General features: G+C 40.2%; 2 protein-coding genes across 4 annotated transcripts; one reads left to right on the plus strand and one right to left on the minus strand.

The window, feature by feature from the left end:
• Positions 1 to 31,042: 31,042 nt before the first annotated feature.
• On the plus strand, positions 31,043 to 51,940 carry FANCL (FA complementation group L). The gene is made up of 14 exons (XM_066316583.1): positions 31,043 to 31,139; positions 32,821 to 32,879; positions 33,899 to 33,959; positions 34,698 to 34,754; positions 36,351 to 36,448; positions 39,936 to 40,032; positions 42,622 to 42,690; positions 48,037 to 48,187; positions 49,893 to 49,976; positions 50,094 to 50,139; positions 50,232 to 50,313; positions 51,080 to 51,196; positions 51,472 to 51,543; positions 51,856 to 51,940. Exons 1-14 carry the CDS (start codon positions 31,047 to 31,049, stop codon positions 51,889 to 51,891), a joined length of 1,122 nt encoding a protein of 373 aa, XP_066172680.1. The 5' UTR covers positions 31,043 to 31,046; the 3' UTR covers positions 51,892 to 51,940.
• Positions 51,721 to 88,425, minus strand: VRK2 (VRK serine/threonine kinase 2). 3 transcript variants are annotated; one of them, XM_066316582.1, is made up of 15 exons: positions 88,384 to 88,425; positions 88,104 to 88,244; positions 79,316 to 79,371; positions 78,748 to 78,817; positions 78,474 to 78,561; positions 78,229 to 78,337; positions 76,924 to 77,016; positions 70,100 to 70,232; positions 60,745 to 60,865; positions 58,954 to 59,012; positions 57,588 to 57,772; positions 54,458 to 54,631; positions 53,987 to 54,160; positions 53,183 to 53,274; positions 52,102 to 52,190 (listed from the first exon to the last, which is right to left on the minus strand). In XM_066316582.1, the coding sequence occupies exons 2-14, from the start codon at positions 88,237 to 88,239 to the stop codon at positions 53,203 to 53,205; spliced, it is 1,470 nt and encodes a 489-aa protein (XP_066172679.1). In that variant the 5' UTR covers positions 88,240 to 88,244; positions 88,384 to 88,425; the 3' UTR covers positions 52,102 to 52,190; positions 53,183 to 53,202. The 3 variants fall into 3 exon arrangements, with proteins under 3 accessions (XP_066172676.1, XP_066172679.1, XP_066172677.1); XM_066316580.1 differs by having other exon boundaries at positions 53,183 to 53,277; XM_066316579.1 differs by lacking the exon at positions 53,183 to 53,274 and having other exon boundaries at positions 51,721 to 52,190.
• Between the last annotated feature and the right edge of the window lie 55,754 nt (positions 88,426 to 144,179).

The raw sequence follows: 144,179 nt of genomic DNA on the forward strand, positions 1-144,179 counted from the left end.
GCCCTACTTTAATGCACAGTTGCACCAGCCCAAGCTACTGATTCTGTGGCATTAGCAAAAATTTTTCTTCAAAGATATTCCACCCTCTGATCACCACTCATTCAGGCCTGAGAGCTCTCCTGTGACAGCTGAGGATCAGGGCCATTGTGGTGCTGGGTTTTAGCTTTTTCCCTAAAAAGTACAATTAAATGTATTAGAGTACATATAAAAGGAAATCTCATGTAAGGGACCTGAAAATGCAGTGTATAAGACTCTATTAAAAAAAAAGCAGTCACATAAAGACTCATTGCTACAGCATATTTTCTTCATTATTTCTGCCTCATTGTATGTTAAACTATATTAGTATAATGAAGTGAGAAATAGTAGGATATTGGATATTATATTTCCTGCCTAGCAGTTTTAGAGAATTTAGCTCAAGGCAAGAGAAAATGCAGCCTTTCTGCCCTGAAGAATAAACATAAACCTGTTACAGAAATAAAAGTGTCAGTAAGAAATCAGGTGGTCTCTCCACATGCATCAGCACGTCTTACTGTGGCTTTAGAGAGACCTGCTTAGGGTTTAGTTTGGTTCAGTTTAGACAGACTCAGGTTTGTCACACATTTATCTGTATCTTTCTCTATATACAGAATGGGGACATTTGAGATGTGGAATAACCAAGCTGCCATTTATCAAACTTAAATGTCAGAATAATGTCAGAGGGTGCAAAGCTCCCTGCTTTAAAACTTCGGGTCCCCTGGATCTCAATTAAGAGAAAATTATTTCTTTTCCTCTCTTTAGCTCCCATGCTTTATTTTTCTCCTTTTCTATGTAACATATTTGATATTTCAAAAATTGCTGTTTCTGTTCCTTTTTATCTGTGTTCTCTTTGGTGTGTCATTAGTCAGTCTTCAAACACAGAATTCTTCCTCGACATAAATAGTAAATTCTTCACAGTTTTGTTTGTCAGCTATTTCACTTGCTTAAGTACATAAAGAAATCTTATGCTGTCAAAGAGAGGAGGATCCCAAAGCCAAAGATATCAACATTTGCATTTAACAGTAGAAAAGTACTGGTCTCCAAAATACAGCAAGCAAATCACTAAATTATTGATAATTGCATAATTCTTGAAAATTACATTAAAAAATTAAAGTTACAAAATAGCAGAGGATCAGTGCTGTTGGATGAATATTCGTGGACAGCAGTCCTGCTTCTAGCAAAAATATCTTGCACTCTTTTACATAAGCTATTTTTAATGTCTAGCACTGGTAGACAGTCTCTTCAGCACACTTATTCACTTAATGGGTTTAGGTCAGAGAGTTTCAACAGCTGGTGTTGAGAGATTTCATAACTTAGGAAGCTTAATAGTTTACCAGATGTTTGTTTAAAATGTCTCTTTTAAAATGTCTCTTTTCTCCTAACAATAAAACAAAAATGTATTCCCAAAACAGTGGATTTTCTACATTACGCTTCTGCAGTGGAACTTTTTACATTATTAGGAAAAAGTAAAATGTCCATAAAATGATACTCCTAAATTCTGATATTTTTAAATGCACCGACTTTCTGCTGAATCTTGGGCTCAGCCAAGTGAAGGCAGTGCACCTAGAAAAGCACACACACCTAAGTAGCCCTTTGACTTGAAAACTCACAATTTTTATAAATAAGTATGTAAAATACATTCACAGTATTCAGAAACCAGCAAGGCAGGTAGCCCATGTCAGAAGTTGAAGTGAGGTGGTTTTATGCCCTTTCCATGGTTATATCCCCAGACCATGATGTCACCAGCTTTGTGAATTTGGACTCCTTTGAAATTGCCTGCTGATTTTTGGAAGTCCATCCTCTTTGCTTTGCAGCCCTTTCTTCCCTTCAAAGAGAGATCCAAGAGTTGCTAGAACTGGATCTCCTCTACTTTACTTTCCTACTGCTGGATATTTTCCCCCCTTACACCAGTTCAGACTGCTGCAGTAAGACAAGGCCAACAAGAGCTCCCATTGCGTGAAACCACAATCACTGTCATCGCTTTGGGCAACTGATAATACATAAAAAAGACTGTTCCTGCAGCTGGAAACCACAAAGAATGAGTGCTCCTGTGACATTGCTTTTCCCTGGCCATTTATTTTAGTGAAGCAACACCAAGATGCCCTCATCCAAGGACTTCTCACTTACTGCTGCTTGAGGATGTGTTTGGAGAAAAGAAAACTACCTCAATGAAAGGCAGCTCCCAGCCCTGCACATCAAACTTCATTAACTGGCATTTAAACAGTTGGTTATCTTTCCTACAAACTGCTGTTTATTTTCATCCTGTAACAGTTTGCTCTGTGCTACAGCACAGTTAGCAGTTACTTCACTGTTTGGGTCTGTCACTTGCAGTTCTTTGGTGCATTCATAAAGTAGGTTGTACCAAAATCCCTTTGTTTTGCCTTATAGCCCAAGCTAAACTACTTCTAACAAAATCTCCCAGTACAGATGCCAGTCTATTCTATTTTTCAGTTGTGACCAGAAAATAGTACTTCAGCAGTTGCCCCCAAACTCCATGCTTTGCAAATTTCTCAGAAAACAAAATTATCCTAAGGGTCAAGTGATCAGTTTTGCTGGAAAAAAAAGTGGTTTCAGCCTTCAGCTGAGGCTCTCTTTTCTATCAAGAGCTCTCCTGTGAACTGAGTTTTCTTTCTGATAACTTTTCAAATTGTTCTATATGACATTTCTGTATTTTCCTCCTAACTCAATCATCCTATCTTTGTTGCAGGGATAAGGGCTGTAATATATTCTCGTATTTGCCACAGAAGAAGCATAGATTCATCTGAGATGTGACAACCAGCAGGCTTTCTTATCTACAGAGAGGGTCATCTGTTGTGCTTAAGAATATGGTGAAAATGATTGTACCAGTATATTGCTAATACTTAAATCTACATTTCTATGTAAAATTAATTTTCTCTTTTGTCTGTAGTTGCAACTTGGAACGCCTTCCTTATATGCACTATAAAATGTTAATAGCAAAATTTAGAGTGACTTTATGACTGTGGTGTCATTTTTCTCAGCTTGATCAGCTCTTTCAAATGGCATCATTATGATCAAAGTTGTTTACAGTAATAAAGCAAGAATAGTTCCAATAAAATAGTAGGTGCCTTTACAGTTAAAGAGTAGCTGGCATTTAAGAACACAGCGGCTCCTCATTCTGTGGGTGCAGAATCATACAAGTTCACAATATAATAGAGTTAATGCATGTAATTACAAGATTGCCCCCCTCAGGATTTAAGGGCATTGAAAGAGACAACAAGAAACACATTATGAATCTGAAAGGGTAAAAAGTAGAAAAATTACATATATATTGCCTGTGGAAGGAGAAATAAGTGCACTGACGCTTTGAAGTCTCCAAAATTGTGGATTACTCTAATGCACCTTTATTGTTCACCAGTAATTTATCGTCAGTTACTCACTTTTGAGAATAAAGTGGTGACACTTAAAGGTGCATTAATAAATACTGTACTAATGTTACAAGATTAATAGAAATTACTTCAAAACTAAGTTATTGTAGGTATGTTTTAATGTGTGGGAACACATATGGGTGATGTTTCAAAAGACGTTTAAGAAATTATGGTCTAACTACCAGCTGTAAACTTTAAAGCTCTGGGACATAGGAAATAATTTATAAAGCATGGGTGTCCATAAAATCCTTGGAGAAACTTTGTAGCATTAAGAACATAATCAGTAATGGTGCTTTAAACCACTTTCCTTCTTGTCTGGGATCAGCTTGGATATGGTGCAGCTCCGAAACCTGCCGGGAAAACAGCTCAGCTGGGAGGAAAAGCTACAAGACGCCTCACAGGGAGTTGAAAGCTTCTCAGGACAGCAATAGTGATATTTGCTTGGTTAACAGTGATAAGTGGCAAAGCTGGGATCAAGGTTAAACAAGTGAAACCTCACTTGGAATGTTCATACCCCTGGCAGTAATTTGTTGGCAAAGGTTTTACCTGGGACAGTAACAAGTAAATCCCAGACTGATAGTTGCTCTCCTACAGTGAAATCTAGTAGCAGTACTGATTCCATTTGAAGGCTGTACTTCAAGATTGCAGTTCCCTGACAGAGAACTAAGGATGTGATTGATTTACATGACAGTGTTTTAACTGAGAACACCATAAAATAATTCAAAACCAGTTTGACATCTTGGAAGACAACCTTATATTAAGAACCGTCAAGATTGTAGAGCACAGAAAGAGAAGCCCATGATATATTTTTTCAATGAATACCAGAAGTGGTAGGGATGCCTACCTATAAAACTCCTGAACAATGTGTTGCAGCACATTGTATCCTTGGAAAGGCCAATCAGGTAGCACATTATATGGTACTTGTGAAATGTTGCAAGTCTTGGAATGAGGAACAGATATTTGAAACAGGCATATAAATCTGAGTCAGGCCGTTAGGGTTGAGGAATTTTCTTTTATCTGCATTACCCTGCTGCTCTTACTTGATGTTGAAAGGTGTTTATAACTGTTAAACTGGAATGAAAAATATAAGCCAAGATAATGTGGTGTCACATTCACCCAGGAAGAAGGCTCATTGAGGAAATCAAAGTTGTCTTTGACTCACGGGATAAGAGAAAGAGATCTATGCCTGGACAGGAGCAGACTTCCATGTTTAACAGGAAGAACAGCCTTGCTAAAATTATTGCCTCATGTTTTTTGGGGGTAAACTACATCCTTATTACATAATTGATTTTTGAAAATGTACAGTGCTGCCTTCTCCTCTTTTAATCTTACAGATGTTGAATGACTTTCCCTGCTTTTTAAAGCACTTTTAATCACTAGAGGCTCATGTCTACAGGGTATGTAACACTGTGGTTACAACACATGGTGCCAGACAAACAGAATTATTCTGGCTTCGTCCTTCCTCTACAAAGAGAGAATGAATTCAGTTCTGAGCCTTTAGATGCTCATTTTCAGACAGACTTAAACAAATTATTGCCAAAATCAAGAGAGTTGCAAAGCAGGGAGGTAAATATTTGCATACATCCTTGCAAGATTTGAGCCATAATAGCAAACACACATTTAAGTTTTGTTTCAAACAAAGCCCTCTCATTTCATATGGAATTTTCTCCACAGAAGAAAACATCCAGTGTGGTGGACTTGCCAGGTAAGACCTGATGTAGTTACACAGAGCAGTAAGAAACACACAGCTCCAAGATCCAGTTTTCCCTTTGCTCTGCTGTGTTCTCTCCCTTTTTTTCTTCTTCCCCCTTTCCCTTCTGGCTTGCGCAAGGGTGGAGTAAAGGAGTATAAACTGATTAATCCTTTTCAGACTGGAAGGTTTTGCAGTTTTACTACAGGACAAAATTCTTATGAACAGCTCAAACTGGAAATGTTCTTTCATAGGGAGAAAAGTATTTAAAAGTTTGCCTGCCATGCCTGGTAAGGCAAGAGCTGGACTATTTGAATAAGCCCTTTGAATCTTGCAGTTGTCTGAGTTCATTGTCATCCAGAGCTACAGCCCAAGATGACTGGAGCTGCTCCAGGCTTTCCAAACTTATTACAAGCATAGGTGAGTTGCTGTCATCAAATTGGAGTGTCCATTAAAACTTCAAAGGAGAAGCTTGATTCAAGTTTTCCTTCTCAAAATGTGTAATACTTGTTACAGAGAGATTTATTAAGCTGCTCTCATTTTATATGTTGAATCTAGTGTAGGGTCATGGAACATATTAAGGTTTTGACCAACAGTAAAGAGATGAAATTTTCATGTTTTGCTGTTCGTGACCTTGGGACTACCTAAAATGGCAGCCAACTTTAATTCAATGCATTTGTGCCTAAGCACATCTATACTTTCCCCCTATTCATGTTTCAAGAGACAAAAAAACCCCCATGAAAAGCTGAATGTGGAGTGGTTTTAGGAGGCATTTTAAAAGCCAGGCACTATGCAAGGCCAAAAATGAGAGACCTTACCATGTAAAATAGTCTTAGACTCAGCTGGTAATGCTATAAATTGAGGAGGAAAAAAAAAATCATAATTCAGTAAATTAAGTTTGAGTGCTCTGTCCTACCCTGAACTAAGTCTGTCTCAGTGCTGCACATTAAAGACCTGTAGTATGTGCCTGAGAAATCAATGTTAAAACAGTGAGGTTTTGCACATCCCTTAGTTTTGCATTGCTATCTGCTCTAACATTATCAACTAGCTCAGCACAGCAAATCAGCACATTTTCCATGATGGCACTGACCAGAACTGCAGAGCAGAGGAGTGCTTACATTGCCTACAGTGGTGTAATCTATAAAAAAACTAACCAACCAAGACAGAACCAACTGGATTCCTTCCTTTCTTTGGTTTTTCATGGTACCTAACAAACACTCAATAACAAGGTTGTTTCTGCTTAAAGAAACTAAAACATTTGCAAGGGTTGCAAACCTCACATAGTTTATGGGATAACCAGTCTATTTGTCTTGAGCTGCTCCATTCAGAGAAGTTCTTATGGTCACAGAAGATCCTACTCTCACCTCACCTGACATAGGATAATTCCTTTCTGAACTAAGGAGTTATTCTGGATTTACATTAAGGAGCAGAATATAATTAATAATAACTAACTATGAGCAGAGTATGAGCATGATTTTGTGTCTTACTCCATTTTTACATGTGGTTTTCAAAGTTTTGTTTTCACATGATTTGCCAAACTGGGAGGGCCAATGGTATAAACTGGAAATATTCATCATCCTCCTGATATGTGATAATAGCTGAGAACATTGTCCCAGTGAGGAGGTCAGTCTCCCAAATCTTCCTGTAAAATTCATGTGGAAAGCTCCTCTGGAGAGTGTCTGAGAGCACCTGAATTAGGCTTCTGCTCTGAACTACTCAGTTCACTGTTTATGTACAGGGAGATTGGCTTCCCCCAGTATACATCAAGTGCCTAAATTGGCATGAGGGGGAGCGACCACCCTGGAAATCTATTTTGTGGATGGATTTTTCTGCACAGACTTCATGAATAGTGGAAAAAGCTTTTTATTTTGGGGGGTTTAATTTGGACTGCCGTACAATCGTATTTAAATCTTTTTGCGAAGAACAACCTTTTGCCTGCTGTCCTAAAGAATTTATTTGTTTTCATGAGTTTGTCTCAACCTTCAAGTTATTGTAACAGTTTTGTGTATTTAATATACAGTGTGTGTTAATATCACAGACAGTTTTATAACAGCATTATAACTTATATCATTCCCTCCAGCTTTTTATGGACATCTACGCTTCTGCATTAAACTACTGTAGCTTGTGGAATTTACAGTAGAAATCAAGAATGAAGCCTGATGAAAAGCCTTTTAAATTGTGGTGTAGACATCCACTGCATCCACCTTGCAAAAGGACTAAAATGAAGAGAACTCTTACGTGATAATTTCTAGCAAGAGTACAGGATTACCATCTTGCTAGACAAACCGTAAAGTAAAAATGTTTATGGTACAGTAGGAAGGCTAACTTCATCTTTTTAATTGAAGTCAAGCTTAATTATTTACGTTTTCTGAGGAAAATAAAAGCAGAATGGTAACTAGGCATTCTTAGTTTAATGGAGGGCTCATTTTAGATTTTGCAGCATTAAAATATAACCAGTATATCCCATCCAGAAAAATAAAAGCAGAAGAGACCAAATAGATAGGCAGAAACACAGACAGACAGACAAATACCCTACTTCTGTGAAAAATGGAGCTAAACAGTGAAGAATTTTGTAACAACAGAGTGGTGTAATTATTTATTGTACTTTGAAGATTTATTAATTCTTAATTTGAGAATTGCTATATAATTTTTCATGTAAGTAATATGCAGGTGATGGAAGTCCTTGTTATAGTACCATGCAAAAAGAAAAGACACACAAAAAAAAAAGCTGGGATGTTCTTTTTACATTAGAAATGCTCTGAATTTCTACTGAAAAATATGGATGACACAAGTTATACTTCACATTATCAGTAAATACTACCACAACCTCACCATGAGGCAGCACAGGTTGTCATATCCAGTTACTATTTTCTTAGGAAATAAATGACTTCTGGTTATCATGGGCCAATGTGACATGACAGTGTAAAATCATATCCCAGTCTATGGTGAGCAAGATGATAACATATGTCACCACTCCACTAAACCTGTGAAAATCCCTTGGAATTTCTATTTATTAAACCTCATGTTCACTACTCTGTATAGTGGATTCTTTTATATAGGGCTTCTTCTCTGGTTACAGTGCAGCACTGCTGACTCCTAATTGCTTCTGTGGATTCCATTTCAATAGCAATCAACCTTAAACAGGCCAGTGAAAACTCTCCTTAAAGAAATGCTCTGAACATTCTTCAGAAAGGGCTGGTGTGCTGCTGAATTACCTTGAGGACAGCTCCTTAGCCATCTGTGTCACTGCTTGCAGGCTCTGAATTCAGTTATATTTAGCTCACAATTAAAGCACAGCTAACCCATGCTAAAAGTCCATCACCTGCACTGAGGCTGTATTTACCTAACAGTTCTTCTCCTCTCTAACTCTCAGTTCAGTCGTCTCCATCTTACTACAGGTGTTCTTAATCATGAATTCCTTAATCAGGAATTACCATCCTGAGGAAATGCTTCGAGGAAAATTATGATTGAAGAGTCTCAATGTAATAGGTAAAAGCAATTCCTGCAGAACTGTCTTTGCAAAGCAAATTAGGAAAACCGAAAAATTTACCTCCAGAGTTTAAGACCTCTGAGTCTTAAATGTCCAATCCCTTTTTTGGCTTTTGCCAAACTAACATCCCACAGCAACAAGCTCCACCTTGTTTGTAGTGTATGTCTTCTGCTTTAAATTTCCTTGAGTGTTCTTATATGACAAGATCCTAACTCTCCTTATCAAGGTGTTATTTCATGGCTTTTTATGATATCTACAGTGGACCCCTTCTGTGAACCTGGTGATGCCAATTGTTCCAGTCTTTCCTCCTTATTCTTTGCATTCTTGCCAGACAGCACAGAGCTGCTTCTATTTCTGCAAACTTTCTGTTTGCAGCTGCTGAGTAGGATTGCACATGGTGTTTGAAATGCAGAGGACAACCAATTTAATGACATTAAAGAGTTTTTCATATTATTCTTCTTTCCTGTACCAAAATTTTCTACTATAGCTGCATGACAAGTGGAGGAGTTTATTTCACTCTTCACAATGATCTCTAGGTCCTTTTCCTTTGATACAATTAATTTAGAACTCACTAAGGTGTAAAAATAGATTTTAAAAACCCCAACCTTGTAAATTACATTAATTTGTATATATAAACACGGAATTTAATCTGCCATCAGATTGATCATTCACCTAACTTGTTTATTTTCTTCTGAAGTTTCTTATTACCCTCTCCAGATTTGATTAACCTGAATAATTTTGTGTCACCTGCAAATTTTATCACCTCAATGCTCATCCCTTTTTCCAGTTCATTAAAAAAATATATTAAACTATGCCACTCTTCCTGCAGAATATCATGGACTTGATGTCAAATTCTACTATGGTGAAATCTGAGAATTCATTCCTTCCTCTTTTTAATAGCTCCTACTTGGATTGATCCGTGACAAAAATTAAGTGAAACCTTTTTTGACTGATACAGGAAGTTTGCTGGATAAGAAATTTCTGGCTCTGTTTCCAGATTTCTGACTGCTTAATATCATCAAATTTCCTGAAGGCTTGAAAGGTTAGATTTAAATGAATAGACAATTTACCTTTATCAGTATTTTTATGACATATTCAATGAGTTATAATAGATACTGGGTAAAAGGATGCCCTGATACACATGGAAAGCTAGAAAACAATTTTTATTTACCAGATCAGGTTCATTTAGAAGTAGAGCTCTTTGAGCTCAATATGAAGAATGGAAATATTTTTACACAAAGGAGTAATTTTATAAGGAGTCTCTACCTCTTTGCTAGATTATCTGCTGCATACAAAATACTGATGGAAAAATTCTTAAGAAAGGGTGGCACACACCTTTTTTTTGTCGTTGTTTTGTTTTGCTCTAATTTCCTTGAAAATGTATATTACATTGTCCAGTGGTTTCAAGATATGTACACTGATTTTCTTTTTGGTGATCTGATGACTAAAAATCATCTGTTCATATGAGGAGAGGCTGAGAGAGCTGAGGCTGCAGCCAGGAGAAGAGAAGGATGATGGGGGAATCTCAATGTGCATCACTATCTGAGGAGAGGGAGTGAAGAATTAAGGAGCCAGACTTCTCTTGGTAGTGTCACTGACAGCAGAGAAGACAAGAGAGACAAATTGGAAAGTGTAAAATAGAGTGTGAACACAAGAAAACTCTTCTCCTGTGAGGATGGTGAAACACTAGAACAGGCTTTGGAGGCCCTTTGTGGAGATGAACTTGATGGGAACAGTCCTGAGCAAGCAGCTCCTACTGATTCTGCTGGAGCCAGGGGGCTGGACTAGACGGTTCAAGAGGTCCCTCCCAACCTGAACAATTCTCTGTGAATGCATATGGAATACTTAATTATCATTATTTGAAATTATTTAATAGACAGTCTAAATACAGGAATTAATTAACAAGTCAAACAGAATCCAAAACCAGACAAACCAAACAACAGATGGGACTGGTTGAACCTTTGGTGAAACTTTGAATTTCCAAACCCCTCCATTTGAAGACAGTCTTTCGAGACCTCTGAGATGCTTTGATATATTTATAAAATGTATACCGAGTACCTCTTCTCTGTGCATAGATTTAGTCCAGTCATATATGTCCAGTGCTAAATGTAAACTGTCAGAATTTCAAAACGTCATCCACTGGATGCACTTCATGAGGAAGTGAGAGAAGTGATAATCCACCCTTAACTGATTTGACCTGTAACAATTCAGTTCTTTGTCTCAGTGTAGTGAAATCCCCAAGACATGATTTTGTGGGTGAGAATGTGAGAAATGTTTTAATAGGAACTAATGCCTCATTATTTTTTCAAGTAAATTCATAGAAGGAAGTACTAATTAAATCATTAAACCCTTGTGCTCTTTTGTACGGCCTACCTTTTTTCATAATACAAGTGATGAAAACATTTCAACAATGGGACTTGAAATATATTTTAAGGAATCTTTCTCCTGTTGTTGCACATTAGACATGTTTTGTGGTCGGTTAGTGTTTTGAGCATGAAGAAGAGACTTCTCACTTCTTCCAAAGCAACAGAAGGGGCATCTTGAAATAGAACACAACAGAGACAGGAAATGTTTATGACTTAGAGGAGCATGTGCTACCAGCACAAACTTTAAGAGGTGTCAGATATTTCTGGTGATGAAAATCTTTGTCTAAGGTGAAATGGGCTACATTCTGTTTCTTTTATTCCAAAGATGAGATGGATTTGAAAAACCTGCCTGGCTCCTTGATGCAAGGACTCGCCACATGAGATAATCTCCAGCACATTACTATTGGCAAGCAGATCTTTCACCCTTTTTTCTCCATGCATTACAGAAAATATTAAATCAGTTTGGTGTCCATAAAAACTTTTGATCCTAGGAACAGCCTAGGGTACTATCATTATCTTCAGGAGAACCATTTGTAGATCTTCAGTAGGTAGCACTAATTTAATTTCTTTGCTAGAGAAAAAGTGGCTGATTTTCTAGATCAATATTTGATTGAATATGTTTGAAATGTCAGCAGATAAAGGCCCCTTTTTCTGGCCCAAAGAGTTTTTGAACCACAGAGGTATACTGTTCTAGCTCCCCTGGGATCTGACTGCAAGGAGGTCTCAAAGATCTGTTAGAAACCTTCCCGCTGTTCCTTGTGTTCTTCCAGCAAGACTTTCTAAAGGTTGAGATGAGAAGAAAGAAGATCAAGAACCAGAATGTCTTTATATCCATTTTTTAATCTTTCCTGGTGCTTCTCTTAACTAAAAATAATCGTTTATAACACCAGTTTACAAAAAAACTCTTGTAATAGGATCATGTGAAAGAAAGAAAAAAAACATTGAGGGCCAGACCTTCAGATTTGCTTTAAGAAGATGCTCCAACAACTTTTGCAAGCCATTGACATTTGAAGGGCTTTTTCTCTTTCATGACACTAATTAAAGCCGAATATCAATGTATCATCATCTTGAAAGTGATCTATTAAAGAGATTTGCTCAAGGCTGGAAAACCAGGGCAATGGACACATGTTTTAGAACTTCAGAAGAAAAGTTGCCCAGTTATGTTAAATAACTAGAGAAAAGCATGAAAGTGAAAAGATATTCTTAAACAATGATAAGAGATGCTGTTGGAAAAGTGGCATGATGTGAGAGCCTGCGTCTATATATTCCATAGAAATTCATGCCAAATGCATGCACACACAGAATTCCCCCCCTCAGGCCCACACAGAACAGAGCTCGTGTTCGTGCTGTGCAAATGAGGAGTATTCTTTAAATCTTCAGGCACCTAGAGGTACATTTCTTAGAAAGAGACAATGAAATATTGTGGATGGAAACTTCTCATACACTGAGATAAGAAATATGACCAAAGAGTAAACCATATTGCCTATCTTGACTGCATGTATAGCTTGATGTTACATGATTAACAGCATATGTACTTCCGCATAATAAAATCCATTCATCTGAACATTAAAACATGATTTTTCCCTGCATTATGTATTACTTAGAGCTTTGATTTTATTTTTAAAATAAGTATGCTTAACTTGCTAATAAGGTTCATGCACTTTGTTAATATACAAATGAGGAAGAAAACTGTATTGGAGATAGTAAAAGCAAGTGGTGCCTGATCAGTCCTGATGATAGCAGTTCTTACACATCTGCTGCAGAGTCTAATATCAGTTTTCTGCCAGCTTTATAAATATTATATCATTTGCAGGGATTCAAAGTCTCTGCTTTAAAAATGGCTTTTCAATTACTCACTATTTGAACAACAGTGCATTCTACTTTATTTCACTGTGAAGTAAAACATATCCCTGTAAGTCAAAACTGTGTAAGATACAGCAGTAGTTGGTTTGTTTGTCATTTCAATGACCCTGGCAAAGACTTTTAGTCCTTTAATTTCTTTTAGAAGCTGCAAAAAATGCACCAACATTTCTGTTAATCTCTTGGGAAATAAAGAAAAAGAAAACAAAAAACACTACCACTCTTGTATCTACCCCATAATTTAGAAAGGTCCCCTAGTAACTGCAGTGCCTTGTATGTAAATAAATTGTTGGTTACTCATTACTTCATATAAAAAAAAAATTAGCAGCTTTGCCACCCACTATTTCTGCATCACACCTAAATGAATAGATTACATCAAAAACACCTCATCCAGTTGCTGTACCAGGTTCTGCTAACCGAAACCATAAGCCTCCAACAGCGAAGTCAGATACCCAATAGTCTCTGCACGGATCAAAGTAAGCCAAACAAAATCTATGTTTTGTACCTGCTCCCAATACGTCTGGGAAGCACTGTTAATGAAAAATGAGGTTGATGTACCTATTGCACACTTTTGGATTATTGTTCACTACCATCAATCTGAAACCTAATGAAACAGAGACCACCTACAGTGGAGGGATATTGTGTCCATCTGACAAACTGCATCCAATTTACGAACTGATGGGATGGCATAAGCTGCCACTGGTCATATGATTTTCAGCTTCTGATTGGTCATACATTAAGCATTAGTAATGGGGCAGTGCCATTTCTACTATCATTCTCTGGCAAGAGTAAAAGTATTACACAGTGCACCATAATTCTGTGATAATGATAGCATGCAATGTGCTGGTTTCTCCCCACTGCGGACACAAAAATTGTAGGAGACTTGGCTTCTCCAGACTGTCTTTATGGAATTAACAAAGAAATATGCTTGCCATGACATATATTGAACCTTTTCAGTGCCTTTCCGGGTAACTTTATGGGCACATGTGTTATGTATGTCACAACCAAACTCTGCAGGAAGAGATAAAATAGTGCACACATCACACAATGGGTATAAGCAATGGGCAACCCAGGCTCCAACCTGCACAGTGCACAGAGGTTTTTTCAAAGAAAAATGCTGACTCTCTAAATGGAAGACGCTTTAGTTCCTGCACCTGTTTTGCTCAGTGTCTTGTTAGGCTGCTTCTACTTCTACTATATGTCATACTAATAGGGAGAAGCAAAACAGGGAGAAATTATGATGGATATTAGTTGATCCTCTTGTTATTGCTAGACGCGATTATTGCTTTTTCCTGCTTGGGCTCCCTCAGTGTACTCCTAACAGAGTGCAGCTTATTAAAAAGCTCTGCTGTTTAAGTTTTACTGGCATAATAACCAGCTCTCTCTTTATGGTTGTTCTGAAGTCGATTCAGTAGCCACCTGTCAGTTTGTGAAACAAATGTTAGATTTTCCTAATGACTATTAAGATTTTCCATGAGTTTTTCTCCTATCATATCTCTCTGAACTTGTCCAGTGCTGTGTTTGTGCTTGTGATTTATGCTTAGCAGGTGTTTGTTTGCTATGGGTTCTAAATGTTGGCTTCCTACTGTAAGGAAAGAATGGGAAGGTAGGAATGGGTTTATTATATTCTGTATATTGTTCTACAACGACAAAATGGATTTCCAGCTGACACCCTATGTGCTGCCACGAATTAAGCCACAAAACCCTATCTGTATCAGCAATATACCAAGTAATGCTAGGGAATTCACAGTTAAGACTGAAGCTCTGTTATTAGCTCACTATATTGTGCCTGGATATTGCTGTACATATTGTTTGGTACATACCAGGATCACTGCAATAGGTAAACAAAAGCAGGTGAACTTACAATACAATTCAGTCTTCCCTATGAGATCCTGTGGCTCATTGTTTTAACCAGATCTTTTGTCTTTTGCTCGGTTTTGGAAACCTGAATTGCATCTTTTGCTGTTTCAGGTTTTCAATTTTAAAATGTCTGTCCAGGCTACGTGACCCAGTACAAAATATCCTTGGTGATCTCTTGTGCAAATGCATTAAATATTTTAAAAATGTTTTAAATTAAATTATTCACATAATTATTTAGGTCTACAATGCCAAAAAACATCATTGCAATTAGCTAGATTAGTGCAACCTAATTTTAAAATGCTTTTTCCTTTCTTGATACACTGTACAAACTCTTACCAGAAACATTGCAATGCTTTTTATATATAGTTTTTGCCCGTAATTCTCACAGCCATTATTCACTTTAGAGAGGATAACTACTGCTGTGAAGTTGTGGAGCTTTCAGTGTTGTCACCAGCATTGAGATTTTCAATCCTGTACCTGTACAAATGCAAGAATACTACAGAAATCTTACCTTTCCTTGTGCTGTACCATAGAAAGGTGGAATCCTGGAGAAATCTTCCCTTTGTCCTGCACCTGTACAAGCAATGGAATCCTGGAGGAAACTTACTTTGCTTAGTCCACAAAAGCTTCTGAGGCTGCTCTTGTCACCTGTGGGATCATTGCCCAAAGCCTCCCAAGTGAGCAGAAAAAAAATGTGTAGCCTTCACTGGTCTTTGGATTATTCTTCTTTGGATTATTCTTTTAACACACCTTTCCCAGCTGGGTTCACACATGCATAAGTTCACCTTTGTCCCCAAAGAAAGGTCCTACTCAGCATAGGAGCCATCATTTACTTGTGTCCTTCAGGGACTCCACTGCATTTTGGTCACATTTTCTCCCAAGTTAGGTCTTTTTTTTCCAAAACCATTGTCTGAGCATGATTTGGAGTTTTCTTTTTTTGTTATATTGTCACCTTGTCCCTCATGTTTATCCAAGCAGTCACTGGCATGATCTGTAGTTGACTCTTAAGGGTGTATAAAATTTTGACCTTTTCCTGGTGACTTATGATGGCATTGCTATGCCATAAAGGTAAAGGAAGTTATTGCTCAGCTTTCTGGGAAAAAATTGAACCAAGCCAAGAAAAAATACTGCGAAAACCTGCAAGTACTTTAGTACTGTGGGTTTTGATTCACCTTAAAATCACGAATCTAAAGGTTTAAATCAGCATTTCAATTGAAATTTGAGCCTTCTATGCAGAATGAAATCTTAACAACATACCAACACACTTCTTGGTGTTTGCAGGATTCTATCCAAAATTTTCTCTTAAAGCATAAAAATCTTTTCTCTGCCCTTTGCATGAATTTACTTACTGGTCTTTATTTTTCAGCTATTCAGTGTGTTCGGAAATTACAATGCACACAATTTTATTTATCATATAACTTTCCTTTGGATCATTGAGATATACACTAGAGCCAAGATTGGCTGTCATTTACCAGCATTTTTTGTTGTTAAGTGTCTGTGTGCTGTTTTGGCAATAACTCTTCTGTTTCCTTGTCTCCTCTGCTTAAACTTCATAGCACTTACAAGATAATTTAGAAGATCTTCTGAAGGCTGCTGCCTATCAATATTTGTTAGCTCCATTTTGTAACTCTCATTTGAGGAAGGTGTCATTTCATTTATTTCTTTATTTGGGTATTTACTACTCTATAATAAGAGTACCTAGTCGATGCTCTGGGCTCTACTGGTAACTTTTTAAATATGCACATAAATAAATAGAATTTCCAGTTGTCAAAGATCCATCAGAGCCCAACAACAAAATGGATATAACAAAAAATAAATTGTCCCTACAAAGTGACAATTCCAGTGACCTCACTGGAACAGGAATGGCACATTACCACAGAACCATCATGACATCACCAATCCCTTCCACCTGTATTCTTATAGGATAGGGACACAAAATGGGCTGAAGATCATAAAACATGATTTTATAATGTGAGGGAAGGCACCTCTTAACAGTTGTAAGAGAGATGCTTCAAATATCTGTAAGATAAGCTAAGAGGGAAAAAAATCTGGATGTAAGAAATCAGGATTGCATCACTTTAATCATTAGTCTTAATCTGATGCATCAATTTCTATGGATTTTTCCACAATTCCATTTGTTTTAAAAGGGCACAGCCAAAGTTATAATAAGCCTAGTTAGCATTTAAAGAATACTGACACAAACTACCTGCCAGACAGAATCACACACGTGTGGGGTTGTAAAATCCAAGTTCTGATATTGTACCAGTGGAATCCTTTTTGTCTCACAAAGTTTGCAACAATGCTCTGTAGCTCTTGAGAGAGGAACTTTTTTATATAGTGTTTGAATCACCTTCCTTTTAAATGCTGCTAACTGTGAAATTAGTGTTGTCCCTCAAAGTGCACGAGAATAATTGTCAGTAATTGAACACAGTTTGGGGGCTAATTATAAGGAAATTGATATTAAAAGAATACTACAGGATTGATTGAGTTTTGCAGTTCATATTTAGTTTTCAAATTACTAGATTTGAAAGGCTGTGACAAGAAACAATAAAAATCCATTCAAAGCTGCTAAAGCAAATTATGGTTTACTAGTCTTTTGAAAGACAAATGATCCAAGTGAAGTAATGTAGGGAGGACAGTAAAAATATTCTTGAAATTTGCCATAGATTAAAAATATCAGGTGTTTTAGGATGATGCACCTCGAGCACATTTAAGTTTTCCAATTAAGTTCTGTTTAAATGTTTGGGGTTTCTATTTTGGGTTGTCTCAAAAAGGGAAGAAATGTCTTCTTTAAGTGTATCAGCTCCAGAATTTTGTTGCAATGCATGTGAGTCAGAACAGGCTGAGATGTGAGAGGAGCATAGTCCATCATGACCTTGATCTCTGCTTTTGAATGGGAGCAGGATATTGGTTTTGGGAAGAACTTTTTCTAATTGTGAAAGCCCACTTGTCCTAATCATAAAGTGTCGTAAGTAAACGGGATTAAGATAAAAGTAGTCAATATGAGCTAACCTTTGTCTTCATGCTGGCAGGAATCACGCAACCCTAGGAGCACTCCCAAATTTTCCTGGGAGAAGAACTGTAAAACAATAAGGGAAAAGAAAGAGAAATCATGTACACTGTTACATGTAATAAACCCAGAGGACTTCAAATCTATTGCATGTTTCACTGCAGCCATTGCTGGAAATTGCTCAGCAGTCAGGAAAAAAAAAGTCAAATAAATATTTATCTTTGCCCCCAAATTTATTGGAGCAATAATATTTCTTTTTTTTATGAAGTAGTAGCATGGAAAGACCACTAAGGGACATTTTAGACATACATGTGACAATGCAGGATGTTTAAGGTATGAATATCCTACTCATGAAACATTCAGAAGGCAGGCCTAAAACAATTTAATTCAGGGTTTGTTTTTTAATTGAGCCTTGTAATATTGTGAGGAAGACAATATCCTTTTCTAATTTGTTTATTTTTTCTATAAAAATATCATTCCTTCTTTATTAAAAAAATCTAGAGAAAGTTTGTAACAATATTTGCTGATACTTTTCTCTTAAATAACTATAAAAACACTATTACATCAAAAATTCTAACAAATACCACCTAGATAAGTATAAAACAAATATTCTCATAAAATATATATTTTTTAAATCTGCTACATTTTGGGTTCCATGTAATTTTTTGGAGGGTGAATATCTTGCTATAAATTTTACAAGATTATTGCATCAAGTACTTTGGATATTACAAAAGCAGTGAATATTTACATTGATAACAAAAATATTTCTCAAATGAAATAGCAAGCTTTGGGAAATAACTGAAATGCATGTCAGTAAAAAAAAAAAAAACAAAAAACCACAACAGTTTCTCTCAATTAAGACAAAATTCAAAACTAATTTTTTTTTAAATATTCCAGAATGAAAAGCTATAGGGAAAGACTGCAAAACACTTGCAATCTCTAAAGGATCATGAGGAATTCAGAAATAGTTTATGATATTAGATGAAGCAATTGTTCTGCAAATTGTGTGAAATGGCACAGTGGTAAATATATGCAGAGAAACTAACAGCCACCCAATGCTCAGATGCTAAACATGATTCATTAGTGAGCAATTAAAATGTTATGGGGATGAATCCAAAGCATTTTCTTGGACGAGATGCCACTGGCTAAAGTTACAAGCAGTGGAAAAGGAAGCACACTTAGATATAACAGGCCACTGCAAATGCATATGATTAAACAAATTTATCTACCAAAATGGATGTACAAACCACAGTTAATGAGTCTGATGGAGGCTTTAATGCATAGGGGTGCATTAAATCTACATCACATTGCTACAGGTCCCAATGAGCTTTCTAAAGCAGCTCTGCCACATAAAACCCAATTAACTCTCCGAGTTAAATACAAACTGAACTTCTCCAGATGGCTCAATCATTTGGAGTTAATTCAGACATTTCTGCCTGGGTTAATAGTATGGTCACTGTGCTGAAACAACAAACAAACTTACAAGAGCTTTAGATGTTAAGAAAGACAGGAATAAAGCAAACAACCTACACTGGTTCCCCTAGAACAGGAGGTGAAGGTATCACATTTAGACTCCCAAACACAAGAGAGCTTTCAGTTTGGGCTATCAGCCAAGGAGTCTGGCAAGTCTATAAGGAATTTATTCCTTCAGCTCTTCTCAGAAAAGGCTTGCAAGAATTAAAATTTTTCACAATTCCATTCACATCTGATCTTCAGGAGTATCTTGTCACAGGTTTTGAAGGGTATGGATGGACAGCATGGAATCAAGTAATTACTACTCACATGTTGCGGGCAGTGAGGAAGTTTAGCTCCCAAATGTGGAATTTCTGTAGGGGAAAGAAGATTAGACTCAACAGAAGTGCACTTTTTGTTCTGCCTGGAGGAATTTGGTTATACAGAAGAAAACAGTGACAGAAAGCTAGACTTGACCCGATACAAATGGATCAAAGTGTGTGCGCGGAATACTTGAACATATTCATCCATGACTTCTTATGGTTCAGCACTTCCTTCAAACAATACACAAGGGCAGTAGATTGAATGGCAGAAGGAGAGTTCTGCGGAATACACAAGACACAATTCTGCAGGTACTGGAATGTTTTGCGATTAAGCATGGTTTGCAATCTCAACTGTGTTATGGACTATTTGAATATTTACTGACGTGCTTTGTCACGATTTGCTAATGCAAGCAGGGGTCGAGATGGTTTGTTAACTGATCTCAGAGTGCAAAAAAAACAACACAGAGGGGATTTCAGTATTAATCAAACAAATGCACCTTTGTTGAGTGCCAATCAGCAAAGGCAATAGAAGGATTTGAAAGGAAAAATAAAGGATAGAGAGAAAAGAGAAAGAGAGGGTGGGTATAGCTACCAACAGAGAGATGAAATCCTCATGGTCCGGCCAATAGACCCGTCTTCTTCCGTGGGAAGATCTCAAAGTCTTTGGTTAACTCAAGGGTCTTTATAGTCCTTTTCCAAAGCAACGGGCAATTGGCCAAAAGGTGGGGAGATGGTTATGGTGTGTTCGTTTTGAGAGAACAGGTACAGCTGTCAGCAAGTGCAGTCAATTACTGTGACTTGCCCTTTGTTCCTGCTCAGGTTCTGATGCTCTGATGGAAATGTGTGCTAGCTTTTTCCATTGAACACACCTGCAGGCAACACTTGGCAAACGTCCCACCTCAGGCAGGCCAGCACTTTTGTGTTGGGGTTTTAGAGTCCTTTTTAGGGGTTTCAATCTCTGTCCTTGATGATGGTTGTGAGGCAGATGAGGGATCTTTGGACCATCTCTTACAGAGCTTGTACCCCTAAAAAGTGTTACAGAATGTGTAAACTTCTTTTAGTTCAGAAAATCTCTTGTATAATGCCTAAGAAATCAGTGTTACTTTAAAATAAAATCCCAAATGCAAATGATGTTTTGATAAATCCTGCTGTCCTTGCTGAAAATTTATTGTGTATTAACAACTCTGTTTTGAAAAATTGGTGAATTGCTATGCTTTTTCTCTCTATCACTATCACTGCCATTTTAAAGCATGATAACTGAGATTTGAATGTTACATTCCTGGCAGGAATTTTCACTGCTGGGAATGTTGCCTTTGCTTTAGCTACCTTAGAAATATGAATCCAAGGTCAATATGAAAACAGATTTTCCTTAAAAAGGATCCTTCCTTACAAACAGCTCACACATATTATTGAGTAGTACAACGTAACTCTAACATTGCACAGTTTCACCAGAAAAATCTTTCAAGTTTTCAATAGCTTCAAGGATATGTAGTTTGCAAAAGAAAACTTCAAAGACCAGACCTAAATCCTAGTCCTTCTATATGACTGCACTCTTAGCAAAGTTCCCCCCTATTTTCTTTTTGATCTTCCATGATTTAATTAGAAAAATCTTTAATTTTTTTTTTTTTTTTTTTTTTTTTTTTACTGTAGTAGTATAACATCTGCATTTTCAGCAGTATGCTGTTTAATCACATTGGGTTATAAAGTGAAATTCTTACTACTCCAAGTAATATCTTGTAGAATCATGTGTTTGGTCTTTTAGTGTCCCTGACTCATCATCTTATATTCTTTCATCAACATTTTAATGGCCGCTCTTAAAATGTAATTTGATGGATAATTCTCTAAACCTGTTTCGGTTTTGTTGTTTCTTTAAAAAGTTATGTCCCTGCACATGTTTTCTTTCTGTGATTACTGCACCTGAAACTAATTTCAGGCACTCAAAGATAGCCTTAAGCCCAGGGCCAGCATAAGCTCAGAAGTTGATAGAGTTATGGCATGTTATGGCATGTTCTGATTCTCATGTAGGACAATTTTGTCACTGTCAAGTATTTCACTTTTAGCTCCAACATGTGTAGTTGTAATGTATATTTAATACTATATATCTAGCGTATGGTATGTTTATCCACAGCTCTTGTAGTCAGCAGTTTCTGTCTCTCTTCCCTCTTAGTCTAAGTCAGTAAGTCCAAAAAGGGGAATATTTATTCTTTTATTTTCAATTCACTAGTTTCTGTCACAGAAACCAGGGTACTAGACTGACTAGGAAAGCCTTAAAAGGTATCACTGCTGTATTCTTCCTTTGACAGAGTTTGTCTTGTCTTTCAAGTTTTTTGTTCGTTTGTTTTACCCCCAGGAAATAGGGAAATTTAAACTGTTTCACTGTATAAAGTTTAAAAAACCAACCAAACAAAAATGCCCTAAAATCAAAACCCTGAACAGCATCTCTAAGTTGTCTGTGATTGTTAAGGCAATTCCAGAAAGTCAAATAATTTGAAAAAACAGAGAAAAGAAGGTATAAGTGCTAAATATGTGGGGGGCAGTCTACACGTAAAACTTGAAGACACACTTTGACTTCTGATTTGGAAAATGACTATGCAGTTCTGTGCATTATGGAAGCCATATGTGCCTGCTCGGGTTTTTTAACCACATGCTGCAGAGTAGCCAAAAACTGAGAGTATTTTTTTCCTCTGTGTTTAAAGAAGCCCAACCCAAACTGTATAATACAGATTTCTACCAGATATTTAACAATGCACTAGAAAACTACTCTGTTTCTATAAGGGATTGAATGGGGGGGAAAAACTGCAATGTTGTCCTTATTTTCAGGTGGTCCTGCTGAAATCCTCATGTCTTGCCATGCCCACCTTGTGCTTTCTTAACCAAAATCTTTAAAGCACTTTGGTCCTTGAAACATTGTTGGATTGGATATATGCTTTTGACCCACAAGTGATAATTATGAAGCCTTGTTCCAAAGGTGGAAGGACTCTGTATTGTAACTTATATTACAAGTTAATTCTTTAAAAAGTAATAATCAGAGCCATTGTCTGAACTCAATTTCATTACACACGAGCAAATCTGGAATAAAGTTACTGTAGTCAGGTTAAAGTCAATGAACTAGATCAGATTTATATTGGCTCGGCTGAATCATAAATTGGTCCTGTAATTGGACCTTTGGTTTTAAATAAAACATTTGCAATTGGCTGTTCTGCCTAGGGAACAGACAGCTGTATCTTGACAGAGTTCTGAACCTATTAGAATTAGTTGGGAGAGAGTGACTAGATGATGAACATCAACTTCCATAAAAGAGAGAGAAGTAAAACTGCAAATAGAAAAGTGCTGAATTTGAAGTAGATTATTGTTAAACTTCCATCTGTGTTAGCAGAGCAGGAGGAATGTGAATTTAAAGTAAAATATGTGGTGATGAGGATGTGATATCCATGCTTCTTTTAAAAGACTGAGTGGACATTTGCAGCTGGAGTGCATTAGACACATTTCAGCATTTTCCACTTGAGTTTAATCCAAAAGGAATTTGGTTCATGTGGTTCAATACCACATCATGATGTGAATCAAAGCACAGAACATCAGGACAATCAGAGATTCTACTTCAAAAGCACAATGTTGATCTGAACTAAAATGAGAATAACTCCCAGGTACAGAGCTATTTGTAGGCTTTGCTGAAGATTGTTTATACTCTCAGTGGAAACTCTCCTATGAAAAGGCCCTGAGTGAATCTCCACTGGGCTTTAGAAGAAGATATGACAGGAAGGCCTGTGAATCAATTGCTTGAAACAAAGAGATTAAATTATCTTGTCAAGATCAAACTATCCTTGCTGGGTTTTATCCAGATAATATAAGAGTGGATATAAGACATCTTTTAGGACTAAATTTCTCCTAGAAGAAATTATTCAGAAAGGAACAAGGACATACTGAGATAATATTAACTCTGCTGCTTTCCTTTAGAAGAACACATCAATTGCAGGGTAGATGCTTTTAGCCCAATCCAGCTAACCTGGCAAGGTTAAGGGCTGAAATACAGCATTTGCTCCCTTTTATAGAACACCTTCCATGGTCAGTGCAGATGAAATCCCCAGTGTGTTGATGGCCTCCTTAAACCTTTTCTTCTGCAAGTGGACTTGTAAGACACCTGGTTGTCTTGCAGAAGAATCTCACGTGACTTGATAACAGAGCATCTTCAGGGCAAGGCAGAAATTGAGAAATCCTTCAACTAGATAAGGCTTGATAGTGAGGATGCTCACACAGTGATAAACTGCCTTGCTTATGCACCTGCAGTGGCCACGTCAGCTCTGGATTTGTGCTTCCAGAGCTTTTCTGGAGAAGGCAATGTGATCTGCTTCAGTGCAGCTTTCCATGAAAGGGGTGTCTGTGTCCATGGCCTGAGACATGGGCACAAATTTGGGAGTTAACTGTGCACTGCAGAGACAGCCCGAAGGAAATCAGTTCTTTTATTTAAGAATAAGCTGACTCTGACTGCTACTTGGGCATGTGGCTCCTTCAAGACAAAAAGGCAAGTAACTGGGTTACATTGAGAAAAATTATTTTAATGAACAGGAAAATGGCATTTAATCTTTTGGTGCATCCTGCACTTTATGAGTAAATTTCATGGGAAACTGTGTAAATGGAACATAATTATTTTTAAAATAGAATCCTTTGTTATTAACTGCATAACTGTCGTGTGTACATAAAGCACCCTGCTGTACAGACAAAAGACTGGAAAAGTTTCCTGGAGAGTTACTGCTATTGAAAGAATAAAAATTGAAGCAGTGGGATGAACTTTTGGTTCACAGACTCAAATACTGAATGTTAAACCTGGCTGAGAGAAAATCACTTTATTCTGATAACCGGATTAGTTAGAACAAAAATAGAGAAAATTAAGAACTGAAGAGCAGAAAATTAAGGTGGAATGCAATTTAAAGCGTAAGTAGATGATGTAGGCTTTCATTTTCATCCCCCCTAGTGTCCAGCTAATTAAAATTACAATCAAAATGAAAGTCTAAACTTGTAAATATCTTTAGCTAATGATTTTGTCTTTTTAATCATCTTCACATTCAAAGACTTTATTTTATTCATTTAGAGCTTTACAATAAAATGAAATTGTTTTCCTCTAGTAAAATCCTTTTAATTTTCGTTATCTATTTCTTTTTACATCATACATTATGTATTTTCCTCTTTTCTTTCTAATTTCTACACAGTATTCTCTACTCTTATGGTCTGTGCTCCTCTTAGGCATTTACTTAAAACTGTTATAAACTTAAATGGAATACACTGCTATAATGTAAACTTTCTGCTTAGTGCAAAATCCCTGGAGTTGCATCTTCTGGCTCGCCAACTGATCTGGACAAACAGTAACTTTCTTCATAAGGTACATCTACAATGAATTTTTAAGCCACTGATCACATAATTCTTATTGTTCTGTCTAAATTTAAAATTTCATCTCCTTTGTTTCTGAGACAAACAATGGATTTGTCCCAGTTTATCAACTGCTATTTGTGGATAATGGCTGAGGCTTTTTTCTGTGACTAGTTAGGACCTTTTTTGGTTTGCATGTTTATTTCACAGTGACATTTATAAAAGAACATATTTAGTTTTGCTTCAAATTTTGTTTTTATATGCAGGTTTTCTAAAGTGTGCTGAAGAAACTTTGAAACTGCTGCTTGGTGATACGGTTCTATCTTAATGACTTCCCTCATTTTGGATCATAGGAATTTCATTTTATTTTGCTAGACAATACTGACTTAAAATGGGCATCAGGGTTGTAATTTAGCAATAACAATACACTTCAAGCCCATAGAGATACATTTATTTTTTAAACTGGCTCATTTCAACCTCAGTGCTCCTACATGATCCAGCTACACTCTAAAATCTGAGGATTCTGCACTGGATTCTGGGTGTCAGCCTGGATTCTGAGCTATGCTGGGGATATGGGTTTGTATTTTGTGTATTCAGGTTAGAAAATCCCACAAAAAGGCAGTGCCAATACCCAGGTGAAACACCAGAACTTCAAAATACTCCGATTTGGTAGCTGCTGATGGGCAGAAATACAGTGTGAATGTATCTAAAGGTGCTCAACCTTTAGCTTTACAGAAAGGTGTTTCTCATCTGTAATGACTCTTCTGGATGCATCAAGCCGTATCTCTACAGGAGATTCATGTGTGGGTTTTTAATTGTTAACCTATTTTTTTTTGACCTACCTGGGAAGATTTACACATCACTCTGGTATCTGAACTGTCTTCAGGTAAAACCTATTAGCAGCACAAAAGACCTTAAAAACTATCATAAACTGTCGGACCTGTTTAAGATGTAATGAAATTTCTAGCTGGAAAAAACATTTTCATTTGTTGATCTTTGTTTTTCTTGGACATTAAGAGGAAAGCATGTTAGTATTATACACTTTTTCACAAGATAATGATCAGTTTTATATCAGTGAACATATAACAGATCTCTCCTGAAATTGTCCCAATTTTACACTGGTAAAAGCAAGGCCAGATTTTGGCCCAGCATGTTTTGGAATCTCTGACAACATGCAGCCTCTGGTTCTGAAAGGCAACTTTCATCTGGCTGCCTGGAAGATCTCCAAGAGCTTGTGCTCTGCAAGGTTTGAAAGGGATTTACTGCAGACTCTTGTGCCTTTAGAATCAATATAACATATGGATTGGCCTCATCTTCCTGAGCTGCCACTGACTGCAAAGGGAGTATTTGTACAATTGGGGAAGTTGTAATTGGGTTTAAAGGCTCTGTGTTTTTTATGTGCAGAGTTAATTTATGTGAATGCATTAATGTTCATACATCAGTCATTTTGCTGGGTCATCTGCCAAAAAGAGTGCCAAGACTTTGCCTATATATACAAAGATGAACATGAGCTTTGAGAGCCCTCTAGTCCCAGGACATGTTTAAAATAGCCAATGCTTACTTAATCATTTTATAGTGTTAATAGATCAATCACTGCTCTTACTTTGGATATGATATGATTCTTTAAATACAGAAGAATTATTGCATTCAAAATCATCAGAACAAAGGCATTTGCTGCTTAGACACTTCTGTGAACAGCTGCACTGCTTTGTACTGAAGTGTTATGAGGAAGATGTCCAGAGTCTCTGAGTTTGTGAACTGTTAATTATGAAAAATGTTTTAGAATAGCCAGAAATAAAAGTAGAGTGTAATTCACCTCTATGCAAATAGGATCAGAGAATGGTTTGTGTTGGAAGGGACCTTAAATACCATCTAGTTCCAAAATCTGTCATGAGTAGGCACACCTTCCACTATCTCAGGCTGTTCCAAGCCTTATCCAAGCTGGCCTTGAACAATTCCAGGGGTGGGGCAACCTATACCTGGCCCTCACCACCCTCACAGGGAATAATTTCTTCCTAACACCTAATCTAAAGCTCCTCTGTTTTCACTTTGAAGCCATTCTCCCTTGTCCTACCACTCCAAGGATAAGAAAAGGAAGTAGTGTCTGTGGAAACTGTGCCAGTAAGAGGTTGTGGCCTGGGAGGATGGTGGTAGAAGGGGAAGCCTGGTAGTTCTCACCTGTGTGCTCTTCCACTCTCTGATCTCACATCTTGCTTCCAAAAAGGGTGCTTTGGCTTGTGGATGTGCCCTCCTGATGCTTTCTTCATGTCATTTCTAGTGCTTCTGTCACACTTTCAGCAAACCAGGCCAGCTTAAAAAGAATTAAAAAAAAGCACTTTGGCAAACTGGTCCATTGTGCAAGGGCATTGATTGGGAACCAGAGCTGGCATAAGGGAGAAGAGGCTGCAGGGCCAGGAAGAGAGGAAGGGGAGAGCACAACAGTCCTTGACAGCAGCAGTGCAATAAGACCCTTTCCAGGTAACAACCACGGCTTGCTGCTTTAGTCACAGAAAACTTCCCAAAAATGGCTCTTGGTGAATTTGAGGTGTGCTTTAAAACAATGGGAAACTGAAACGCAAGGGAGGAAAAGAAAACTCCTTAACTAGTTGAGGACAAAGCTGGAGTGGTGGGGGTTTTTTGGTTGTGTTGTTAGTTTTTTTGTTTGTTTGTTTTTTTGTTTTGTTTTGTTTTTGTTTGTTTTGTTTTTGTTTTTTTTTGTTTTCTGGTTTTTTTTTGTTTTTTTGGTTTTTTTTTTTGTCTGGGCCCTCAGTCAAGTGTCAGTGGTTTCCTATATGTATCTACAACACTGTATCTTTTAGGCACAAGGAAGCGAATTTGCCTTTATTTAAAAAAACCTGCAAGTACGCAATACTCAAAGTAGTATTTTGGTATATTTAGTTACGAGTTCTTACATATTGTTTTACCTTTAAGAATTAATAAGGGCTGGAACTTTTAAACTGCGGTCTATAGTTAATTTTGGAGAGGCCTGGGAAGTTGACCTCTGTTTTTTAGATCTGCTTAAAAGATAAAGCTACGCTAGAAAAATAGTTGTTTGTAGGAAAATATACCAAATGGTGTTTATAACACCAGATTGTGTGACTGCTAGGTAGATGAGGAATCACCTCAGGAGAGAGGTGCTGCTCTCTGAGATAGAGATGCTTTGTATCAAAAAATAATTAAACTGGAAAAGTTTGAGAATGCGTGATCGATGGCTTTTTGCTCTTAGTAACTTTGACCTTCAGTGGCCTGAAATACTATTGTAATTTTTCAATTTGCTATTCTAAAATCCAGATTTCATAAACATATTATCTATCCATTATGATTACTTATTGCCTCCAAGGTCTACAATGCTTTTCCTGTAACATCTAAATGGAAATGGGATTAGGATGAGATTCTGTCACTCAGAGGATTTGTGGGAAAATGTGAGGATGTGCACAGAAAAGGTCATTTCTTAGGGGTGAGATGAATGAAACGACACTGAGTTATGAAAAGGGACAGCAATAACAGTATTAGCCATTTTGCATGAGTTTAAATGGATTGTTTTTTGTTGGAGACACTAATGCTGGAGAACAATGCACTGTTATTTTCTTGCCTTTCGTAACATCCTTGAATAAAAAAATTCCCCTCATAAAAAAATCCAGATTATTTCAATGTGGTTCCATGTGCATTCTGACTGATGAATGCACTTTCCTTCTGACTGTTTGTGGGATAACTTAACTAACAAAATTTAGCCCAGAAATTGGTGCTTTCAAATGTTTGCTCTGTGCACTACTTGTTTTACCACTGGAGTCATGATTTTATTGACGGCTTAACTGGCTGAATATGATATTTGAATAGACAAGTAATTAATAACATACTCCATTATGATTCTTCTGGCAAACAATAATTGTAATTAAATTCGTATATGTGGCCTGTGGCTGAAAGATCAGATCAGTGCTCCTTTCCCTTGAGGAGCAGAGCTGTCCAACTTCCCACTGATCTTGTTTTTCCATTTTTCTGCTTTAAAAATGCTGATCTGTGTGCCAGATCAAAGTAACATAATGCTTCAAGTAATTGCAATTTTTTTACAAAGTTTGAAATCGTGCTGTATATACAGTGTAAAATAATGATTAATGTTTTCTGGACTCCAGTAGTAGAATATTTTACGCTTCTGATCTTACGGTATTTTTATTTAGATACATTATTCCATAAATGCACTTGGCTAAAGGGATTTGACTTTTTTTTAATGCCAGAGATTCAGATAGGCATGGCCAAAAAAAAAAAAAAAGAAAAAAGAAAAAAAAAATCCCTTGCCTTCAATTTTGCACTTGATGCAATTAAGAAATAATCAGTGGACCTGGTAAAGTACAGAGCTACTTCACAATTAAATATGGTAATTTCTAGTGCAATGCATACTGAGAAAACAGCTCAAGATGAGAAATGTTTTGGTCAAAATTAAATTAATAGCTAACACGAGGGATACAAATTGTTATGAAACACTGGATTAGCTGTTCATGGTGAGCCATGCTGGGTAGTGAAAGGCACAGGAACAGCTTCAGGGGAGCAAACTACAGTAGGGATGGACACTGTGCTGTTTAAATCCTGATGGGGCATATGTTTAGAAACTGTTTCTTACATTGGCAACAATCCTGCATTGTCCAAGGTTTTCTGCAGCAGAAAATGGTGAGTAAAGCAACATTCTTGCACAGAATCTTTCTTTCTCAGATACACTGGTGGTTTGCTGGAAGTCTGGAAATCACCGGTGACACTTTCAACGCATTTAAAAAAAAAAAAAAAAAAGGTTAAACAGTGGTGAGAATATATATTTAGTAGCACATATTCGCGAAAATCTTACTATGATGAGTTTGCATGTCAAATCTTGGGACTCTTTCCCCTATCTATTGCCTTCTAGTGCATTCCATATTTCCAATAGCCTCTAACAACAACATAAAGCTGCAAAGGGTTTCACTTCTTTTGACTCTTCTGTTTCCAAGAAATCCCTGTGAATGGGTCTCCCAAGCTAAAGGAACAGGATTTAGCTGCAGCTATAAACATTTGTGTGGTTTTCTTCTTCATTTCTGTTTTAACCCTCCTCCTGTCCCACAGGTACAATTGCTTGTGCCACACACCTCTTACGTGACTATCTCTGCAGAAAACGGTATTTTTCTTGTTCAAATATATCTAGTTAGGCAAATAAGCAGTATTTTCTTTCTTAAACATGCCTAATTGGGGTGGAAATTGAGTCTTGCATGATGCTCAGCCCCAGTGATGCACAAAGTTTCAGCGCCTTCTGAAACATCTGCAAAAACCCCCAAAGTTTTCTCTCCTCGAGTTTTCCCATATACAGCGGCTGCCAGATCCTGGCAGCAACCCACCCAGAAAAGAGAGAGGTTTTTATCCCAACCCCTGTGTGAGAGGGCAGAACTACTCTCACCCTAGAGTGTTATGGTAGGAAACTAAAATGACCCCTAAAAAAGAATGCATAAATCGAGTGTGGCACGAAAAATTCCGTGACACGGTCAGCTGACTGCTATGAGCCTTACTTAATAGTTACCCTTACTTAACAGCTAGTCCTTACTTAATCCAGGATGTGCTAAAGAGCGAGGAAACCCCGGCTTTGCTCTAGGGAAGCCGTGCTCCTTCAGCACTCTGAAGACGACGCTCCTCCAAGTAGCGGGACCTCCTCCTTGCTGTAGGAGAAGACTTGGACTCTGCTCCTGGGGACTGTATGGGAGCTGCCCCTCAGGAGCTGTGGAAGCGGCGGATTCCCCCTCAGGGTTTGCCGCCTCCCCTGAGGGCGCGCAGCCCTCAGCGCGGCGCGCTTCTCCCCTCAGCTCTCCGCCTCTCCTCGGCGGCACGCACCTCAGGCCTCCAGGGCGTTCCTGCGCTCAGGTGTGCGCTTCCCTCAGCGACACAACCCTCCTGTCAGGTGCGCTGGCCTCAGTGTCACGCCCGTGCCCTCAGTGACACGCCCGTTCCCGCAGTGACACGCCCGTCCCCTCAGTGACACGCCTGTGCCCTCAGTGACACGCCTGTCCCCGCAGTGTCACGCCTGTGCCCGCAGTGACACGCCCGTGCCCTCAGTGACACGCCTGTCCCCTCAGGCGTTGCCCTTTCCCTCGCCCGGACGCTCTCCCGTCAGCGCCACGCGCCCGCCCCGCCCCGCCCCGCCCCTCCCTCGCGCTCCCTCAGGCGCATGCGCCGCCCGCCGGCGGGGGCGGGGTCTCGCGTTCGAACGGCGGCGGGCGGCGGCGATGGCGGCGGCGCGGGCTCTGCTCCGGCACTGCCCGCTGCTGCTGCCGCGGGACCGCCACGGCACCGCCTACGAGGGTTTTGTCACTGCCCAGGTACCGCCGCCCGGGCGCCGCTTAGCCGACCTTACTCCCAGGCGGAGAGGGGTTGCTTCCCGCCCTGGCGGGTGTGGGGAAGGGGAGCGCTTCCCGCCGTGCCGGGGTTCCCACACAGCGGGAGTGTGGACTGGGGAATGCCGTTTCCCTGCCCTCGGGGCTCCCGCGGGTTTGCCCAGGGAGCCGCTTCCTGCTGCCTTCCAGGCTGAGTTAGTTGTGCTGACAGAAGCGGGTTTGGGGCAAGTGAATGTGCCCGCGTTCGTGGCCTGCGGTATAATGACATAAATGACTGATGGTGGGGTTTTTTTTTTTCCTTTAATTTACTTGTGAGGCTTGAGCTGAAGCGGCTGCATCGTCCCTCGGGGTGCGGGAAGCCGGTGCTGGGTGAGGAGGCGCTCCCCACACAGCTCCGCCATCACTGACACTGTGGCTCCTTAAAATATCACATACACTGAGCTCTCAGCGGGGCTATTTTAATTCAGAAATAACGTGAGCATTTGCTCCTCTAAGGGGATGGCCAAAGATGTGGGCTGTGTCCGCTAGCACTGTCAAAAATGTAGTTGACATTGAGATTGAAGGGAACCTCTGGGTGTCCTCTGCCTTAACTAGGTGGCTTTAGACCATTTGCAATTGGGTTGTGAATCTCTCCAACCCCGGAGAGTGTGCAAGCTCTTAGCTGGCATGTTCCAGTCTCTGATCCCCCCATAACTATTAATGAGGGGTGATATTTCCTGTATTTCTGTCACCTCTCGGCCTGTCAGTGTGTGTCACTCAGGTCTGGCTGTACCTTCTTTAGTCTTTCCCTGAGCCCTCTTTTCTCCAGGCTAAACAGTCCAAACTCCTTCAGGCTCTCCTAAAATGAGAGAGTTTTGAGCTCTTGGTCACCCTCAGAGCTCCTCCCTGGATTAGCTCCAGTATGTCCATGTCCTGCTTGTGCTGGGGACACAGTGCTCCCAGTTTCAAGGTGTGCTGAGCTGGGATAGGATCTGGAATAAAAGTTTTAAGATAAGTTTTCTGCCCCCTTTGCTTCGGGGCTTCACAGACTTTATTTCAGTTTTATTTTGATCATCCCGTAAGAAAGTAGAAAGAGGACCTCAGTAAGGACTGAGAATACGAGTAGGGGGATTTAGAAGCTGCTCCATATAGATTGCACTAAGAGGAAAAAAAAATATTTATGTACTTGGGGCTGGTTTTGTTGACAGTTTGTAAAACTCTGCTGAAATGTGCCAGGGATCAGTACCCAAGGTTCTTTTTAATGTAGTTATTTTATGATAAGCAGCTGTTTTGACTTTTACTGGAGTTGAAGACAAACCTTCATGTACAGCAGTATGATTTAGATTAAAAGATGTGTTTTGATCTTGCCCAGATTTGGAGAAGGTTTATTTTTCTCCTGAAAGGTGTTATGTTTGCTTTAGGAAATGTGATGTACTGGAGAGTTTTTACTGAATATTGTGAATTAAAGGTCAAGAGTATTTCAATTTCAGAATTAAAATCAACATTATTTGTACCTGTCACTCATGCTGCTTTTTATCTCTAAGGAGAGAGATCCCAAATAATATTCCTAAAAGACAGAAAAGACAAAGTTTCTTTCTTGGGAGCTGAGCTGATGGGGAATCATTCCCACAAGTGTCTAATATTTTTCTTTTCTGACCTTCCTATTAACTAAATACTTCTTTTCAAGGGTAGAGACTTCCACATCAGGATACTGCTACCAAAGGATTTGCAGCTAAAAAATGCCAGGTAAGAGACTTTCATGTTAGAATTTTGAAGTGTGATGTAACAAAGTTAATTTTCATAAAAGCAATAATGGATATGAAAATGAGTTATTCTTTTTTTCTAATATCAGTGTTATTAATTAATTCTCGTTGGTTTCAGCTTAACCTTGCAACAAAGTTGCACAGCATCAGTGTTAATAAATGCTGACAATAAGCATTGCCTATATCAAAATATTTTGTTGTTAATTAACTTTGAAACATGTAATTAATTGGTTGTATTTACATATATGAAGCAATGCACTTGGGAAAAATCATATTTTTAATATCATTTGTATTTATAGATAATTTACATCCCACCATTTGGGAACCAGAAAATTCAGTGTAAAGTTGTGAATTTAAGCAGTTATGTAAGCAATTTAAGCAACGATGGTTAACAGAGCTTTTTAACTTCGTTTTCTGTTTGCTGTTTCTGTGTATTAATTGGTACGACCCAACTTTTCTTTAAACTCTGTTCTTATTTCTGTGTTTATCCCGGCACAGAATCTTATTTTCTGCGTTTATGTATTCTGTGGGAGGTGAGGCTAATCCACATACATGAGCCTTTAACTTTGTATTCCCTAGTTTAGCCTAGGCCAGCCTGCTCCAGGCTGGGAGCACATGTGGTATTCCATAGCTTTATTGCATTCTAGGTTAGGTAATTAAAACTGCATTACAGGTAACTTTGACATTTTCAGGTTATCACTTTTAAATATTAGTGTATTTTATGAAGTCACACTCGCTTGCAAGAATTATGTTGCTGTTTTCAGCACACAACGGGCTTTTTTGCAGGTTGGTGCTTAATTTTTAATGGGCTTTGGTGTAGTGACATTTGGAAGTTTGGAATAACTTTGAACATGAGACTCAAAGCAGTTTTGAAGTATTGTTTCCTTCCTGTGTTTTTTTCCAAGAAAAGCTGTTGTGCTTTTGTGTGAAGAAGGCTTTCTGCTGTCTTCTAAAAATCATGTACTGTGAATTTAAAACGTGTACAAAACCCTGTTTGTCTAGGATAGAGTGCAGCTGGCATCTGAAGAAGATCCTGCAGGGATATCAACACATTCTAAAGCAGGTATACAAGTTTAAAACCACTTATTTAAATATTGTTATTAAACAGTCCTAAATCTTTGTTTGTAATGATTCTGAAAAACTTGTGCTCATACACCTCTTCTGAAAGGGTTGAAGAACCTTCCTTTCATTGTAGAGCCAACATTTATTTTTAAATGCCTGAGGATTTACAGGTAAATATGATGAGAAATGGATGGACTTTAGTAAATATTTATTTTTATTCAACTTGGTTTTTTTTTTTTTTTTGAGATCAGGCTAAACCAGTTTTTAATAAATGATGACATTTGACTGAAATTTTTCTTTACTCTCTCAATTAGAGACAGATTTTGTCTTTTTTTTTTTTTTTCATGTGTTTACTTTTTTACAAGTTGCTCATAATGCGAAGGAGTGAATTCACATTAATTATTAATAGACTCAGTTCATTCTTGGGATCTAAATTACATCTCAGTTTCTAAAGGATACAGCAGCCTTTGGGTCGCAAAGAATACTTTGTTTCAAAGCAGGAACCTTTGCCTCAGGACGAGGTTTCATAAATACATAAATGAATGATGCCACGTGGTGTGACAGAGGAGATGGTTCATTCTCAGTCGGGTTTCCTGGGAGTTCTCTTCTGTAATTGAAAAATTTAAGCATGTGCTTTGGTCTTTTTTATCTTTAGTTTGACAATACTAGAAAAACAGTTGGACTGAACCAGCAGAAGTTATGAGTTGCAGAAAATTAAACAATCCTCTCTTTCCTCCAGAGGCTGCACAGCTGCCCAGATCTTGTCAGCTTTATGGTGGAGCTGAAAACTGTTCTGGTGAGTGGCAGAATATATGTTTGGGACATGGGATGCTCTCAGAGCTTTGCATTTCACTTTCAGTTTTTCACAGGTTACTGTTCCCCAGATTTATATTTTTTTTTCCCCTGCCAGAAGTGATTTTGTATATATGCTGCTCATGTAATAGCTGTATAAATATCCTTTATAATTTTAAGAGACTGTATTCTTTGGAAGTTGGAGTGCTGTAGAGATTTTAAAATCCCAGCAAGGGATCTCAGTGTAGAGTCATCCTCTTTGCAGTGATTTTCTTGGAATTCCTGTTATTGTCTAGATGGTAAAGCAAGCTTGTAATTATGCAATGGGTTATACAGTCAGTGGATTGCTGAAGGTGCTTTCACCTGTCTAATAATTTGACAAATAAATGCAGAAAGCTTTTTTTTCCCCCCCCTAATATTTCAGAGGCTGCTGTTTATACTTCTTTCAAAAGTTTTTCAGGTCTGGGGTTGAAGAGTAGCACACCTTTTAATAAACATGAAACTGGGAATTCTTATCTATTAGTAAAACATTATTCTATGAGCTTTCTTGCTGATGAATACTTCACCCAACCTACTTAACTTCAGGAATAAAACAGAGAAAGTATTCTTCAAAACCACAGCAGAAGTTCCTCCTGGTGTTACCACTGCTGCTCTGCTGTGCTTGCAGTGGGCCTGAATAAGAATGTCTAATTTGGAATATTTTACAGTAGTTTTTCCAATCTATTTGCCTATGTACACAAGTACTCAGAAAATGAGAATGCAATTAAAGTATAGTTCATTCAAAATAGCAATCCTCAGTTACTGCAGAGAATGAAAACACTGATGATGGTGTGGAAGAACTGGGCAGAAATGATTGTTAAACTTGTCTTATAAATTATATTTTCATTTGGATTTATTTTATTTTGAATTACTAATAATTTTATTCTAAATGTCATAAGTGTATGTATTCTGTAATCATAATTTTATCTTAAATGCACTTTAAAAGAACAAAAAGCATGACACAACCAAAACACATGTTAGGACTTATTTTTCACAGTACTGTTAACTTTTTGATAAAAACTTCTTTTTGAGACATTACTTCATTCTTGATGAGCGTCTGTACCAAAACTTACTCTAAGGGTTCCTGTGATATTAAAGCTGAGAAACTGATTTTGTTTTTTGATTGCTATATAAAGTTTATGTATATATAAAATACGGTGAATATCATAGATGTGTTGTCTTTTGTGGCAGCGGAGCCCAGGAGACAGCTGTGAGCTTAATAGAACCTTCTTTTGAAATGTTCTTTCAGTCAAGATGCTTGACTTCAAATTTATTAGCTGAAAAAGAGGCACATTTGATATTTGCATCTGAAGACTCTGTTGTCAACATCTGTGGGGTTTTTTTTTTAAATTGCAGATGTTTTCATTACCAGTATCTGAAGTAATTTACCAAACAGCTTCTTTGTCTGCTTTAGCTGGAGGCTATAACAAAACAAATGCAGTGTACAGTTAATTTTACATAAGCTTAATATTTCCAAATGAATTGCAAAAATCACATGGCTAAATAGATGCAAAAATATTGAAATTGCTCTTAATGATGTTTTTAATGTTCTTTTAAACAGGAAATTGCTTTAAAGAACACACAAGACCTGCACATCCCACGGCCTCCAGAATACTACTCCTGTCTTGTCAGAGATCTAGAAATACTGGGCTGGAATAGGTATGATTATTTTAATTCTTAACAAACATCATCTTTAGAATATCAGATCCTCTTCTGTATTTGTGAGTTGAACGTATGAAATGTACTTGTTTTGTTCATTTACCCTATTCAGGAACTGATTTTGCTTTGTTTTTAAATTAGAAACACCCAACAAATCTGCATCAGCTGAAGGGATATTTTCTGTCTAAAGTAACTGAGCTAAAAGGTGATACACTACTAAGAAATAATTTCTTCTTTGACTATAAACTACTGGTATATTGAACATATTTAATGTTAATATTTATAGTTCTCTTTTTCTCTCTTTTGTACAGTTGGTTGTGACTGTTCCTGTAGATTGTGGTTGTCGTTTACCTTTATGCTTTCATAAAAACATTTCTTTTTTTTAAATTAGAATAATAATTTTTAAAGAACCTGCTCTTTAGAGCACAAGGATCTTCTTTGAGGAGTTTATTATTTGTTCCACAGAAAGGTAAATCTACCTAAAGCATTCATGATTGGAGGGGAGAATGTGAAAAACTCTCAACCCAAAACTTTAACAAGTGTATATTGTGCTAAATGAAATAAAGAAGCCTTGGGTGTAAGAACAGTTTTGAGTTTTCCCACCTGATTTCTATATAAGTAACCAACATGTGATTAGCATTAAGTGGCAATTTGCTTTGAAGGCCCACTTTTATTTAAAGACTTAAAACATCCTTGCAAATTCAGCTGAATTTTTTGTCAGTCATTGCCATTGTTAATCTGTAATTGTGCTGTGCTCTATTTAAATTTCACAGACTCAAGGCTGAGAATATTAGGTAAATTTTTTTAAATATGTGGGAAATAAATTTTCAATTATGTTTGCTCTCCCCAAATGGATAAAAAACCAAAACACCAACCAAACAAAAGAAAAAAAACAAAAAAACCAACACCAAAATCTTGAAGAAGGGTTGGGGATGTCAGTCATTAATCGAAGGACTAGGCTGCACACAGAGAATCACATCATCTTTACTTTGACTTGGAAGGACAATAGCCTGGACAGGCAATGTGAAGTCCATTAGCAAGTCACACCTTTGATTTCAGAGTGCTTTTAACACTAAAGTGACCCTCTAGGAAAGCCTCTTTACTGAGACTGATTCTGAGTTGTGTGTGATGCTTTATTTGCATGGCAGTTAAGAGCATCCTGCAATGATCATTCAGCAGAACTGCCTGTGTTTGGTGCTGGCAGTGAGCACTGCTCACACCCTGAGCTTTATTTAAGGGGTTTTCTTAGGAAAACCCCTTGCTTGTTGTGTACCCCAGATTTACTCGTTCCTAGCAAGTTTTGGGGCATGCTGGAAGCTGACTGCACCCAAATCTAACTGAAAATTTGGAAGGTTTGGGTTGGGAAGAAAGATACTACTGCAGGAGTAAAGTTATAGGAAAAGCTTTTCTAATACTTCCCTTTAATCAAGCTGGTTGAGTCAGTGACAGTGTCCTGGGAAAGCAAATTATCAACTCTAGAACAGCTGTAGGACTCCTAACACCTTCATGGGGATTCATAAAAGTTGCCAGTATCTCTTACCTCAAAGCTCTTCTGCTTGATACTTCCCCATTTATTTCATACAAAGTATCTTCTCCTCTTGCCTTCTTCACTTCCAGGGAATCCTGTGCTCTCAGTCATTTGTGTGTCATGCTGGACTTCAAGATTTACCCAAAGCATTCCATCTTTATGCTGATTGGTTTTTTGTTTTTTTTTTTTTTTTTTTTTTTTTTTACTGTGATAAAATGCCTACAGAGGAATAAAAGTCTGTAAAAGTGAAATATCACCTATGTACACAATTGTTTATACAGAAAGTGTGACTTTAAACTTAAAGAATCCATCCTTTTCTTAGAAATCAGGACTGAAGTGGTCCGAACAAGATGAGTGTCAGAACAGGTAAAATCCCAGACACCTTGGCAACATCCCTTTAAATTTTCTGTTTTGTTTTGCTGTGGATCTTTGCAGCCCAGTGCTGCAGGCACCAGTTGTGCTTTGGTGTGGACACTGCTACATTTTTCACTGCAGTATCTGTGCCGGGCCCTAGCTGCTGCTTGAGAAATTCTCCAGCCCAGGAAGCAGTGATTGGAGGAGTGGTATAGAGGTAGTTTCTCATCTTTTAAAACTTTTTTTGAGGTAAAGTTGGAACAAAGCAGGGGTAATGATTTTTCCCCTTCCAGTTAGAGGAAGAATCCTCTAATTCTTTCTAAGTGTATCAAATTTAACTGACTCCACTTGAATTACAGATTTACAGATTTATCAAGACTTGTCTTTCTTCCAGCTGTTGTGGAGAAATACACCCTGAAATCTGCAGGTCATTTAATTATTGCATTAATCAGCATTAAACATGAAGTGATCTCTCTCTCCCTTCTTACTACTTCTTTTTCTGTCTGTATTTTTCAGTTCCTTCCTAATGAGGCTACTTCATTTATGCAGATAATTTTCTTCTTTTCACTTCCTTCCTAGGGATGTGCAACCCTTTAGTGTACATCTACTTCCACAAGCCTCTACAACTCTGTTGCCAGTTTCACTTGAGAGAAACATGTGACTTTCTCTAGCATATAGTGGTTTTAAAAAAATAAATGTTGCTTAGGCCAGCAAGCAGATGCTCTCTCTGAACTCTGTTAGGCCTTTCCAGCAGTCTGGGTGATAAGTTGTGCAATTATCTTGGACTGCTTTTTATCTCTACCACAGGAATGACATAGTAAAAATGCCAGAATATCCACATACCCAGTTTACTGGTAAATATGGGGAGGTTTGAACCTTTTTGGCAATTGTTGAATCTACTGAGCGGAATCCACCTTTAGAGAACAATGTATTTTACAATTGTATCCATCTTCCTTGTTGTGGGGGACATGAACCAGTGACACCTCAAGCTAAGAGTCAGAAGTTTTAAAACGTATTCACATTTAGTATGTACTTTCTGCTTGCTAGGGTGCATGAATACAGTGTAAAATGTCATGAAATGAAGGCGAATCATCATAAATAACTCATTTAGTACCTGTTTGGGTGCTATTTTCTGCAGAAAATTGATCTCAGAATATGAACCAATATGCACCGAATTTCCCACAATAATCGTATTGATAACAAAAGAGAACTTCACTGAAGAGAAAAGCAAATCAAGAGCATAAAAGTCTCATAGAGTAAGAAACTGCAGAAATGGATCAAAGATTTGACAGGAAGTTTAATGTGTACATAAGCAGAGGCTGACAGGAACATGCTGTGTGTGTCAAAGGTTCCGGTGATGGAAAACTGAAACACGGTGCTCACTGACCACAGCGTGAGCCCTGACACACGCTGTAAATAACCCAGAGATATATGACTGCATTAAGCACTAGGCTGCTGTATTAACAGCAGTAAATCTGCAGCAGCAGAAATGCTTGGCATATAGGACTGCCTCTGATTAATATTTGTAACAGGCTAATCAGAGTGTTGCAGACCTTTCAAACTGCACTTCTTGCAGGGCTCTGAGAGTTTTCTTCTCTCTTCCAGAGTGGCCTATGTGGACACTGGGCTGACCACAGTCAAGTTAAAAGCTGAAGACTCTGGTGGTCGACAGCATCTCATCACTCTCAAGTTAAATGCAAAGGTAAATTGATGTGGGACCAAATATCTTGAGGCTTCCTTGAAATAAATTGATTTTTCTTAATTCATTAGGATTTTAGAGGGTTGGCTTGTTTGCTGGTGTGTCTATTCTACAAGGTAATAGGTCAGGGTTTTTTTTTTTTTTTTTGAGTTTTCAGACTAACTATATTTAAAATTAATATTGGATTATGGTTATCTGTAAGATGCAACTGTGCATCACATGAAGAACACTTTGATATTGCACTCATTTTACTGGGTTACAGACGAGGCCATCTGGGAGACTTTCCTTCATTATTGCTCCATCCAGAGACTGTGCAGAGAACAAGAATTAGAGGATCTTGGGTTGGTTATTAACAAGTCTTGCTGTTAAAGTCAGAGATGTAAAGATTTATGAGAAACTGAAGTCAGCCAGAAAAATTATTTCTTTTTAGTCTAAACAAATGTCTCATTTTGATAGTGCTTGCAAATCAAACCAATGGCATTTGCAGAAACAGAAAAATCTTAATTCATCCTGGTACTTATCACTGAACTCAAATTACAACATTTTTTCATAGAATGTCTCATTTCAAGTCACAAATCTCTCCTCGGAGGCTGTGAATATCCAGGCTGTGATGACAATTGCATGGCAATAACTGCTATCTTCAGAAGATCAGTCCAGGGGAAAGAGGGATCTCAAGTGCCTGGGTGGTGTTGTTTGGGACTGTCTGTGGCCCATCATCTCAAATTATAATCTCAAAAGCATGAGGAGGGGGCACAGGAAGATTAAATCCCACCTTCACAGGCATCCTGCATTCCTTTACAAACCAGGAATTTTGAAGTCTTACATAACATGTCTTTGAAGGGGAAAAATGCTGTTTGGGAATGAGTGTTGCTCAAGTGGATTTTTAAAAAGAGTAAAACTGTTCTACATGCAGAGAGTAATGAGTGCATAATTAATTTGCTAGTCAGTCCATTATTAAATACACTGATGGAAAAATCCATCAGGAAGTACAATTATGGTCTGTTTAATGTGCAAGGAGAGGAACCAGGTTGTGTTGTTTATAAGGAATAAATACAACACTTGATGTGAGACTAGAAATTAGGTGCAGCCTGTTGCCCTGAGCTTTTCTTGCTCTTAGGACAACAGAAGTAAAGTATTTTAACTGTTTGAAATTATAAAAATGCAGAAAAAAATTACAGAATGTTCATTTTTCCCAAGCAGCTGCCATGGTCAAACACTGGCACTTGTGTATTGCTTGGTTCTGTTCAGCCTTAACTTATCACTGTCCTGAGGGAATGGATATTCTTATTTTCTATTCTTGTACAAACTTGTGAGGTTTTTGATAGTAATAAAACAGCTGAATACTCTTCACAGCAGCAGAAAGCACTGTCTAACAACTAAAGATGTATGTAATAAAAAGATTAGATTACCAGACTTTTCTGTTTTAATAAGTAATCACTTTTTTCCTTTTTTCATTTTTTTTTTTAATTTTGTTTTCAAGTGTTTTTTGATGATGAAGGATCAATTGCTTGTCCTTTTTAAACCGTGTCTGGCATTTAAACTTGCCAGACAAAATCTGTGTGTGAAACATTGTTCTGGTGACATGGGGATTTGATTTGCTTTCATACACACAGACACTACACTTGAGAAGAATTGGCTGAAGTATTTTTTTTGGGAGGCTTTTCTTTTGATAACATGCTTTAATGCAAGTGTGTTTATTTTTTTTAATGCTGTTTCTTTGATTAAGATCAGTGCAGGAGCATTTCAGACCCTAAGGCTTCAAATAGGCCACTGGAAGGATTTGCCTGTTGTGTAGTAATTATCTGCACTTTGGTAATTATCTGAATGATCTGGCAAGGAGTATGAAAATGCTTTCTCTAGATAAAGTTAGCTGCATGCTCAGAAAACCAATATAAATATTGTATTTAATAATTGCTTAAATTGTCCTAAAGAATAATCGGATGATTTCTGACACACACATTTGATTATAACTGTAATAAGCTAAGGTGTCATGGAGTTATCAAACCTTTTATAGCATTTTTTCTTAAATACAGCCTTTTAATTTTTTTCTAATTGTTACCTCTTGATTTGGATTGAGAGGGGTTTTTTTTTTGATTTTGGGTCTATGTTCACTTATCTCTTGCTAAGTAGTTAAGGACCCTAGATTACTTTCAGTTTAAAAAAAACAAAAACAAAACATTGGTCATCAAAACAAATAGTTTAACTTAAATGAAAATTAGTTCTTGATTTTTAAACTTTGCTATCCAGTATGGGTAATTGAGGAGAAATCTTTAAAAAATGTTTCATGTTTTGTGTCGTAAGGTTTCTTTAACGTGCCTTTGTGACCACTAAACACAGAAAACTGTGATTCTCCTGCCTTTACTAAATACTGATATATAAAACATTTACATGTAGCTTTCTTTTTCAAATGATAATTAACATTCATAACTGTTCCTGAAAATGCTTTACATACTGTTTCCTCACAGAGCCAAGTTCTCAAGATGCTTGAAGTGCTCATATTTTGTTATCAAACTTGGCAGCTAAGTATCAGTCTGACTTTAAATTGCTAAGGAAAAAAAAAATCCCAAACCGTATTTTCTTTCCTTCCCTCAGTATCCTACAGAACCACCAGGTTGCCTTGTGGATTTTCCTGTTCCATTTGCTGTTTCCTGGATGCCACAGGTAACTACTGGACTAGGCAGCTTTTTTTAATCAAAAATACATATGCAATGGAAGAGTGGTAACAAGGGGTTGGATTTGGTTTTTACCTCCAGCTTTTCTCCCTGTGTGCATTTTATTTCTGTACGTGCTCGTGGAAATGTAATAACACTGAACTCCATATTCCTTATCAGAGCCCCTTAAATATTAAGCTGCTTGTTTGATTGAAAATACTCTAGGAATTATGGTGGAAAAATGAAAATGAAGTGAAAGGCATGGAAAAATGACTGTCTTCTATAAAGGAAAGGAAACACCCTCTGAAGTTGACAGACATTGAAAAAGGCGTTGGTTACTCTACAGAGGTTTTCCCAGTTTGATTTTTCATACCTTAATAAAACTTTTCTAGTTATCAGCAATACAGGAAGTGTTTAATGAAATTCTGATTTCTTAGTTTAACTGACATTACTACTGTGAAGAACCATGTTGTCTTTTGTGGGTCTTTCATGTACCTTTCCTCCTGAATACAGCACGTGTGTTTTATGAAATGAATTTAAACGTGACCACTCAGATACAAGTTAATTTGAATTGCACGTAGAAAATAATGGATATTTAATTTCCCTTAAATTGGGAAAAAAGCTTTAATATAAATGATTGCACCTGATAAGTTTAACTCTCACAAGAGTTTCTACCCAGCAATAAATAACTTACACAGGGAACGTGGCTGGGAGGTTGCAGCAGGATGAGTTTAAGCTGGGCATATGATTTTTCTGCAGAGCTCAAGGTTCTGTGTGTCACCTCAGACCCACCGATATTGAGAAGAAATAGCTGCAAGAATCAACCACTGCAAATGAAAAATGCATTTATTTAGGTAATTTTAGGTTTAGATTCTCCGGTATGGTTTGGAACAGTTTAAATATATGTTTTTCCCTTAAATTTTACTGGAGTCCCTACACTCTGGCCAGGATTTCGAGTGCTGTTTTTAACCTCAATGCATAATTTCAACAGCGTTTTATTAATTTTACAGCCTTGCAATTTATGTTGCCTCAAATTAACAACATTTCAAGCATTCCTGACAGTGACTGCTTCTCTGTGTTTACTGTTAGTGATTTTAAAGATGGACTGGTGTTTTAATAAAATATTCTGGAAAATCCTGACATGGAGCAGCCTTTGACAAGTTAAAAATGGGGGTGGATATACTGATACTGGCACTACAGCCAAGGAAAAATCCTCTTAAAAATACAACACTCAGATGCTTAAAATCTTTTTACAGTTAGAATTACCTGGAGGCTATTTGAAAACATGAACAAAAGGTGTTTGTGTGTAAGTGAAGAGCCTGTTTTGAAATCATGAGACACTAATTCCAGCTGCAGAGAGCCTGCTCTAATCCTGAACCAAATACCAGCGGACAGAAACGTTTCAGCTGTACAGCAGCTTTTGCAAATTGACCTTATGTGTGTGGGTGACATGAACCCAACACTTGTGGGGACAAATGGCTTTGGTAATTGTGTAGATTGTGTTTATTTTCCAAATGTGTGGGAATCACTGCGGCGAGCAGCCCTCACACCGTGATAAAATATGGGTTAAGCTTAGATAATGCTGCAACACCACTGGTAGCAGAATTCAGCAGGTACTCAAGTGCATGAAAATTTTGGTTCCTAAAAGGGAAAAAAGAATAGGCTATACCTCTTCTCTAGTGAAATAATGTGGTGTTTTGGTACCAATCGGTGTTAAACTTTTAATATTATGCCTTTAAAGCATGAATTGACAAGGTTTAACTAAATTGGTGCTATGGCACCATTAGAATATAAACTCCTGTGAAAGAAAATATAAATAGATTGCAGGTAATTGATTTTTCTTTCCCACCCCCTGTGTGTGCTGCTGCCTATTTCAGGCTCATGGATTTTAAACTTGAGGGGTTGTTGGTTTTTTTTTTTCTTCTTCTTTTTTTTTCCCCCTTCCGTATAATAATAGACGTGGCTTTATGGCATCCATATTAAAAATGGGTAATTTTCCTTATGGTCCCTGTCTTCCTGCTGGGTTGATAATGTTTTGATGTATTTTTCTTTTGCTCTGATGAGAGGTCTGCTGCTGCTGCTCTGACATATTCATTTGGATGAATAATTATAACTTGCACAATGTCAAGCTGAAGATGGTGGGGTTTTGTGCGTCATGACAAGCCCAGTAGCCAGTGCAGGTGTCTCACAGCATGAGCAGCAACAGCCAGTGGATTCTGGCTCAGAGGAGACGTTTTAGAGTAGTAAGAAATCAGCACCAAGGGCAATGCTGCTGCTGCTCCTGTTCTAAGTGCCAAATAAATGCAGAGTGCTTCTCAATGACAAGTGCAAGAACATCTACTTATTTCTGTTATAGCCTTTTTCTAAAAGAGCCAGATAAATGTGCTGTCTCCAATTTTAGCACATGCTGGAAGTGCAGTTCTGCAGAATCAGGGTGTCTCACGTCAGGGTAAGGTTTCTAGACTGACCACTGCCCACCTGGCTGGCTACATGAAGGTCACAGGAGTGGAAATTAATGACTAATGAGGTCATGCAGCAGCCGGCAAGGAAACAGGAATGCAAGGTGCAGAAGGTGGAGTGGTGGCAACGAGATTATTCTTGGGTTATTTAGATGGAAACACAATAAAAAGCATCACAATGGTGCTTTTTCTTGGCAAAGGAACTTGACAGGCGCCAGCTGTAAATGCAGAAAATGGAGATGGTTGACAAGATACTTTATAAAGATTTCAAGCTTGTGTCTTGTCTTGATTTCTGTTAAGGAGAGGGGAAATTGTTAAACCACTGTTGATGAGAAACTGTTTCCAAACAAATCTAAGAAATCATAAATTCTTTTGGTCATCCCTTTTCCACTTAATCACTCTTTGCTTTATTAAATTGTCTTTAATTTATTAATTCATGAAGGGCAAGAAGGTAATGGCAGCTATAGTTTAGGCTATTTCACCTTTCCAATTAGGGGGCTTTGCAGTTGTTTTAATTTGGGATAAGCAAATTTTGTGTTAGGAAGATTTTTAGCCAAAGAAATCTTAGAATAAAGATTGCATTTTATCTGTTTTTGAAAAAATAATTTGTAATCAAGTGTTCTGTATTTACCCTAATTAAAACTGGTTTTATTACCATTTTAGTTCATCCAGGATTTGGAGCGGATGCTTGAAATTTGGCAGAACAGCCATATAGGTTACAGCACTTCTTAGAAGTTCTTGAAAGGCTTCATTGGTTTTTTGGCAGGCACAAACTCAAGATTTTCTCTTTATTCTTCCCAGCCTCTGTGGCTCTAGAAATAAGAACCAAGAGCAGAGTAACAGTTTTTCCCATTCCTCCTTATTCCTGTGATTGGAGGGAATGTGTGTGGGAATAAGGGTAGTCTTGGGAGAATGTTTGAATTGAAGGAAGAGAGGAATTGGTATGAGGAGGTCCTGGTGATGAGGTGGAGATGAGAGTGCAGAGGACTGAAATGGAAATAAAAAGGTTGAGGAATCACACGATACTTTCCTGGTAAAAGAAAAGGTGTGTTCCCTCAGAGACGGGGAGGTCCAGAGGATGTGATTTTCCCTGGACAAAGGCAGTGGTGTAAAAGGATGTGGAATCCATGGAGTCCCATAACACAGAGGTGACACTGGGGTCACAGTTTCTGGGAGCCATCAAAACCAGTGCATTTATGGAGGATGGAGGAACCAGTTTGGCTTTCTGAGTGCTTTTACAGCCCGGGTGAGCAGCATTGATAAGTCTGAATGATGAATGGCTCATTTTCCAAAGAATTTTGACGTATTTCACACAAATTCTAATTCATTTGTACAAGGGGGACCATGAAACAGAGTTTGTTCTGTTTGACATTAATAACAGTGGTCTTGGTATAATTTAGACTGAAGAAAAGTGTGATCTCAGGCTGTTCTGAAAGTGCTGGGCAGTGACCAAAAATTAGTTGGTTAATCAAATAAAAAGGAATCTTGGAGTTTTCATGGTTTGCATGACAAGCAGGTGATGTATTTAAATAGCTATAGATGCATTTATGTATATAGCAGGAGACAGCTGGCAACATCAGTGAAGCATGCAAATAAGATCAAATGAACAGTGTAGGGAAAAAAAAAAAGATTTAACTACCTTTTTAAGGAACATCATTGAAAAATTACAATTAGTATTAAAATTAATTGGATTTTAAAACTTATCTGTGGGTTATAATCCCTTGATGTTTCTTTTTTCTACTGAAACCCTTTGAATTCCCAGAAGATAAAGATAAAAATGATTATTAGAGGATTTATCTGTATGTGATATAGAAAAATGTAAAAAAATCAAAATGGAAAGCAACTGTTGCAAGTACCAGAAAATTATGCTATTAATTTAAGTGTCATCAGAGCACAAAAGATCACATTTCAGGACTGTGTGAAAATTATTAAAATACTGGAAATAATAGTACTTAAGATGAAGATACTATACTCTAAGATGTGGTTAAGTGACTGACACTATTATATCACTTCAGGTATTATAAAAGTAACAAAATGCTTTTAAAGATAATAAGCGTTACATTTTGAGATTGCCAGAATTCACACTTCTCTGCTTAGGTGCTTTCCTACTTTAATATAATTTAACAACAGCAGGGAAAAAAAAAGTAGCATTTTATTTCCAAGCTATGCTGTTTCTTTCTTTTTATGTACACATGCACAAAACATAGTAAGTTATTACGTAGAAAAATTATATTTCCTCCTCTGAGAACACTCAGATAATTTGCTGCTCTTTGTCCAGGTGAGAAAGGAAGAGTATAATGACTACAGATTAAGGGAAACCATTCCTTCTGTGTTTTGTTTAATTCATGAAAAAATACCTGTCTGAGGACAGAACATTTAATTTGCTTTTTCTTTTGAACCTCAAGATATCAGAAATCTGTCCCTCTCTGGGCATCTGCGCCTGCAAAGGGTTCATTTGACCACCAAGTGTTTTCTCCTCTTGCAGAAGTCTTTTCCTGGGGAAATGGTGATATCTTTTTGCCCACTGATGATTTCAAAAGATTTCTTTTGCATTGATGCCCTGTATAATGTCCTGTCTAATGAAAGATATTTCTGATTCCGTGTAATCCACTCTCAAATATTGAAATCCCCCACGTGTAATCCTCTGCTTATTAGATGGTTTCTTCTTCTCCTGCCTTATTTATAGGGTTTGAAAGCTGATCATAAGCACCTGTTTTTATGCTAATTTTGAGATAATGATGAGGTTGTTAGCTGATATTCCATGTGTTATGCTATCCTGATACAGTGGGACACAAACGGATTTCAACACTCCTTAAAGAATAAATTCATCTTTAAGTATTCTTTCAGGCTGGTGGTGGAGACCCAATGAAATCTTTTTAAATTGCTTGTTTTCTTAGAACTCCTTGATAGACATTTACAGCCAGTTCCTGGCAGCATTGGAGTCACTGAAGGACTTCTGGGATGCCCTTGATGAAATCGATGGGAAGACATGGGTGCTGGAGCCAGAAAACCCCACACGGAGTGCCACAACCAGAAGAATTGCAATAGGTAGGAAAAGATTTAAAGGGATACAGTGGATTTGAGAAGTAAAACTCAGGGAGCTGTTTTTGTTTGGCTTGTCTCATCAGATTGTGCTGCTTTGGGTTTGGGAAAGGAAAGGCAGCATTTAAACCCAAAGACAGAGCTCTTCTTTTGCATATTCAAAAAATAACTTTCCATAACAGAATGCTGATCCTGTTTGGGAAATTCATTGCAAGTTTCTGGTGTCATATAAACGAAAATTTCCGCAGGGAAAACCTTTGTATTTCTACATTATGAATATGGAACTGTCAACAGCTAAACACTTGCATGGTAACCCTGTAAAAATCAGTATTTGTAAAAGATGAAATTAGGTGAAGCCCTTTTACATCAATCGCAAATTCCAGACTTTTAAACTTTACATTCATCCAATCCTGGAGTGGGAGGAGTATTAGAATGCAGCCCAAGAGGAAAAAACGGGGATAAAGGAGGCAAGGGGACAGGACAAAGAAATAAAAGAGAGGAAATGAGGCTTCCCTGTAAACCACCTGAAAACGTCCCTTAATCTGTATGCTGATGTCTGGCATTTTAAGGCCCTAATATACATAGGATAGGGATTTGTATAGTTATTTATGTAAGAGAAGGAGTTGTAATTGCAGCTCTAAGTGTGGGGGGGGATGTTATCTTTGCCAGAAAAGTGCTGATTTTTAGCTGAAATCCACATCACCAATAGCAAATGGTAGAGATGTGAGAATAGAGTGGACCCACATTGTCCCTTACAGCTGTAGAGGGAGGGAGGAAGGAGCTAGAGGGGAGCTGCTTGGTGGGAGTGGAGGGAAGGACAGGAGAGTTCAGCAAGGCTGGAATGACGTGGGTCAGACCCCACTTTGTGTGCAGTCAAGGGGGCTTTGTCGTGGTCCTGCTGCCCTCTGCCTCAGGCCAAGGAAAAGGGAAGAAAAGCCTCAAAAAGTGCCTTGGAGCAGCTCAGCAGAAGAAGGACAAGCCTTTGAGCCTTTGTTTTCAGGCACAGAGAATCCTCAGCTACCACTGAACTTTGATTTCAGTCATACCCACCTCCTCCAGGACAGAAAGCCTAAAACAGCTTTAATTACAGAAAAGGTTGGGTTTCACCTGGGCTTGTTCAGAAGAGACTCTGCTCTGATGTTTTGGAGCTGCATGCAGAGCACCACCGAGCTGCTTCTCCCTGAGGAGCAGAGCCCTTCCAGGGATGGTGGGGTGTCCTGTAAAGCCAAATATTTCCTCTTTCAGAAATACAACGTTGTTGTCTCAGTCCTGGAATTTGCTGGGGAGGGGACTGACTTCTGCTGCTAAATACTGGGTTTGGGCTCCTTTTTGACTATAAAAGATAAAGGTGAATTATTAAGTTACAGGTCTCTACCTTTAAAGTTTCACCAAGATTTTGGATGGATATTGTCACGTAGCTTGAGTTGATTACGTTTATTTCCAAATAAGTGTAAAGGTTAAGCCAAGTCTAAAAGAAACACGGGCCTGGCAGGTTTGTTTGATCAGTTGCTATTTTTAATTAGTTTGTGGAAATGTAAATATTTAATATAGACTGATATTTTGCACAATCATTTGGATACCTCCCAACTTGGTTGTTATTTATCCTAATAAAACCCAGCCTGAGTTAACCGATTTCAAACTGATTTTAAAAATGGTTCCTTTTTCAAATCCTTGACTGCCAAGCTTCCCATGGCCTCTCTTTCTCCTGCAGGGAACAATGCCTCAGTGAACATAGAGGTAGATCCTCACCATCCAAACATGCTTCCAGAGTGTTATTTCCTTGGAGCCGATCATGGTAAGGCAGCAAATTCCACTTTGTTTCTCCTCTGGACTCTGATCTCTGATCCAATCCCTACCTGAATCCTGGGAGGTTCACCGGGGTGATGCCACTACTCCTGTCTGTTGTTTGCAGAAGTGAACCCTCTGAGAACTAAACTCAACAACAACATGCACTTGTGGTGAGTGTCTCCACTAAGGCAGGCTACAAACCCAAATGGTGTTTGCCATTCCTCATGTGGATTTTTTTCCTCTTCCCCTCTCCCACCCGCAGGGATCCAGAAATCAGTTTGTTACAAAACTTGAGAGAGCTCTTGGAAATTGATTTTCCATCTCGTGTGGTGTTGGAAAAAAGCGTAAGTTGGTTTTGGTTAACAATCAGTCCTTATTGCTGAATAAGTCACATGTAAATGGTCACTTTCTCAGAGCCAGGGCCAGCCAGGGGCTTTTGAGAGGTACTGGATTAATACATTGTCACAAGGACATCTGAACTTCAAGCAACAGTTGTCAGAGCTTGTTAACCTTTGATTGGAGGCGCACACTTCCCTGTGGCTTTTACAGCAGTGAGGCCATTAATAACAGGCCCCACTATTAAAAAGAAAAGAGGAAGTTCCAGAGTGGCTAATGAGATGTGGAAAATCCAAACATTCTGTTATGGATGTTGACGACTTCAGTTCTAATTAGGTGGAGCTGCTTAGAGGGGACTAGAGGCCATCCAAATACTGGCGCATTTCAAACAAACTGGGAATTAATATTTGTATTATGTATTATGAGCTTTGCTTTCACTCATGAAGCTTCTAAATAAAGATCTGACTGAGGGTTTCTGTCTTATGTCAAATCATAATGACAAATCATAGGGGTTAATAAACAAAAAGTGCCCAAAAGTGTGAAAACGCTTGTTGAATGAGATGTATTTCAGTAAAGGGATGAAGTATAACTCAGTCAAGTCTTGCACACCTGGAACCCAGTGTCACCCTATGCCATTGTGACAGACACACGTATGTCTTAAAGGCAAAAAATACTAATTCCAGCCACCAAAAAGCGCAAAAGCAAAACCACAGGTGCAGCTGTTTGTGTGCCAGCAGCCCAGCCCTGCCCTTCAGCAGCGCCGTTGTGTTCCAGGACTTTGCCAAGGACTGTGGGATCTGCTACGCCTATCGGCTGGACGGCAGCGTGCCCGAGCACGTGTGTGACGATCCTCGCTGTGGGCAGCCCTTCCACCAGGCCTGTCTCTACCAGGTAAATGGCTCAAACTGCTCAGCAGCTGCCCCGTTCTGGACAAGCAGCACTCCCCACGTAAATTCTGCATTAAGCAAGAGCCCATGAGGAACATTATGGCAGTCACTTGTCCTGTCGTCCCCGATTCCTGCGTGAGCTCTCTGGGAAAGGGAACCACCGCCTGGCTTTGCATGCACCCTGGCAGGTGTTCATCAGCTGAATTCTGGTAATTAATGGACATTTATGAAATTGGAAATGAAACCAATGTGGCTTTTAACCCACTTCTTGTGTTGCAGTGGCTACAAGGCCTTCCTACCAGCAGGCAGAGTTTTAATGTCATCTTTGGTGAATGTCCCTATTGTAATAAGGTAAGGAAATCCAAGGAGTGAACTAGAGTGGAAAAGGCAAATGCTCTAGTGTTTAGCCAAAGGTTTTCTGACACAGTATAAAGACAGCCCTACACTAATGCCAGAGTAGTTAAAGACTATAGTCCATTGTATTTAATAATACTTTTTTAATGCTGTAACAAAAGGTTTCGGTAAAAACAACAAGAACCCCCCAACATTTGTAACAGAAACCAGCACAAATAGTTCAGAGAATCCATAACTATTGAGCGCAGACGAGAATTTGCCTGTAAAAGGCATGTACTGACAGGACTGTTTAAAAACTTCTTTTTCAAGCCCCTGACACTGAAATCTTCAATGAAGAAACTCTAAGAAAAAACTGCATGGTGAGAGCACCACTGTACTCCCACTGAAGGCATGGAACAGCAACATCAAAGCAGAAACAAGGACAGGACAATGAGCAGCAGAAGCACCAGAACAGCTGCAGTGTAGGGGTAGGTTTCATCAGTGAATGCCAGCCTCAACACAACAGACAGAGAGGCACCAGGGGTGTCAGCACCAGCCTGGGATGCTGCTGCAGGAACTGGACCTACGAGGTGATTGTGTTTCTTTGGGGATTCTGAGAGTATTCTGTAGGGGTCAAATGGTGCCACCTCTCTTGCAGTGTCTTCCTGCAGGGGAAAAAAAAGCTGTGATTATAAAGCTAATATGAAGTGAGATGTGAATCAAAAAAACAGATGCCATTGAAATTCTTACAGAGTCTTACCTCTGGAATTTGCACTTGTATGGATATTGTATGGTAAGTGTAAACATAAGGCATGGTTAAACACCTCCTAAAGAGACATATCTATATTTACTATTGAAGTCTACAGCTGAAATTATTCTCTAGCTTTGACTTGTTTCCAAAAATGTTTAACATATTCAGTCTTTCCTGTGTTCTTGCTAATAAAGGTTTATCCTGGAAGCTCAAGATGTGATTTTAAGTGTGAATGTGCTTGTTTGATTTGTGTAATTTTTGCATTTCACAGTGAAGCTGAACTTCTGCCCATCACAAGGAACATAAACTGTTTGTTCTGGCTGGCCAGGGGTGCATGGGCTGTTCTGCATCTCCAGCAGCAGTGCTGTCCCTAGCCAGCCTCTGCCTCTGAAAGGGATCCCCAAACACCACAATCCCACTTTTCACTCAGCCAGCACTTGACTCTCTTTTCTGCTGCCCCTTAGCACCAGGGACAGCTTTGGTTTCCTACAGAACTTTCTGCTACCAAGCTGCTGAATTATGTGGGGGGAATTCTGCAAAATGAACCTAAGAGCATTCTGCCTTTTTTTCCTTCTCCACTTTCTTATCTGAATGGCTTAAATGTTATCTGACACCCATTTAAAGACCCCCCTATTATGCAGAATGTTCAGTGAGTACTACAGAATGCTTCTGCATAGAAACAGTACATTTAATCCTATTGGAATAGCAGCTTTTCCATTAGAAATACTAAATCCAAACACAAATAGAATCTAACCACCAGCCCAGCGACTGGTCCCTTTTCTGCAAAAACTTTATATTTGAGGAAGTGACACTGAAATGTTTTCCTATTCCAAAGCTGTGTTAGACTTGTCAGACTCCATCTCCCCTGCTGGCAGCCAAAGCATGTCCCAGGATGGTTCTGCTCACCACTGTCCTGCCTGGTGCTCTCAGGTACAGCTGTGCTTTTGCTGCTTCCCTCTCCCAGCTTGTACCGGAGTCTCCAGGCAGTGATGATCAGACTGCTTGAAGCAAAGAATTTCGGATTAATCATAAAGCTACCTTTAAAGTTGCATTTTTGTGTTCATTAGAAACTGCTCTGACCAAGTTATTTGTTTATATGAAAGAAAACCAGGGTGGGATTCCCTCACCAAAATACACCAGAGCTCCAGAGAACAGGAGCACAGGGTGAGCTCACTGAGATGGACGTGGTGCTGTATTATTTGTACTAAAACCGATTCATGGTTTTTTTTTCCTGTACAGTTGAAGAGTAAGACTGAAACTATTCATTCAGCCCTTTAATGCACTAAATTAACAATAATATTCATGGTGAGTCTGTTAACTGCTAAAATCCTTTGATGTAAAACTCAAAACTCATAATTCTGTAGAACAGAATTTAAGGAGTTCAGTAACAAGTGCTATGAAGTTTTCCACTATACAGAGAAGGAAACTACTGAACTAAGTTTCTACCAAGCAAACACCAGTGTCCGTCCATAAAGGGAGACAGAGGAGCTGGGGAATTACAATCTGCATCCACGTACAACTACACAAACTGCAGTGGTAGCTGGCCAATTGTACATAAAATTACCCACAAACCTTTAGTGTTTGTGACAAACAGAGTTTGCATCCATGTAGTTGAGGCTTCGAGGGGTTTTTGGAACCCTTGTTTTTGGAAAAGCAGATTTTCCTGCTCAAGGCACTGTGGCTGTTCCATGGAAACACCAAACCCCTCACCTTTTTTGGTCGCTCAGGCTCCTGACGTGCAGTGTAAAATCTAGGCTTCTCTTCCAGCTGGAACTGCCAGCGTGTTCCTCGGGTGTGGGGCCTGCTCAGGCAGCTGGAGTGGTCCTTGTGCCCCGTGTCTTCCTTCTGCTGCACTGGGTTTGGGGCAGGCCTGGGCAGGGGAGCCTGTTGCTGTAAAGACAGTAACTGTGCTGGAAGGAATTCAGTAAGTTCACAGTTACCCCAAGTCCTGATGCAGCACTTGAAGGTGCCAGGTTTGGGGACTGCCCTCCTGGCGCTCATGCCCTGGACTGCCAGAGATTCAGGTTCCTGCTTGGAATACTGGAAGCCAGCAAGCATCTACCAGCTCCTGGAGTTTGTGACAGAGCCCTCGGCTCTTTTCCAACCCTGATCCTCCTCAGCCACCCCAAGAGATGGACGTGGAGCTAATGAACACGGCTCCTGCAGAGCCCAAATCCTCACCTGCTGCACCTCTCCCTGGGGATGCCTCCTGCTCCGTGTTCTCGGCTTTTCTTCTCCCAGGAGCTGTGCGCCTGTCAGCCCCACACACGCTTTGTTCTGACAGGCAGGTTCTTCACCTTCCAGCTTTTCTCCCTTCTGCTGAGCTGGTTGTGCTGGAGGCTTGGGGAGGCGAACCTGGGGTGCACAGTAGGCATTTTGTACAGTGAAAAGAAGCCCAGATTTCACACAGAAAAAGAATGATCTTCACCATATATCAACACCTTAAACAACTGCATCACTTTCCAAACAGGACTTAGAGCAAAACTTCAAGTTTTCACTTAGAGTTCCAAAAGTGAAAATAAGTGGGTTTACACCTAAAAATGACCAACCATATTTTATCCTAATGAAATTACTTACAGGTTAGTATTCATGCAATTATTTTTTAGTCTGATTTCTAAAAGATCAAGCAAGCAGTGACAGTGACCTGGCTTTCCACCCACTTTCCTTTTGCCCCAACATGAGCAATTTCACTGTAGGGGAAAAAGCTGAAAATATTTATCCAGGGCCAAAAACCATGGTAAACAAATTTGGGAATTAATGCAAATAATATTTCATCACTTCTCTTTGATATGCAACTGGAACCAAGAATCAGGATATAGTTACTGCTATATTTCTTAGGCCACCTCAAGATTAGATTGAGATACTACAACAGGGAGCGACATCCTAAAATCCATAAAATACTCTTCACAGCATCAAGGAGCTGGTGCTACAGGAGCCTCTGTTACAGTGCTCACTGCTCTTCAGAAGGGAATGAGCCCCAAATCCCCTCATTTCCTGTGTCCCAAACTGGTACAGGAGCAATCAGATCAGCTGGAGTCAGATCCTGATCAAAAGCAGCAAGTGAGGAGACAGTGGCTGGTCTGCAGTGGCTCCCACTATCCCAAGGCTGTCTCTTCAATGGGAGAAGTGTTTGGTGGAGAAGAGAGGAAAGGGAATGCTGAGATGAAAAGAGTCAGGCCTAGGATCACTCCAGGCAGTGCCACAAGGCGATGCATTGGGAAGAGCCTGACTGTCATCCAGCACTCAGGGCTGCAGCACCAAGTGCCCCAGGCCACTGAAACATTGCATTTTCTGAAAATAGCAATAATTCCAAGAGAGTTCAGTTACTTGCCCTCTCTACTTGTATTTGGGTACTCCTTAAATCCTTAGACTAACCCTAAAACTGCCTTCCTGCAGCTGCTTTGCAGCAAGTGTTTAGAGGAAACTGGCTCATGTCAGCAGCAGAATGGCTGAAGGACCAGGCTGCAGTAACACACAGGTGATCCTGGTGCTCTCACCGCTCCAAGAAGTGAGACACTCGGCGCTACAAATTTCCCTGAGAAAGTGCTGACAGGTGCCCAGATTTAGTAACACCCAGGCAGTCCCTCTGATCCTGTTCCTGGCCATCAAACCCAATCCCACTGAATCCTGCAGCACAGGAATGGTGATAACTGACACTCCTCAACCAGGGATTTTCCAGGGGGGTGTGACTTGCAAATATCCAGTGCTGCAGCAGCTCCTGCAGCCTGCAAGGCTGGATCGTCTTTTATGCCACAAACTGTAGAGTCTTTGACCAGGCTTAAGAAGGAAATAAATTTACTATTTAGTGTCTGAGAAATCAAAGACTTGTGTGAAACAGAGATCCAGCAGGATCAGCTGGAGATCAGTTAACAGCTACCTGATGCTCTGAGTCAGTTCACAAAACAGTGCAAACTTAAAAAAAACTTCTCAAATGACTAAGGGCACAGTGGTGACCATCACAGCCACACAAGTCCCATCACCAAATTAGCTTTTGGTTGTGTTAAAATTAAAAAAAAAAAAAAAAGAAGTAAAAGCAGAAAAGTCAATAAAAGTGCTAAACTAAGTATCTGTAATTACCAAGATCAAAACCCAGTGCCTTTTCATTAAACATGAACTTCTGTTCTTCCTTCCACAATACGTAAATAGTGCTGACAATCGGTTTGCGTGGCACTTGCTACAATAAAATCTAATTGTATCATGAGAGAAAGGTGACAATCAGGAGATCATGAAAAAATTACAAATTCTCACTGGTGGTTAATTAGCCATGCAAAACCCCCTCAAACAGATATTCTCTTCTATTAGGAATGATTACTATGCAGGCCTACAGATGTCAATACCACAGTCATTCAAATACTTCTTTCCCTACTAATTGAAGGTTGTAAAGCTCTGGTGCCAAGGTTTTGCTTCCAAAGAGCTAATTTATGACTAGAAGGATATTTTATGTCTTCAGTTGCAGCAGCTACAAAACTCAGCAAATCAGAACCATCTGTGCACTGATACTTGAATCACCATTCATCTCGCAGCCTATCAGTCACATTAGTTTGCATCCTGCATTCTTGGCTCACGTACACTTGTGATGGTCCAAAGTTCACCAGGAATATTAAAAATGGATGGGACCCTGACCCTGCCTTATTGCACAGGCCCCAGAGCCCTGCACGGGGCTGCTGCATACGGGCACTTTCACAGCAACAACGGGACTGACATTTCCCAGCAGAACTGATCATTACCTCCCTCTCTGCTTAGGGAAGCTGGGCTTTATTAACTTAGAGCACCGGAGGAAAAGAGCACAGGAGAGCTGTCACTCGGAAAATCCTGTGCCAGTGCACACCAACAGCACAGCTAAAGCCACAGGAACATCTTGTCCACACCGGGCTGCAGGAGGATAAAGGCAAATGACAAAGAGCAGCCTGAAAGCAGGAAAATGAATTAAATGCTGTCACTAATAAAGGTAACTTTGCTTTTAATCTGGGACGAAGGAAAAACCTGGCATTCAGGCTCATCTTCAAGATGTTAGTGAACAAAGTGCTTGAGTTCCCCATTATCCTGAAAGTAAATCGTTCTCCACAGGCCTACTGCTTTGAAGTGAGAGCCTGTGGGTCAAAAGGACTCATGGCAGTTCTTCCTCCTTGAGGGTTGACATTCCACTTTTTAGCAAAGCCAGGGGAAACAGGAATTAACAAACATGGTGTATTTAAGGCCGAAGAACTGCTGTGTCAGTCTCATTTTGAGAGCTTTAACTATTTCCTCCTCTCCAAGAGGGAAGGCTACGGGCAGGAGCTGTCAGAAACAACCCCAGAGCTGTGGCACTCACTCTGGACACTTTAGCAGCACGGTGATTCCGTGTGCACGCTGCTGCCGCGGAAAATTCCAGAGGGCCGTCGTAGCGCATCCCACTTGACTCCAGGCCATCCAGCAGGATTTTCTTCAGCACTTGATACTTTGGCTTCTCAGCATAAGCTAAGCCAGAAACAGAGGCCAGAAACTTGGCTACTTCACCTGTAGAGCAGATTTGACTGTGAGTCTCACTGACTGTAACCCCGGAAGCTCAGAAAGAATCTGATCCCAACACGGATTCCAATCCTCTGCTGCCAAACGAGACAACACAATTTCAGCTGGAGACATGCTCAAAACACAGAACTGACAATGTCTTGTCTTTCTGGGAGGAGAAAAGGGAAAGACAGACTTAGATAAACAAGACAGACTTGAAGTGCTCCATCTCGTTATGTTCGTGCACTAATTCCCACACTACTGACAGCTACCCAAGGATAAAAATTAAAATATTTTATCAACAAGCATTGATAGGTCTGTGTAAAAGAGAAAAGTCTTTGATAGATCACAATATCCCTTTAAATATTAATTACTTTGAACAGTATTCTTTTAATCTGCATAAATACTATACTGGGAATGCTTTGGAAAAACACAACTTTCTTTTTTTTAAAAAAACTTTTTTTACTACTATTGTTTTTCTGATTGCATCCCAAAACAGTCCAACAGCAGCAACATTTTTCCATCAAGTGGTTCAAAAAACCAGGGAAACCACTGAATGGGCAGAAATAATGCTAGTAGGAAAAACATATGGGGGGTTCAAACTTTTCTTTCAGCTGAAGACCCAAGTGTATCCTAAAACTGGAGTGCTACACCAGATATTAGCATCTGGTCAAATCCCAGCAGGAAAGATTTATTAAATATGTATACACATAATGAATAAATTTCACCTAATACACACTGCATTCCAATAATTCCAAGACAAAAGTGCTAGGAAAATAAGGGAATAAATCAAAACTAGATACTGACCTTTGGTGCTTTCCCTGGGTTACTTTTGTATCTCAGGGAAGGGAGAAACAAGACAAGACAAACTGTGCATCCATTTGCTTTTTCAAACTCTGAGCACTGAGCAATAAACCTTTGGTAGACAGTTGCTTACTATTTCCATACCAACAGCTACTTCTGTTTCCAAGATAGTCACTGCTTCTCAATACCTTGGATTACATATGGCCAGGATCCCTTATGTCACTCCACAGGATACATCACAGACTGCACAAGAGTCTTTTTTTTTCAAAGACTTTGTTCGATTTGTGTTACTTTCACTTCTCTTCTGCTCCCCCCCAGCGTCAGACATTGAACTGTGTTTAGGAAGAGGCTGAAGAGCCATAGAGTACAGGTGCAAGTACACTTACTGCAGCTGCTTCCAGGAGGATCCCACCTCAGCACTGAATCTGGGAGCTCATCCATTAGCCTGAAACAACACCAGAGTGCAACAGTTTAATACGTTTTTGAAGCGGGTGATTCCTCATCTGGGATTTAGGAGGACAGCAAGTCTCAGTTCCAAAGGGAGTGGACCTCCAGGATAGCTAATGATTCACAGGACTGCTTTAGAATCCAGATCTCCCCTCACCTGCTCCACTTTTAACTCTCTGCACGCTGCTGGTTTCACCAAGACCAGGCTGACACCTAAAACTGCATTTTAAGTTTTTCTTTGCACATATTTTAAGATTTCTAGAAGGATAAACAAAGGCCCTTGGAGCAAAATGGCTCGTTCTGATTTAATACTGATGATTCGCATTTCTATTTTGGAATTTAAGCAGCAGTTCTGCTCTTTCTTCGTATCACTTAGCATCACGTCCTCTGCCATGGAGCACATGGCTGTGAAAGGCACACTTAGGCACAGCAGGGCCACAGAGATCACATCACCTAAAGTCCCACACACCTCATAAACAGTAGGGCCACAGGTGTAACTCCTGCCCATCCAGAAAAAAGGAAGAGCAAAGCAGCTGCATCAATTCCTAAAACCGGGAATAGCACCAGCCCTCACCTTGGGCATTCCAGCACCCACAGGAACATGAAAATTAAGACAGATAACCCGGGTAAGATACCTAATTCCAGGAATGCAATTCATCAGAGTAAGAAGATATTTCTGATAAGTGGACTCTGTGTAATTTTCTGAGCATTTCCTTGAAGCCTCCTTTTACTCAGCATCCTGGAAATGTGAGCCATCCAAGGGTTAACGGAAAGGGAAGAATCAGTGGAGCAGCTTGATTGATTAAATGGATTTCCCATTGAATTGTATAAGTGTTACCTTGCAGGGGTCTGTGTAATGATCAGAACTTCTTCAGGAGAAATATTAAACATAGCAGAGGGCTTCAACATCCCCAGCTGCACTCGCTCCATGTGCAGGCTGCAGCTCCCCTTCCCTGTGCACTGATTTGGGGGATCAGCCAGCCCCAGAGGCTGTGACCTGCCCCACTTAAAAGTTTGCTGCCTCCTGCTATTGTGATGTTACAGTTCTGGGTAACTCCTCTGCTGTGGAGCCTGCTACAGGTAACTCCCTCCAGTCGCAGCTGGGAGGGCAGAGGAAGAAAACACTGATCCTCTCTTGCTCTGTGAGCTCCAAGTCATGCTGGGAAAAAGGAAAGGTTTCCACCAAGCTCCTTAGTGTTTTGGTATTTAATTGTTTGCAATGGCAGTAGGCTTATGTAACATTAAAAACCAGAAAAACATCTGAAAAACGGTATCATATAGAAAGTTAAATAAATTGAGTGCACATGTGGAAAAACCTCCAAGAGATGTTTGTACCACGGTCTGTACAAAGCACCCGTGAAGTTTAATGGAACCACACAACAACCTTCTGTATGTGCACTAAGGCCTGTGCTAATTTACAAATGTTTTCTTGGAAAAAAAGAGAGTATTGGAAAAATATACAGCAGACAAAATGCCTGTGTACTGTGTACTGGAATCCATCCTCTCCTTACAGCAGCACAGACATAAACATGCAAAGGAGGGTAGACATGCACATAAAGTTTCCATTTTAACTGCTTCCAACATCTCTCTTAATTAAGGAAAATTGTTTCAGCTTTCTCCTAAGGTGCTGTTCTACACCATGGAGAATGGTGTTTCCCAGAGCTGGCAGGCAGTGAGGATGCTGCAGGACTCCAGGCTGGCGTGCCCATGTGTGGGGGGCTTGTCCTTACTTTGTTTTTGCAGTCTGGACAGCTACAGGGTCCTTGAGGTTCTGCTCCCAGGGCAGCTTCCCACACAGCCACTGCAGCATGCAGTAGCCAAGGATTTCAAGGTCACCTCGTCTGGATGGGGCTAAAGTGTGGGGGAGGGGGAAAGAGGGAAAAAAAAAAGTACAATTAAGAATAGGAACCTCTTCTTAGGAAATAGAAAAGACTTTGATTGAACTGGTGCTGATGAAATATGAAGAAGTCAAATGGGCAAAGTGTTTTGTTTGTTCAGCTGTATTAGACCTGAACCGCCCCGGCATTTGGCCACAGGCCACAGACAGGCAGTGACTTGTTCCTGCTCAAGTGAGGGTCAGCTTCCTCACCTCCTCCAACTCCATCCTTCCTCAGTCTGGCCTGTCACATGGACTTGATCCCCATGGCCTCTGACATGATCCAGACAGCCCATAACTGAGTACCAACACTTTCTCAAAGAGCCAAGCAGTAAAACAAAGAAATAAATGTCTGCTGCTAAATTGCTAACACATGTTCCAGGAAGTCCATGGGGTCCACATTGGTCATGCAGGGACTCCGTGAGAGCAGACTAAACACTGATGGCCTTTCCTGTTCTCCCGTGGAGCCGTTTGAACTCGGATGCTGGGACAAAACTGCCATCTAGTGTGCACTGACTCACCAAAGCCTGCTCCCGGCTCCAGCAGCGGCTGCAGAGCTCTGCACAACCCAAAATTCAACTTGCTGTTTAGCAAACTGCAGAGTGAACTTCCCACTGCTGCTTCCAAAAACGAAGTTATTTCAGGAACAACTTACTCTCTGCACACCCCAGGCGGACACAAATGCAGGAGACAAAATTAAATCAAGAATTAACCCCATCCCCGAGCATCATTTACCCAGAAAAGGTTAATCTATAGATTAGCTTTTCCTAGAGAAAGAGGGAGGGGAAAAGTGCAATACCAACAGAATTGCTAGTGCTTGCTGCTACCCTGAGGAAACCAAACTTGCTAAAACTGAACAAGCAGGAACACTGCAGGATTTCTTTGACTTGCAGCCTACGGTTTGCACGTCAAAACCGCATGGAATCTGCAAAACCAGAAACTGCCCATCATAATTAAAGACAGACTGATGTAGAAGTTAAATTTATGCTTTTCCAAAAGGAATTTGTGCTTTCCAAGAAGGAAAGAAGAGTTCAGACTTGTTTGGCACTTTTTATCCAGTGTAAAGACCAGTAGCTGAGCACTGTGCTGTTAATCCAGCTGTAAACAGATATCATATTTTATGGGCTTTCATTAAATAAATTCCAGAAAGTCACTCGGTGAACTTATCTTTTAATTTAAGAAGTCATCTGCTAAAAGCCATGGTGCCGACACATCATAACTGTTCCTTGTTCCTGTACACACATTACTGTAAAAGCAGCAGATTAGCTTTTATACATTCCCTATCTTAACTGCTCTCAGGCTTAGGATTATTAAAGGCCCCTGGATCCGACACCGCTGCGCTGTCCCTCGGGCGTCATTTATTTTCTGCCCTGGATCCAGCAACGTCCTAATGCAAGACTTGGCTCCCATATTAAAATAAAAACACAATCTCTACCACTTGCTGTTCTGTAGTGGTTTCTCTGGCCATAAATCTCCCGATAACCGTGGAACAATTCCATTCACACACATGTGTTCACAACTCCTTTTTTCCATTATGGCAATTCCAGATTAGATCCACATAAGCCAGCGTTTTTGACTGCAGATTCTCTAATTTTCACAATGCCTTGCTGGCACCTGTTTGTGTGAGAGAGGCTACAGAAAGAAGCCTTTTGAGGAAAACTGTCAGAATGGACTTCAGAATGGGAATTCACTGATGTACATCTATAAACAACAGCAAACCAATCAGATTTCAGAAGTTACACCAAGATAAGTAGTTTTTCTGACAAAGACCCAGAGATTAAAAGTTTCTTCGCAGTTTGGGCATGACTAATGACCTTCTCTCCCACCTGCAGCTCCTGGGACAAAGCCACGACAAACCAAGAGCCTTGGCTGACACCTGCCCAAAGCCACAGCAGGCACAGAGACAAAGAGGTACGTGGAGCTAAGGCACCCCTGCCCTGCAGTAACAGGAACTGCTTCACAGGAGACAGTGACTCCCCTATCCCTTCATCTCCCAGGCCACCACAAGGGCAGTTAACACAGACATTTACATGGGGGTTTTGTAGAATCACATGAAAATGTCAGCATTTGATTCTTTGGCTGTACTTGCTTTTTTTTCTCTGTGCTCCATATAAGCTAAATCCCTCAATCTTTTCAATCATTTAGATTCTTGTTAAAAAGTAATTGATTAATCTTTAATGAGTTAGTATTATCTATGGACAATGGAATTATTAGATTTTCATGTCAAACAGAGCACTAATAGATAAATTTCAATGACATGTTTACTTGCAAAAATAAATCTGCTCACACATTTGAAGATTACAGGAATTCTTGATAAACATCAACGGAGAGAAATCAATCTGCCTTCACTTTAAATATGACAGTTGGGTGAAAATAAAACAATTCTGCTTGATAACCTGTCACAGTTACAAGAGTGTACACTCCAACCAGTACTTATTTACATCAAATTCTTACTTCTCTGCTAAAAAACTTGCTGTTTTTTTTTATTTATTCTTTTAATAGCTGTTTGATTTCTGCATTTCTAATCATAGGATTTTTTTACTATTATTTTAGTCTCATATGAAGAAGTATTTAATGGGAACATATTGGTGGTATTTTATTCCCCAATGTCTTTCCAGTTTAATTTCTTAATTTTAAGGCCTGATTCTGTTCTCAGTCCTACCAAGATAAATCAGGAACAACTCCACTGAAGTTGATGAACTCACAACCATATCAATGAAATCAGAGTTTTAAATATGCCACAAACATATTCAACACGCAGGCACATGGTCCAATAACTCAGAATAACTGATGCAATCCACCTTGGAAGAAAATAGATGATGTATTGCTGTACACTGAATTTGGCAGCTATCTCCACTCTAATGTATATTCAGATTATTATTTCCAAATAGATCAGGGAAATCACAACAGCCACAATATGCTCTCAAAACTCCACTACTCCCACGAACTCTTCTGAAACAGAAGTAAAAATGGGAGGTTTCTCTATGGCCTCTGTTTAGCTGATTTTCTCCAGCCATTTGTAAAGATCTAACAAGTGATAGATGAAATATTCTCTAACTTTTAATTAGCACTGTGACATGATAATTTTACTATTAGTGATTTATTAGATTGGAAGCTTTTCATAAACAGGATCATTTTGGTTGCTCATATATTGCACGGATGTGCAGTGGCACCTCCAATTCCCACTGGCATTACAGAACATGAATGTATGGTAACTCACACCACAGCCAGTAATGCAAAAGATCATACAGGAAAGGAGGGTTAACATGACATGGTGAAATACAATTATGATAAAAATGTATCCTCACAAAGTGGTATCACTTGAGGCTGAGATGATCAAAAACCAGACAAATACAAGACTTGACAAAAATCAGTGCCTCTATTAGGGGTAGGAGAAATGAAAAGACAAAAAAAAAAAAACAAAACCCACCAAAAAACTCAAAAGCAGAAAATTAAGTATTCCTTCCCCAAGGTCCTGGTCAGTGTGAAGAGCTCCCTGCAGCAGGATAATGACTGATGGAATAAAGGGTGGCTCCACAGAAGAGGTTACAGAAGTACATTAAGTTAATAATATATTTTGGTGCTTGGAGGCCATTCCACAGAGTTATCCAGCCTCAGCCAGGGCAAATGCCAGCCAGGAACCATCTCTGCTCTCCTCATGCCCAGCCCTGCACTGCCTGCTTGGCACATTGCTCAAGTACTCCCTGACAACAATCACCACCAGGGACTGCTGGAAAGAAAACTCCATGGCCCCATCACAGCTGGAGTACAGCTCTTCCAGAGAACCCAGTCTGTGACATGGCAGAGTGACATTTCCTGTGCCAGCCATGCTCTCTCTCCTAAACTGGGATCCTACAGATACACTCTTTATGGGCTGAACATGCAAAACACAGCAGAGCTGCCAGCAGGGCATCATCAGGACTGGTGGAATGGGATGTGCTGAAAGAGAGAGAGTTGGGGTCCTGCTCTGGTGGAGAGAAGTTTATGTCGTGGGAAGGCTGGAAGGTGCAAGGGAATGTCACCACCAGTTCTGGGTGGAGATAAAATGGTGGTGGCAGGAGATGCCGGTACCTGGTCGGAAGCAAAAGGTTCCAAGCTTGCAGTAAGGACAACATGTGGCAGAAGAGTGGGGACAGGAAGTTTTATTCTTCTTTCATATCTGTGTAGTGGAAAAAAAGAATCACAGAGGTAAGAGCCTGACAAGTAGGGGTGGGAAAGCAGCTGAGATTCACTACCTTTCTGAATTCCTGGTGTGGAGGACAACAGCCAAAATTAAACAGCCCATTCCCGGGCACAGTCCTCAGATGTGAAAAAGTTGTAAATGCTTCTCATCTTATTTTTGCTGCTTTTGAACATTCCTGGCAGCTTCCAGAGGTGGCTGTAGAAGCCTATCCAATCTTTTCCTTGCTAGTGACTCTTTCACTTTACAACCACCTCCTGCTCCCTCCTCTGCTGGGCACACATTTCTAATCCAACTCTCAGGAATTAAACCATCTTTTTATTTATTTCCCACTGCAAAGTTCCACCCATTTTTTGCCAGACTGGTTACATTTTCCTTTTATTATTTAGGATTTACAGTTTGTCCTGTACACAGTCTTTGGGAAACACATATCAAACTGCAGCAGATCAATAATTCATTTGACCAACCAAAAAAAAAAGAAGGAGAAAAAAAAAATCCAACAGGCTCCCCTCTGAATCCTAACTATGCATGGACAGATGCCAAATCAACCTCTTGATCCAGAACCACTCAGAGCTCTGTTTTCTGGAAGCAGGCTCCCAAAGAATGTGTTTCCAGGCAGAGGTGTTTATATTTCTGCACCTCCTTCTGCACAAAATAAACCCTGCACGTATTTTAGTCAGTAGAACAGAAAAATGGCCAAGCGCTGAGCTGTGTTTTTAACAGCACAGAGCAGCTCTGCCAAAGCAGCGGGGGAAAGCAGCACAAGGGCTGCAGGGCTTTCCCTGCCATCAGCCCAGCACTGGCACTGCCCTGGACAAACCCAGGGCCCCAGTTCTAATGGAGCTCGAGGAGCACAGTGCCACAATAACCCCGTGTGAGGGGCACGCAGAAGCCTGGCCAATGTCCCCACTCCTCTGGGAAGCAGCTTTTACTACTGCAGATGCAAATATCAGTCCTGCACAGACTTCAGTGGGGTCTCTACTGATGCAAGAGATGGCAACACGGCTCAGAGTCACCGTGAAATGTTGGGAGAAGGGAGAGGACTCAGCTTGGAATCGATGGCAAACACAAATATATGCTGGAGGGAATTCAGCATAGACACTTCATACTCTTATGTTCATCAATGATAGCAAATTAAAACTGGGCTTACGCACTCAATGCACAGGACTGGAGTATTTAAAAGAACCTCAATATGTTAAGTGCAGTAAATCTCCAGAGAAATTAGGTATTGACTGCATGCCTCAGTGAGAAGAAATTCTACAAAAATCCATAGGAGGCATTGATCCAAATATTACTTTTTAACACTAACTATGTAACAATTTTTTAAATGTACACTGAGTACAGATATAATTCTCCTTAATTATCAATCAACAAACCAAAATGCAATAGTGTTTATACAGGCTGGTCTTTAAAAACTAATACAGCGAGTACACTCCAATGCAATGCTAAAACAATGACGCAGTCGTGCCCTGAGAAATCTGCATCAGAATAAGAAGGGTTTCAATTTCAAATAGCCACAGGCTGGTTGGGATGGGATCCTGCCACAAACCCAGGAACGCCAAAGGTATGGGTGGGCTCCTGTGGCAGAGGCCAGGCTGAGCCCTACTGGGCTCCAGGAGAACTCCAAAGACAGCTCAAGGATGCAGCTTCCATGGGAACAGCACATCCCACTCGGCCTTACCAGAGCTTGTCTGAAGAGCACAGACCAATCCCAAAGTGTTTCCCTGCACTGGCCACGGGGTGGGAACCTTTCTGGACCTCAGTGGACTGCACAGCTCTACACCTGGTGAGCTCCACAGAGATCCTGGGGAATAACCCAGCACACAGCTGGGTTAAACTCTCCATTCAACAGAAACTCTCCCGTTGACTTAAATTACTGGGAAGGGAACGCATTTGACTGCCTCTGTGCAAGGAAGGTATCAGCTCCAAGCATCGTCAAGAGGCTCTTTTGAAAGCTACAAATCCCTAATTTTGTTAAAGCTTCAGCATGTCCCTCAAATCACTGCATGTATTATTCAGTAGCTGCTTCATGAGCAAGCCAAAATGTTCTCATCTGTCCAGCTCAACGCAGCCACTAATGCTGTTCAAGTGCTCTGAGATATTTATGTTGCTACACACATGCAGGAAATGCCCGCTGGAAAGGATCTCATGTAAATAAAATAGCATTAAAAAATTAGAACAATATTCCTGGAGTATTGAAATAACAAAGTACTCCACTCTGAAAAGCCGGGTGACATCAGAATGAAGGCTGTCTCTGCACCCACTGTTTGCCAGCATTCTTTAAAGACTTTTAAGAACACCTCACCTCACTTTGCACAGAAGACTCCACCACAAGTGGGGAATCCAGGAGACTGTTGAGCAAAGAAGCCCTTTGTCTCAGCTGCTGGAAGTCTTTCAGCATGCTGAGACATCCCTGTGCCTCTCAGCCTCACACCAAGAGAGCAGGGAAACCCATTGCTGCTCTCTGCCAGCTGAATCCATGCAATCTCCAACAGAAGCTGCCGCAGATTTTCCCTGGGATGTTGAGAGCTCTGCTGCAAATGGGAAACTCTGGCAGTTTGACCTTAATGGATTCAGGCTGTTTGCCATGGTTTAACCCCAGCCACCAAATAAAGTACCACACAGCCATTCAACCCCTGCCCCTCTCTGGAGGGACAGGAAGGAGAATCAAGGAAAAAAACTTAAAATCCACGTGTTGAGACAACAACAGTTTAATATTTGAAATAGAATTTTAAAAATAATAATAATGAGAAGGAAGGTAAAGAAAGGAAGAAACCCTGACAGGTAAGTGATGCACAACAGAGCTGTTCAGCACCACCTGAGCAGCAATCAGCCCCTCCTGGCCAACCCCTCAGTTTAACCACAGGGGTATGGAGAATCCCTCTGGTCAGGTCAGCTCTCCTGGCCACGCTCCCTCACGGCTCCTCGTGCAGCTCCTCACTGCCAGAGCCCGGGGAACTCGTCACTCCTTGACTGAAGGTAAGCACTGCTCAGCAGTAACTAAAACATCCCTGTGTTATCAATGTCATTCCCACCCTAAATCCAAACCACAGCACTGCACCAGCTACCGGGATGAAAATTAACTCTGTCCCGGACAAAAGCAGGACACCATCACAGGGTCAGAACTGGCATTCCATGTGAAGAGTTTGGATGCTCTGCAACACATACCAGATCCCACATCATGTTCTGCAGTCTCTTCCAGCAGGAGCACCAGAAAAATCTGTGGATTTTCTGTTTGCAGCTATCAAGCAAATACTTTTCAAGTGTAAGGGGGGGGGTAAGCTTCCTCAAACTATCTTTCTGAATAATTTGTTTTGTGGAGTTGTCTGGTTTTAACCAATTCCATCATGACTTTAGCTCTTTGAGGCGCTTATCTAAGACACAGGTTGACAAACTTACCTCATGCTTCCTCTGCACACCTTTTTTCACACAAGTCTGTAAAATGTCCCTGCACTTTCAAATAAAAGGAATTATCTGTCCTGTACTCACATACCCATCCACAAACACTACCAAGTTGGCTGCTGTAACTATCCAACAGCCAAATCCCAAATATTCCAGCTTCCACCTACTCTTCAAAGAGCATCCACATCAAACACCAGTGCACAGCCACACCATTCATAGTACCAGGCAAAGCAGGCAGAGGAGTCAGGTCTCCAGAAAACACCCTGCATGCTTGGGAAGGCCAGAAGAGTCCAAAACAGATGCTCTCCTCACCACAAAGTATTTTCTAGCAGGTGAAATGATGCAGTTGTCTTAGCACGAAATACTTGCCAGTCTTATTTCATTTTTCCTAATGACCAGAGTTAAACGACTGCAGGTTTTAACAGCTCCGGCAAATTATCAAGACCCTCTACATTACATGGTCAATGGTCCTTTTAATAGAAAAAGCAATAATATACAGTTGTTTGTGCCAACTAAAACTCGTTAGAAAGTATTAGTTTAAGGTAACAGTTCAGCAGCTATTAACAAGCACAGATTCCTGCAGTTATCACTCGTGACACTGATGCTCACCAAGCTGGCAGCAGCAAAGCATCATCCCTCCTGCTTGAGATGATCTTGGGGACGAAGGAGGGGAAAGGGGAAAGAAAAGTTAGCAAAATACTCTTTTGTAGCAAGAGTCAAAGTTTTTCAATAATCACCATTTTTTTCACTAGCATAACATTAGAATTGACTTTTTCTCTTGCTGACATAGCAACTAAGAAAGTTGTGTTGCATTGACCATATTGATTGTGAACAATGCAGCCATCAGTGGGACTTTACACCATGTATTTTCAATATTGACCTCCCAGTCCCTTTTCCATGGCTCTATGGGTCTGCTATTGGATTTGGACTGCAGTGTAATAAACAGCTAAGGTTTAATTAATGGTAAATGAATACAAGACATAGGTTATGACTTTAACTAATTAGGGAATTGTTGAATTAAGTCTGCCTTGGAATGCAAGGCAGTACAATCAATATCCAATAAAAGGACTATGTATGTAATTTACCTGCAAATGTGTTTCCAATACCATCAAAGTGAGTTTAAATAAGTAAGATATATGAAAGGCTACTGGAAAAAGATTTCAAAAAGTTAACACTTTACGGCTTCAAAAAAGGTTTTTCTCCTTGCAGAAGGAATGTCATCTTGAAACATCCTCCCATAACACAGATGGTGACACTCAGACACAGCTCTCCCTAAAGGACAGTGCAGACTCCAAACCCTTTTCCTCGACAATGCAGCATTAGCAAATCCTGCCTCTGCAGGGTACAGCAAGCACAAACCAGCCCTCCCAACATGAACCAATTAAGTTTGATGTTGAGCTCTTCTCAGGGTTGTCCTGGGCTGCTCCAGTGCTGTGTGTGCAGAGCTTCTCAGGGTTCCTCCTGCCGCCCCTTCCCCCAGTCCTGGGGAAGCATTCCCAGGCACACGAGGAGGTCACCACACAAGGGGCTGAGCAATCCCCAGCGCTGCTTCTCCTGTGTACAGCAGCTCTCACAGCCTGATCACTCATTCTATAATCACTCATCTGAAATAAAAAAAAGAACCTACCTACTCCCTTGTGGGCATCTATGCTGGTAAACTCTATTGTCCCGTTATGGCCCTTCCTAGGATTTTCCTGATACTGTTTGTGGTTCCCATTGGGACAATATCTGTAGGAAAGTCCATAATCTGCAAGATAAACCTGGAAGACATGAACAGACAAATGAATAATGCTTTTGTCCTTTGAAAGTATAACCTTTATAATTAAGTCTTAAGAAACTGATAGGTTAAGGACAGCCTTAGATCTAAATTTTATTAAACCAAATGGTGCCTCCGGATAAAATATGTACAACTGGGGGCTATAACAGCTGCCCTCCCCATTTAAATCCTTCCACTACTATACCCTTATCTTATTTCAGAGTCGAGCAGGATTTCAGTCATTTCATTCTGTTCCTGAGCTCTCTGCTCTCCAGGTGGGCATCCAGACATCATAAACTGCAATATGCCTTTTATGCAGCCTCACGTTGCTTACAGGACCCCTTCCTCCTCTGACTGAAGCAGGCACACACACTTCCCCCTGTCTGGATTTTCTAGCAGCTGAGACTCTTCCAATTGAACTCTACTGTGCAGCTCCAAAGCCAGAGGAAGAGGCAGCAGCTTCCCCCAGCTGGACTGGACATGAGGCTCCAGTGCCCCAGGCCCTGTGGCCACAGGGCTGCTGGGCACTGGCCCAACTGTAATCCCACCCTGTGGAATGCCACTGTCTCTAACTTCCTACATAAACTATTGAAAGTGTAGGCTGAAAATAAGACAAAGCAAACCAGCCCTGCCCAACCCAGAAAGCCATCCCAGTACACCATGCCTGAATTTGGAATGCATTTTATAAAGGCGGAACCAAACTCACTCACAGTTATTCTGAAACAAATACATGGAGTTAAATCAATGAAAGTAAAAAAAAAAAATTTGGCCCAAGTTGTGTATACTGCAAGAGTGCCACATTCACCTTTCCTCCCACAGATTTTTGGGGCAAAAGCTGAAAATCATCTGAAGACACAGAGATCACTTCTACCAAATCTTATTATATGATAAAGAAATACATCTTATTCAAACCTCTTTAACTCATTTTTTGACTCTTATTCAAACCTCATTGCCTCTTTAACTACAAAACAGTTTATCCTAAAAAAGTTTAAAATAAACTTTTCTGGCACTCACTTGCTATTTAATTAAGTCACTTCTGGTAAAGGCTAAAACAAACAGACAAACAAAAAAAGCCGCAAGAAAACTTAACGCATTACTCTGTAGCACATTCTGTTGAATTACTGATTCCTGTTTGTGCTCCAGGCAGCTTCAAATCCTGGGATTGCTGGTCTCTTGGTTTTACTGTTTCTGCTGCAGGATCTGAGCTTATCTGGAGCGTGTAAGCTGGGCTGCAGTGCTCACTTCCTGCAGGGGGGTGGCTTTTAAGGTTATGGATAATGTTTCTCACCTGACAGCCCAGTCAAACTGGGATACAAGATGAAAGACCAAAGGCATGGATGGCTACAAAATCTGGGACAGGGCATCAGCTTGTTTGGGCTGACGGATTTGATTTCCTCCTGCACATTCCTAATGCGCTGGTGCTGCCCTAACTGAGCACACAGTCAGAGAACTCACTCAAACTACTGTAAATACCAAGTTCTGTGAGTCCTCTGCATCCTTTGTGGGCTGGGAGGGAGAGAGGAGCCTAGAAGGTGCGATTCTTCCCAGACTCAGTGGTGTGCATTGGATTTTGCTTGACTACAGGTTTCTGACATGGACAAGAAGATAAAAATACCTTTAAAAATTAAGGCTATGCCTTATATGAAAATAAGACTTCAACCATTAGGAAAGAAAATATTACCTACAGCACCTCTGGCAGCTCTCTGGTTTGGGCTGGGCATGCCAGCTTGTGATAGAGACTCCCATGTGACCAGCCTCAAACTATACAAACAACAGGCCACCTAGAAAGCAGCCACAAATACTTCCTAGTCAAACTTGAAGTATGTAAAAAAAACCTCACTTATCCTATCACAATAACTCCAAACTTCCTTATTTTTAAGGCAGCTCCATTAATGCTGTACATTTTTAACCAAAGGATTTGTGTAAAATATCTTCAGTAGCTGTATCAGCAGAGCAGATTTAAATTTATACTGAAAACCCCCTAGAAGTAAGAAGTAACTTTTAAGTTATCCTGCACTGTGTGATAGAAGGACCTGGAAATAAAGAAGCAACTGCTTTTTAAAGCCACTTACATGCAAGGTGATCCTGACATCTGATCACAGCAGTTCTCCTCAAAAGTTGGCCGTGAGTGTACCAGTTCATCTTGTTTCTAGCTGGGCCATTTGTCACTCCCGTAATTTTCCCATCAGATTTTTTCCACAAACATGGCAGCCTCTCAAGGCAAAGCCTGTTGGCCACCAACAAAAATCAATCCCCTTCAGCTTGTACAAAACCAGCAAGGCACTGTTACAACCTTGCCACAACCATTATCAGAGTGACTGTGTTATTTTAAATTACCATCAATTTCATTTCATCAATTCTCATTATAACCCTTTCGCCATTAAAAAGATATATAGTTCTTTATAGCGAGTTGTCACTTTTTGATAATGTAATACTGCATGCCCTTCCAAATTTGCTCAGAACATGGTAGAGGTAGCTCATTTAGAGTTTATAGTTGTTGTGGATTTTTAAGGGTATAGGGAAGGGAAAAAGCAGACATTAAAGCAGTATTGAAGAATACTGAGAAAACTTAAGGCAGTCTTAGTGTGTGTTTCAATAACAAATATTTTCTATCTGCATTCTTTTTTTGGGAACAAAAAAAGAGGTAAGAATAAAAAAAGAACAAAACAGAGCAGAGCAATCAAGACAAGCAAGACATTGGAATAAGAAAAGGTATCAGGGATGATGAAGGTGCAGCAGGGACATAAGCTCAGAACAGCTGGGTTTAGCTGTGGTACACTGCACACTCCTTCCCACTCACTTACTTATTTTAACTCTTGTTTTTGTTCAGGTTTCTCGCCTTTACACATCCCAGTCTACACCAGGCTCTGCAGTGCTTAGCATGGTCTGTTATTAATAGCCTTTTGTTACAAACCATGAGTCAGATTTCTGAAGTCTTCACCTTTAATTTCATGAACACGTAAATGTGCCCATCTTGGTAAAGTGAATTATCACAGGCACAAATAATTATTGGTGAGCACAAGCAGCCAGCCACAGTTTCAGCCATCCTCTGCCCTTTTTGTGCATGACTCCCTCACAGTGCTTGATGTCTGAAGTGCTAAATATCTGCTAAACATACACAATTCTTACAACTTGTACACGTGATGATCTTTAATTGCACTGAGCTGGGTGGTCATCAGCCTGCTCCTTAGGATTCTTGTGGCATTCCCTTAATCTTGAAGGACAGAGCAGGAGATTTATTGCTGGAAGGATGACAGTACAGTGATTTTCCCTGTGTTTCCATTCCTAGGTTTACATCATGCCTGTAAATAATTAAGTAGATTCCTACAAACCAGAGGCACATTGGTTGCTAATGGCCAGGGTGCTGTCAGGTTCAGTTGGACACTAGACTACAAACAGGGTAAAGGCAGACTGGGGCCAATTTTGGGACAGGAAGTGTGAAGTCTGTGATTAGGACAGAAAGAACATCTTTCACAAACAAATGCCAAGGAAGGAGGAAAGCAGGTTACCAACAGGGAGAGGGGAAGAGGCACAGGGCATCCCTGCCCTGAAGGAGAACAGAAAAGATTTAAATTTTTCTCAATTGATCTGCACTTTAGCAGGTCTGTCCCAGTGGATTAAAAAGCAGGAATCACAACGATTCACCTAACAATGAAAAACAGCTTGAAGTCAGAATTGCTTTCATGCAACTTTTTCCCATAAGATCAATGCATGATTTTTGTACCTTCTGAAACAATTTTGTACTCTACTGATAACCAAGTCAGAGTTCTATAATGCAATTGTCTCGTCTAAGAATCACACAAAATCAGGACTGATGTGTAAATGCCATTAAAATTTACAGCTTTTAAGCCCAAACAGACTTGAGTCTGCAACATGTCTGCCCATAAAATCCATGGGGAAAAGACACAAGGTAGTTGTCTGCAAGAGGTGCTCTTCCAAACCTCATTTATTTAGAATGCATATTTTAAGCTCTGGTCTGGTGACCACATTTCTCCCTCTTAATAGTATCACCATTGAAATGAGAGGGATGGATTTGAATTTCTTTCAGAGCCTCTATCAATGCTGCTTGTTCTGCTTTATCATACAGTTAGGACCATGCACCAAATTATCTTTAACTCTCCACAGCCCCGAGACTGTGCTTCACCTGTAATTTATAGGTCTGATCACTTGAAGTTTCCTTTGAGGCCTCTGTGAGATTCATGGGCTGCGCACTCCCCTCAGTCCATCACTGCTGCTTTGTCAGTCCCCGTGCAGGTCCGTGCTCAGAGCCATTGACTGCAGAATTGATCCTGTGACCTGTAACTCAGGGAACGGCCTCGCTGCCTCCTGCTGAGCACATCTGCAGCTCTTTGAGGTCACTCGATTGGGAGCCTCTCCCCATTTCTAACCATCATTTGGAGGTCACACAGCGACAGCACCTTTAGTTTATTTGTTTCTCTGCCTGCCACAGAAAGTAGGGGATGGCAGTATGGATTTCACACACCCTTTCAGAAAGGGGACTCTTATTTATTTGCTGTGGTGCAATTTCACCAGGTTAATTTACAGAAGAGAGAGAGACCAGCAGCAGGAAGTCTAACACAGGAAAATTCCATTTTTTCTGTCATTTAGTAACTGCTGATGTGTATTCTTACATGCAAATTTGTCCCTGACTTTCTGCAGTTGCAAAAAAATATTAAGTTTAGTATAAAGGCACACCTGCCTCTTCAAACAGACTTATCTCTCTTTACCAAAACAGAATATGGAATTATATTTTGGATAGAGATATGTATTATTTTTAAGAGATGAGTTTTGGTTTCTTTTAAAAACATTTTTTTTTTTAGTTCTAGAACACTTACAATTTATTTTCTTTTAAAATCCTAGACCCTAAAGAGAAAGAACCCACTGGCATTAAATTCTCGAAAAACCTCACCACAGAAATTGTCAGGTCAGGCAGTTTTATTATGCCAACTCCCACTGGAGCTACAGAAGCCCCTGGGCTTGTTATTCCTGAGTTGGAGTTTGCCACAGGCTAGATGCTCTCACTCCCTATTTATGAGATTAGGTTGATAATTTAACCTTTTAAAAAATCCAAACAACCAAGACCAAGGCAATCGAGTTACTCACTGTGTTGGCACAGAGAGAAAGGTGGCACAAACACTTCAAACATACAGGAATGAAAGTTTAACTCATACCACAGAAATGCAAGCAAATATTCGAAATTTCCCCCCATTAGCACTTCTGAACTAGAATGGGAACATTTTAAAATGTTTTATAGAATAATTTCAGTGGAAAAGAAATTTTGCTGAAAAAAAAATTCCACAGCAAACCTCCCACCAGTGACAAATACTTTGTACATGCTGAGTTAGGAGCTCCTCAAACTGGAGCATCTACTGATTTATTTTATTTAATAAACTCTAGAACCTCTGTCCAGTAAATCACAAGTATCTTATTTTTAACCTGTCACTGAATTTACTATCATTAAAGCAAATTACAAGTACAGCCCCATTTTCACTACAAATAACACATGAAACAAATCAGAAAATCACCCAGCAATCTGCCCAATTCCAAGTCAGCTCCAAGCCTTAACATTTTATGATTACTGTAAGTGGACACTTCCAAAGTGATTGCAGTGTGAAAAACAGCAGCATTTCTTGCTGTCATAAAAAAACCCACAACAGCCAAAACAAAAGAAAAGTCATTTGAGTTATGCTAATGGCTGCAGATCGTTCTGGCTCTAAAGAGCCTCCTCCTCTGGATTCAGCAGAACACTCTCCATAAACTGTCATTATGCACCGGCTACTCCCACTGTATAAACCCAGGCTTGTCTCAAACAGCCATGCTGCTTTTCAAATGATGTCTTTCAAAAAGCTGACAAGTTAAATTTGGCTCAGCCATTTAACTTGAAGCTTTTAAAAAGAGCAGATAAACTCGAATGGTTCACCTCCAATGGCAGAGAGCTGCTTTGCAAGATCTGTTTCTTTACTATGGCAGCAGAGAAACCAAAATTGAAAGTAGTATTGCTTACAGCTAATTATATTTAAGTGAAGTTGAAGAGTCCTTTTTTCTAAACTCTTTTTTTTCCAATTAAAAAAGCATACTTAGATTTTATTACCTGAAGAAATTTAAAAAAGACATCAGAAGAGCATGTGGAATACGACAGGACCAAAATATTTGTTTTAAAACATTTCACCCAAAGACTTCCATTTCCGAGCTGGCTTTAGAGTGTTAGAGAACAGCAACTTTAATTCTACTTACCTGTTCTATCCACTACAGTGAGCAGGACAGGAGAGTTAGGGCATGGAAACAATTCATGGCAATATTAGAAATCTAGAACTTCCAAGAATGAAAGTACAATGGGCCACATGCTTAATTCTACTAATATCCTTTAACTGGTATAACCTAGAGCAGCAATCAGGTGCTATGATTTATCCTCTTCATTAGTTTACCCATCCATTTATCCTCTTCATTAGTTTACTCACTTACTTCACTCCCAGTCAGCAGAACACAGAGGGAACAAAGCCCAGCTTTGTCCTGCCTCTTTCTCAGCCCTCAAGCTCCACAGAGCCACTCTCAGATCTGTTTTGAGGGGGATGTGAACGTTCACGCATGAACTCCTTTTAATATGTGAATTGTGAAAGCAAAACATTTGGCAAAATTAAAATTTCAGTGGTTATAAACACAGCAGAGTAAAAGTGTAGATAAGTAAACATGCTCACCTCGTGTGGATTGCTGTAGCCCAGAAGAAGATTTGCTGCTTTAATGTCCCCATGGACATACTCATTTTCATGTATGTATTCCAAAGTATCCAACTAGGAAACAGTTTAGAACAGAGGACAGAACATCATCATCTTCTCCACTCTGCCCCTAACCCTGCCACCAAGTATTTCTCACTTAAGGGAACCAAGGGCTACACAGACTGAGCTGACAAATTTGGCTTGGACTAATGATGGCAAAGCATAAACAAGCCATACTCTGCATGAGAGAGCCCTGTGTAACTAACTACCTGAGTACCACCTTCTAAATCACAGGGCAAGAATGAAACCAGTGCCTCATAAACACCAGAGGAGATGCTGAGAAGCATCTTAGAAAGATCATATTCCGTCAGTTCTAAAGGCTTGGCATAAATATGATCCTATCAGTTAGTGCAAGACCAGCATTTCGTGTCACAAGCCTCCTGCATCAACACCTCCAGCTCTTTACTAAGGCACAGTAACTCTAATTGTTATTAAAAATCACATTTGCACTTGGCAACTCATACAAAAGACAATCCAATCCTGACTTCTGGAAAACACAAAGGGCACGACAAGTTTATCAATTATGTGACTATGAAAGCCCTTCAATTTAAAAAAAAATGTTGTTATTTAGGTTACAGGGATGCTTTGGATGCATCCAGTCGAAGAGTTCCTCTTCTCTAACTTAAGACCATTGCCTCTATTCCATTTTCTATCCACCTCTGCTCAGCAATACCAGTATTTCACAACAAAAATCATGTTACAAAGGAGCACATAGGTAACTTTCTCTTGGAATGTGCCAGTCTACATCTATTTGAAAATGAAACTGGTATTTGCAGACTGGCCAAATCAGTGCCTGTATGATCAGTGTGTTCAGCAAACACACTGAAAATTTGGCATTCAGACATGCAATTGTGAACTTTGACAAATATGGATGTCTAATACAATACCCTTCAGACACTGAAAAAAAAATCAATACATGTTGAAACATGAGAATAGGCTTACATATCTCAGTCTAGACACACAGGTTGAAGTGGATGGTCTGTGTTTTAACCTATTAGAAAAAAAATCAGTTTGACCAAATTTCAGTCTGTAGGGGAGTCTTGATTTTCTGATGAATACTTTTTTTTTCTAAAAAACCCCAGAGAAATAAGAAAATACATAACATTTACACATTTAATTCTAAACTCAGCAGCCACTTAAAGGAACTGTACTAGCAAGATAATTCTCTAGCTGAACTCAGCAAATTTGAGATGCAGAAATTTCCTCTCTCTCCCTCTCTGTGCTTACCATTCGTGCCCCAAGTTGCAGAACAATCTCCTTCTTAAACCTGCTTCCACACTCTTCAAAGATTCTTTGAAGGTCTTGCCCCAGTCTCTCCATGACCATGAACCTGTAACTATCAGGAAATGTGGAAAAGGGAAGAATCCTTTAAGACATGACTGAAAGTTTGTGTCAAATTAAAAGGACAAATCTCCATTTTTAAAAATGGGTCATCAGTCAAGTTGAGGATTAATTACCATTTATCTCATTACCTTTTTCCCTTGTACTCAGCCAGGCCTGATCCCCAAAACACCGGAATTCCTAAACATCTTATTTTTTTGAGATTCATCCACTTTCTTACTGTAATAATAATAAGAACATAACATTGGGTTAAAGGCAGCTGAGAACTCCAGCACCAACTGGTACTGGTTCAGGGTACATGGAATGAGCTGGCTTTCAAGCTCTAAAGCAACAGTTTTTAACAGAAGTAGTTAAACCCAAATTCGTCCTTAACATCTGAGTCACAGCTGAGAAATTATTACTTACTATGCTCCTGCTTTGCAGCCCTCTGGTAAAACTTCAGCTCAGAAAACAAGGGGCCATTTTCAAGATATTCCTGTTGAGAAACAAATGACCTTGGTATCATAAAAGGCATTAGAAAGACAACAGTTTCTTAAGAGAAGCATATAGGAAATACCAAGAGAATGAAACCCCTTTTTTCTCCCATCTCCCATGTCACCTGAAATTTAATTTTAAGCAGCTAAAAAGATACATTGTTTGGCAGCGTATTTTCACAAACAACACGGATTCTTTCACGGATTATTTAAGTCACTATTTTCAGAAATGTTGGAGATCGGGTGTGTTTGAGATCATAGTCTAACTTTCCTTACTAAACTGTTGAGGGGCTGTAATCAAGGAAAAAAATCAAGTCAAGGAAATACTGTGTGTTGTGGAAATGCCAAATATATCCCCTAGCAGGGAAAGGATATAAAAAACCCAAAGCACCAAAAGCCACAAGAATGCAATAAAGAGCCAATGCTGAAAATAAGGACAGATAATTAAGAGAAAGAACTGCATGCAAGTTAATAATTTAGAAATGAGATCTACACATTACCACTTTAATGACATGTACTGCATCATCTTCTACAGGAACCTGAGTTTGAGGGGATGCTGCAAAGGAACAAAGAGATGAAGATCAAGCTGTATGCAACGACATGTAATTGCAAATAAAGACTCTGCTATCACTGAGTCAGGCGACCAAAAATATACAATGAAAGATACTCTGAACTCCTGCTTTTAAAGGTCAGAGCTCTGCCAAGGTCAAAGAAATATAAAACAAACACACACACAGAAGTTTTAATCAACAAGTAGAGAAGCGATTTTAAGCCATGTTTTCAGAAGTCTCCCCTGGATGTTAATTAAGGAGTAAGCAGGATGTGCTCAGTGCACATTTGCACCACAATGAGCTATTCCATTAGGACAGACTGTTAAGTCATTCCAGCCAATTGGAAAACCACTGTATTTGGTTGCTGTCAATCTACTGTCGTGACAAAGACACCACTTAAAAGTTCTGACCTACATTATGCCTCTAGACAGGATTGTCTGCTTTCCTCTATCACAAATTAATTTGGCCCTAGAACCTTGATTTCTATTCTGGCATATTTAGACACTGGCCTAAGTTAGAGATAACCCAGCCACCACCCGCCTAAAGGGAAGCCGAGGGACTGTGCCTCTCAGTGCAAGTAGAGATTTCAAAACAATAATTGACCACATGTGCCAATTACAGCCCAGGAGACAGAACCTCTGAGCACAGACAATGCAATCCTATTTTCTTCTGACCCTGAGAGAACTATCAGCTCTCTCTGATACTACTGAAGCTACATGGAGCTTACACTGGGATTAAAATTTAATGAGACTAAATCATCTTTTAGAATCATCACTGAAAAAGGTAAAAAGAATACTGTTCCTAGGAAATAAGTGTCCCCTTCAAACTTCTGATAATGATCAAATACCAACAACAGTCCAGGTGTGAAACACTTGAACCGTGAGCACACACAAAAATAGACTCCTTTTATCCTCATAATACAAATCAAGTAAACTTGGATCTAATCAAACCATCCAAGCTTACTTTTTTGATGGTCAGGGCATAAAAATACTTTTACAACGAACAGACTCGTTCAGCTGCCATTTTCCTTCAATTCTCTTCAGCATCTGGGTTGAATCTGGCATTATACACACCCCACACACTCACAGGCTCCCCACTGACGCTTCCCCATGTGAATGCTGCTGTGCTTATAGCCCATTAAAATAAAATCAAAATATTAAAACAGTAGCTCTGGAAGGTGTGAACTATCCATAGACTCACACAATTAACAGTCACATTCAGAACATGCATTAAATCCACTAGAAGGGAAATTTTGATACACTTTGTTCTTACCATATTGTACTGAAGTTGGAATTACAGCATTATGTCTTATTTTTCTCTGCCATATATAGAGTATGTGTTAATAGAAGACATTAGTAAAAGGAACACATCTTGTATGTTTTCACTGCATTCAACAACATCACATTACCCAAACAGAATTTGATGTGCTCTCCTCACTGGCACAGAACAGAAATCTAGATAAGAAAATGTTGTTCAATACCAAGTTACTTAACAGAGGTTTGATAGGTGTAGGGAAGTATGAAATTTAAATGTATTTGAAAGAGGCTGATCTAACTTCCCTGTAGACTTCTTGACATTTGATAAAGAGAGGCCTCATTCATGGTAATCTGGAACAGAGTAACAGCTGTCAGGGTAATGAAGAAGAGCAATTAACAGGAGGTAGCCCAGCAAAAGGGCTTCACCCCCATGGTTCTTACACTGCGCTGGCTTGGATGCATTTGGAGTCATACTGAAAGCATATCCTGAAGGAAAATAAACCCAAACATAACCGGCAACGGTTACAAAGAGAAAAGGGAGAAAAGTCAAAGCTCAACAAGGTACTGAAACAGGTGCCCCACAAAATGAGTTACATTCAAATGTACTAAAGGAGAAAAGCTATTATTTTTACTGCACATACATGAATAGCAATAAACTTCTTACACAGATTATGCTGGGACAATCAGTCTCATCCATTCAGATAAGCAGAAGTTGTATGTGTACCTTTTGTTACATCACTTCAATTACCCATTCAGATCTCAACCAGCAGCTCAGAAAAGAGACAGACTATTTTATTGTCCATAAATAAACATAAATGATTTTTTTTTAAAAATTGTCTCATTACTATGTATAGTTACTTAACAGACTGGAAAGGCTCCCAAGGTTTAACAAACAGTCTGATTACATACCTCATAGACCACCACCACATACTCTCCTGCGAGTTTAGCTCATAGTTAATTACTGTAGACTCGTAATTAGCTATGTGCTAGCCTCGTTCTGTGTGGTAGCACATGGCTATTTATAATATTACAATCAGTTAAATGCTAGACTGCAGGACAGTGAGCAGAGACTCTGCAGGAGAGCAGTGCTGATAGGCAGGAGGTCTCCGATGGCAGATAAGTCTTCACACAGGGTACCAGGAGCACTATATGCTGAGATTATGTTTGCAAAAAAACCCCCTTAAAATAACATAACAAGTGTACAAGTTCCCAGCTTATGCTGCTTTTATCAACTAGAGATGCATAACTCCTGACATTTGGGGAGGGGGGTGTTGATGCAGGCACACAACCCAAACCATTCTCTGCATAACTGGGAGGACTGGTGCAGGATGTAGCTGTGAAGGAGGCTGTGGCTGTTTTCACCTCACGCCAAGAGGATGCCCTCACAACGCATTTGCAGAGGGCAAAGGGCACAGCTCTGCTTTTCCTTCCTCCCCTTCATCCCACAGTCATAGCTACCACACCGGTGAGGAGCACAGAGCTTTAAAACGCCCTCTGAAATCAAGCAGCACAGTAAGAGTCACATCCTAGCCATAATTTCCAATCGCTCTGCCTGCACAAAAATCTCACCTGGAATTAACCCATGTCCAGGATTCCCTGGTTTCATCCAGCACAGCAGTTATGGCCTTATCATCCACTTTAACCATGAATTTCATCCTTTTTGTTGCCGAGTGCCACATCCTTAATTAATGGCACTCTCTAAATGTTAACAAGCTATGGTGACAAAAGGGTGTTTGTGGCTGAACTGTCATTTCCTACAACCACACAGCACAATTGCAGCCTGACAGAGGAATGTGCCAATTCCCTCTGCCAGTTCAAACGTGCTTTTTGTAGTTTTAGCAGTTAATTTGTGGCAGCCACATTTGGAATATGGTGAAATATTTTCAATAGCTCTCACAGAACCACTTTTGTTGACAAAGTTTACACAGTGGAAAAGAAAACAGCATTGATTTGGCAGTTTGGAAAAGCAGCCCTGCTCCTGTCCACAGCTGGTGTCTTTGCCACTGCTGGATATTTTGAGGATGTTTGTTTGGGAAACATGAATAGAAATATTTTCAGTTCCTTAGTTGCTACTATTTTATTTTTGCTTTGTTCTATCCATTAGCTAATCCTGAGGACAGTTTTTGCTAAGAAATCAAAACTAATCTCAAAAATATCACATTTTTGAAGTTACAGGCTACCTATAAAAAAAGCTGGAAAAGTTCTGACTGTGTTTCAGTCAAGCCAAGAGCTGTTAAATCCAATGAGTAAAAGCAGGGAAGGAGTGTTGCTCAGAGCATCTAACGATAAAAAAGGATCCAAGTTGCAGCAATAGAAATACTAAAAACAAAACATACGCAAGTAAATAAAAAGCTGCATTTGCTATTAAACACAACTTCAACTATTTCCTACTTAGAGAAGGTGCTAAGGCAAATGTTTAAAGGCAAACAAAGCACATAACCTCCCGCTCCCTGACGCTGCAGTATCCAATATTTCCCTAAAACTAAAATATTCAGGGTTTGAAGGGTGTTTACACCCCAGTTTGAATGCAGCCTAAGGAATATCTACTTCCCTCTTTATAGATGCAGCATCATTTCCTGGACAGACTCTTCGCTGAGCAGCATTTTTGACTAGGTTTTATTCTAGATTCTTATTTCAGGCAGCTTTAAGAATGTAGAGGGGTTTTATACAGATGACAGATCCATAACCCTCCATAAGACCCATCTTCCACAAGATCAAACTAAACTGATTTTGGGACAAAATAGTGTTTAGCTGCTCAGCTGTTTTGCAGTAACTCCAAATGCCCCCAAAATTAAGAGCACTTAGTACTGTTAGGAAATTTCACTACATTTCTTACTTGTCTTTCTGTGAAACCTTAATCTTGACTCACCAGTTTTTGTATTCCACAGAAATGGAAGCCAATTGTTTGACTTTCAAAGTTAATTACCCCAAGCTGGGATAGGGATGACACATCCTTTAACCCCAGGCAGAAAAGCTTTGCATGGCCTGCTCTTACAGCACTCTCAGATGGGAGCCCAGGCCTCTAATATTTAAAACTTGATGCACAAACTGCTTTCTGGCAAGATTCTGCTGCAGCCCATCTGCTGGTCTGACATGGTGCCCACTCAGAAGATACAGTGCCAGTTTCAGGGTACAGGTGCCAAAGACAACTGAAGGAGTGCCCTCGGTGAGGCAACAGGTACCTTAGCTGTCCTCCAAAGCTCCTCCTATATTCCCCACTGAAAGTAAATAATAAAATATTCAATCAATCAAAACTGCTCTCCTGATCTCCCAGCATTACTCAGCATATGGAGGAAGAATCCCCAACACATGATGCAGCAGAACACTACGGTGTAACAGTAATGATCTCTGCAGACTTTACACTACTGTGCAAGAATGAATTACACTTTTCTAGTTAAGACTTTCAGCTTACAGAGGACCAAAAAAGAAAAAGAAAAGAAAAAGGGGGAAGATTCCAGAGAAATGCACTCATCAGCAAGAGCTATTAAAAATACAGAGTATTTTCTCTTTGACAAATGGTGCAGGTCCTGTACCATGTAGTCAGCTCTAAGCAACCTTTGAGTAGCAAAATCATGCTAAATTTATGATTAGCTTGCCTACAAATAGGGTGCCTGCAGTATCACTATTTGTACAGTTCAATATTAATGACTAGACAAAAAGGCCCCTCCTGAAGTGGTGTTTGTCTACTAACAAATTTATTTTCACACTAAGGCTCACATCTGCAGGAACAACATATTTTAACATCTTGAAGTTGAGAAAAACCCATCTTTAACTTGATTTACCTGCTAGTGCTTTAAATTACCTGGCTTTGCTATTCAGATTCTTCTTTCCATTGAGCTAATAAAAAGTCATGCTGAATTTACCTTTCGGTATCGTTTTACTGCACTTTTTAATTCATTTGCTGCATTATTTTCATTTAGGCAACTGCTGGAGGACTTTGTTTCTCCAGTAAAGCAGCTTCCCAAACAAACCAAGGAATGAACAATAGGACCAAGTGTGTTTCCATCCATGCTTCTCTTCCTCGGCACGGGTACAGCCCTGCTCACAACTATACAAATTATCCATGGAAATGAGTCTGAAACAGAAACAAACTCTCTTTCACACCTCAGCCTGATTCCCAGAACACCAGCAGTTAGATTGCACTATGACCCAAGCTTAAAAGAACAGGTCACACCAGACCTCTTCCCTACCTCCACTAGTAACGGGGCTCACTGTGCTGCTAGTATTAAAAGACAATATTCACCCATTTAATCACTGTTTACTGCTCAGGAAGAAATTCTTTCCCTCTTCCTTGAAAATGTGAGGAAAAAATCCTCAAAAGGAAAGGATAGTGCACTGGCTATACTGATCTCCAAGCAGGGTACAATTCAATGATGACTTTACCAATACTAGTTTTCCTGAGCTTCATAAAATCAAAATACATTTACAATGTATTAAGTTCTATCATAAAAGACACCACCTCACAAACATTTTTAAACAATTTTAAAAAAAATACTTATATTTTTTCAGAACCATCCCTTTCCATGAGAAAGAAGCCTGCAAGTAGATAGTGCTGAATGCAGCAGGTTTCACTGTGACAGAGCAATCTTAACAAAACATTGTGTGACCTTTCTGCATTTAAATGTTCAGCCCAAATTGTGCATTAATAGAGTGCTTGCAGCAGGACTAGAGAATGATTTATATAAAGATTGGTGTTAATTACTGGCTGTGATCAGAGAGATAAATGAGAGAATGTAAGGCTCCTCAGCTCTCAGTTCCTTTTCCACTGTTCTCCACAGGGCTACCACAAACCAGGTGTGAGACCACCAATGTCACAGCCTTCCAGCTCTTCATTCTGCTCCCCTTATCAAAGGGATAAGGTCTACCTGAGGTCCCTGAGAGCAAATCAGCACCAGCAACATTTGGAACAGATTGGAAAGAATAAGAATAATCAGAAAACAAGGGAAAGCATTTGTGAGGCAGGGCAGAACTTGAAGACAGTGGTAGCTTTCATGCACACAATTAGAAGTTTCAAAGCCCTACATTTGCATCCTCGGACTCAGGGTCAGTAAATGGCTTTCAGCAGCTTTGATTTAGTGAACAGAACCTTCTCCCACAAAATGCACCGCTAGTAAATAGATTTTGCAGAGATACCATAAAATTTCTCAAGAACGTTGTTATAGATTAATGGAGTATGGAATACCCTTAATGGGAAATTAAGCTATAACAACCACATCAAAATCTTTACACCGCTACTGTAAAAATACTTATTAAAAGATATAGCTGGCAAAGTTAACCTTTACTTTCATGAAAGGGCTGTGCTCTTCATACCTGGCAGGCAATCGAACCTCCTGCCTCCCACCTCTCCACAGCTCTTTCAGGGTGATGTCTCTCTGAAAGTTAGTGGTGCTCTCATGCCTTGCTCTAGATGTTCTATAAACACAACTGAACAGCACAGAGAAAAGGGAGTGTCCCCAAGCATCTGTATCTTAGCCACAAAAAAATGTCATCTACTTCACTCCCCCTGCTTCTCAAAGACAGCCGAATTTTGTGGCATCAAGGGTCCAAAAAGCTGCTGAATGGTTTACTTTAATATAAACACATCAGAGATCAAGGTGGACAAAAAAAGAGAAAGATTCAGTGTCAGTACATAGGGATAATTGTCCATTTTCTCTTTAATTGATGAGCTACAAGGGGAAGTGAGCCTTCAGTTCAGTGCTGCAGGCAGCATTCACTGCTCCTCCTGAAAGAAGGGATTAAATGAACACAAATACCATTACAAAAGTGGCAGCTGCATTTCCTTACCCATGCTGTCACTTACAAAAAACCACAGAATAGTAATAACTAGATTCTCTGATTGTATTCTCATTCTAATCCACTGACTGCTTTCCAGCTCAGTTCAGTGGGAGCCAAACTGCAACAAACACCTCAAGAAACCACCTTGGTGGGCTCTGTGATCAGGCAGAGAACACAAATCTGCATGGAACTGTCTGAATCCCATGTGCAAAGCCACCTTCAAGGTCCAGTGTGATTTGGCTGCTGCAGGAAATGACAGAGCTATATTTTGAGTGATTCAAAAAGACAACATTACTGGTATTACACACGGAGAGCTTACAAACTGGCTTTCTGCACTGCATCCCCAGTTCCCTCACACCCTTCTGTCTGTAGGAGACTTCTGCAGGTTCCCATCTTCCTGGATCTTGGAATGGCAGTACCCAGAGACACCTTCACTCCTCAGCTCATGCTAAGGTGTATTTTCTCACGGTAACATCTCTCCTGTGCCCAAGGCACAGCATCTCTCAAATGTAACCAACTAATGCTTCAAAGGCAGTCATAACAAGGTAATAAGATACACCAAAAAGAAAAAAGGAAAACACCCTAACAAGTGCCCAACCCTTTTGAGGCTGCTGTATCTCTTCCGTCAGCTGAAATCCCTGTCATTCCCACTGGCTGTCTGCAGAGCAGTGAGGAATACTGTGAACTAGAGAAATTCCAGAGGAAACCAAACCAGAAACTTCATTACAGGAACTGCCTGGAAGTACCACTACTGTATGTGTGGCTGATTTCTGCACAGGAGGAAGCTGGTTTGTGTTTAGGGGTGACTTGCTTATTAAGTTTCAAGCCTTGCTATTCCAAATAGTGTAAATATTACTGTAACTTAAAAAGGTCATGTCAGGCTTCAGGGACAATGCAGTAAGCTGCTTCTAGGTGATTCTTCACTGCTCCGTACAAGCTCTACTTAATTCCAAACAGACACATAGTTTCTGTATGTTGCCAGAAAAAAAAAGAAAAACCTAACCACTCAGTCTCATAATATTGCCTTGAACACAGGATTTACCTTTCACAGAAACCAGCAACAGTAATATATTTTACACCCTCTGCAGTGACCCAGAATGCTTTACAAACTGCCTTTCAGAGCTATTCACTCCTCCCAGAGTACAAAATAACTAAATGCAACAGCTTCTTCTGAAGGAAACACAGAAACTTAACTAGGCCAGACCAAACACAGAACACCATTTCCACCTCTGCTGAAAAGATGTTAATTCCGAAGCAGCACGCAGCTAAGTAAACTTAAGGTTTCTTTTCCTGGATGAAAACTAATTTACTCTTGGCCAGAAAAGAACACTTCCGACAACCAGAAACTGAAAGAGGGCTACAGAGTGTGAGACTGGCATAAGGCTAAAACCCTGGCTAAGAAAAAGCACTTTTCCTTTGAAGAGCATCACCTGGCGGTGCTCTTTGCTGCTCTTTGACACAGTGACACCCTTGGCTGAACCACTTAAGATCCACAGAAAAGTTAGGATCCAGCAAAATGAGCTGGAGAGGCCACGGAGAACACGCTGCACCGTGAGCAGGAATGGAACAACAGCTCAGAAAACCGCATTTGAGCAAGGATCACCAACAGCATGTAAACCACACTTTTTAAAGTCACCGCCTTTTCCAGTTCAGGAAGTTACAAAGCAATCTGCAAGTCACCCTCTTAATCATCAGCAGTATTTTACCTAAATAGATCAGGCCAAATCCTCCGTGGCCGATCTGACTGCCCAGTCTCCAGGTTTTTCCTTCGGTGTCTTTCAGGATCATGTCTTTAGGGAGCGGGACCGGCAGCTTGCCTCTGCCGGGACCTTTGGGCGGCATCGTACCTTGAGGGGAGGGGGGAACGAAAGAGAAGCTTCGTCGTAAAACTGCGGCCAGAAGGTAGAATACCCCTCGCTGTGCTGGCTGTGCTCTGCCCACCAGCACGGAGCAATGCCAGCCCCGGGCCCGCTCCCCTTCACCCACCTCCACAGAGCCCCCTGGGCCTCCCCCCGCCGCCGGCCGGGAACTTCCACACGGCCACTTCCGCGGCGGAAAGGGGAACGATGGAAGGAGCTTCTCTGGGAGGCGGGAGAACGCGAGGCGGGGAGCGGGGCAGGGCCAGCACAGCCGCGGCCGGGACCGGGGCTCCCTCAGCCGCCTCCTCACGGCGCTCGGCGGGGCGGGCCCGCCGCCATTTCCCGCCTCCCCTCAGGGGCGGGCCGGGGCACGGCGTGCGGGCAGGCTGTGCGTGTTTGTGTGTCTGTGTGTGTGTTTGTGTGTGTGTTTGTGTGTCTGTGTGTGTGTGTTTGTGTGTCTGTGTGTGTGCCGGGCTCTCAGCGGGAAGGGAGGAGAAGGTGCACGGAGATGACGGGCAATGCACGAGGAGGGAGATGGAGCAGGGAGATCCTGAGGGGCGGAGGAGCGCGGGGAGATGGCGTCCGCGATGCCGCCTCAGCCCCGCGTCTCCCGCTTCTGCGCTTGTCGAGGGAGGAACTTTTAAAAATCGTTTCGCGCGTAGAGAATCAGGAGATCAGACGGGCTGCTGTCTGACGTAAAAAGTAAAATCTCGGCTGACAGGATTTGGGGTGCAGCAGGCGCTTTGAGGAGGTCACAGAGCTGTCATGGTGCCACGCCGGACTCAGGCCCTTTCGGTTTTCCCTCAGAGTTTTCCAGGCGGAGGTCACGGCTAACAATTCCCACCCAGAAACACAGGTGCTCACCCCAGAACTGCACAGGGAAGAGGTAAAGGCCACCTCAGGCGGTCCCAGGCAGGGACAGAGGAGCGATGCAGCTGTCTCAGGAGTCGATCAGCCCCACCACCTTATAAATCGGCAGTAAAGGACACTGTGAGGTGAGAGTTTAAATTTCCCCAAGATCGCAGGGCATAGCTTTGATGACAAGTCACCATTTTGTGCAAGCGTTGCTTTATCAATAGGGCCGGTTCACCCAGGAGCACACCACATACACAGACCTCAGTGAGGAACCACCACACCAACAAGTCCTTTTCCAGAAAGGAGGGTATCAAACTTAAAAGTTTAAGCCCATTATTTTTTTGTTCAGGATTTGCGTCTTTTTTAAAATAACAATCAAAATCCAAAACGTCAGCAAGCACATAATTTGCAAGTAAAGGTAAAAGTAGTAACGCAGATGATGACTGCAAAGCCTGTATTGCCGTCAGTAAATTAAGCCTTTATGTAACAACCCTTTTGGCTTCATCAGTCTTGCAGGCTCTGTCGTTTCGTCGTTACTAAAAAATCCGAAGCAGAAGAATCACCAGCAGAAAGCTCAGCCAGAAAGGGAACAAATTCAAAAATTCCATAAAGCATTTTGTAGAGGTTTTTCCCCTTTGCAACAATTGTCAAAACTGTAAGAGGGATTGTTTGGTTTATTTATTGCCCAGTTCAGCATCAAAGGAACCATCACCATTACCAGTGTTATACTTTACCTGGGTAAAGGATCTTTCCAGAAGAAAATTACCTCGAAATAGTTGCCTGGGAATCAGAGGACAAGCCTCTGTTTAAGGAGAAAACTTTTTTGCTCAGCTGTTGCAAAGAGGTATCCACATGATTAAACTGAAATGAAAGCATTATCAAAGGGCTTCCTGCTTCCAAGCCCTTTCTCTGCCCACAAAGTTTAAGAATAAGAAAGTGAAACAAATCAGAACAGAGGGAAAAAAAAAAGCAAAAGAGCCCAAACAGGTTAAGTATGAGTAATTCACGGAGTTATGAGGAGCAGTGAGGCATCCTTAATAACTTGGAGCTCTATCACAACTTGTGGAATTTAATGTTAACATGGGGTATAAGAAAGTTTAAGATATTTATCCTACAAGTCATGAGAAATACCCGTGGGTTTGTTTGGTTGTTTCATTTGCTGGTTTCTTTTTTGCTTGTTTGTTTGGGGTTTTTTTGGCGTGGTTTTTTTTTTAATGAGAGAATAGCTGCAAAGTTAAAGATTTTCAAGCTTTTATCAGTTATTAAAAGTTAAAATCCTCAAAGACAGTGACTCAGGAATGTAATAGAAACTAGTCATATGACTCATATTTAAAAAAAATACTAAAAAGAAAATTTCCTGCACATACCAGGCCACTCCTGAAGAATGAGTTTATACTTTAAATCCAGATCTTTATTAATAAACAACCATAACTAGTAGGCCCACAAACAAAAAGGTGTGTGTTACCAGCAGATTTTTTTAGGTTTGGTTTCAGACACTTTAAAACACAAAATTGACGCATACATACTTCTAAAAATTAATAAAGACCAAAGGCTTTACCCGAGAAAAGCTCTAAGCAGATTGGAACTTGATTCTAGAGCCTTTGGCCCTGTTAGTAGCACATTCTCATGTTTTGTGGGTGGGACTAAGAAATCCTCTTTTCCTGTTGGGCTGAACTGGAGATGGGGCTTTTTTTTCTTTTTCCCTGCTTATCATCAATCAATTAGCAACCCTCCCCAAAAACTGATCTTCATTTAGGCAAGTTAAATAAAGCCGAGTGCCCTCTTCACAGTTGCTACAAATTAGCACTTTGGAGAGGTAATAAAGGGGATGAATGACCGTAATAAGTACAGATGTGGAGGTGGTTTTATTGTTTGGGTTTTTTCAGGAAAGCCTAATTATGATGGAAGCAGTTTCTCTTCAAGGTGATGCAGCTACCACTACTGCCAGATTCAAAAATCCTAATAGGAGAAATGTGAGTGTGCTAATAAGACTAAAAATGTACAAATCCTACCAACATCAACCTCTTTCTAGCATATGTTCTGGAGAGTAGCAATCAGCTGTGTAAATCAATTGTTTATCATGGGCTGCATTTAAAGAGTATGGTGAGATTCTCAGGGAGTCAGTGCTTTCTTTAAGTGTCTGATAAGACAGCAAACCTGTCCCGAGGCTATTTGTCTTAAAGCACTGTGTATTAAACATTTGGTCCATCTTCCATTTATTTTAATTTTTTTCTTCTCCTTGCTCACACCTAAGCTTGAACATAAAAGATTGCAGTCAATTATATGAAATCTTGCACTGTCACATGCATAAAGCCCCTTAAATTTCCTACAGTAGGTGAGCACTTGTAGCTTCTCTCACCACTGCATTGTGATGTATTTGTGGTATTTAACACTGACATTTTAGCACTCCCACATTCAATTCCCCTGCTTTTACTCCAGATCTCACCGAGGCTTAAAATATCATGGCTAAATTTACTCCGGAGATGTAACATCTCGGTATTAAGAGGATTGACAACAAGGCATCAAGTTTCAGACTGCTTCCCAGTTGGTGCTGAGAAATCTATTTGTGTCCCTGCATCTGTGCAGATCCCGTGCTCGCTCCATTGTCACCGTGCTCCCTGCCAGCTCCTCAGAACTTTGGGAGTAATTACTTCTTGCAGTATCCAGGGAGCTCCAACATCCAGGGGCCGTGTTGCTCAGCTCAGTCATTGTCTGGGTGCACTGACACCCATTTCAGAGCCTCCCGACTCAATTTTGTGTGGTTGGCCCCGTGATGGAGATCACGTAATTACAATAATTAGGAAGCTCACCTTAGGATATTACCAGAGCAACCCGCCCAAACCTAAGTCCATATGGTTTGAAATAGCTAATGAGTCAGTTAATGTGCTATGTCCAGGAGTAATGGACACTCAATATGGATGGCATGGAGACATCATTTACCAAACTCATGACTGATTAAGGCTTTTCATGTAGACAGTTCTTGTATTTTGCATCTCCCAGTAAGTTCAACCTATTAGAGGTGTTTACATGTTAAGCAAATCAGAGGAAAGCAGCAAAGACTTATCAAAGACAGGTAAGAAATGAGTCTTCTCTTTAAAGAAAATGCAGAAGATTGGAGATCTGGGAACTTTCATTTGAAATAAACAAATTATTTGAGAAGTACTGTTAAAGTACGATGACAGTGGCAAGAGGTGACATTTGCTTTAGTGTAAAGTAGCCTGAATGAATGATTCCCACACTTCCAGAGGGATGTCTTTAGCCTCTGGAAATTAACCTTCCTTTAGCACTCACCTTGCTACTGATCCCATGGAATTGTGCAGCCAGTTCTACACCCTGAACTCCCCAGAACAGGAAATTAATACAAGGAAGGCAAACTTCCTGGCAACAAAAGCACCAAAAGCCCTGAAAAAGGTAAGAAGGAATGTCTGGCTTTTGAATGAGCTACAGAATGTGCCCAGTCAGGGTCAGGATTTTTCTCACTGAGGAATTATTTTAATTTTAAAGTGCTGCTCTTTCATGATTTTCATGGCTGTTGAGATGAGATGTTATTCCCTGTTCCTATCACTATAGCTGCAAAGATGCTCAGACCCTGGGTGTGTTCCTCATCTCTTGGATGTCAGAGGTTTTATTTCTCATGCCTTTAGAAAGCAATTATTGCTGAGCACTGAGGAAAAGGTGTTTTCTTATCCATTTTTATTTTCTTTCAGAAACGTGTGAAGAAGTAATGTAAGTTTATTGGTGTTGTGGGAATGGGCTGTATTTGCAGGGAGAGCAGACTCTCTAGTGCTCAGAGCAGAGAAGGGGATCAGAAAGATTCCCCTTATGGGAGTAATTCCTGGGATCCTAGTCCTGGTTCTGCCACTGCCTGACCTTATAGGAATAATTTCATATTTGTTTCATTTTATCCATGTGGAACATTCTGGATGGTTTGATTTGAGCCACTGAGATTCTCAGTGTGTGTATATTTGCCATGGCTGTTACCTAATGAAAGGGTGCATATAAATCACTCCAGTCTTTCCATTTCTGAGATTATCCACATGAAGTTGTTCAAGAAGGGAAACTTGTCTGTCGTGGTATTCATTATTCACATATCAATGGTATTTTTTATGTATAAACTTAATTATGTTGATAGGATATATTAAATATGACTCATTTTACTGCAAGATTGATTTTTTTCCCCTGACCCCAGAATAAATATTGATCTTCAGGATCTTTAAATGTAGTGCAAAGGTTGTTATAATAATGGCATATTAATAGAAAGTAGCCCTGACCATGCAGTATTAATATATTTGCATTGTTATTTCTCAAATCCCTTCAAGAAAAAAAAGAGGCAGGGTGCCAATGCCTTTTTTCCCAAGAGAAATCTGGGAGCCATTGACTTTCCTGATGGTTGAGACTCCTTTCTATTTGTTGTTGTGTTTTGGTTTTTTTCATTTGAGGTGTGTTTGGGTTTTTTTTTTAAAGGAAAAAATTAAAACCAGTGAAGTTGCAAACAGATTGTAGGATAGATCTAATAAAATAGGGACAGGATGTGTTTCCAGCTTTCCCAGGGAAGCGAAGTGCTATCCAAACCTCATCATGCTCCACTTCCATGTGCAGAATCACAGTGCTGGGAGGAGAAATGTGATCATTTGATGGTTTGTGGCTCTGATTCCAATAATCAGGCGTCATTTTCTTACCAGCTGATTTTTAAAAGCAGTTCCCTTATTCAAGTGAGGTTTTGCTGTACTTGTGTGACTTTTATTTATTTTTTCCCCCTTCTCTTTTGTGTTTATAGTGATTCTTGATAATCCAGGCTTGGAATTGTTCTAATGGTAGTCTGAGCCAAGACAGGTCTGTTGGTTTTTAATACTCCTCATAGAGTCATTGTATGTGAATTTTCTATGAATTCTGCTTTATAAGGAGCATGGATAAGAGGTTACACATTGAAATAACCTTTAAATAGTACCGTACATTTTCTATAGATCCTGAGAAAACAGTGCCCTGTTTAATTCAGTATTACCAATTTCATGAGCAACAAAACCAAAAGAGAAACGTCCTTAAACAATTTGCTGAAGAACATAAAGTTGTGAGGTACTGGGGTATTTGTGTTAGAGAAATAAACCAGAATTTTAGGATACAAAATATTGGTCTTTGCCTTTGGAAACCGCTGGTTTGGAGGAAAAAGAGGACAAGCACAAAAGGACCATGGGCTGGTAATGTGATTTTAGAAGTGTAGAAAAGTCAAGTCTGATTCTAGGTCGCATGAGATCAAGTGTTTTCTTATGGAATTCAGAATACATGTTTGGTTGTCTTCCATTGAGAATTCATCTTTACAGTCCTTGAGTGTTAAATCGTGAAAGTTGTCTCAAACAATGCAGAGGGCAATGGCCATACTTAATTTTTCTGTGGGGAGCAGAACATGACTGAGCTGGGTGGAAGAGGAACACATCTGCTGGGAAGCAGTTCTTTTAAGAAACAGATTTGATAAGAAGTTGTGAAGAAATTTCTTCCCAGAGGCAGACGAAGCAAAATTATGGGTTTTTTTTGAATGTTAGGCGTGCTGAGGGATAGGAACACACTCCTTTGCATAAGCTGTAAATACTAGGGAATTAACTTGATAGTTGAATTAAGAGTTGGGCAGAGAACAGAAACAGGATATTTGTTTCACACCTTCAGAAATACCATGAAAGGTAATAATGAGGCTGAATTTATTGTAATGTGAATCATTTTATGATATTGCAGGGCTGCATTTTGTAATTAACCTATCTCTCTCTGCTTCATGAAGACCTACTGCTTCCATGTACTTTCATCCCTTGCACAGGAACAAAAAGGGGGCAAGAATTTTGGAGATAATTTTGTCTTTTCTCCATAGGATTTTCTAGGAAAAGGAGAGATTTCAGCTTATTTAAACTCTGTTATTAGTTTGATACTTCCAAAGCATAGAGACACAATCATGGTTTGGCACTATTTGAGTAAATCAAGACAATGGCATTTAACAAGTGTTTCAGGAGCATCCTGGGCTGTTTGCCCCATAAGTTTTCAAAGGAAAATCGAACTTGTTGACTTGATCTTTTGATGAAAATGCAGCTTTCTGCACTTTTCTTTGACTTCAGAAAATAGTAACTGCACTTAACTATTCGGGCTATCAAGAGAAATAGTTAATGTCTGTTCCTGCATATGGTACTGTTAATTTGCTTGTTTGTGTGTCTGTCTGCTCTTTGCTTGTCTGCTTCTGTGTGTGATATTTTATCAGAGCACATGATTTGAAGAAGCTGACTGCCTGCTGTGGTATTTATACTATATAAATTCTACATTAAATGACAAATTTTAGACCCATCAGAGACAGAAGACTAAGTCCATCCATGGAAATCCTATTTGTATTATTACTTTCTAATGAATTCTGTACTACAGCAGGTGTCAAATCATATCTGTTGTTTTGCAATCGAGTATGAATAGAAGATGTATTGCAATTGCAAATGAATCTAATACGAATCTAATGAGCAGTAATGAGCAACTGTTTTGTCATTATTGAGGCAACCACTGTGATGCTAATAAACTCTCGTTTCTGCTACTTAAAAAAAGCAGTGACCAGGATTTATATCATGGCCTTAATGTCCCAAAAGCCTGAGGCAAAAGAGAAGAGTGGAACCCCTAAACTGAGCATAATTTAGTAATTTTCTGTGTGGCAGGCTTCTTATTTTCTCTTATTAAATGAAACCTGGTGTAAGTCTTTCAAGCTTTCTTACATTTGAAAGGAAAAAGATGAAGAATGAATGTCTATTAAAGAATCATAAAGTTAAGAAGATGGGCATTCTGCCTTAATTTTCTTTAACATAAATACACTAATTCCATACTACAACATTTGGCCATGCTTTTGTAATGTTAAGGCCACTGTGTGCAAAAGTTTTAAAAGCAGTCACTTTAAAAGTAACAGGCCATTCAGTCAACATAGAACTATAATACGTTTGAGGGAACTATCTCAACTCCATTTTAATTGGAACTTCATTTTTTTTTTGTAGATTTTCATTGTGTGTGGCTCATAGGACTGCTGACTAAACAGAAATACCTTTGATGCGATAGAATCAATAGCTTATCCCGTAACTGAAATGTAAACGAGTTTTGACTCTTGTGTGGCTCTGTGTCTCCCAAGACTAAATAATACATAAAGCTGTGTGGGAGGGACAGCTGGGTCCATGGTGCTTACAAGTGGAGCACAGGAAAATCAGTCAGTACTGCTTTTCTAAAGGCTGAGTACGATCCTTCCATCAAAAAATAATGCTTCTGTGTATAGAGTCTTCCTGGAGCCATCTCCCTGTGCAATAAAGATGCACTGGAGGGATTCATTTCAGTGCTTCGTTTGGAGGCCTGAACTGTTCTGTGCAGGGTGCAGCTGTTTGGTTTACAACAGTACACTCCACACTTGCTTTAACTGCTGGATGGAGACTGGATTGCCAATATTTAAGGTATTATATAGACCCAGCAGTGAGACTGTGAATTCCTGAGCAAGCCAGGGGGTGGGCATTAGGGCAAGTTACAGCAGTCATCTCTCAAAGTTGCAAATAGGGTGTCAGAGGTTATAGGGAAGCCATAAACTGTTCCTTCCATGCTGCAGAAGGCCCCCCTGAGCAGGAGCTTGCAATAGTTCTCATTTACTGGCATTCCAGTTTCATCCTGATGCCTAAGGAGAGAGGGGAGAAGGGAGTTGGGCTTTCTATCAGCTGCTCTGCCAATGCTGTGCTGTTATCTGGGTGGGCCATCATACTCAGCTTCTCTTCCCATCCTCAGTAATATATGGATCAGATTTACTCACCCTTTAGGTAAATCACAGTATTACTTTTCAGTACTGCTTGATGTGCCGAGTTGAAAAACACAGCTCAGCTGTACAGCATCAGTGTTCTAGAACTCACCAGGAAATGCCTTTCTAGATACATTCACTCCAAAATTCACTCCAAATGGAGTTACTTCTACTACTCCACAACTTGTTTGTACCACAAACCAAAATGATAAAGGGAGACAATCAGGAGCTTTGTTTTGAAAGAATAACCCAAATACTGGTGGAGATGCATCCCTAGTTCAGAAGGAAGCAAGGGCAAGCAAGAACAGGTCCCGATTCAAGAATTACTGTTAAACCACCATCTCCAGACAGGGGAGTCTGTGAGTTTCACATGATGATATAAAGACTGTGGTTATAAAGATTTTGGATGAAATATCTTTTTTCTTTGTGCATTAGGGTGTAATGTGCTATATTAATTTCTTTATTGGGGATTTGATTCCTTAAATGCTACATACATTTTTGTGACACAGCACATCTAATGAAGGCTTTTACAGTGCTTGTGGAATTAATTGTATCATATATACAAGTAACAGTTCAAAGGAGTAAATTAATACTGTGTAAAATTTCAGACTATTTATATTTCACTTTGGTAACTACAATTTCACAAAGTCGTTTAAGTTAGGCCAAAAAAAAGTTTTTGAGGTCATCTGGTCCAACATCAATACACAAAGCAGGACCGGTTCTGAAGCTTTATTAGTCTTCAAAGCTCAATCAGATTGCTCAAGGCCAGAGCTTTCTTGTCATTTGAATGCTGTAACAGTTTGTTATTGAATGTCTGACAGTTTTATAACAATTTACATTTTTCCTGATTGCTTTCATTTGCACTAATAACATACGTATGTTACGGTGGCATCCACAGGTTTTTGTTAGGGCTGGATTTTTCCTAGAGCAAACACGGCAGAAACAGGGAGGTGGAAGTGTCAGCTTTTTGAAATGTAGTTTACAATCACTAGGCAGGAAGGTTTTGTGGTAGTAGAAGCCATCTTTTTGTTACTTTTTTTGTGCAGGACCTCTTAGACAGTCTCTGCGTGCTGGATTCATGACTCATCTGTACGTGCTAATGAATGGACTACAAAATTTAGTGCCAGCAGCAGTAAGTGTTGAGGGGCTGTTTGTCTGACAGTTTTTTTTTTTTTTTTGTACTAATAAATTTTGCTCCCATACAAAAGCAAAGCAGTTATTAACTCTGAAGCCACCTTGTCATGGAATTGCTGAATAGGAAAAAGTTGGGCTGAATGCTTCCTTAGACGCTGCCACGTGTTTGAGGGTCAGTAGGGAGTTGTGCAGTGGCCGTTCTTGTGCTCTCTGGCCATAATTCTGGCAGCTCTGGACATTTCTTTGAGGTCTCCCATACATTCTGAAGTGCTGGAATGAAATAGAAATGTTTGAAATGTCTCCTCTCAAAGGAGACTTGGGTAGTCAAATACTCAGAAGAGTGTCCAAGTGGCAGCAACATTCCCAAAGATGAGAAGATGGGATGAGAATGGAGAGAGTTGGCAGCAAGGGAGCAAAAGAGAGCTCATAGTTGGTATAGACTATGCACAAATCCCAAGAGGCTCATCATGAGTGTGGATTACACAACTCTCCTGGGCAGGGGCTGAGATAGGGATCAAATGTTCAAAGCTTTATGTTGTTCACCTTGCACCCAGGGTCAGAGAGTGGCCTTGTGGGGGGTAACCACAGTGGGTTGGGTAGGAAGGGGCTTGCTGCTGACATTGGGAACAGACAAATTTGGGAAGCAGATGTTGTTTAGGCCGTCTTGGAATTCTTCAGGGAACTTTCCAGCAGCGCTACCAATGGTGCACAGACCATTGTGCTGACTGCAGTCTGCAACTGTGTCAAGCTCCACCTAGAAAATTTCACCACGGGGATAAAAGCAACTCCAAAATAAAGCACTGTAACTGAAATAACTAGAAATTCAGCTGAAATTATTATGATTTTCTACTTGTCTGAGATGAAACTGCCTCATGTAAGTGTCTGTCCCTGACATTGTCATTACATCACTTACATCACTACAATGACCTACTGTAATTGAGTGGTTCATCAGATCGAGCCTTTATGGAAAGTAGATTGCCATGGAAAGGCATTTGAGGAAATCCCTTAAGGATATAAATATCACTTTGCAGGAATCCAGAGGCATATCTTTAGGAAAAGAAAAAAGATTTCCTTCCAAGAATCCAAGTTGTCATATGCTACTACTTCTTACATAAATAATGAAACAGCTGTTTAGCGTAACCCTTGAAAGCTTGTACTAACTTTGTTTATGCACACCAAACCCCAGAGAGTCTCCAGAGACATCCTCCCCTTGATTATGGCTCTCTTCTCTGTTCTGCTGCTTCCTCTGAGTAAATGTCAACAACAAATTAATCAAGGGGTCATTAAGTTCTAATAATCTATCCCAGTCCATCCCCCTGTTCACGCAGAATAGAGTCACAGAATCATTTAGGTTGGAAAAGACCCTTAAGATCATCAAGTCCACCATTAAACCACATCCCTGAGCTCCACATTTACAGGGTCTTTCAAGTCCCTCCAGGGATAGAGAATCCACCACTTCCCTGGGCAGCCTGTTCAGGGCTTGACAGTTCTTTCAGTGATGAATTGTTTCCTAATATCCAATGGAAACCTCCCCTGGTGCAGCCTAGATCTCATCCAGTCTGGATTGAGAAGTACAGTCTTGCATTTTTTTCTGTTAGGGAGCTGACCTTACCTTTTCAGAGTGAAGGGCACCTTCACTCTGAAATCCAAATGAGAGGGACAATATGTATAAAGAAAATAGACTTACATTCCCTATTCTATTAGGTGGCAGAAAAATCTGTGAAGAAGCATTTGTAAATGCATTCCCAAGGCAAGTAAAGGAGCAGTAATACAGCCAAGGTAAAAGTTACCTACACAGCAGAGGAACCTGCAGTGTACTAACATCAGAGAATGGCTATGTGGTCTTGCAATATGCTAGGAACATATGGATAAGGGGCTCCAGAGGGGGGGGAAAAAAAAAAAAAAAAAAAAAAAAAAAAAGGCCATTCCAGATGAATTTCAAGTCCTAGGGTTTGGAGAGAAGAAGCAAATCTATACCTCAGCATTCCAAAACTGGGGTGACTTTAAAATGTCTTGAAACCATTTTGGTTTGCTTCATGCACTGACTGTGAAATATGAAGTATGGAAGATTTGCAAGGGTCTTGCGAAATGAATGTCTTTCTTACTGTAAAAGTAATCTTTGTTTCAAGTCAATTCCTGTCTACTCTTTCGTCCTACCAAATTTTGACAGGCCACAAATTTGGCCCCATTAAGTAGGTTGGGTGTGGAAATTAGAGGGTTTTATTGCTTGTGATTATTAGAGTGGATGATCACACTGGCTGTCATAACCTTCACATCTCTCTGGAATTTCTAAACCATTCAACTGTACCCACTGTATTGTTAATCAGAAATAGGCATTGTTTTTGGTTTCACAGCAGTTGTGCTCTGTAGTTTAACATAATTTTGTAATCCAAAAAGAAATCAGTTCAGTCTGTATTGCTGCCCTACAGAAGGTACTTGTTCCCTACAATTAGACAAATTGGAATTGCTTAATTTTCACTTTCTGTTTCTAAGTTCTCAAGGTTTCCCTCAAGCTATCAATGATCTTGTCATTCTCTAGCTCTCATGTGCTTTGTTCCTTGACTCTATAGTGAAGTTTCACTGTGGCTTTAAAATCTCTTTTTTAATAGCTAAATGCACAAGGGAGTGAGGTTCATTTCTAGTTCTTGCAAGGTATTTATTGTCCCCAGTTATTCCATACTATTACAGGTTGTTTTTTTTTTTTTTTTGGCAAAAGGAAGAGTGAGGTAATTCCAAACGCCCTCTCTGAGCACTCCTGTGTTTGTTGCCTCCTCAATACTGTGTTGCTTTTGCATTTGTCTAATGCAAGGCTTTAATTTCATCAGTGCTCCTGTGCATCCTTCCTGATTAAAGAAGAGTGAGTGCTTGGTAACTGCCCAGATCCCCTTTGATCTCTTTTGAGAACAGCCTCTCTGGAGGGTCTTGGCAGCACTGAGAAAAAGCTTGGTGTCAGCCCATGGGAGAAAAGTTGCCCTGCCCTGTGGAAACCCTCCTGCTCCCGTGGCTTTGCTCATCTCCTTCAGCAAGCAGCTGCTGTCAGTGCAGAGCCCTAATGGAGCTGTGCCTGGGATTGCTGATGAGCTCCACCAGGGACTGCACCGCAGCTCTCCAAGGAATTGGCTCCTTCAGGTGAGCTCTGTCCTTCTGGAGCCACGCTGCCCTCTGTGACACGGCGGGTGTGTGGTGCTGTAATGCAGCACTCCGAGGCAGAATGGTGGGAAAGTCATTATCATTTCCACTTGGGAAAGGCAGAACTCAAGTGTCTGAGTGTTAAAAGATTTATGTTCTTTTCGTCAGCCAGCCCGGGATGTTTTGTACAAGGCCATTTGGGAAAGTTCAAGGGTAACTTGATTTTTAAAGTTTTGTTGTGATAGCAAGAAGAGATCTTTTTCCTGATGGAAAAAGAAAAATTACTGGTATAATAATAGTTTTTTTTTAAAAAAAAAAAAAACTTTTAAGGAAAGGAGGAGCTTTATGAATTAGATACGAGGTCATTTCTAAACAGAAAGCATAAAAGCCACCTTTCAACTGAACTCTGTAGTTGGGGACAAAACTTAATGAGACTATTGCAAGTAATAATCACGGGGATAAAGACACAGGCTGAGCATCTGGAGGAGGTTCTGGTGGCAGTCATCCACCTCCTGATTCCTGCAGTGAAATCCAGGGAATGGAAGGCAAAGGATGTCCAAGTGTAGTAAGTGGAAAAAGGGTAATAGATATTTTCCATCACAGGTAAAAGGAGGTTGTTAAAAGAGAAGTAAAAGAAAATCAGGAAAGAATTATATTCTTTTGAGCAAGGATATTGAAGACTTCTGTACCTTCAAGGAACAGTGTCTTGGGATGATGTTTCATTTGTTTTCCTGAGGGGTCCCCAAGATGTATTTTTAAGGTGCAATGGATAAACAAAATCTTATTTGCAGTTACTCTTTCCAGCTTTAAAGTGAAAATACTGTAATAAATGCAGAATGCATGCAAAACATCTGTCAGAACGTGGCATTATTTCCTCTTTATAGCTCAGAGTGGGCTTTCATTAATTGGTTGTAAAATGAAAATATCAAAAAGCTTGTTCAAAATGCACAGTAAAACCCATAAATGCTTAAAGAAAGGGCTCTGTTTACAAGTGTCATTTTCTTGCTGATATTTGAATGAGTCAAGGAACACAAGCAAATGAAACAGAAATGCAGGCAAAGTATTGAAAAGTCCAAGCTCAGTGCATTATTCTTCTGCTGCTCTTCAGAGTTTTAACGTTCTCTTAAAGCACACGAGAGGCTTTCAAGTTTGGGTTTTTTTATTTTTTTGAAAAAACAACTCCTGTTATATTGTGCTATGGACTGGTATGGGATGGACTGTCCAAAGTAACATGTGATGCTCATACATGAAGTCATTTGAAGCCTTTGCAGCTTTGCAAAAGAAGCAAAAGCTTTGTAGCTTATGCATCAAACTACTGAGGTGCAAGTCTTTTGTCTGCAGCGGGCTGAAATTATAGATTATCAGAAAAAGAAGGGGGAAAAAGCCTGGTAAAGGACTTTTGCAAGGGTAAGAAGTTAAAAGGAGAGTACAAGCACTTGCTTCTCCTGGTGTGATCACAGTACTGAAGTTACTCTCAGGGTTTAAGTGTAATTCGAACAAATCTCAGGTCTCTGCTTCACTAAGGTACCAGAGACAATTACTCTGATGACACAATTAATGAATATTTGGCAGTGTGAGGTAGCAAAGGGAACCAAACAAACTCACCTCTGTCAGTATTTAGATTTTCATGAAACTTGCATCTGTTTCACAGATGCCCATCTAAGGTGTATAGTAACCATTCAGAGGAATTTGGGTGTTTTCACAGGACATCTGTATGTGTGAGGTTTTATTGTTGTAGTTGGGTTTTTGTTTTGTTTAAATTAAACCATTGATTTCCAAGAAAAGCAGTAAACCAGAAGCCTATCTTAAAGTGCATTTGCTTTCTGTTCTTGAAATAGTCAGTGCTGTTGGCAGCTCAAGAAAGTAGTGACATATCAGATGATTTCTAGATGACAATGAAAATGTTTAAAACATAATGAAATATTATATTTTTATATCTTAATTTATGGAAGTGTATCTTCTGTGACAGATATGTAATATTCCAATCTACTACAAACCCAACTTCTTAGATTGAGTTTTATTTTGTTTTAAGATCAGGTGAAAATTATTTCAGCTATTTTGCGTTCTTTTCTGGTTTTTACTCTTGTTAAATTGTCATGTAAGGATTATAATTATTAATGATTTGTCATTTTGTCTATAACTTTGAACAAACCCACTGAGTAAATTGTAACATATAGAACAGAATGTCTAGAATAATTTTAATTAAATTGAGGTTTGTGTAACATATAAAGAATCTGTTCAGTCTAGTGTTATGAAAGCTTCAGTATTAAACAAAAGGAAGCTTTCCTGCATAACTTATTCTTTTAAAAGGTTTCAAAGATTCTTCCAAGCATTTATGCCAACAACACCTTTTTATTATACATTCACATGATAGGCAGTCACCCACAAGTGCAGGTTTGAAAATCAGAATTTCTGAATCCTAATCCTAACAGAAGCATGGGGTGAAGGTATCCACGGCTTCTTGCCGTGTTCAAATGTCTTACTATATTTGTTAGTCTAAAAATCTTCTGTGACCATGCCATAAAACTTACTGCTTCTTTTATGGACTTACAGAATCTGAGGAAAACTAGTACTTCTTTTTGAGTCCTGCCACCTTCATGGACATGGAGCATCCCAGGCTCTTTGCAGATCAGCAGAATTTCTTGGAGGTGGAACACAGCTCCATTGCCAATTCTGCCTTCTAGACAGAATAAACTCATAAGACTCCTGAGCTTCTGGCTAAATACTCAGAGAAGAAAAGATAGGATTTTGTGTATTTTTCCTCAGCCTGTCTTGCCACAATGAAGTATTTAAACTTTTGCATTGATTACTTTCACTCCCTACTTTTAGCACAGAAACATTGGGGTTTGTGCCCCCATAAGCAGCCGTGTTTCCTGCCAAGGAGATAAAATTCCTGCCAGTCCTTTGTGGGGCAGGAGTACCTCTGTCTTCACTTTCCATGAGTACATGGAGGCCTGCTCTTCCAAGGTCCCACAGGAAGCCAGTATCAAAGACCAGAACAGATGTGTATGGACAGCCATAAATGTATGGACCTTCCCTTCCCTGTGTGTCTTTCTGCCAGCATGCTCACCCTCTGCTTCCCTTGCTTTTCCTTTCCCATTGCACTCCCCTTTTTCTTGGAAAAGCCCCTCCTTGCCTCTCAGGTATTCTTTTTTAGACCACTCCACACTCTCACTTCATTGCAGGAAAGCGCTGCAGTTCCATCTCATGCTGAGCATTAGTTCTTCTGTAAGCTGTGGTGCTGCCTTGTTGTGCTGTGAGATCCAGCTGGGGACAGTTGTGCTGCTTCTCTTGTGCTCCCAGATGTCCCCTGTGGCTGGAGTAGAGCTGCAGGGATGCAGGATTCAGTGCAGGTTTAGGAGCCTTGGAGCAGCAGCAGGAGCAGAGTGACAGCACTGGCACATGTTGGCTCTTGCCAGGTGTAACGCTGCAGCATGAAGGCTTTACATGTCGTAAAGACAGCAGTAATATGCCTAAGTTTAGGGCTTTTCTGAACTTAGAAAGCAAAACACAAATAAAAACTCAGCAGAACAAAAGCAGAGTGTATTAAAGAAGCGTGTTAGTTCCAGGTTCTTTTAAAAAGAAGCTGCTTTGGAAGAAATCTGACCTGACAGTGACCTTCAGAATAGACTGATCTTCCCAAAGGAGCTTCCTAATTTGTACCTATAATGAACTCATCATCTATATAACCCATTCCTGTATTTGAACTACGCCATGTTTGTTCCATTATATGATGAAATACAGATGTTTTTCCAGACACCAGGAAGCTATTTCTAAATCATCTTTTGCCCCACTGCTGACTAAATAAAGTGATTCCAGGCTTTCAAGATTTAAAACAGGTTCCTCTCTAAACAGTTGTTGAGGGTTCCTTTATAGTCCCTGTAACCGCAGAGAGAGTCCTGCTATTTCACAGGATCCTTGCCCAGCACATGTAGAAAATTACAGAGTTAATAGCTAACAGTAACCATTTTCTCCCACAGCTTTCAGAAGCTTTATTCTGTTCTGGAGTGTGCACAGTCCTCATGCTGACAAAGAAACTGAAGCCTGTCCCTTTCTAACCATATGGTCCTTGTGTTCTTTCTAGCAAGGCAAAAAGCCCCTCTGACATGTGTTTGTTTCCCAGGATGGCTTCCACAGGGGCAGCCCTGAAAATGTCAGAAAATGGAGCCACAACACCTCTAAAACGAGACTGGGACTAACCTCACCTCTGGGTGATTACCTAGAGGAACAAATTTCTGTGGTTAGCTGAGACTTCTTGCGTTGTGAGCTCTTCTGTCCCTACAGAAATGTGCTGGCGACTTTGGCAGCTGACTGCTGATCATACCATTATCATTATTTATTATTCCTTCGTGCTTCTGTCAGAGACTGCCTGAGCCACCCCGTTGCAATGAAGGGAAGCCTAAAGACAACTATATGTTGTGCCATTGGTGAAATTTAAAAAGCAAATTAGTTCACCTGGAATGTTTAGGCCAGATCTCCTAAACTCCTCCAAAGGGCTGTTGTTCTTTTCGAAAGTACCAAAACTCTCTTCTCTATGAGCAAAAGGAGCAGTAGGGTGAATTTTCCTGACCTGAATTTGTGCTAATTCTCTGCCATTCCTCTGTGTGTCCCCATTCTGGGACAGTGCGATGGCAGTCAGTTTTCATGGCTCTGGTGATCTTCCTTTTGGCATTCCAAAATCATTTGGCCTTATGTGGATGATGGTGATGAGAGGTGAAATGAGTTGAATCACTAAACTTAAAATGGGTAAAAAAGTAAAAGGAACAAATTTGTGACTTGATAAGTTTGTATTTTGCATGATTTTCCTGTGATTCTTCAGGGAAATAAATGAATGAAATACTAAAAATCTAATTAGATCAAATCCAAAAGGTTATAGAATGATTTTCAAGGTTTATTTCTAAAATGGTGACAGAAGTCCCACAATAAAATGATACCCCTACCAGGAGTTTCTTAAACTAATTTTTGTACAAGCACAACCTCACACAACCTGTTTTTTCTTCGAGTACTCTTTTCATCTGAACTTCTAAGTTAATTTGCCCTGACTACACTGACAGGTTGGAGAACTTTTAAAACACACCTATTATTGTGCCAATTACTATTCAGAACATTTTACTCATTAATACGCAATGAAACAGAAATAGAGGCCCTATTCTACATAGATAAGATTGTACAAAATCTTTATTTTTAAAGAATTTTTTTTTTTTTGGTAGCATTGCCCTCTGAAAATGATGAGTATGTTAAAGTGGAAAAGGAGGAGTCCAAGATACTGGACTGTAAATGCCTCTAACAAACTGCCAATTCCAAAGCTCTCAGTAAAAACAAACAGATCCCAGTGCATGGAACATGAACAAAGCCTGCTTTTTATATAAAATATAAGACTTCCTGAGCTTAAACAGGATTAAAACTCGAGTTTGCTGTCTCCTGGTAAGGCTGACACCCTGTGCCCTGAGCTCAGACAGCCCCTCACCAAATTGTTGCAGGGAATAACAAAACGTATGGTCATCAGCTCCCACCATATTTTCCTCACAACACCATCAGCAAGCAGATGCTTTATATAATCAGGAATTCCTGCTTACTAACAGAGAAATCACAAATAGACACATTGCCCAACATTTGGGCTTTTTTTTTTTTTTATTATGGGATGGCTACAGGAATTTTAAATATGTCGTATAAAACTAATGAGTGAGACTGTCTGTAACTTTCCTAAAACATTGAAGTCTCCCCAGTCACCATTTCCAAGCCTTTTCTCCTGTTTCATTAAGCCAAGAATTCATATGTGTAACTTGTTTAAAAAAAACCCACTATTTTAATTTTATTTACCTCACATGATAAAATACGTCTTTTATTTTTCCATCGCTCATAATATCAACTCAGCTGGTTTGAGAATTCCTTTGGAGGACCAAATGCAGACTGGCACCAGGCACAGAGTAGGTTAATATCAGATATCCTCTTGTACTCTCCAGCTCATTTGGAAGTTGGCCAGTGGGGTGGGAGCCCCTGATTTGAGAATACTGATGTTCTGTAGTCTCCTAGGATCAGGAAGTTGGACACTTCTCTATTCAGGGTGACAAATGTGGAATGTTACAAACGTTTAAACATTGTGTAGAATTGTGGTTTGATCCGCCAAGGATATGCAAAAATAGAAAAAATACCCAGTTTATCAGAATTTTATCACTTAGAAGAAGCTGCTTTTTCAAGCATAACTTGAAAAGCCCAGGCAAACGTGACCCTCAGCATATGACTCTAACCTTCCCTTGGGTCCCCATGAGACACACCAAATTTCAAGGCAATTTGAGCAAGTATGTGGATTTTAGAGCACTTAAAGTGTTGACCTTTAAACAGAAATAGGTACTCAACCTTGGAGAGCCTGCACTCCCTGATAATTAACAGGAGGATTTTGGTTTTAAATTGTATTGTGGGAATGTAAAAGCTCTTTGTTGATATTATTAAAATTGAATTCTTGAGTTATGTCAGATTTAGATTTTGCTCTTCTAGGTCCTAATGAGTAACACTGCTTAGAATATATCAGAGCACAGCTCTCCTTGAGGGTCTTTACCTCCCATATTCTGGAACTGTCAGAAAATGCTAAGATGCACTTTATGGTGTTCCAGCAGAAATCATTTGCATTTCTTGAAGAAAATGTTTCCAACGTGTTGTTTTTGTTGCTTTGTTCTCCCACACCCGCAGCTGGTCAGATGTTGCTGTGTGTTACGGTAGCACCAAGGAGTTACAGTACAAGTCAGGCCCCTACAGTGGTAATATTGAAAAAGAACCTCAGTCCCAAACCAGTAAAAACAAATGTATAAATGCAGATGAAAATAAACAGATACAGTGACAGGAAAAAGAGAAACTGCAAGAGAATAGTGGCAGAGGTAGAAGATTTCAGCTGGTTTTTTTTCATACCTGTTTACCTCAGCATCTTTCCATGGACTTTCGTGCTCTGGAGTCAGAAAGGTTTTCTTATTTAATTGACATTCTAGCAGTAATCATATTTCCTTCCCTTAGTACCATCTACCAAAATCTTGTCATTTTTCAGTCCAGGTTCAATCCTCCATGAGGACTGGGGCAAAGTATTCAGCAATGCTTCTTTTACACTGCTCAATCTCACAAATCAGAGATAGTCAGCTGGACTCTGTGGCCTTTTCAAGCTCCTGTTGATTGTAGTCCAAACTGCAAGTAAAGACTTTAAAACAATAGGATGGATGTTTTCTTCAGTTCTGGAGACTGACTCACAGTTGGTGTAAGCAGCCATGGAACTTATTTTCTGTCACCTACTTCTTTTTTTCGTTGCCAGTTGTTCTACAAACCCCTCTTCTCAAGGAGAGTGCACTGTGCCTGTGTTTAAGATGCTCATGAGTAAACCCAAGTTCTTCCTCTGCAATGGATCTCCTGTTTTTGTACGTCTATTGGGCACAGCCCAGTCCTTTCTCACTCCTGCATTTGTCATTCCAGCACTGGTTTATTTTTTCTTGCCTGTCATTAATACAAATGTGGATGAGTGTGGGCCCACCTCAGAACCTTCTGGCTCCCCAGTAGGTAGCAATATGCCAGGCTGATATGTGTCAAGTATCTATCACTCCCCTTGGTTTGCAGACCTCCAAGCAGCCTCTTTCACTACCTCTGGCTGAGTGTTTCCTACAAGCTATCCTGAAAAATTAATATCTGGTTTCTTGGACAGGGGTCCTGTGACATAGATGTATTAAATAATTCTATCAAGTGCTTTTAGTGTGCCATTTTTGTGAGGGTGGTCATACAGCAATCACAGATATAGTCTGGGCTGCTTTGGCTCTTGTTAGAATCTTTGTTGCTTGTTGTTCGTCATTTTGGTATTTCATCATAAATTCCCATGCCTTTAATGGTTATTGAAGATGAAAATATGGATTCAGGGTTGCATAGTTAATGCCTCAAGTCTCTGTGTGAGTTTATGTGATGATCTGTGTGCACTCATGTAAAAAAATCAAATTTCTAATTTGATTTTATCTCCCTCATCCTACTCAATTCAGGTAATATTTTACCATCAGAAACAGAAACAAACTGGTAGACAAAAAGCGGTGCCTACCTTGTTTTCTCCAGTGAGAGTTCACTGTTCCAGAACAAAAGCAGCAGATTTTCATTCATTAAAGAAAGTAAATATAAACTGAACAAGATACATTTACATGATTTAATTGAAATTATAAACATTAAACCACGGATAATCGAAATATAGTTAATGTTTTAAAGTCGTTTATATTATAAATAATTTAACTGAATTCACAGGCAGATTTCTGTGTTAAAACTGCCAAGCCTCAGTAACTCGAGTATTTTTTCATAGTTGTTCTCTGCATGTCTTAGAAGATTTCCTTAGCTTGAAAAGAGCTGTGGAAGGAAAACCCTTCAGCCTGTTGGCTTGACATTGGAGACACAAATTTGAATATCACATCAGACAAGCTAACTTCTTACTGGTCTGTCACCCCTGGCAAGTTCTTTGTCTTCTAAAATGTAGGTGTTTTGGGATGTGGAAAATTACCTTGTCTGTGCTTTTCATGGCCATGTGGTATTAAAAGACAGTAAAAGTAGACAACTAACAAGGGAGCATCTTTACAAGAGGGCAAAGAAGCATTTAGACCTTTGGGAGATGACTCTTTCCCCCTCTCTCTTTTTCTCGCGCACACGCAGAGGCACACACACACAACCCAAGACATGAGTGATCAATGCCCCTGCTGGGCCGGGCTCCTGCTGCAATCACAGGCGAGTTCTAACAAAGCAGCCGCTTCCGTGGCCTCCCGCAGCAGCTCCTCAGGACAGGGCGAGCGCCTCCTAAAATCATGGCTTGTTTGCATCCTAACTGAACAGCGTTAAAGGGGAAATGGGAATTCAGAGCTGCCAGCTGCAGTATCTCTGCTAGCAGCTCACCAATAAGGCCCAGTACAGACCCGCAGAGCCTCTGGATAAATTCTATTTTCCAAGGGTTAATTAAGCTGTCTTGAGCTTCTGCATGAAGGGGAACAAACTGGCACTTGCAACGTTTTCTGAAACCTGCTGTCGACATTACAGTCCCTGCTGCTTTTAGCTGTATCGATCCAATGCCTGACCTGTGAAATCCTTGATGGCTGCTAACACTGGAAGCTTACTGGAGCTTTCCAAGGGAGCTTCAGGACAGCTTGTGTAGTCAAGTACAATTACCTGTCCCTCCAGGAGAGCCAATTAGTTCACAAAGAGCTGGAGCAGAACAAATGTTTTGTGTGTGATTTAGAATCTTAAAAAAAAAAAAAAAAAAAAAAGAAAAAAGAAAAAGCTTCATTCTGTCTCATTCTTTTGTTTCTAATTTTATGATTATTGCTCCGTTCATGACAATCCACGCTGCGTTTCCTCACATGTCTCATCAAGGACTACTTGGGCATGAGAAAACAGATTTATAATTATTTTTTAACAGAAAAAGCCTTATGTGCAATGCAAAAACTAGCCTTGGCCATTTTAAATACCATGGACCTAAAAGTAGAATGCTCACATACTGGGTATTTTCAGAGCCTTAGTTTAATGTGTTTAAAACACACAGCATATGTAGATATTTGTGCTGTAATTTTTATAGAACATCTATACATATATGTATATATAGTTATACACAGATCTCACTTTAAATCTTGGGGCTTGATTTTCTGAAAGTGAAAAGGCAGCAAGTGTTGTACCAAAAACACCAACCAAAAACCAGACCATAAGGAGTCAAAATTTAAGAGACCACTATCTATATTATAACCCAGTTAATGCAATATTTATAACTTTTTAAAGTAAAAAAAAAAAAAAAAAGACGTAAAAAATCCCAAACCGTAAGATTTCATCTCTGCTATTCTAAACAACCTTACCACTTGACTCAAGTTGTACAAGGCTAACAGAGCAGCATTGGCTCAGGAACAAACCTCTTCAATTAATTCAAGTGAATAACTCAAATAAATAACGACCCAATAATTTAGGTGGTCAGTTAGAGTGGACTGTTTCCAAAATCTGCAATGTTCTATGTATAAATCAGAATGTAGCAAGGGTGGTTGCCATAGGGAAATGTTGGATGTTATCAGCTGGTGATGAGAGATGTCCTGAGGTCAGTGATGATGAGTTTCATAGGTATTGTTCAGCTCCTGACCTGTTGCTGAAAATTAAATCCTTGGGGGTTTGATTTTTTTTGGGAGGGTTGGTTGTTTTTAATCTTCCTTGACAAGAGTGGTAAGGAATAATTCTCACTGGCTTCCAGTTTAGAGCTCAAGGTTCAATGACATACCCATTACATTTGGATTCCTTTCAGTCCTAAGAGCTCTTGGTGTTGCTGCTCTGCTAGAGAACTGGAAGGAAGGGGAGTGAGATGAGACTTTTCATTTCAAGGTCACTGCTTTGATGGGGTCAGGGTTAGCAGTGACCAAAAGTTATTACTGCCTGATGACTGTTTTGGTTGGCAGTGTGAAATGAGAGGATGGGTTTGCAGTCCAGTTCCTGTCTGGAGGATATTTGTAGCGCAAATCCACCACTACAACTGCCACTAATGGACACTGCTTAGCAGTGAGAGCCATAGACCAGGCATGGAATGGGCACTGCAAGGGATTTGTATCCTAGTTCTTTGTGCTTGTCCTTTCAAAGGAGGCTTGAAACACTGTGGTTCAGCAGTGGGGAGACGTAACTTGCTGTTTCCTTTACTAGACAAGTGTGTGTTTTAGGGGACTAACATGCTGTCAACTTGGCAGTTTTCACATGTAGGAGAAATAATTCAAGTAGCTGATCCACTAAGAAGATAGCTGTAACTATTTTTTTTTTTGTTTCCAGAGTAGAGCAGTAAAAAGTCCTTACCTTTTCTGACCAGGTTAAATTGTCACGTTGGTTGAGATGGAGCATCTTTAAAAAGTGTCTCATGTTGAGGAGCACTCAATTCTCCAATATGAAAATGGAAATTGGTTTGACCAAGTGACATTGCACAGAACCTGGGGACTGAGATTTATAAATGTGACCGGTTGACCTTCGAGGTGAGACAAGGTGTTTGCCATTTGAATGGACATTCATTGAGTTCCAGAGATTTCCAAGAAATCCACTGGCAATGACAGAGCAAGATGATCTTGCAAAGGATGTGCTGGTGTGCTCTACAGCTCGGTTTTCATTGAACTGGCAGTTCCCACAATGACATTGAGCCTGTGCTCTGATCAAATGGTTGGGGAAGGAAGGAACCACGTGAACAAATTTAGTCTGAGTTCCACTGGATTGCCAACACACTGCACTAAGTGCCAAGAAATGCCAGTTCCTCTCTGTATTAGGGCTTGTACAGTAACTGTACTGAGCTATGAAAAAAATCAATTATTTATTTGGGAAACTGAGCAAGTCTGAGTGGCATTTCTGTAACCTGGAGCTTCACAATTAAGAAATAAAACAATTTCTTCTACTGTCAGTGGCCTGTAGCCTTACTTGCTGAGCTGCATGCTGGGCAGCCAGAAGAGGAATTTTAAGGGCACAATGCCATTTATTTGCTTTGTTGGTGTAATTACTTGGCAACACTCTCAATATTATCTGCCTCAGATGAAAAAGGATATTACTGTGAAAATCTGGACAATAACATTTAATGAAGCCTTAGTCAGTTATTCACTAAGGAGGCCTCATATATTCTATTGCAGCAAACCTTCAGAACAATTCCTTCACAGAAATTTCTCCCTCTCTTTCTTGGTATTTCATAGAAAAGCTCCATGATGTGGTGGGCAGAAGTGAGGAATAAGTGAACACAAGTGCTGCAGCATTCCTTGCAGTGCAGTGATTTTTGTCCTTTGGGTCTGGGCTTAGCACAGGGCATCAGCAATTTCAAACTGACTTGTATGTAGGAGAAGCTGCAAAGAAGATAGTCTTGTGAAGGGTCAGTAAAAGCAAAGTGTTGTTATTATTATCTCTGTGTATGGCAGGGAAATATTTCATGTGTTGGTGGTACCAAGGGAAATATTCTCCAGAGTAACAATTAGGGTCCAGTCCTGGGGAGGTTCATTTGTGCTTCTTTAAGCTTCTGATTCCCATCTGCCTTAGATGCCTTAGTTCCTTGTTAAGGAACAATAAGAAACAATTAATACCATCAAAAGTTTGCACATTTTCACTGGTTAGGTTTTGCTCCCTGATGCCTTCCTGCAGAATAGTCTCAAATGTCTGGTCCATGAAAATTAAGACATCCTACCCAGCCTGGCTGCATGCAGGGAGGGAGAAGAGCTGGCATTGTGCTTGGAGAAGCATCAAAAGCGTGTCCAGAAATGATCTCTGTGGCTTCTAGGTGCAAAAAGCTGCCTATGCCCCACTGTGCTCTGGGACAGCGGCTAAACCAGACTGATTTTATTCAGGGGCATAGAGTGTTGAGCCTGAATCCTTTTCCCCTGTATTGGAAGAGTCACTCAAGAAGATCCTGAATTCCTGTGAAATTGAGCACTTGCTTGTCTACAGCATGGAACTGAAGGAATCTGATACTGAGAGGTGCAAAAAGTCAAATTTGAGTTGGTTGTCTGATAGAGGCTTTTTGGTGTGTGCTCATTCCCACACCAAGCCAAGGGAAATCAGCAGGCAGCCTGGCCTGGAGGCTGGACACTTCATTTTTTTGGACTTGTTCTTATCTTTCTCTTTCCCCCAGATCTGGTTTCTACCTGCAGGTCATACTTTCTTTTTCCAACATTTAAACACTTAAGCCAGCGTTTTATTCTTTTATGACCAGAAAGACATGAAAAAAACCCCAACCAAACCCAAACTCCTCTTTTTCTCTAATTGCAGCAGGAACTTTCATTTGAATATTTCAGCTGACTGAGGAAATTTAACATGATGCTGGATAGGTCTCATGCAAAAAAAATGTCTCTGAGCCGCTCTTCAGTGAGCCCCTAGAAGGGGTATTTGGGGGATGTACACTTGGTGCAGTTTTAAATTAAATTTGTAAAGCCTGTGCTAAGTTTGAGTGGTGAGCTAAGCTAGAAAAAAAAATCACACTTAAGGTGTAAATGTAATATAAGCCAAAATACTTATAAATTAAACATTTTTATTCATCCTTTTGGATTAAAATAGTTTGGGCTTTTCAAGTGCAGAGAATACTTCATTCCACCTATCCACAACGATCATGTGCTTCATGACCAGAGAGGTGGTAACATTAAACAAAATAAAAAGTTCTGTAGCCTACAGTGTCCCTACCCATTGCTGCAGCACTCCAGTGATCTTCTTAAAAAAATAGATTTGGGCAGATTATAGCCATTCTTCAAACATCTCTGAAATATCTCTATCCACAAAACACTTGGGCTTTAATTGCTTGCAATGCCTGTCTTAAAATGAACCTTCTAAAAACAAGTTTGGATTTTCCTTTTTGATGCAAGCAAGATTTTTATGTTAAAAAAAAATATATATATATATATATATATTTAAAAAAAAAGCTATAGCTTTTTCAGAAATGCTGTGTTCCAGTTTATGAACCCTTTGCACAAGTGTGTGCAGAAGTCTGTTAGTGACTGTGAAGACATTTGGTACTGATTGACTGGGAATTTAAGCATCGTTTTTCCTCTCATACCAGCATAAAGATAATATTCTATTTGAACCTCTGATTTGATTGATACATCTCAGCAGCAGGACACTTAGACTTTAATGTCAGAAAATGAAAATGAGATACTTTATGTCACTGAGCACAACAGCCTGGCATGCAGTAGTTAAAATCTAATGAAGTTCCAATCAATCCTGTAGTTACTAAAATACCTAGAATGTTGTGATTATGTTCTGAGAGGGCTTCCAGGAAAATGTCATAAAGTTAAAATGGTGACTAGTCAGTATTTGTTCTTTTAAAGCTCTAAAATTTCCCAGCCTGCAAAGCTGCTAAATATAGACAAGCAGTTGCATAAAAAGCAGCTTGGAAAACAGGATCTCCAACTCACTCTTTCTTCAAACTAAAAACTCTGTATTTTGCAAGTGTATTTGACCTACTGATATTTAGGCAGAAATATTTTGCCCTTTGCTCAACCAGCGCATTTAGTTTTAAAAAGTCTTTCCTAAAAATTCTATTCATCCAGAAAATATTTAACTTGAATAAATCCTCTCAGTGTTAGGGTAATCTTGTTTCATTTTTTTTTTTAAGGAAAAAAAAAAAGTAAAGGTTATTTCAACTTTTTACATGAACTGCCTATCTTGACAAGTTCTTAACTTCATTATATTGTGCCTCATTAGTAGTTTAAAACCTGCTGAAGCTAAACTGCATCTTACTTGCCTATTAGTTCAACCTTAGGCCCATCAGTAGAGCATTACCCAATGTCTTGGGAACAATTAAGGCATGCCTTCTCTACCAAACAGTTTCTAAGTGGACAAAACATATTTAACTGTAGAGTTTGTGGCACACAGAATGGAAATGCAGTGAAAACTACTGGGAATATGCATTAATCCTAATGCTGAACAAGTTCCTAATAACTCACTTGAAACTCCTGGGGATATAGTATCTCTAAATATATGTACTCTCTAAATGCTACTAATGCTACTAATGAAACATTTACAGTCTGTGGTGATAAAAGGGAAATAGAGGAGTCTGTGGCCAGTTAAAGGGCTTCTTGAACAACACCCAGAATGCAGACGTAAGATGTATGTGATTATTGATCTTTTCAGCAAAAAGACTTTATGAATAATATTCATACCATACCATTAGAAGCTAAAGTAGCCTGGGAATGAAGCATCAGCAGGAGAGCAATTGATGGATTTAGACAGGTCAGACAATGTCATTCTAAAAGCAGCTAATCAATATGGACAAATGTGTCAGAAAGGTGATTTGAAAAATGATTTTATAATAAGGGAAGAAAAAAAAGCCAGGTTCCTTAGGTCCCAATTTTTCCTCCCTCAGAATTGCATATTATTGAAACAAGGTTGTTAACTGTTTCACATTTCCACAAGCAGCAGAAAGAAATTAAACTGAAAACCCACAAGGACAAAACTACAGCTTCACCCACTGACTAAGAGTAAATAGGCTGACACCGAGGGGATTTTGCCCAGTGTAGCTGCTGGGGTGCCCCTGCCCAATTTCACAGCTGGGCCATGCACAATCCTACCTCATTTTGAGTCCTTTTTGACTGGGCAAACTGAGCACCAGGATCTGTGTAGTATTTTGTGGAAAAGGGTTATTTCAGCACTCCTGAAGGGGCAGAAGCTTTCTGAGCTGGATTTTTTCTGGTCTGACAGCTTTGCCTTGCTGGCTTGGATAGCTTTGTTCTCGTTCAAGTGGTGCAAAGTGATCAGAGAGATCCCACTTGATTTCCAGCTGGACCTCAGGAGTTGACTGCCATCCACTGGATGTTCAGCTTTTGTCTGTCAGATTAAAAAGTGCACATCCCGTTGAAGAGAGATGTTACTGCTCCTGTGGTTCACCATGGCCTATCAGCACTGCTTATCAGGGCTTGTTTAATTCTAGGCTCACCTGGCTAAACTCTGGTGGCATCTGTTCTCTCCTAACCGCAGAGAACATCCAGTGGCTAATGCCAAGGGCTCCAGGTTAAGTAACTGTTTTTACTTCTGACAAAAGCTTCCTACTGGACACATGTTGGATCTATTACACTATCACATAGTGACCAGTTGGACACATAACCAAACCTGTCCTTTGCTGCAATTTCCCCACCAGTAAAATAAGCTGAATAGAACTTCAGCACTTGAGAAGTTCATACTTATGAAATCTCCTGAGACACTATAGTGGAAGGAATAAAACAAGCGGTTTATAAGTGCTTAGAGAATGTTGTTATTTCTGCTTTTGTCAAAAATATGGCTACCTTCAATTTGTTCAAATCTCAAAATGTAGGAAAAATAGATCATTGAAAAGCAGTGGATGTGGAAGTTTGGAACCAATTTTTTGCTCCTTTTAGTCTCTGCTCTCTCAGAAAGCATTGTTAACTGCATCAGTCCCTCTGAAATTCTTCTTTATCATCTTTCCCTGTGTGTTACTCCCCTCACTTTGATCCAGTAGTTAAATGTGTCAGCTGAGAGATGATGTTTTCTTCCCCAGAATGGCTTTTTTTTTTGAGGCCCATCTGTGACACGTCACCTGAGCAGAAATTTTGGTTTCAACATCCTGAAACTATTGTTCCACATCTGAGCTGACGCTCACTGTTTCACTGGAAGAGGAAATACTAGCTTGGGTGTCATCAGTAACTTCTTGACAGAGTTTTTTATTAAGCTTTGAAAACATTCTCATGTCAAGTCCGTGGATGAATGTGGTCCCTTCCATGCCTGCAGAAAGGAGGGCTCTTGGGAAAGGTTGTCCATTGCCACCCTCTGGGCCTTCCAGGGAGGAATGAATGGAGCCATTGTAGCGCAGGACCATCTGGAAGCAATTGCAGGCAGGGGGAGAAACAATGCAGTCAGATCCAGTGTGCTTTGGCTTGAGTAGGTACCAGGTCAAGAGGTGGCAAATACATTGCAATGTATACAATAAGGCAGAGCTGAGAAGTCCAGCTGGGGATTATTGACTAACCAGGACATTATAAGAGTGCACTGATGAAGAAAAGGATTTTGGGGGTTGCAGTGGGGCAATAAATAAAACTCAGCCAGGACCTAATACGTGTGGATGCTGATGCCATTGTACTTAAAGGAGTGGAGATTTGCTCCAATCTTTCCTTTTGCCTCTACTTGCATGTTGATTATTGCTGCTAGTTACTTGTTTATTCAGTTCTGAGTCTTGAGTGGTTTACCAGATTTACCTGTGGTAAGATGCAGCTTACGCACGGCCTTGATTTCACCCTGGAGAGCAGACCTTCAGCTTTGGATCTGGGCTGCAGCTAAACCTCAGGGATAGTCCCAGAGCTCATAACTGAAACCTGATCCTTCCCCTCCTCCTTCTCCTCTTTCTTCCTGATGACAGAGTTCAAGAGGTTTGGCATCAAGGTTCCTGTTTCTCCTGTTATTGTTGGTAATTATTTAAACAACACAAAATCCCCCAAATGTGAATTATGAGATTGTCAGTTGTTGGTTGCGTTAGCTCTGTGATCAAATTCAGAGGAAAAGCCTTTAGGAATATCAGTTTTTCCTTGCCTCTGTAGTCCTGCCTCTTTGGCATGGGTGCTCGCAGCAATTCCCACTAGGAGCAGTAGGTATTCAGTGGGGTTTTTTCCATCCCTGAACACCACTTCAGCAGCACAAGGTCAGTGCTGCTTTCCCTCCGGTTTTCTCACCTCAGGAGAATCACATTACTGAGCACTAGTCCCCAGTGTTTAGAGCTACCAAGTCCCCAGTCCTGAAGCTCATCTTTGCTATTGAGAACAAAACCATATTCTCCCCATAACCCACTGACCTCCTGTCACCATCTGCAAAACCAGACCTGGAGTCTGTTTACAAATCATAGTGGTATTCCCAGGAACACTGTGTTGCAAAACAACAGTTTGTCTTGAATGCATTTTGATTTTCAAACCAGTTTTATCTTGAAAGCAATCCTGTAAGCCTTATCAAGCAAAGCCCTCGTTCCACTGTAGCCGTTTGCTGAATTAAACAGCGCTAAACATTTAACATTCTAAATGAATTAGGCTGGGAGATGTGAAGAAAGCTGAGCTTTAAGATGAAATGTAGGACAAACTCCAAAGGATGTTTTGCCTGTTTCATTCAGCATTAGTATCTTGCCTATAGGCCTTCCTTTGAAATAATCTGTGAACACGGTTCCCATATAATTAGCTGAGCTGTAAGTTAGGTGTTTAAAAATATTTTTCAGGTGCTTTTTTGTATTCACGATAGCTTCTCAACACCAAAAATCAATCTCAATCAAAGCTGCTACTGAGTTTATCATAAATTATCATGAAAAGGTTTTCTACTGAGTAGATGGTTAATTACTATCTAATTTGAATAAATTTGCATATTAATGAGAAATGAATGAAAATCATTTTTAGATTTTTAACTTCAGCTGAGAAACCCATGGAGATAATGGCCCCCTTTTAAGATGCATGTGATCCTCTTACTAAAGGAGACTGAGAATTTTTTTCATTTACCAACTTGTTTTAAATTGATTAACGGATTAGTGTTTTTGTCATTAATAAACTATATCCAAATGAAAGACAAGTTCATTATTTGACTGTGTGGCCTTATATCTGCTGCCAGGAAGAAAAAAAGTGACTGACTGAAAACTGATTAAGGCTTTGCTTAGGGAGGATGTACCCTCACACAATCCTTTGTAAATTCCAGAAAGGCAGAAAACGGTGAAGTAATGCAAAGCCAGTTGGAGGTAGGTAGCAATTCCTGTTCAGCATTTAAAACACGGAAGGGTATCCCAAAGAAAATTCCCTTTCTTTTCCTCAGCTCATACACCTGGCTGTGAGTGGATGAGAGCCCTGCCCCTGGAAAATGAGGGTGCAGCCTCAGCCTTTGTGCTCCTGGGGGGCTCCTGTGAAAGTGGGAAGGACCAGAGGAGCCTTGCTGGAAGCTCATCCTGCATTCCTCTGCCTTCACTGCATTCCTCTTCCTTGCACACCAGTTTGCAGGGAATTTAGCCAAATAACAGCTGCCCCGTTTCCTCACTGAATCAAAGCAAATCATCTGCAGGGAGAGAAGTGAGACTCAAAATATGCATTCACACAGCAATGGCAGCATAAGGCCGTTGGAAGGAGCACTGTAAATGACAACACATCTGGCCAACCTCCTGTATTTTCCCTTGTCCTGTACTGCACCAAGGCCCTTAGGAAGGTGACAGTCTCTTTGCAGAGTACCTGGAGCAACATAGCCCTGATCCACAGCTGTGTGGTTCTCTGCATGCTGCAGCTGTACAAATAGTAAATAGGGATAAAATACACACATCACTCTATGAAACCACACACTTGTTCAGGGATGTCTAGTTAATATTGCATCTATTAGGATTGGGGTTTCTAGGATCCTTCCCTGCTGATTTTCAACCACGCAGTGTTTATAATATGAGTAAAAGGAACTTGCAATGAAATTGAAGGGTTGTACATTAAAAACGAGTATCCAGTGCGCTTGTAGAATAAATAATTCGCTGCCAGAAGATATCAGTGAAGTCTAAGGACTGGCATTTATATAAATATAACAAGACTATCCAGATTTCTAATGGCAAATATTTAAAGACAGGACTAAAAAATTTTGTAGGGAAATAAACCATCCTGCTTCAAAGCATATGCCAGACATTACCTAACGCGGGCTGGGGAGAAAATATGTATGCTCACCCCGGGAGAGGTCTGACTGCTGCTCTGCCTGCAGCAATTGGTGATAACCTTTGTTAATAAAAAATTTGGAAATATTAAATACACCAGAATACTTGATCTGTCCATTCTTACATATTTTTTAGTTTTTCTTCACTTTGGTGAATAGAAGAGAAAAGTTGCAGAATCGCGGAATCAATTAGGTTGGAAAAGACCTAATTTACCAAGTTCACCAAGTCCAACCTTTGGCTGATCACCCCCTTGTCAACCTGGCCACATGTCATTATTTCTTGGCCACAAGAATTTTATGCATGTATTTCTATGCATTCTGTAATAAATCCGGGGACTTTGTAGGCTGTGATCCTTGCTCCCAATTGTAAGGCGAGTGGTACCAAGTTTGAGGGGAATCTGAACTTTTCTGGGGAAAGTTTGTGTAAAAATACAATATTGTGATTGCTGAATTTGCACAAAATGAGAGGTTGAAATTCTCAAAGCGGAACGGGGTATTTAACACATATTTTTCATTCTGGATAGTGATAAATATACATCTAAATCTTTGGAATGTACAGATTAATGTGAAATGTAACCAAAACTGTAGGGACAAGGTTGATAATTTTGGAGTCAGTGCTGCTCCCTTTAATGATCCTCTCTTCAACTCCGACTTTATTTTTGAAGCGCTTTTAACTGTTGCTTCCAGCATCTGAAATGTTTTAGGGATTGGCGTTTTTCTGTGTTGCAAAGACTTCCTCACCTCCATTCCCCCTCCCTCCTTTGTGCCTTTCTTTCATTTTCTTTTGGGAAGAGCTCCCATGTGCACGGCTCAGCCAGCAGTTGGTTTGGTTTGTCTTGGAAGAACCCTAAGGGTAAGCTGTGGACCTTAGGCTGTACCACAAATAAAAGTGGCATGTCAGTGTGTCAGAACACCTGAAAAGTCACGATGGGAACTGTGTGTTGGAAGCAGCTGCCTAATTAATGCAATTTTTTTATTATGACAGTATTTTCTCAGGACTTGGAATGAGATACCTGTAGAACACAGATGTTGAAATGACCAGTGTAAGAATTCTGTAAAAGTCTCTGTGTTTCTCTTGCTCACCAGCAGGGAATAGAGAAATCCACCCAAACAAAATGTTTTCTTTTGTTTAGAACATCATAGCAATCTGTGCTAGTGCTGATAAAAGAGATCTTAATATTTGTAACATTTAAGAATGTGTGAAAACTCCTACATTTTATCAGTATAAAGTGAACAAGCATGTGACAGGCATTATTTTCCAGCATTAAGCCATATACATTACAGATACTTGTATTAATAGATCTCTCAAAAACTGTTTTCATTCAGTACTCTGATTTCAGTATTCTGATTTCAAAAGAGATTCTGCCTAAATTCTGACTACCTATTTGAGTCAGTAATTTCATCCCTAGGAACACTTTGTCAACAAAAATAGCCTCTATTTGCAGAGGATCTGCAGGTGTGGGTTGCAAATCATACCCAGGGATTGGATCCATAGGTCATAAGAAATAATGAAGCCATGAGGTCGGAGGATGTGTTGGCACCTTGAAGTCACCACACACAAGTCCCCAGAACCTGCCACTGACACTGAAGTATCACATGAACATTTATTTTCAGATTTTCTGGCTTCGTACATTGTAGAGGAGACTCTACAGGTTTTACATTTCCTGGTGAGTAAAGTATTTGCCATCATCAGAGGCATCAGCAGAAGGTCAGACTGACTGCATCAGATTGTGTGAATATTTTTGCAGCTTTCATTAGCAAAATTATTTTAATTAGTGAAGACCAAACTAATTGCAGAAGAAGGTCATTTTATTTGTTTGGGATCAATGCCTCCATCACCAGCCTGGTAGAATAGATTTTTCCAGTTGTGAGGAGTAATTCTAAGCTGGTGTAAATCAAGAAAAACTCCACTGAAATAAAATAGAGCCCCTCCACTCTAACATTTGAGTCTTAAACCCTTCTTGAACGGTGAAGAGTTAAGTTGGGTGCCTTTTTATATCTGATCCTTTCCATCTGATCCTTTTGTCTCTCAAATAGTCTTTGGACTAATTTAGATTTATAGGATCATCTGTAAAAGTACGGTAGACTTTTAAGTACATAATGTTGAGAGATGTCTGTCCATAATATCCTAAATATTATATAAATGCCGGAAGGCACTGAGCCTATTCCAGGTGTAACTGCCCACTCTGTGGCCACAAGCTGGCAGGTCATCCTGACAAGCTGTAGTAAGGCAGAAAGGTATTGCAGGTTCCTTCATGCTACACCTGAAAGTAAATGTTTGCTCATCTATTTTTCAAATACCTAGTTATTTTTCCAAGAAGACCTCACATAGGTAGAGCGAGGGGAGTAAAGGCAGCCAAAAGTTAAGAGCTCTGTTGGCATTACATTTTGTTGAATTTTGTGGTGTTTTCACCTATGTACATAGTTCCATGCACAAATTTCCAGCTCACCTTTTTCTGAACTTCTCTCTTGAGTGACACAGCTCTAACTTCAGAATCAGCCAGGGGAAAGGTAGTATTCCTAGAAGTCAGTTAGAACTTTAGGATCCAAATGCTTCAAACACAATTTGAAATGATCAAGGGCAGGGACCACTCATGAAAATAACCGCCAAGAAGCCAGGCATTTAAAATACAAACACCACAAATAATTGCTGGACTTGTTCTGTATCATATGACCAGACTGTGGCAGAGCTCCACTGTGACTTACACTGAGTGTAAATTTATAGTACTTGCAGTTAAGTCAATAGCATTTCTTTGGACTTACAGAGGTTACTGAATGTCAAAATCTGCTTTCAGGCTGAGAACAAAATAGTCTTAAAGATATACCGAGAGCATGATCCTAATTTGTTTCAGCAGCCTTTGGCCTCTGTATCACATAGAAGCCCAGGAAATTACAGAAACTTCAAGTTTGTGGTCCTTTTAAAGACTGGATGGTTTTTCAGAGGCCATATGAGGAAGCAGAATGTGTACCAGTTTAGCACTGGCCTGGTTTTGAAGGCCTGGTGGATTTGCATGCCCTCATCTGGAACGAGGAGTGTTCCCTTGCTCACCTGAAACTGGGTGATTTTCATTTCCTTGAGTAGAACTGCCAACCTCAGGGCAAGCAAAGCCCTCCCTCCACTCCCTGCTGTGCCCTCAAGTGCACAGGCTTGACATACTTTAAAATGATAAAAACTTCCTGAACTCCAAACATGACTCAGCCCAGGGCAAGCTATTGAGAAGCCATGGAGGTGTTCCGCCTCATTTCAACAATTAGTGGATTATCCTTATGCCATTTGATTATCTTTGTTATAGCCTTGTGCACTTTACTGAAGCCTAATTCCCGCTGATTTCGATGGGTAAGAAGTGCTCTTTGTTTTAATGGTAACTCTGGAATTAACTATGCCAAATGAGGCTGCATATGGAGGTCCAAGTTAATTTCTGTTTAATAGAAATAAATACAGGTGACTCTACCTCAGGAAAACAGGGTCGGCAAGGTCATTTGGCTTGCTGAGCTGTGTGGATGTTTCTGTGCCAAGCCTAAATGGTGGGCACGATTACAGAAGTTTCAGAAGGGCATTTGGAATTTGTATGCGTGCAGATCAGATAGCCAAATCCAAAACGTCTTGAGAAATGAGACTCAAATAAAAGAATGAATAGTGTGGGAGGATGTCCCTGTGCCTCTTCAAGTTGAAGTGTTGTGTCGCATCGGTGCTCTCACGGCCAAAACCAGGTTGCTGTTTAAACCACACACCTGAGGAGTGTGTTTTGGATGTGCCTGCTGGGTAATCCCTGCAGCTTTGATACTCCCTGTGGCACAGACTTAAATGCACAGTGAGCATGTGTGCACCTCCAGCTGTTCCCTCTGCAGCAATGTTAAGCAGAGAGGGCTCTGTCTGCTGTCCCCTACTGCCAGGACAGACAGAGGGGGCACTGCCAGAGCTCATGAGCTGGGCTATCCTGCAGGGGACAAGTGGACACCAGCAACAAGGCCCTTGTGACAACTGTCACATTAGTGCATTCCTTGGACAGCTGTGGCAAACCAAAGCACCCCACACTACGTCCTGTATGTGCATGAAGAATGTGGGTGGGGTGTAACGCTTGCCTACAGAATGGACCCCAGAGCTGGAGCTGCAAAGCTTTGGGCTTTTAACTCCAGCCTAACTCAGGAAGTCCCAGGTTACAGAGCAGCAATTACTAAGGGGACTCAGGATAGTCACTGTGCTCCTGAAATGAGGCTCTTTTTGTGCAAGTGCAGTGACCAATAGCATGACTTTGGTGGATGAATTATGTCTTGACACCGCTCCAGGTAAAGCAGCGCATATGACAGAGAGTTTGGCAGAAGGGGTACAGTTAGCATATGAAAGGATATCTATAACATATGGGCATCAGTATATATTTGTGGATTAATACATAGCTATTCTCCTGAAAAATAGGTTTTAAAATTGTCCTTTCCGCTGAAAATGTCAATGAAGATTTAATTATAAACCCAAACATACCTAATACATATGTAAGAGAGATCCTGGGAAAAAAAATGTTAGAGGACACAGAAAGAAATTAAAGCCAAAACTTGTCAGTGTAATCATTAACTACAATGGATCAGTGCCAGTTTCCACCACCTGAGAATCTGGCCAATAATATCTATTTAGCACACACTGTCCTACATCTCTTGAGGTATTTATTTTTAGTCATTAGGATACCTCTGGCAAAATTAACTCCTGCTTTATTTCAGGGGCAAGTCTTAAATGAACTTTAATGCTTAATGTTCTTTTTTACAATCTTTTTTTGTGTATGTAGAATAATCCAGCTATACACCGTACTCTTGAAACTCTGTATTTTCCTGGGTTATAGATTTTCTTATATATTTATAGTCTAATTATATAACTAGTTTTGTAAACTTGTGCTTCTTAACTAAGATATTCCAGAAATCAAAATACTTAACATTAAACACCACAAGTATAGCTGCAGTTTTAAATATTTTATAATCCAATCAAATTGTTTGAGTAGTAATGCATTTAAATGTTGTTATGGTATCCCCTTTAGACTTTTTAAAATGGTTACTCTGTTCTTGGCTTTGCTATTTATGAAATACATATGGGATGACATTTTTAATAATAGAGCATTTGACTTACAGAGCAGCAATTCCTGGAGTGTCTCAGTATAATCTATAATTTTCTGACTGAACTTTCAGAGGGACACAAACACATATCACACTTTTATTAATGAACATATACATCTGTTGATGTTGCCATAATTGAAATGACCTTAAGTGAGAAGACCTACATAAGTCATTTAGCATTTTTTATGATGCTCGGGTGAAGATGCTGTACAGATGCAGCTTCGGGATGCCAAAGCAGGAGTACAAAAGCTGCTCTAAAATGATGAGAGGAGGTTTAATTTGGAAAAAGGCACAAAGCAAAGCGCAGCCCAGGTATAATTAGGCAACATCCAGTACTATAGAGCTGGGCAAAAGAGAGCTATCAGGGAGTCTAAATTACCTCTCCTCCCTAGAGAGGATGGCACTGTCAGGTCAGGGCTGCGCTAAATGCTGGGTAACAGGAGGGTATTTGATTGCACTTGCTTTCACTGTACAGATGTTGTGGATAAACTGAGGACATAATTTCTGAGAGGAAAAAGTTCCTTGACCTGCTCGAGCACAAGTGTGTGTCAGAAAGGCATTTATAAAGCAACAGCCAGGGCTTTGGAAAGAGAAAAACAACCAAACAAAATGGCAAGCACCCATTCCTTTGCAGTTCGTCTTAGGCTCTCTTCCACTCAAAGGCATGGACAGAAGCCAAACAACTGCATCAAACTGGGGTAAAAAGCTGTGAAAAGACTGGTGGGGAGGCAGGGAGCCTTCAGTCTCTCCTGCTGTGTACCTGTAAAACCTGTGGTTTCAGGCAGGGTGCTGACGGCGGCATCCCCTTCCCCAGAGGCTGTGAATTCTCCTTGCTGTGCCAGTCCCCACCAGGGCTGCAGTGATCCTAGGCCAGCCCCACGGCAAGGCAAGTGGGATCCAGGACGTTCACACAAACCTCCAGGAAGAACATCCTGACATCTGCTGATATCTAGATGGGGTTCCCAGGGTGGCCTTGTTCTGTTTCTGCCCGTTCTCGATAATTCTTCATCTACTTAAGTGCATGGAATAATTTTCTTATGACCAAGCCAGATGCTCACATGGTGAAAATCAGCACATGTAGCTGCATGGGCTTCACAAGCCCAAGGTAAGATAGTGCTGCTGATGGTTTTAATTTACTCAGTACTGTGGAAGAATTTGACTTGGAGTTCAGACCAGAAGAACTTTCAAGAAAGGCTACAGGTGAAGGGATAGATCCTGCTCCCCTCTGAGTTACTCCAGGTTAACTTGACCAAAAATAAACCTGGAATCAGGCCCTGTGGTGCCTGAGTTACCTCAGACTGTTATTAATTTGAAGAGAAAAAGAAGAATTCTTGTTAAGGGCAAATAAACAATCTTTATTAATAATAATTAGAGAGGTAAGACATTAATTTTGATATACTGGCTTAATTTGGTAAGTAGATCAGTAAAAACCAAATTAATAATTTTACAAACTAGTAAACATTTTCTGTAGTTTAACATTAATTGTGTTGAAATGTTTCCTTTCAGCTGTGGCTGTTCCTATTGCACCAGGTACCCTGGGGTTGAGCATCTCTGCTCCAGTCTCGGGCTAAGGCTGTGTGTGCCCACCTGGGTCTCTTTCCTGTCATTAAACCCCATCCCTTAAGCACCAATGGAACTGTTCATTCATGCCTAAAAGGGAGTGGTCATGCCCTCACCACTAGAAGGATCTCACCCCTGATCTGCTTTCCCATCTAATCACCCTAATGCTGCTCTGGAGCTTTGGTGGTGGCATCACAGCACAGGGGAAGGAATGGCTGCCATCCAAATGACGGTTTGACACAAGCTAAGTGGAAAAACCATCAGTATCAAATTTCACCAGAAGCCATCCGCTGATGTCTCGGGATTATTGTGTTCTTCAGAGTCAGAAGGATTGTATGTAATTTTACATGTAATGGTTTTTGAACATATGGTTCATAACATAAAAATCCTTTCATTTTAATTGACACAATAGGTTGGAATGGCTTTTTTCCCTTGCCAAAGTACTTGTTATGGTCTGTATCACCTGTAATGTGCATTCTGGAAAGCTCCTAACTACGTATTTGGATGCTGGAATGCAAAAGATTGCTATTTATGAGACCATGAGACCACCTAGTGGGTCAATTATTTGCAATTTAAAAGTTCATTAATATGTACTAGGATCACAATAATGCCAATGTTTCATCAGACCAACCTTCATCACATTCTAGTAATAAATATTTTTTAAAAATATCTTTTAACATAAAACAGAGGAGCATACTAATGTCTATTTTGTCACCCTCAAGTTGCTCTAATTGAAAGTTTAAAGGACACCGGGCAAAGCATTTTTCTCCCAACAGTGGATAAAAGGAACTTTTCCTTCAGTTGTTTTTAAGAATCAACGAGAGGCTTGAAAGTGAAATCTATTTTTTTATCTATTCCCTTTTTCTTCCTCCATGGACACATATTGCTTTGCCATTGTAAGGCTGCTTATGAGCACTCGTCTGCCTGGCATTGATTTTTTTTTTTTTTTCTTATTTAGGAGTAGCACTACTGTGTATTTGTTTAGGAGAAGATGCACATATATAGAGTTATGTGGGGTTTCACACGTATCACAGAGAAATATAAACTTTCTTCTGACAGCTGTGTAGCAGCCCTTGTGCTCTGCACCCCATCCAGATTTCACTTCGAACAGTTTTACATCTCTGTACCTGTCTTCAGTTGAGGTAGCCTTTATTAAGCATCATCAGAAACACCTTTTCTCTCATCCCTTTGTTCATTCTGATCCATATTCTTTTCTCTTTTGCAGATAAAATTCAGACTAATAATAATAGTAATAATAATAATATTTCATCTGACAGAAGTATTATGTTTTGATTTTTTTGTGTGTGTCTGTTTCAGAACCACAGCATGGAGGAATTTACTTTAGGCTCCCTTTCATTAAAGTTTAATCACAAAGGCATATACAGAGTTAGGTGAATGCCTGCATGACTTGTCTGAAATATAGGTTAATTAAGCAAGCTAAATATACTTTACAGAACAGAACAATAGAGCCAACCGTTCTGCAATTGAATTCAGAAGACTAAGACAAAAGTGATCATCCCAGCATTTGGAGCGAGTTTCCCCAGCCTGCTCGAACTTTATACAACAGCATAGACTAGCGGCAGGAGAAAATATTGTAACCAGGATGCCCTTGCCGAGTGTCTGCGCGGCAGCTCCAGCCACAGCCCGGTAACCTGGAACCCTTAAACAGCTCCCTTAGGGTTTTGTAAAATCCCAGTGAAAGTGGTAACTACCTCCATTATCTACCGCGACTTGCTGTTAACTAGGTTAAAAAAAGATATCTCAGCTCGTGAATAATTAATGTAGCAGCACTTACAGAAACTCAAATTAAAAAGCAGGTAGTGGCACTTCCTCCCTTTTTGTTTGATCATGGAGCAGTTATCGTCAAGATATTCTTTCTGCTCTTTTTTACAATCTTGACTATATTGGTGTATTTGTTGCTTTGAGAGATGTGAGATGTGAGGTGGGGAGCTGACAGTAAACATTTTAATCCTTACTTTAGTTAAATTTCATTTACCTCTACTCATTTTCATTTCTCAGTGGGTTCACTTTGTGAGTGCCCTCAAACCACCAGGATAAGCAGGTGAACAGAGGGGGAATGGGACTGGCTGCCTCTCCTCCAGCTCAGGATTATGGTATTTACCTGTATTTAATTCAGTGGATTTTCTTTTAAATACCTGGCTAAGAACAAACTCTGCAGGCCAGCAAAGAGACAAAACTCCCACTGATTTTGGGAGAACTTGCTCAGTGCCTGAATGCAGCGTTTGGCCACTGAAGCTGTAACGAAAGTGCAGAAGATCCCACTCAGATTTCCCCTGGAAATAAAGCAAGACTACACGGGAGAGCGAGTCTCCTTAGCACCCTGTGTGGCAAAAGTTGACATTCTGGACTTTGCGATTCCGCTTCCCCAGTCCTATCTACCTTCTAGAGTCATTCACACTTCCACAGAGTGGATGTAAAATGTGAAGGAAAACTGGCAGTCATTTTTCCACACCTTTTCTGCTGTTACTGATGACTAAATGAGGTGCAAAACAATGAAAAACCTCTGTGTCAGAAAAGACCAACTTGTCAGATCAAATCAGCCTAGGACAGATTCTGAGTAAATCTGCTGGACTTTTCTCCTGCTGATTAGGTAAACCAGTTTCACACAAAAGCCTGATGTCATTACCCAATCCACCTCCGGATTTCAGAAGAATTAATTCATTCTGGCTATTAGTAAAATGTGTCATGTCTTTAGTCTGGCCTGGGACGAAGTGATGTCCCTCATGTGCAGGGAGCTGTGAGGACACCACACGTGTGACATGGGGCACAGCTGAGCTCTGCTGGCCCTGGGAATGGCCAGTGGTGTTGCTGGAACTGGGAGTGGATGGCTGGGACATATAAATGTATTTACAGCTCTAAACTCTCTCTAGGTTTTGCAGCTTGGGCTCTGTCTGGTGCAGTTCAGCAAGCATTTAATTGGTTTCATTTTGGTTGGTTTTTTTCCTGCTGATAGGAGGAGAATCTAACTTCTTTAACTCAAAGGACTGTGACTGATTAGTGATAAATTAGGATCAATTTTTACAGATTTGTTCTGAATTAAAACAATGGGTAATCTGGCTCAGAAGGTGGGTGGCTGGTCCTGCTAAGGTGTTGGTCTCAGGCTTTCTAAGCTGTGAGGTCAAGACATGAAATTTTAGTCTCTATGTGAGACCAAAAAACAGGCAATGATGTCTGCAGTCAGAAAGAGAGAAAAGCTGTATTTGCAAAGAGAACAGGGAGCCTCTAAAATCTGGGTCCCCAAGCAGGTCTGCATAAATCCTGATCTAAGATGTCCATAAATTCTGATTTATAAAATCCTACAGCTGAGCTGGTGGCTTTACTCTGAGAGTGACCAAGCAGTGCCACTCTGCAAATGCAAACACTCAAAGCTCTGGGAGGCTGAAAGCTCCACAGCTTGCACAGCCCAGATTGCAGAGAAAAGGAGGTGTCTGCAGTGGCTCTCTGGTGGCTCACACTGAGGGCTCTCCCCACAATGGGCAGGAGATACCCATTAGCTGGTGTCTGCCCAGCTTCTCTGCCAGTTCATGGGGGCAGCACTGGCCTAAATACCTCTTTTGAACAGTCTAGAAGCTGCACATGATGAAAGAGGCCATCCCTGCTCCTGCCTCACTCTAAACGAGTGTCACAAGATGTTTGAGATCTCATAATGTGCTTTTTTTAGCCACTCTGATGCTTTGGGATGTGCTCTTTAAATGTTGTTTGCAGAACATAAATTTATGGCAAAGAATTTATTCGAAGTAACTAAGAGTTCCATACGTAAATGATCAAGTACATTTATGGGAGCATATTATTCTTTCCTCCAAAAAGCTGATCACAATTTTAAAGATAACTCAGGGGAAAAAAAAAACCAAACCAAAAACCCAAACCTTCTGAATTACAAACAGAGAAAGAGGGTGAAGAAAATTGAGGGCAGAAGGACCACACAGCCAGGCATTCTGCCATTTGCTATTGCCAGAACTGGCCTGTGACTTTGGATTATATGAGATACTTGAACGGAGGACAAAAAATTGTGTTTGACTATTTAAGGATGACATTAAAGTGAGATTTGCAGCAATCCTTTTGATTAAGCTAACATTTTTCCTCCTAGTGTCAGGAACCTTGTCAAAGTTTAGCTGCCTGTGCTGAGCACTGCTGGCTGTGCCGCGGCACAGCTGCGTAACCTTGGACATGACTGATGTGAAAGGAGCCACGTGGAAAGTGCTGTGAGGGCTGCCTGCTCTGGGCTCACGAGCTGCTTTAAGCTCAGGCCTTGCAGGTGAGCCTGTGCTTGGCTGATCCTGGTCCCTGACCTGCTGACTTCACTTCTGGGTGCATCTGAGCATTTCTCCAGGAGTCTGTCTCAATCACGGAGCTGGTCACTGTCACGGGACCTTTTTTGGGTGCTGGGAGGCTGTGCCTTTGAGGAGCAGCCCATCCTTGCGTCTCCCTGGCACTCAGATCCTTTGGTGCTGGCAATCCTTACCTGTGCTGACAGCACTTTGACTGTCACCTGCTGCAGGGACAGGGCTGTGGAATTACTGAAAAGTTCCTAAGGAATTCCTTACTGAGACAGAGCAGTGGCCCCTCTCTGCCCTGTGCCTGCAGTGCTGAGAGCAGGAGGGACCCGTGCTTCTGTTGCATGAAAAGCACTGAACCTGCCTCTGTCAAGTCTATGGGATACAGACTCCTAGAAGGTGTCCTCAGGTAGGCAGTTTGAGGATAAGAGTCTACTCACCTAAACTGAGGAGTACTGTGATCATGCCTAGAAATAAAGAAGCGGCCAGAGGAAAAAAAAAAAAAAAAAAAAAAAAAAAAAAAAAAAGAAGCATGTAAAAATGTAGAAAGCAGAAGTAAGATAAGGACTGCAGGGTTCATGAAAGGGATATGGGAGAAAAAACTGTCGTATTTTCTGCCCTTGCATCTTTATTTCTGCTTCTTATCACTCCTAGTTTTGCACACTCTTTTTTCTTGCCCCTTCTGTATTCTTCTCTTCTCTTGCTCCTTCCCTGGCATGATGTGATACACTGTAGCTTAAAACCTTGGCACTCTTTTGAACTGCCAAGTTTAAAATTCTTTGAGTGGCTTTGAGTGGTAATAGCTGAAATATTTCATTTTAGTGAGAGGTTAAAGCTAGGTCACCAGTTCCCAAGTACATTTTGAGAGAGAATTAAAAATACTCAGATTTGCTTATTTCTTAGTTCACCAACTTGAGCAAGCATGCAGAGTCAGTCTTTGGTGCACCTCTCAGAAGGGAAGTGCAGGTAGAAGGCATCAAGAGGGGCTTTTAGTGCCTGCTTGCAGCCCTCAATTTCCAGGACAGGGAGACTTGGTTGGAACTTCTGTACTTTGGCATGAATTGCATTTTTTGTGGTCCCAGTGTTGGCAAACAGGGTCATTTTGTGTGTGTGTTTGGCTGTGAGTGAACAGAGGAAGCACTGTGGTTTTGGGGTTTTCCCCTCCCTTTGATTGTCTCTGTGTACCTCACAGGGTCTGAGAGGTGAGTGAAATCACCTAGACATGAATTCTTTCATCGTCAGAAAAAATCATAACGATGATATCATTTTTTGTCAGGACCAATGGTTCGTCCACAGTGGCTTATGGAATGTGACCTTTCCTCCTCTTCTGGGGAATTTGGGAACAGTCTTCTTATTTTAGAACAGCTTTCCATAGTTTGAAGGAAGAGAATGATCATAAAGGTCTCCTAGTCACTACATTGTGTCTGTGTAGCTTAGCAGAAATTTCAGGGTGGGGTTTTTTGCTTTCTTGTCTTATTTCTTTTACTTTCCTTTACTTGCTTTGCTTATTTACCCACCCATGTCTTTAAGTCAATTCATTTTCTCACGATTCAGATGTCAGCTGGGGAGTCACAAATCAATATCTGACCACGTAATTTTTTTGGTGTAGGAAATGAGGCATGTTTAGGGGGTTATAGGAAAAGAATGACAGAAAAGGGCACATTTTAAAGTGAAGTTAACACTCTGGAACTGGACAGATTGACATCAATCAATAGAGCACAAGGAGCTGCTCAACGGCTGTTGCTTAAGCCTCTTCTAGAATGACCATTTACAGGGGAAGGTCATTCAGTTTTTGTGCTGTTGTGTGTCCCAGTCCTGCCTCTTGATACATGCAAACATTTCCCTGAGCAACTTCTCTGGTTCTCAAATTAACTATTAATGAAATGGCTATTGGATTACATTGGTATTTATTACCGCTGTGCTTCCCAGTTACTAGAATCTTGGAAATGATCCTTTCCATACTATCATCCAAGTCATTACTGTGAATAATTAGAAAGCTGGGCTGTACCCTACTGGTAACCTCTTTCCACCTTGAAATAATCCCATTTACTTCCACTGTTTGTTTCTTGCCCTTCAGCCAATTTTCAGTCGGTATAGGCTGCCAGTTTCCTTCCTATTGTGTGAGTCTGCACCTTAGGCGCTAGTCTCCCATATGGAAATGTTTTCAGAAAATAGGAACTAAATTTCTTGTAGCCAATCTCCCTTTAATCATTCCCTGCTACATTCTCATGCTTATATATTCAACATTCCTTTCCTTTCCCTTGTTGGAAACATTTGCCAAACTGTTTCGTTGCTGGGTCCGTTTTCGGAGGGCTTGAATTGTCTCTCCATCCTTACCTTCCCATCTTGCTTGCAAATCACATCCCTCAATAGGGATTCTAAGTCCTTTCTGAAATTGTCTATGGGCAGGGAAGCCTCAGGAATTTCATGGGGAGAGGATGAGGTCTCTGGTCTCCATCTTAAATCTCTGAAGGGGCACTAGTGTTGCACCACCAGCGTTTTTGTGGCATAAATGGGGGGATTTTGATTGTACAGGAAATTTAATTAGATTTAATGCTAATTAAAATATTTTTTTTCATATTAACATGTTCACAAATATTATTGCATCTCGTTAGATTTCATTCTTCTATCCTTACTGAACAATATTCAGTGGTAGTTTCAGATTACAATAAGTTCATTATGAAGATAAGGTGGAATTAGTGTAGGAAGCTCAGCTGGTTGAAGGGGTCTGTGCTTTAATTACTGCAGAGGGTGTGCATATTAATTACAACACAAGTGATATTTACTGTACCTCAGGAACATATGACAGGGTAAAGATACTGACAGCACCAGCTAATAAACTCAGTATGATAATGAGGAGAAAAGACCATAAAAATAGAAGGAAATAAAATTATTCATAAAGTATATTGATCCCAAAGTAAAGACATTAAGCTCTGATGAAGGGCAACAAAAGGGAAGCTCCTCACTTTATCAAACAAATAACCAAAGTAGAGAAATGTTAGCAGAGAGACAGATTGTCATTATCCTGGTCATGTGACCATGCTCTCAAGAGTACATGTGAGCAGTACAATATAAGATTTTTCTTTTAATAAATCAGCAGAAAGCCAAGCCTTTACCTGCAGGATATCAGGTCGCAGTGGTTTTGATGAGCTGGTGGGCTGGCCACATTGCAAGGTAATGTTTGAAGAGGAGGGATGGGAACAGACCGTTCTTTGGCTGAGGAGCCATCAGTAGCTCCACAAAGAAATAACATGGCTAATTGGTTTGGGCTGCGCTAATTGCTGCTGAGTTTCTGCAGGTTTGTTCTAATCCTAATGTTCAAGCAGTTGTGTTAAGTCATTTCTGAGCCACCTTATGGGAAGCCTCCCTTTCAACAGGCATTTAAGCAGATACCAAACATGAAATACAGTGGAAGGATCTGTTGCATGTCTCCCAGCTGTGGGGTCAATCCCTTGGTGTGGAGTCCAGCTCCCCTGGCTCGACCTGTTAGAGCTCTGCATTACCCCGCTGGCATTAATATCTCATTTACTGCTTGGCAGCAACTCACAAAGAAATGTATCAGGGGTGACCTGTCGGGATGACAGACCCTCAGGGGAGGACTCAGGACTCAGCCTGTTGTTTCTTGGTAGTAGTTGCACACTCCCCTAGGACTTGTGCCAGGACAATCCTGTTCATCTGTCTCCTCTTTAGATAAAACGCAAGGCTGTGCAAGGGAGTTGGGGAAAAAAAGTAAATAATTTCTTCCAGATGTAAATAATATCTTCCTTGACATTTCAAACTAAAATGGGAAGGAAGAATCTCATCTTTTGCATGTGGCTACTGCACATGCTGATAACTCTGATGTAATTATTTTGTAATCACTCATAGGTTATTTCAAAAGATTTTGCCTAAATAAAATAGATAGGAGCAGTTCAGTTCTTAGTGCCTGGCGGCCTAGGTCAGCATCTGAGTAAGACAGGAGCCACCACAGAGTGTGAGAAAGTGTAACTACATACAGCTCTTTTCACTCTAGCCATTGTGCTCCACAGTGTGTTTTCCTGTAAGGAATTGTTGCAGGCTGGGTGACAGGAGGTGAAGCTGCCAAGCAAAGCCATCTTTGCCACAGCCATTCATCTCCAAAGAGCCGCCTTCAATCCCATTTACTGAGAGCTGCACATGTCATCACAGCCTTGGCAGGTGTGTCACAGAGCTCTTCAGCCTGGGCACACGTGTCAGTATTGGCTTAATGAAGACACCTGGCTGGAAACAGCCTCGCCTGGTCAGGATCTCTGGACTCCACCAAAGCCTGACGTGGGTCCCCATTTCAGTCAAATGATCCTTACACTTTTTGGAGCACTGGTTGGCTTTTTTTGTTTCTTCTTTCCATCCTGCAATTAAGAATCAACATTTTTTTCCTCTTCATTCTTGACAGGTCAAGGAAATAATGCAACATATACGTTTTTGGTACACTGGGTAGCATTAAATTCAACAGAACAAATGAAAAAACTCTATTGTCAATGGTATTACCATAGTTCCCCTATGCTGAATGTTTATTTCCATCTTCTGTAGAAGTTTAGTTTACTGCGTAGTGTGAAAGATCCTAAATTTTCCGTTCTGTCTGTTGCTTGTTCTGTATTAATTCAGCTTTCTTTGTGGCTATCCCCCTGACTGGTGCACTGTAAAGACATAAATTACAACTTTTTAACTTTTTTTTTTTTTTTGAAGTCACATACTGGTTTTATGCATTAGGCAAACTAAACTGCACTTTAAATATCTAAGGCACTTGAATCTATAAAACAGATTGAAAGTACTGCAAGAGCAGTTGGTATCTTGACATTTCAGGTGCTTTTATCTAGAGCCAGGAAGCTCAAGAATATACAAACCAGAAAAAATTATAACAAAAGTATACAACCACTTTCAAAGTTTCAAAAAGGTCTGGTTTGTATCTGATAAAGTTTTGGGTAGTTTGGGCTTTATTTTCTGTAAGTGAATTTGCCTATCCCTGATTGTAATTCAGTGAGTAAAAGACTAATGACTTTCCAGTGGCTTTTGGGAAATGTGTTGGTGTTCTTGGTTCCTGTCCAACTCTGGTAGCAGTAAAACCCCTGCTGCTCTGGGCACTTATGCTCCTGTGTTTGACAGAAGGATTGAGGTTGCCTTTACTCTCTCACCCTCAGAGATGGTCTATCCAGGATTAGGACTGAAGCAGATTTGAGGACATTGGGGAAGCATATGTTCTTTCTGTGCATGCTTCACATATCCTTAAATTTCAGTTTCTGGGCTCTGATTCAGTGTCTTTCAGTGATGCACTCATCAACAGATTTTTACAGGAGGAAATAAATACAGAAAAGTTAACCTCTATCCTAGTTCATTGTGCAGTTGCTACTTGTGAGGAACAACAAGGAATAAAAAGCAAGACAGTGATGTCTTGATGATTTTTGATGAGCTGAACATCCAGAATTGCTGATTTAAATGCTGATTCTTAAAGGCTGATTTTCATTAAAAAATTCATTAAAAATTAATTTAAAATTTTCATATTAAAATTAGAATTTTAAATCTCTCCTTTTGTATCTCACTGTAAATTTATTGTCTTTGCTGGAGACAGTCTTTACTGAGCCCTTTTGGGTGGTTAAGCCTATGAAGTCATGCACACGTTAAGTGAAGGCAGTACAAACATTTAAGTCCTTCTCTAAATCATAGTCTTAACCTAGAAGAGATTTTTAAATAAACTTGTGTGTTCAATTAGCTTCAAGCTGAGCACTGGGCTGGCCTGTGTTCATGTGTCAGGGTTGGGAATAAGCTCAGTTTTGGCCATGTAGAACGTAACAAAATTTCAGGATCAGATGGAACTGGGATTAGTGCAACAGTCAGCTCAGGTTTATTTTAGAGGGCTTGCAAAGTAGGGCAGAAAAAGTTGCTAGTGCATTCAGCATATTTAGTCTTTCAAAGTCTTTTACAGGGTGCTGTGTAAAGACTTCATAAAGAATTTGAATCACTTCAGGATAGACCCTGCTCCGAGTTTAACACTTGTTGAAAAGGAGGAAACCAAGCACAAGAATAAACTGGCCTAAATTGGCCTTCCTTGAATCCTTTGCCTTTCTCTCCTAATATACAAGACCCCACTGATTACTGGGAGTTGACATGATGCTAAATAATTTTGGCTAATCGGTGTTCTGTAATATTTTAAGGAATTACATGGCTAACCCAACTGTGTATCTGGCAAATCTAATGAAGTGGCCCACACTGAAATTCGGGTTCTTGAGTGTGCTTTTCCCTTCTGAGTCAGTGCTCACATACAAGTCAATGAAGTCAGCTCAATTAAGAGGCTCTTTAGGATGGGGCTGGTTGTTATGCCAAAAGAAATTGAACACAATGTGAGGGTGGTCGAAGAGGATAAATCACAAAGAAAAAAATATTTTATTGCCATATATGTATAAATCAATGGCATGTCCTTATCTTGAATTCATATTCACTTTTGGTCACCTTATCTCAAAGACATAAAGGAAATAGAAATGGTGCAGAGAAGGGCAAAGAAAATGAGTAGCACCCTCTGAGAGCCTTTCATATAAAGCTACATTAAAAAGGGCAGGATTATTATTTAGTTTGGAAAGAAGAAAAGCGGGAGGAAATGTGGAAGAGGCATATAAAATAAAATAATGAAGGGCATGGATCAGGCCAGTCGGCTGCTTCTCATTACGTTTGTCTGTAACAAAAGGAAAAGAGGGAACTCAAAATAGAACAACAACAGGCCAAAGAGTGATTCATTAGTGGGTGACAAAGTGCAGCACACGGTGCATGCCTTTAACATGTGGAACTCAGAGCTGCAGGATGAAATAAAGCCCAAATTATTTACATTAGGAAAGCCCCACACAAATTTACCTTTAATACTCAGATTGTAGGTTATAGTCCTTGAACCAGGATTTAAATAAGAGCTACTGTTGTTCTTCAAGCACATAAGGGATTTACTAGCTGTGATGATGGGATACGTTTTTCACAGAGGTTCTGTATTGCCCAGTTTAGGTACAGAATGGGGCAGGAGAGGCTGGACACATTTCCCTGCTGCAGTCACTATCAGTTGTTACCAGAGACAGGAACTGTAAGTACAAGAATTATTCAATGAAAATTCTGAAGTTACTCTCCAGTGACAGTTTACCAGCTACTATTTTTCTGTGCTAAGAAGTTCCACTTCCCATGGGGTTCTGGGTGCTACGTGCAGTTTGTGTGCTTTGCTTTCTGTCTTTGGCCTTGTCAGAGTTTGGTAACTTGGTTGGGATAGTTACTTTCTGCTTCCAGCATTTCCATTCCTTAGCTGCTTTCAGTCTCCTGGTGATTGTAGAGTAAGGATCAATGTCCTACATGGGCTTTTAACAACCTGATCATTATAAGACAAACCTGATCATTAAATGATCCTCAGTTTATTAATGCACTTTATTAAGTATCTTTTCCTGTGTGTGCCTGGCAAATGCACTTGAGGTAAGTTAGGAACAATTCTGCCGAATAAATAAAAATATTACAGGTAAGTAACAGGAAAACATTAGTTAGGGTATCCAGGGCACTCTGGAAAGCAGATGCACTCTATTGCACATAAATATTACATTTAGTCAATTTGGTTCCTGCTCTCCACTTACTTTTCATTTGTAAATAATCCAAAAATCTACCAGGCTGCCTTGCTGCAAAGAAACACTTTTAGTTGGACTCAGTGCTTGCTTTTCTCTTAGGTTCCCTCTTACATGAATTAACAGAATATTGTGAAAAAACTGAGAATCTTTCTTAGCCTCTTATTTGGTTAGTCAACAGTTACTTGTAAGCTTTCTGGCTTCCTTTTTTTTTTCCAGAGAAAAGGCAGGATGTTTTTGTTGTTAGTAATGTATCTCTGATTTGTAGAATAGAATTGCCTTTAAAGACATTTGAGTACACAGCTAGACAGACTTAGCTTCTACTGAAATGGAATGTAAGCGCTTTCCTCCAAAGTGAATTTAAAGCTGAAGAGGACTGAGCAAAGTAAAGAAAAATTCCTCACAAATATTTCCCATATGAAAATAGAACTGCAACTGAAATACGCCGTGACCTTGTCATGTTTGCTTTACCTGAACAATGAGAGGTCAAACCACATTAACACAGATCCTCACAAATACAGGATTTTATGCTTGGGTTTCTGAATATTCACAGGGAAGGAAACTTCTCCTCGTGCTGAGGGGTAACAGCGTTCAGGCATCACCCTGCTGGCCCTATCCCAGATTATACAGCAAGTTTGTGCTGTATGTGTTTCACCCTACATGACCTACACAACCCAGCCCAAAGTGAGATTTCTCCTTTTCCTGCAAGCTGTCTCCTTGCTGCCCGTGGCTTGCTGGGGATGCTCCATTGTTCGCAGAGCCGGTGTTTGGCTCTTGTCTAGACCAATGTTCGCTCATCACAATACCCCTGTCAACACTGTGCTCTGGATGTGTGAGCTGCACTGCATTACTGTTGTCAAATGGCTCTGCTGTCATGTAGTGTTTAAATGTAAAAGATATACGTGACGATGGGAAGCTGCAGATTTGTGCTGAAAATCTGGATTTTAAGTTGTCTGCGGCACACGAGTTGAAAAGCTGAGACAGTTTTACAATAAATGTAAGCAGTTTAAGCAAGCTTGTAGCTATCAAGATGTGGATGTATGTTTTCCCCTCTGAAATGTGCTGCTTTTCAAGAACACAGGTGTGGCATTTAGGTGACACTGTACTGCTCATCCGTGTGCCCTTTCCAGGGATGACTCTGCTGCTGTCTCCTCCTGTCTGCAAACACTGCAACTCTGAGGGTCTTGTGTGACCCTGCCACAGGCTGCAAGACCAGGGAGCAGCAGAGGAGTTGAAGCTGTGAGTGACAGAGGAAAAGATGACAATGAATAAAATGCAGTGCACTCTTTCACTTCCGTCAGTTTCATTTCAGATCTGTTTGGGTTTTTTTTTCCTGTGTGCTAGAAGCGCTTTATTTTTGATGAATTTCCCCTGGTGTTACTTGCCTACATGCTTCTATCTTATTTTCTGTTTTGGTCCAATATTCATTGATGTTCCTGGTCTTCCTCCAGACTGTGTTGTGGGTGAACTTTCTAAAATCTTGTGTCTGAGAATAATTTTGACTTTCTAACTTAATCAGAAATGACAACAGCAAAGAAAGTCAGAAATAAGAGAAAAAGATTATTTCCTTCCTTTCTTTGTTACACCTCAGAGGGAACTGGTGTCAGAAGACACTGGGGTTTTTTTTTGTTACCCTGCATTGGAGCATATTCCCTGGCCACATTCAGAGAAGTAAATATCTCTTGGTCCGTGTAGTTCTTGGCAGATTTAACTGGAAATGCAGCTTGATTAAAAACCATGTAACGTTCCTTTTGTGGACACTGTCAGTCTGTCAGTGGGTCCCTATATTCCTTCAGAAAATATTACCTTTCCTTAGCAAAAAAACCCCCTCAAACCAAAACCCCAAAACCAAGCAATGAACAACCCCCCCTCCCACGGCACTTGCAATTAGTCATTACCTACTGTTGCTTGCAATTTGTTGGCAGATCAAGCTACAATCTGTTGCACTATGACAGATCAGTTTCTGCAACTCATTACAGAACTGAGCCAAAACAAAATAACTTTTTCTCTCCTTCCCCCCTTCCCCCACCCTTAGTGCTGCAGCCTCTGGTTAACCGAGATCCTTTAACTTTTTTTGGGAAAGGAGCAGATGGGAGTCAAAAGAGGGATGGGAAAAATGAGCCTTGCTCACTGCAATGCCCTTAGAGTGTTGTGTTGATGTGAGATCAGTCCCCATCCCTGCAGCAAGCTCCTGTGCACTCCTGGAGGAACATTTCAATCCCTGAATCCTATGCAAAATACATTGCTCAAACTTGTCCTTACCCTGTTACCATTTATCCTGCCGAAGATTTGCCAAAGCCAGGGGTGGGGCTGCTGTTTTGTGGGAGTTGGCTTTCAGTTTCCCTTTGCACTGGGGGGTGGCAGGAACCTGACAGTTGTGTTTCTCTTAGAAAACTGTAGTCACCCTTGCACTACCTATAAGAATGCTTAATTAAATAGCACTAATGGATATGGCAGGAAAACTAGGTGAGAAGAATTTTTTTTTTCTGATTACATTTCGTAGCTTTTGTCACCTGACTTGCTAAGTCCACCTTGAGTGGAAAAGTCACACAGTGACATTTTCAAAACACCCAATACCTTAGAACCTGGACCCTAACCCAGACAGGAAAGCTCAGCTTGATTCCAACAGTGCATTGTGATGTGTACTCCTCTTTTTCAAGAGCTGGGCTTCAACAGCTGCTAAGTACAGAGAAATGGGGGGGAAAGGTTGCTATTATACGTAGTTTAGTTGTACAAAAAGCAGATGTTTCACGTGGATCTTATAAAAGAACACACTTGGCATTCCAAGGCACCCTGTGCTTGTTGCTTGTGCTACCTTCACCAATTTTGCATAGTGAGGAGCAGCCACCAGATCTCCTTTCTCCTCAGATCCCTGAAGCACTCAAACCTGTTGATGCCCAGAGCCATCAGATCCTGCTGGGCTCAGTAAGCAGATATGGGACAGCTTCTCGCAGGAAGCCCTCAGCTTCCCAAAGAGGGGAGGAAAATCAGCCAGCCTCCTGTGTTAGAAAATCCCATCCTTTTGGGGGCCAGGTTTGTGGAAGTGGTGACACGCTGGCGCCTGAATAGAGCAGGCAGCTTCTGTGCAGGGAGCTGAGGGTAACAACCAATTCCCTTGGGGTTACTGCCAGGGATGGAGACAGCAGGGAAGCCAAGGAGGGTCTCTGTAGCAATACCTGTTCAATGGATGCTTCTTGCCACTCTTGTCCCACTTGTGACTCAAGTCTTCCATGAAAATTTGCTTTCTCCAGGTGTTTCAGTCTTTGAATACAATGACACACAGGTAAGGGTGCTGAACAAGAACAGAGAGAGAGGAATTTCTTCTCTCAACAGGTTAGAAAGCCCCCCCCCCCCCCCATCTTCCCCAAATTTTTTGCTTCTAACATGCATTGAGACACATTATTTTGCCTAGAAGTTAACCAGAAAACTTCAGGATCATTAAAAGCCCACTTTTTAATTGCTAATATTTCTGCAGACCTTTTTGAGGAAAAAAAATTGAAGCTGGTATTTGTGGCAAATAACATCAAGATTCTGACTGTAGTCTCTAACACAGACATTGAGATGATGACAGAGTGTTTTTATGCACCTTTAATTCCAGCTGAGACAGGGACTTTTTATTATATTTTAAAGAGTAATAGAAGACATTATAATTGTGCTCTTGCCCTTTAAGCTGTAGTCAGAAAGTGCCTGTGCCTATGGAAGCATTGTATGTATTTCAACATATTATTGTGTTTATCATCATTAAACAGTGCTGTTCTGGTAATGAAGCTGAATTTCTGAATTCCAAAACTGAACCAAAAATTCTGAAATCTGAAATGCACTCCATAGAAACTGTCTTGGATATGTGCAGAAATTCAGAGATACAGATGGGAACTGAGGCTTTATCAAATTATTTGGCTTTCATTAGAGCTGAATAAATAGTAACACATGAAACCTAATTCTATCCAATTTCTTTGTTCTGGTAAATTACTACCTACGTCTGTAGCTTTTCTAGTTCCTGTGTTCCTAGAGCGGCAAGTGCTTTTTCCCTTCGGAGCATTTTGTTTAAGGATTTAACCCCTCTATTCCCCTTTTTCCCTCCCCTCAGCAATAAACAGACATTTCAAAAGAAGTACATTTGGAAACAAGTATTTTTTTGAATCAGCTTGGAGTACAACTCCAGAACAAATTGTCTTTTTGGGGTTTCAATGCTTTTGGCATCCTTCACTTCCTGTAGCACGCTGGTAAAAGGCAGGTGTCTTTTCATTTGAACAGAACAGTCGTAGCACAATATGGAATGTTCCCTGCATTTCCATAATGGGTCAGGCATTAATATTTGCACACTGGTTGCCGATGTGCAGGTGAACCCCAGGCCTCGCCTGTCAGTCCCGGGGGGAATCTATTCCCTGCCCCGAAAAGCTGGTGCTGCTCTGCAAAGAACAGCCCCGGACACAGACAAACAACGGCAGAAAATACCCCTAATGTTAAATACAGTATAAAGAATCTGGTTTTCCCCCTCTTATTATTCCTATTGTTTTATTTCCAGCCCTCTTGCTAGTGGCTGCCTTTGTGGAACTTCAGCTGTGATTAGATGGGCGGGCAGGCAGCTTCCTCTAGAGCTGAAGCCAGCTGGGGGAAAAGACTGGCAAAGCCTCAACTCCTCGTCTACCCAGTGCCTCCACGGCGGAGTTTATTATCTCCATAGCTCTGTGACATGCCCAGCCTGCGTGAGCCAGGGCTCAGAGCACAAGTCAATATTCACTAGGCAGAGCTCCCTTATTACTGCTCTGGTGCTATCCTTATTTTGATGCCGTCGTAACCTAAAAATCTGCCTAATAGCCAAGAGGCTGGGGGGAAGGGAGGAGGAGAGGCAGAGAGAGAGGGTCATCCACTTCTAATGCTGGAAACCCTGTGATAATCTGTTCCATGCATTCAAATGAAAATATGACTTCTTGGCAGAGAATAGCATTATAATGTAAAATCCCATATGCTGTTATACAGTATGTTGCAATCTGTTTTACTGCTGCCTCTATTCTAACGAGTGAATACTGCCAATAAAGCAATTGAAGATAACACTAATTGCTTATTTCTGTGATCCATAATTTTTATGACTGCCTTATAGCTCTTTAGTCAAATAGATGTTTTTTGGCCTCTCAGATCTAGAACTCATGTACTGTAGCGATTGAGGCTGAAAATCTGCATGCTGGCCTGAGAGGTTTTTCTAAGCTGATGAATAGCATGTGTATGAGAGGGAAATAATTGAAAAGTGTTAAAGAAAATAGAACTCTTAAATCAGTCATAACAGGTCATAACACTGGATTCCGTCAATATTTTTTAATATAAATTGGGCTATTTCTCTATGCCTCTTGCTTCTCGAGGATTG

The sequence above is a fragment of the Sylvia atricapilla genome, chromosome 3, assembly GCF_009819655.1.
Source record: "Sylvia atricapilla isolate bSylAtr1 chromosome 3, bSylAtr1.pri, whole genome shotgun sequence".
NCBI lineage: Eukaryota > Metazoa > Chordata > Aves > Passeriformes > Sylviidae > Sylvia > Sylvia atricapilla.

Bases quoted from the DNA above. Each gene is read 5' to 3' on its own strand.
- FANCL (XM_066316583.1), top strand. From the start codon at position 31,047: ATGGCGGCGGCGCGGGCTCTGCTCCGGCACTGCCCGCTGCTGCTGCCG. The intron at 31,140-32,820 runs GTACCGCCGCCC...CTTCTTTTCAAG, and splicing joins AGGGTTTTGTCACTGCCCAG to GGTAGAGACTTCCACATCAG. The intron at 50,140-50,231 runs GTGAGTGTCTCC...TCCCACCCGCAG, and splicing joins AACAACAACATGCACTTGTG to GGATCCAGAAATCAGTTTGT.
- VRK2 (XM_066316579.1), bottom strand. From the start codon at position 88,239: ATGCCGCCCAAAGGTCCCGGCAGAGGCAAGCTGCCGGTCCCGCTCCCT. The intron at 78,338-78,473 runs GTAATGAGATAA...ATTTCCTGATAG, and splicing joins GCTGAGTACAAGGGAAAAAG to TTACAGGTTCATGGTCATGG. The intron at 54,161-54,457 runs GTGAGGATTTGG...TTACAGCAACAG, and splicing joins CCCAGGGAGAGGTGCAGCAG to GCTCCCCTGCCCAGGCCTGC.